Source organism: Hemitrygon akajei, chromosome 6 (assembly GCF_048418815.1).
Source record: "Hemitrygon akajei chromosome 6, sHemAka1.3, whole genome shotgun sequence".
Classification (NCBI taxonomy): Eukaryota; Metazoa; Chordata; class Chondrichthyes; order Myliobatiformes; family Dasyatidae; genus Hemitrygon; species Hemitrygon akajei.
The window spans coordinates 99,612,717-99,754,019 of NC_133129.1; the positions used below are offsets into that span (position 1 = coordinate 99,612,717).

General features: G+C 44.9%; 2 protein-coding genes across 2 annotated transcripts; both read left to right on the plus strand.

The window, feature by feature from the left end:
* The first annotated feature begins 39,328 nt into the window (after positions 1-39,328).
* On the plus strand, positions 39,329-63,891 carry LOC140729823 (uncharacterized). The gene is made up of 11 exons (XM_073050035.1): positions 39,329-39,478; positions 39,863-39,991; positions 43,396-43,921; positions 57,736-57,854; positions 58,068-58,203; positions 58,813-59,424; positions 59,578-59,877; positions 60,004-60,603; positions 61,591-62,646; positions 62,947-63,795; positions 63,884-63,891. Exons 1-11 carry the CDS (start codon positions 39,329-39,331, stop codon positions 63,889-63,891), a joined length of 4,485 nt encoding a protein of 1,494 aa, XP_072906136.1.
* A 2,515-nt stretch (positions 63,892-66,406) lies between these two features.
* On the plus strand, positions 66,407-119,262 carry LOC140729348 (mucin-17-like). The gene is made up of 11 exons (XM_073048998.1): positions 66,407-66,927; positions 70,886-70,999; positions 77,741-77,859; positions 88,379-88,437; positions 93,115-93,245; positions 93,743-93,802; positions 98,463-98,625; positions 99,196-99,372; positions 106,585-106,691; positions 109,735-109,802; positions 115,528-119,262. Exons 1-11 carry the CDS (start codon positions 66,417-66,419, stop codon positions 115,579-115,581), a joined length of 1,563 nt encoding a protein of 520 aa, XP_072905099.1. The 5' UTR covers positions 66,407-66,416; the 3' UTR covers positions 115,582-119,262.
* The last annotated feature ends 22,041 nt before the right edge of the window (positions 119,263-141,303 follow it).

A 141,303-nucleotide genomic window follows, 5' to 3' on the forward strand; every position in this document is an offset into this window, starting at 1 on the left:
TGGACAAAAAGAAACATAAGTTAAACCAATCCAGTGCCTTCTGAATAAGGAAGTGTGTACCTGGGTAATGATTTAGAAATACTTTTTCTGTCATCAAAAGGCTTTGGTTTATTTCAGAGAGCTGAGTTTATTACCTTCTTAACTTTCCCTGATACATCATCAGATTTGTTCTGGGGCTGAAAACCCAAAAGATAAGTAACAATACTTTTCCAAGGCCCAGAGTCCAAGTCAATGGTTTCAATGGATAGAATTCACCTCTGCAAGAATCAAACTGATGCTTTGTGAAACATTGATCAGCTTTTGTCAATGAAAAATGGGATGATTTATTTCTACATACATTCTTGGTCATGTTATGGTTACTGCATTTATTATTTATTCTCAGATTCCCTTGTGATTGGTTTTACAACTGACTGACTTTTTGGTCCAGTTTAATGGACAGTCAGTTGAGTCTCATGTAGGCAACAATATGAAAGGTTCTTTACATGAAGGGAGAAAACTCTTGGATCTCTAGAATAATATGCTAAATTTAATGCTGCTAGGCATAATTAGATTAATCAAATTAAATTTGCAATTTTAATTTCTAGGCATCGGATTCAGCAGGTAGAATTAATGAATGTATTCCCTGTTGTAAGATTTTGTGTCTGTAGTGGAATCAGTGTTGCAGAGAACAGATGTGACTTTCATTGAGAGAACTTGTGGCAACGACCAACTCCTGTTCCTGTCTCCTATGTTCTTATAGAGGATATACCTAGAGTAGCACTCTCTCTCTCTCTCTTCTATTCTCTGTACTGCAATGTCTGCGTGACAGGAACTCAAAAACATTTCCTGGTTAAGACATTTCCTTGAATGCACCAACCAGTTTAACAAAAAACGAAGTGTCACTTTGGCTCAGGAAATATTTGCATCCTCTGAGTTGTAAAGGCTTTGATTCTCATCCCTTTGCAGAGACTTGATCACGTAATCTCGGTGGATTTCCAGGCACAATTGTAGAGAAAATACTGGTGTGGAAATATCCTAAATCATCTACTTGGACAAAATCAGGGACATCTTCTCACATGTTCCAGCCAACCAGTCGATCTTTGAGACTTTCCCAGTAGATCCCAAAAACAATGAAAAATAAATAAATACACAAAGTAAATATGCAAATACATTATCCCCAATAAACCTTTTGATGCAAATATGTAGTAACTTCTACTTTGAAAAAGGACCACTCAACAACTTCATTCCCAAAAGGAACAACTTTATCTAGGATGGTAGAACGATATTCACATACAGAGGATTTCACTAAAGCGCACTGGGCAGAAAAGACCGGAAGGAAAACCCCGCAACCCCGGAAACAATCTCTCTTTACAAACAGTTTCCATAGCGGGAGTATTGCTGTAATACCATGATCCTAATTGGTGTTAACTTATCTTTATAATGCTCGCATTACAACACTTCTTCCCTTTAAATTCCAACATTCCCCAAATGTAAAAGAAATAGGAAACAAAAACAGTGGCGTCGTTAGCTTGCGTACCACTGAAACTTATACTAGCATCTCAGTAACAGTTTACCAATACCAGGAAAGCTGAGGAGCCAAAATCGGGGTTGAAGGCCCAGCAAACATGCTGCTCAGAGGACCTGGATCGACAGTGTTAAAGGCCCTGTCACTTTGTGAATATTTTTCACGACAGTTTGATGAATCCCTGGATGTAATGCAAACAGCTCAGCTTGTTGTATTTGCCAGAATGGCTTTCCCGGATTTTACAACAAAGGAGGACTTCCTCACTCTTTTGTAATTAAAGGAGAGAACGAGAGGTGAGGATATTTACAATAAGTTTAAAAAAGAATGTCCGTGAAAATGACATCCCGTTCATAAACTGGTGGCAATTACTACTGATGGGGCCCCAGCAATGCGTGGTGTGCGTGTTGGTTTTATGGCATTGTGCCGTAATGACCCTGATTTTCCTGACTTCCTGGATTCTCACTGTGAGATTCATCAGCAGGCCTTGGCTGGGAAGGTCGGGGACTTTTCCCATGTAATGACACTGGTGATCAAACTGATGAACTTGATTCATGCAAAAGTGCTTCAGCACTGCTTATTCAAGGTGTTACTGGATGAGCTCGATGCTGCTATGGCCTGTTCGATATGCTAGCTACAGTGTTTTCTTGTTTGAATTAATCTGAAAGTTTGACAAAAGCATTTTATGTAATTAAAATACAATTAGCCCAAATAAAGGGCCTCAAGTTGGAAGTACAATCTGAGGTATTTTCTCTCTGAACAATTTAGTATGTCGATCTTGCCTTTCACTAAGGCCGAGGTAGGGGATCTTGGGCTTAAAAAGATTGGTGACCACTATTCTAGACAATAGTTATCCTAAATCTTTTTTTGTTCTGACAAAAGCTTTACAGTGTTCACATTGGCTACTGTGTTCATCCAATAGTAACAATGATGTTCATTCAGAAGTTGGTTGAAGTGCTTTGACCCAGAGTGGAAGTTACACAATAATGCAAATTCTTCCCTACCCTTTCAGGGTCAGTGTACAATTCATGACTAAAGAACATTATGAAGTAGCCAGCTGATTTCAAGTTGATGTAATATTTTAGATATTATTTTTGACATCCTTGCATTGCTGAAATGGCCAGTATTTATTGCCCATTCCCTAACTCCCTTGTGGATGCAGTCGTAGACCCTCTGTTGATGGTTCTTACACCACAGTACTTTTAGGGAGTAAGTTCCAGGATTAAGATCCAGCTTCAATGAAAGTTTGATAATATAGTTCCAACTCATACAAGTGTTCAAGTTACAGGAGAATTTATAGGTTATGGTGTTTCCCAGTGCCAGCTGCCATAGAGTCAGAGAGCATTACAGCATAAACCCTTTGGCCCATCTATTCTGTGCTAAGCTGTTTTTCTGCCTAGTTCCATCTACTTGCACATGGACTATGGTCTTCCATACCCAGGAACCTATCCAAACATCGTTTGAATGTTGCAACTGAACCTGCATCCATTTTGGCCTCACCAACATTTCTATGACATAACATCTCAAGTCCTGTTCTCAATGCTCTGATTTATAAAGGCTAATGTGCCAAAAGCTCTCTTTATGACTCATATCCCTTTGTTTACTGCACACCTTAGTGCCCAGCCATTAACTGTATAATGAATCCCTGATTTATCCACCCAAAATTGCAACACCTTTCACTTGTCTGCATTCAAATCCATTTGCCCTTTTTCCAGCTGGTGATCACACTGCAAACCTTTCTCGTTGTCCACCACACCCTACAGTCTTGGTGTCATCTGCAAATTTGCTGATCCAGTTAGCCACATCATTATCCAGATCGTTGATGTAGATGACAAACAACAGTAACAAGAGTTCCAGCACAATGTCTGTAGGATTCCACTAGACACAGGCCTCCAGTCAGAGAGCCAACAATCTACTCTCAATCTTCTCTGCTAACACTTCATCCTGAACACCAAGCAACTTAGACTTCTGGACAAACCTCCCATATGGGACTTTATCAAAGGCCTTGCTGAAGTCCATGTAGATAATGTCAATCTTTATTAACACTCCCTGTAAACTCTTCAAAAAACTCTGTAAGATTGTTTGAATATTTAAGAGGAACCTGAGGGGGAAGTTCTTCACTCAAAGGGTGGTACAGCTGCCAGCTGAAATTGTGGATATGAGTCCATTTGCAACATCTATGCACCAAGCCATCCCTATTCAGACCCTGCCTAGCCAAATACCAATACATCTTGTCCTCTGGCCCTCAACCTTTTGGTGATGGAGGTAATAAGCGATCTGGAAGGTGCTCTCAGAATAGCTGTATTGGGTAATTACAGAGTAGTTGTAGTGAATTTTGATGATACCCAGTGCAGACGTTGTGTGACACTGATGTAGGAAATGAAGGCTTCAGAAGGTGGTGGATGGGGTGAAAGTCGAATGGGTTAAACTTCCAGAGATTTTTTGGATGTGCACTTCTCCAAGTCGCAATTCTCTTTTGTGACTTGTGCCCTGTGGATGGTAGACGAGAGTGAGTCACATGTTGCAGGATGCCCAGCTTCTGAGCTGCTCCCGTAATCTTGACATTTGTTTGGCAAGTGACTGGTCAGTTGTGATTTCCAAGTCATATTTAGTGGCAGGCAGAGATTTGTTTTATACCACTGCAGCCAAAGGGAGTGTGGTTTATGCTTAAGTTTTCTCCGTTGGATATGTTCATGGTTCAGCAGTTTTGAATTTGAATTGCATGATCTTGATTGTCCTTATACATAGGTACAATGAAACTCTGTTTAGCTTCCTCTCAGGCAATCAAACAAAGCGATAGATAAAAACAAGACAGTAATAGAAAAACAGTATTAAATAGATAAGTAGCAGAAAATAAGTTACAGCAGCACCAGAATATCACAGTAATGCACAAAGTGCCGTTAGTGCAAGTATTTGAGTCCTTGTGTGTGCTCACAGTTTCAGTCATTGTTCTGTGGGAGTGGTGTGATGGACGCCACAGCTCTGGGGTAGAAGCTGTTCCTCAGTCTATTTGTTCTGGCTTTTAGTGTCCTGAACCTTTTGCTGGACGGCAGCGGAGTGGCTGGGGTATGTCGTGTCTCTGGTTATGCTGATTACTTTCCTCCTGAGTCTGCTGGAATAGATGGTGTCCAGTCCTGAGAGCTCCATCCTGACAATTCGCTGGGCCACCTTCACCACACGATGCAGGTCTTGTCGCTCAGCGGTTATGCAGCTAGCATACCACACTGTGGTATGAATATTACTTTTCACCCTACATCCCATGCCTGTTTGTAGCCCAGGACTACATTCAGAGATGGACGACTTCATCCAACTTTGCCACCTCGCTCCCGAATGATCTAAGTTTTTTTTTACACTGAATTCAAGGTTGATAAGAATGAACTCCCTAGGAGAGCCGCCAACGAGACCTGCTCTTTGATCATCTCCGAGGCTGAGGTGCATAGAGTATTTCAGATTGTGAACAGCCGCAGGGCAGCGTGGCCGGACGACATCCCAGGCGAGTTCTCAACATGTGCAGAACAGCTGGCTGGTGTGTCTGTGGACATTTTTAATCTCTCAAATCGTCCATTATTTTCTCTGTACCTTAGAAAACCAAGGTACCATACCTGAACGATTGGTGCCCTTTCACACTCACCTCAATTATAAGCAAATACTTTGAGAGGCTGGTTAAAGACTGCATCTGCAGCATGCTACCACTCACACTGGGCCCTTACAATTCACCTTCCGACGGAACCAGTCTACCAATGACATCATAGCCACAGCACTGCACACCATCCTCACTCACCTGGAGAAGACAGATGCATACATTCCTGGACAAGAGTTCAGCATTCTACAGCATAATCCCCTCCAGACTCAACAGGAACTCAGAGGCCTCAGCCTCCACCCCACCTTGTGCAGATGCATCCTCGACTTCCTATAGGATCACCAACAGGTGGTAAGGATGGGCTCCCTCACTTCTGCCCCTCGACCCTCAACCCAGGTGCCCCCAAGGTTGTGTTCTGAGTCTCCTCCTCTACTCCTTTTACACCCACGACTGTGTTGCCATCCACAGCTCCAATCTGCTGATTAAATTTGCAGATGACATGACTTTGATCGGCCTTATTTCTAGCGGTGATGAGACAGCCTACAGAGGAGAGGTTAACACCCTGACACAGTGGTGCCAGGATAACAACCTCTCCCTCAATGTCCAAAAAACAAAAGAGCTGATTGTGGATTACAGGAGGAACAGAGGCAGGCTCAGCCTGATCAACATCAATGAGTCTGCAGTTATGAGGGTGAGTAGTTTCACGCTTCTCAACATACACATCACCAATGATCTCACCTGGACTGTAAACACCGGCTTTGCGACACAAAAAGCACAACAGCATCTCTTCCACCTCAGGTGACTGAAGAAGTTCGACATGAGCCCCCAAATCCTCATGACCTTCTACAGGGGCACCATTGAGAGCATCCTGACTTGCTGTCCCACCATCTGGTATGGGAACTGCACCAACCTTGATCGCTGGGCACTGCAGAGAGTGGTATGGACTGCCCAGCGCATCTGTGGGTGTGCACTTCCCTCCATTAAGTATATTTCTAGCAGGAGGTGCAGAAAGAAAGCCTGGATGATCATTGGGGACACCAGTCACCCCAACCATAAACTGTTTCAGCTGCTTCCATCTGGCGAACGGTACCACAGCATTAGAGCCAGGACCAACTGGCTACGGGACAGCTCCTTTCTACAAGCCACTAGACATAAATTTATATGTCTGTACTTTGTGACATGTAATGCCTTTATTTAAAAAGTCCATAAGACAAAGGAGCCCATTTGGCCCATTGAGTCTGCTCCGCCATTTCATCATGAGCTGATCCATTCTCCTATTTAGTCCCACTCCCCGCCTTCTCACCATAACCTTTGATGCCCTGGCTGCTCAGATACCGATCAATCTCTGCCTTAAATACACCCAATGACCTGACCGCCACAGCCGCCCGCGGCAACAAATTCCACAGATCCACCACCCTCTGGCTAAAAAAACTTCTTCACTTCTCTGTTCTGAATGGGCACCTATTAATCCTTAAGTTATGCCCTCTTGTACTAGACTCGCCCACCATGGGAAACAACTTTGCCACATCCACTCTGTCCATGCCTTTCAACATTCAAAATGTTTCTATGAGGTCCCCCCTCATTCTTCTAAACTCCAAGAAGTACAGTCCAACAGCAGTCAAATGGTCCTCAGATGTCAACCCTCTCATTCCCGGAATCATTCTAGTGAATCTTCTCTGAACCCTCTCCAACGTCAGCACATCTTTTCTTAAATAAGGAGCCCAAAACTGCTTATAAGTGAGGTCTTACCAGTGCCTTGTAGAGCCTCAACATCACATCCCTGCTCCTAAACGCTATTCCTCTAGAAATGAATGCCAACATTGCATTTGCCTTTTTTACCACCGACTCAGCCTAGAGGTTAACCTTAAGGGTATCCTGCACGAGGACTCCCAAGTTCTGTTGCATCTCAGAACTTTGAATTCTCTCCCCATTTAAATAATAGTCTGCCCGTTATTTTTTTCTACCAAAGTGCATGACCATACACTTTGCAGCATTGTATTCCATTTGCCACTTCTTTGCCCTTTCTCCCAACCTATCCAAGTCTCTCTGCAGACTTTCTGTTTCCTCAGTACTACCTATCTTTGTATCATCAGCAAACTTAGCCACAAAGCCATCTATTCCATAATCCAAATTGTTGATATACAATGTAAAAAGAAGCAGCCCCAACACAAACCCCTGTGGAACACCACTGGTAACCGGCAGCCAAACAGAAGGGATCCCGTTATTCCCACTCTCTGTTTCCTGCCAATCAGCCAATGCTCTATCCACGTATGCAACTTCCCCGTAATTCTATGGGCTCTTATCTTGTTTAGCAGCCTCATGTGCGGCACCTTGTCAAAAGCCTTCTGAAAATCCAAATACACAACATCCACTGCATCTCCCTTGTCTAGCCTACTTGTAATTTCCTCAAAAAATTGCATTAGGTTTGTCCGGCAGAATTTTCCTTTAAGGAAACCATGTTGAGTTCTCCTTATCTTGTCATTTGCTTCCAACTACTCTGTAACCTCGTCCTTAACAGTCAACTCCAACAACTTCCCAACCATCGATGTCAAGCTAACAGGTCTATAAATTCCTTTTTGCTTTTTTGCCCCCTTCTTAAATAGCGGAATGACATTTGCATTCTTCCAGTCCTCCGGAACCATGCCAGAATCTATTGACTTTTGAAAGATCATTGTTAATGCCTCCGCAATCTACACAGCTACTTCCTTAGAGAACACGAGGGTGCATTCCATTTGGTCCGGAAGATCTATCTACCCTTAGACTATTCAGCTTCCTGAGTACTTTCTTTGTTGGAATTGTGACTGTGCACACTTCCCTTTCCTGACACCCTTGAATGTCGGGTATATTGCTGATGTCTTCCTCAGTAAAGACTGATGCAAAATACTCATTCAGTTCCTCCGTCATCTCCTTATCTCCCATTACAATTTCTCCAGCATTATTTTCTATCAGTCCTATATCTACTCTCACCTGTCTTTTACTCTTTATATACTTGAAAAAGCTTTTAGTATTCTCTTTGATATTATTTGCTAGCATCCTTTCATGGGTCATCTTTTCCCTCTTAATGACCTTCTTAGTTTCCTTTTGTAAGTTTAAAAAAATTCCCAATCCTCTGTCTTCCCACTAATTTTTGCTTCCTTGTATGCCCTCCCCTTTGCTTTTACTTTGGCTTTGACTTCTCTTGTCAGCCACGGTTGCATCCTTTTTTCATTCAAAAATTTCTTCCTTTTTGGAATATATCTGTCTTGCACTTTCCTCACTTCTCGCATAAACTCCAGCCACTGCTGCTCTGCTGTCCATCCGCTAGTGTCCCTTTCCAGTCAACCTTGGCCAGTTCCTGTCTCATGCCACTGTAATTTCCTTTACTCCACTGAAATACCGACACATCGGATTTCGGCTTCTCTTTCTCAAATTTCACAGTGAACTCAGTCATGTTGTGATCACTGCCTCCTAAGGGTTTCTTCACCTCAATCTCTCTAATCACCTCTGGTTCATTACACAACACCCAATCCAGTACAGCCGATCCCCTAGTGGGCTCAACAACAAGCTGTTCTAAAAAGCCATCTCGTAGACATTCTACAAATTCTCTCTCTTGAGATCCAGTGCCGACCTGATTTTCCCAATCCAATTGCATGTTAAAATCCCCCACAATTATCATAACACTGCCCTTCTGGCAAGCCTTTTCTATTTCCTGTTGTAATTTGTAATCCACATCACTGCAGCTGTTTGGAGGCCTATAGATAACTGCCATCAGGGTCCTTTTACCCCTGCGATTTCTTAGCTCAACCCATAAAGATTCTGCACCTTCTGATCCTATGTCACCTCTTTCTAATGATTTAATATCATTTCTTACCAATAAAGCCACGCCACCCCCTCTGCCTACCCTTCCAATACACCGTGTATCCTTGGACGTTCAGCTCCCAGAGACATGCATCCTTTAGCCACGTCTCAGTGATGGCCACAATATCATACCTGCCAATACAACAAGATCATCCACCTTATTTCTTATGCTATGTGCATTTAAGCAGAACACCTTAAGTCCAGTATTTGGTACTTTTTGCTTTGATTGTACTGCAACTTTATTGCACTGCAACTCATCTCAATGGCTGCAAATTTGCCCCATCACCTGCCTGTCCTTCCTGACATCTTTATTGCTCATTATCTTAGATTTATTTCTGTTTTCCCCCTCCTCCTCTCTATCATTCTGGTTCCCATCCCCCATCAAATTAGTTTAAACCCTCCCTAACAGCTCCATTAAACCTTCCTGCCAGGATATTGGTCCCCTTCAGGTTCAGCTGTAACCCGTCCTTTTTGAACAGGTGATACTTCCCCCAGAAGAGATCCCAATGAGCCAAGAATCTGAAGCCCTGCCCCCTGCACCAGTCTCTCAGCCACGCATTCATCTGCCTGATCCTACTATTCTTGCCGTTGCTAGCACGTGGCACAGGTAGCAATCCTGAGATTACTACCCTGGAGGTCTTGCTTCTCAGCTTCCTTCCTAACTCCCAGAAATCTCTCTTCAGGACCTCTTCCCTTTTCCTATCTATGTCATTGGTACCAGCATGTACCAAGACAGCTGGCTGCTCGCCCTCTCCCTTCAGAATATTCTGGACCCGATCCGAGACATCCCATATGCTGGCACCTGGGAGGCAACACACCATGCGGGTATCGCTATCAGGCTCACCATATGTCCTGTTTGTTCCCTGACTATGGAATCCCCTATGACGACCGCATTCCTCTTCTCCCTCCTTCCCTTCTGCACAACAGCGCCAGGCTCAGTGCCAGAGACCCGGACACCATGGCAGTCCCGTTAGGTCATTCCCCTCAACAGCATCCAAAATGATATACTTGTTGCTGAGGGGGGCAGCCTCAGAGGTGATCTCCACTATCCGGGCATTTCCCTTCCCTCTCCTGACAGTTACCCAGTTTTCTGACCCCTGTTGCCTAGGGATGACTACCTCCCTGTAGCTCCTGTCTATCACCTCTTCACTTTCCCTAATTTTCCCATCAAGCTGCAGCTCCAGATCCCTAACACGGTGTCTGAGGAGCTGCATCTTGGTCCACCTGGTGCAGATGTGGCCATCAGGGAGGCTGGAGGTCTCCCAGGATTCCCACATCTGACACTCTGAACAAAGCACTAACCCTGCAGACATGCTACCTAATTCTACAGGAATGAAACAAGGAAAAATAAGTCTACTCACCCACTTACCTTGCCAAACACACAAACTTTTTAAACAGTTAGCTCGTACCGTTAGCTGTGTGAGCCCTGCTGTTCCTCCGTCTGTCTGGGCCGATTCGCCAAGGGGAGAAAAAGAGTTGGTGCCTCGCTCTCACCTCTTCCCCTTACTGCCTAAGCTTGTTGACCCAAAGCCCTACACTCTGCTGCCACTCACTCCGCTGCCCGCTCCGACTACTGCCCGCTGTATAGGGTGGTCTTCTTTTTAAACTCTCCATGCTGTCCTGTCTACATCACGCACCTGCGCGGTCTCGCCCTTCTTATACTCGAAGAAGTTTTTTAAAAAACTGCCTTCCTTCAGAATTTAGCTCTCACGCCGCCCTTCTTGTCCCGATCCAAAAAAGTCCTGATTATCTGCCCTCATGTCTCAGGTTGGTGAGTAGAATCAATGCTCACCAGTGCTTCTCCTCAAAATGCACAATTTACATGCTAGATTGGACACCCTTATCTGTGATGGGTGGGATAAATAAAGGGTGGCTAAAGCAAACATAAGTCCCTTGGAGGACAAGAAAGGGGAATTGATATTGGGTAATGAGGAAATAGCCGTGGCTTTGAATGACTATTTTGTGTCAGTCTGCATGGTGGTGGACACGTCTAACATGCCAGAGAGAGATATTATGGATGCGATGGGAGTTGAGGACCTCAATACAATAGCTATCACTAAAGTGGTAGTGATAGATAAGTTCCCTGGTCCTGATGGAATGCCTCCCAGCGTACTGAAAGAAATGGCAAAAGTTATAGTAGAGGCTTTGGTGATAGTTTACCAAAATGCTCTGGACTCTAGGCAGGTCCTAGCAGATTGGAAGACGGTGAATGTCACACCACTGTTCAAAAAAAGGATGTAGGCAAAAGGCAGGTAACTATAGGCCAGTTAGTTTAATATCTGTAGTTGGGAAAGTACTTGAAGCTATCATCAAAGAAAAAATAATGAGGCACCTGAAAGAAATGGATCCATCAGGCAGACGCAGCATGGATTCAGCAAAGGCAGGTCCTGTTTGACAAACTTACTGGAGTTCTTTGAGGATATAACAAGCACAGTGGATAGAGGGGAACAGATGGACATTATTTACTTTGATTTCCAGAAGGCATTTGATAAGGTGCCACATAAAAGACTTCACATAAGATAAGGATGGATAGAGTTGGGGGTGATGCATTAGTATGGATAGAGGATTGGTTAACTAATAGAAAGCAGAGAGTTGGGATACACGAGTGTTACTCTGGTTGGCAATCAGTGGCGAGCGGTGTGCCACAGGGGCTGGTGCTGCACCCACAACTGTTCACGATATACATTAACGATCTAGAAGAGGGGACCGAGTTTAGTGTATCTAAGTTTGCTGATGATACTAAATTGAATGGGAAAGCAAATTGTGCAAAAGATACGGAGAGTCTGCAGAGAGATATAGATCGGTTAAGTGAGTGGGCAAGGGTCTGGCAGATGGAGTACAATGTTGATATATACGAGATAAACCTCTTTGGAAGGAAAAATTGAAAGAGCAGATTATTATTTAAATGGTAAAAGATTGCAGCGTGCTGCTGTGCAGAGGGACTTGGGAGTGCTTGTGCATGAATCACAAAAGGTTGGTTTGCAGGTGCAGCAGGCTCTCGAGAAGGCAAGTGAAATATTGGCCTTCATTGCTAGAGAGATTGAATTTAAGAGCAGGGAGGTTATGCCACGACAGTACAGGGTACTGGTGAGGCTGCACCTGGGGTACTGTGTACAGTGCTGGTATCCTTACTGGAGGAAGGATATACTGGCTTTGGAGGCAATGCAGAGGAGCTTCACCTGGTTGATTCCAGAGATGAGGGGGTTAGACTATGAGGAGAGATTGAGTTGCCTGGGACTGTACTCACTGGAATTCAGAAGAATGAGAGGAGATCTTATAGAAACATATAAAATTATGAAGGGGATAGATAAGATAGAGGCAGGAAAGTTGTTTCCACTGGTAGCTGTGACCAGAACTAGGGGAGATAGCTTCAAGATTCAGGGGAGTAGATTTAGAGAAGATGAAGAGAAACTGCTTTTCCCAGAAGGTGGGAATGTGTGGAATTCTCTGCCCAATGAAGCAGTGGAGGCTACCTCAGTAAATATATTTAAGACAAGGTTGGATAGATTTTTGCATGGTAGGGGAATTAAGGGGTATGGGGGAAAGGCAGGTACATAGGTAGAGATGAGTTTATGGCCTGATCAGCCATGATCTTATTGAATGGCAGAGCAGGCTCGACAGGCCAGATGGCCGACTCCTGCTCCTACTTCTTGCGTTCTTATGATCTCTTTGAAACCTATTGAATGTTGAAAGACCTTAGGATTGGATGTGGAGAGGATGTTTCTTCTGGTGTGAGACACAGCCTCAGAATAGAGGGATGTCCATTGAAAATATTATTGTTTGTTTTCCAAAATCAGCTAATTGAAAACCACTTTTTTTGCTAAGTTGTACTTGATTACAGCTATTTCTTGGTGTGAGACACTCTTATACTCAAGCTTTAGTTTCCAAAGGGTGTCATGGTAGTGTAGTGATCAGCACGGCACTTCACAGTACCAGCAACCCAGGTTCAATTCCTGCTGCTGTCAGTAAGGAGATTGCAGGGGTTTCCTCTGGGTGCTCCAGTTTCCTTCCACAGCCCAAGACTGGTAGATTAATTGGTCATTGTAAATTGTTCCATAATTAGCCTAGGGTTAAGTTGGGGTTGCGTGGCGTTGCAGCTCAAAGAGCTGTAAGAGCCTATGCTGCATTGTATCTCAAAAAACCAATACATTTCAGATAGGTAAAGGGTAATATGATTCCCAGAGGGTCTTGGACTCTTATGTGAACAGCTGCTGCTGGAAATCTAAATAAGATAAAATATATGAAATGCTCAAAACACTCATCGGGCTGGGAAATATCTGTGGCGAGTACAACATAGTCAAAGTCTCAGAATGATGATCTCTCTTTATCCCAGATGTCAGTTATAAAAGGAAATTATTTTATGTACTGAGAATAATGCACAAGTACTTGACACTTATTTTGACAGTATAAGAATTAAAACTGTCCAAAAATAACAAAGCTGAACCATTCCCATGAATAGCACCGATGAGCACCCCCTAAATTGCTGTAGTATCAGAACTTGACACTTCAGCCAAAAATTGGAAAAGCTGGTTAATCAAAATCTTCAATGCTGAACCTTAACGTTCATTATAACCCTGAAAAAAGCTGAGATATTGTTCCTCAGGCTTACTTTGGACTTCACTGGAACAGTTTAAGAGGGCAAAGACAGAAGTCGGAATAGGAATGGGATAGCAAATTAACATGATAGACAATTGGATGTTCAGGATTATCCTTTGTTCCAGTGATATATCCCAGGTGAAATCACATCTGGAATGTTGTGTACAACTGTAGTCTTCACACATAAGGAAGGGTGTACTTCTGATCTTCTGATAGGAGAGATGCAGCTAAGGTTCACCAGATTCATTTCTGGATTGGTGTACTTGTATTAAGAGAAGTTAAGCGAACTAAACTATTTCTGTCTTGAGTTTTGTTGAACTAGTGGTGACCACATTGAAATGTACAATATTTTTAGATACAGGGTTGAAGATTACCCTGTCAACCACGTCTCAATGCTACAAGTCTTAGAACATAAAAGTAGCTATTCTGGACAGAGATGAGATGAACTCTCTTACTTAGACAGTAGTGAATCTTTGGCATTCACTACTGAAGGAGTTATGGCGGCTTTTTCACTGTTGAGAAGTTGATTAAGACACAAGAGTGTGTTGCTGCTTAGAAACTGATAGCATTTTTGATATTAATGGAATTGGGGCTGTGCGGTTAATTCAGAAAACTGGCCCTGAGTCATGATTTTAATGAGTATTGGAACAGACATGAGAAGCTACGTTACCTTCTCAGCTTCTGTTGCATGTATGATAGAGGTCTTCCAGTTTTATCAGAATCCTCTTTGCATGTAATATAGTTTCAGAAGTTACATGTATCAAATGTGTTTTGTCCGCAAAAGACGGATAGAATTTCTGGAAATGTGCTGTTTGCATTTGGATCACCCAATTGTACATAGCACATGTTACATACACTTTGCATGTGCAATAACATATGTGTGGCATAAATCTAATACTGCACATTAGGCAGGCAACACCTGTGGGGATGGGACCCGCTCTGGGGGCCTCACAACCGGCAGCTTTTTGATATCCCAAGGACGCGGCCTGGAAGACTAGTGCGCCTTCAGGGTGCAGGATTTTCGTGGCTCTGGAGACATGCTGATTCTAGGCCAGTGCCCCTGACTGAGGTGTCGCAGGAGAACACAGAGTTTCAGAAGCAGCAGGTTTCCTGCTGGCTGTGTGTCCAGAGATCTGCGCTCTGGTGCTGACTGGGTACAGAGCTCGGAAAAAGCAACGCAACAGACTTTTAACATTGTAAATCATTGACCTGTTTGTTATCTCTCCCCTCTCGCTGTGAAAGGGGGACACCTCTTTTTCCCTTATTAGAGAGAGAGAGAGACTGTGGAATGTTGAATTACCGGGTGAATGAGCATTCTTTGTGGTACTGCAAGTCTGTGTTTTTGTTGAGTGCTCGGTGGAGGGGGCTGATGCTTTTTTGCTGGTAGGGGTGAGGTGGAGGGTGGGGGAAAAATTTGAGGAAAAAAATACTTGATAAAATACTGGTTTATTGATGAGAAAAGTAATTGATTTATCATTATAGCCTAATTGTTGTTCCTGCTTTACTAGTGGCATTGTTATGAATGTTCTAATGGTGTTTTTGATCTGAGAGTCCAAACGCATAGTCAAAATAAGTATTAGGAGATTTATTGACTAAATGGTTACTAAATATTAGTACTGGGATTACACGGACAATTACATAGTTGCAAAAGGTTATATGCATATTCAGCAATAACTTGGTGATAGAGTATTTTTTCTAAAACAATGTCAGTTCACAAAGAAAATCACAAGGTGGTGAATCTAGTGAGCAAAATGAGTCCCTTCACGTAGAATTCACTAGGTTAAGTGAACAGTTAAAATCACAAACTGATGATGTTGGAATAGAGATATTAGAGTCACTCATAGATGATATTCATGCCAAAATAGAAATACACCAACTAGAGATGATGGAGCCTACCTCTGCCACTTCAAGGAGAGTTGAACCCAGGAAATCTTCACGGGAAGGAAAGTTAACCCCAAAAATGCTGGAACTTAAGCAGCAAGAGGCTTCTCAGAGGAAGAGTAAATTCATCAAACTATATGAAAGCTGGAAAGAACAAGTTAGAGCTACACGAACCAAACTTAAGGATGAGTGCTCCGACCAAGACTTAGGTGACATGATGGATGCTGTTGAAGGGCTGGAGACACAATTGAGAGATGTGTATGAAAATATACGATCTCAATTGGCACTTTCTACTGAGACTAGAAGAAAGACAGATTCCTGCACGGATTTGATGGGCTAATGAAAATGTGTATGAGTGAAGTGGGACAAGAGGAATTTGATGCTAAGGCAGAAAACGCAGGACTTTGTATGGTGCTCAACAGAGAGTATGCCCAGTTGATATATGGAACTACAATTTCCAAATCCACTGTTCGTAGCCACCACTTAAGCTGTTTATCAGAACAGCAAAGCATCACAGTGAAAAGAGCAGAGAGTGCTGCACAGTTTGCTGCAAAGCAGGCCGAAATGGAGATGGAGGAGGCTATCGCTGCACAGAGGCAAGACCTTAAAAGACTGGAAAGTCAGAGAGATCTTCAGCCTAACATCAGTAGTGGGGAAGATGCTAGAGTCCATTATTAAAGATGAAATAGTGGCATATCTAGATAGCAGTGATAGGATTGGGCCGAGCCAGCATGGATTTACCAAGGACAAATCATGCTTAACTAATCTATTGGAGTTTTTCGAGGATGTAACCAGGAAGTTAGACAAGGGAGATTCCGTGGATGTAGTGTACCTCGATTTTCAGAAGGCATTTGATAAGGTCCCACATAGGAGATTGGTGGGTAAAATCAAAGCTCAGGGCATCGGGGAGAAGACATTGACATGGATAGAAAACTGGTTGGCAGATAGAAAGCAAAGGGTAGCGGTGAATGGGTGTTTCTAGGAATGGCAGGTGGTGACTAGTGGGGTGCCACAGGGTTCGGTATTGGGACCACAGCTGTTTACAATTTACGTCAACAATTTAGATGAAGGCATTGAGAATAACATCAGCAAATTTGCTGATGATACTAAGCTGGGTGGCAGTGTGACATGTGATGAGGATGTTAGGAGAATTCAGGGTGACTTGGATAGGCTGGGTGAGTGGGCAGATACTTGGCAGATGACGTTTAATGTGAATAAGTGTGAGGTTATCCACTTTGGGAGTAAGAACAGGAAGGCAGATTATTATCTGAATGGTGTAGAGTTAGGTAAGGGAGAAATACAAAGAGATCTAGGAGTCCTTGTTCATCAGTCACTGAAGGTGAATGAGCAAGTGCAGCAGGCAGTGAAGAAGGCTAATGGAATGTTGGCCTTTATTACAAAGGGAATTGAGTACAAGAGCAAGCAAATCCTTTTGCATTTGTACAGGGCCCTGGTGAGACCACACCTGGAGTATTGTGTACAGTTTTGGTCTCCAGGGTTAAGGAAGGACATCCTGGCTGTAGAGGAAGTGCAGCGTAGATTCACAAGGTTAATTTCTGGGATGTCCGGACTGTCTTACGCAGAGAGGTTAGAGAGACTGGGCTTGTACACGCTGGAATTAAGGAGATTGAGAGGGGATGTGATTGCAACATATAAAATTATTAAGGGACTGGACAAGATAGAGGCAGGAAATATGTTCCAGATGCTGGGAGAGTCCAGTACCAGAGGGCATGGTTTAAGAATAAGGGATAGGTCATTTAGGACAGAGTTAAGGAAAAACTTCTTCTCCCAGAGAGTTGTGGGGGTCTGGAATGCACTGCCTTGGAAGGCAGTGGAGGCCAATTTTCTGAATACTTTCAAGAAGGAGCTAGATAATGGATAGGGGAATCAAGGGATATGGGGACAAGGCAGGAACCGGGTATTGATAGTAGATGATCAGCCATGATCTCAGAATGGCGGTGCAGGCTCGAAGGGCTGAATGGTCTACTTCTGCACCTATTGTCTATTGTCTATTGTCTATCTTCAAGTAATAGCCACAAAGATTAAGGCTTACTCTGAAGCTGACTCAGGTGAGGCCTTGGAGGAAAGTAGAACAGCAAGCAGTGAGCTGGCTAATTGTCCTCCAATACCTTATAAAGAAATTAAAGGGGAACAAATATGTATGAACAATAACAATGAACAAACAAACAATACTAACAATGAAGCATCGTTAGTACAGGCCCTACATGACACAATGGTTCTCACCAGACTTCCTGCTCACCCAACTGGGCAACCTGGAAGTGCCTTAACAGGCTTAGGACTAGTGTAGGTCGTTCAAAGGTGTCACTAAGCAAATTGGGATGTACAACCAGCCCGACAACTTGTGAATGTGGAACTGAGCCACAAACTCTGCAACATCTCCTACAATGCCCATCACCAGAAAAACCCTGTACTGTTGCAGATCTTGCCAAATTCAACAACAAGGCGCAAAAATGTGTCCAGTTCTGGCTGGTCCATGTATAGACCGTTTGTGGACACGATAAGAAGAAGACCAGACTTCCTGCACCCGAGCCCTCAGTCTTCTCAAGGGATCCACTTAGGTTCTTAGAGTGGAGCACAAGTTTCAACGCCTTGATAGAATGGCGATGCAGAAATCCAGCTGACAGGTTGGTCTACCTACAAAAATACATCAGTGGTGAGGCACGATCGGTATTGGAAGGAAGCTTCTACAGAAAAGATGATGAAGCCTACGACCAAGCATGGGAGGCTTTAAATGCTCAGTATGGCCACCCCTTTGTAATCCAGTGCGCATTTAGAGAAGAACTGAATAACTGGGCAAAGATTGGCTCAAGGGAGTCAGTTAAACTGAGACAATTCAGTGACTTTGTGACAGCCTGCAACAATGTCATGCCATATATCAAAGAGCTTCAGGTGTTAAATGCCTGTGAAGAGAATCAAAAGGTACTCCAAAAACTCCCTGATTGGGTGACCTCTCACTGGAATCGTCGTATGACAAAGCAGTTTCAACAAATGGAGGAATTCCCTGATTTAAGGAGTTTGCTGATTTTGTGGCACAAGAAGCAGAAATTGCATGCAATCTTGTAACATCTTTTCATGCCTTGAAGCCGACTGAAGAAAAGTCATCTAGAGACACGAAGCGCACAAAGGCTAACACGGTCGTCATACATGTGAAAGTGTTGGATAAATCAAGCACAGTGATGGAAGCATACAGTGCCGTGGAGAACAGCTCAAAGGACTCAAACGGATCCAAGAAGGTAAACACTTTGTTTTCATCTTCAAACTCATTCACATGCATGTGCCGTGGAGAAAGCCACTCCATCCACAGATGCCAGAAGCTCGCCAATAAGTCTGTGGAGGACAAGAGAAGGTTCATATTGGACAATAATCTGTGCTTTGGCTGTCTTAGGAGAGGACATAATTTGAAGGACTGTAAGAGCAAAGCTACTTGTGGCATATGTAAGAAGCATCATCCAACACCACTTCACGAAGACCGTCCTTCTGCTGCAGCAGACATGTCCTCTCATGTTTTGCAAGTGGAAGAAAACACATCTTCTCTTTCTTGCAGCATAGACAGAGGCGATGGTGGGAGCACATCCATGATAGTGCCTGTATGGATTTCTTCAGTCACCACCCCTAAAACAGAGACCTTAGTGTATGCCCTACTGGATACACAGAGTAACAACACTTTTGTGGACCAAGAGGTATGTGAGAAGATGGGGGCAGGATTAGAGCCTGTCAAGTTAAAGCTTACCACTATGATGGGAAAAGATTCCATTGTTCAGAGTGGAAGACTTAGTGGGCTTAGAGTTAGAGGGTTTTCTTCGCAAAGTTTCATCAACTTGCCACCTGCCTATACCAGAGATTTCATCCCACTCAAATGTTCCCACATTCCTACCCCTGAAACGGCCAAAAGGTGGAAACATCTGAACAAAATAGCACAGGAACTACCAGAGCTGATGGATTGTGAGGTAGGACTCCTGATAGGCTACGACTGTGCAAGAGCATTGGCACCACGACAAGTCATACAGGAGGTGACGATGAGCCGGATGCCATCAAGACTGACCTGGGTTGGAGCATTGTCGGCAGCTCACCATGGGTCTCAATGTCAACAGAAGTGACAGGTCTGTGCCATCGTGTATCTGTCAAGGAACTTCCACCATTATCACCAGCCACTGTCATTAGAGCCCTTGAATCAGACTTCAGAGGTACAAACCCTGGGGAAAAGAGCATATCACAAGATGACATACAGTTCATGCAATCATTGAATGAAAGAATACACCAGAATGCAGATGGGCACCTGCAAATGCCCCTCCCGTTTAAAATACACCCTCAACTGCCAGAAAATAAGCGGCTAGCTCTGGTGCGGCTGAAACACCTGAAGGGGAAACTTGAGAAAAATCCCAAATTCAAGGATGATTACGTTAAATTTATGGAAGGAGTGAATGAGCTAGTGGAATTCCAGATGTGGATCTCAATTATGATGAACTCCCAGTCCAGACCGTGTTGGGAGTAAAGTGGAGTGTGATCAGTGACACCTTCTCTTTTAAAGTCGCCCTAGATGAGAGACCAGCAACACGGCAGGGAATTCACTTGACTGTAGCCTTTGTGTTTGACTCATTAGGTTTCCTAGCTCCCTTCCTCCCATCAGGAATGAAAGTACTAAGGAAATGTGCCAAAAGGGCATTGGATGGGACGAACCACTGCCTGGAGAACTAAAGCTGGAGAGCCAGCTAAACAATCTAAAGAATCTTCAAAAACTCCAGATTCCAAGATGCTTTGCTCCTGAAAACCTAGGGAAGGTCCAGAGAATTGAACTGCATCATTATTTAGATGTGAGAAGCCATGGGTGCGGTCAGTGCTCATATATCCGAGTACTGAGTGAAGACAAAGCTCCTTAGTCATAGGTAAGGCAAGTGTTGCACCCACAAGAGTTGTAACCGTACCAAGGCTGGAGTTAACGGCTGCAGTGGTCTCCTCAGCGGTCAGCAGTAGGCTAAAGGAGGAGCTGGAGCTCAAAATTGACCAAGAGTATTTTTGGACAGATCCCCAGGTAGTCTTCGGCTACATTCACGTTTTCGTTGCAAATAGAGTCTAAGGAATCAGAGAAGCAACTGATCCAGCACAGTGGTACTATATCAACACTGATCAAAACCCAGCGGATCATGCTTCCAGAGGCCTCAGGGTGGCAGAGATGATTGGTACAAATTGGCTCACTGGATCCAAGTTTCTATGGGAAAGGGAGATTGTCACATCAAAGTTAACTCCAGAGCTTCTGGTGGGCGATCCTGAAGTCAAAATGACACAAGTACTACAAACAAAGGTGGTAAAGAGGACAACTTCTTGGAGAGACTTATACGGTTCTCAAAATGGCATACGGCATTGAATGTGGTTGCCCGGATCCAGCAACTAACAAAGAGAAGCAAAACAGCAAAACCCATAAATGTCGAAGGCAGAAGAAAGGCCAGTCTTGCACTTGTAAAATTCAGCTCTGAAATTAAACAAATTGTTGGAAAATTTGATTCTATTCAAAAAACCTTAAGTGAACATGATAAACAACTACAGGAAGATACTCTGACGACTTTGGACGCAAAAATTGAAGATCTGCAAATGCTTTGTGAAAAACAGTCAAAGTCTAATGAAAAATTAAGACAGAAGATTATCGACTTGGAAAGCAGAAGTAGAAGAAATAATCTACGAATTCTGGGTCTTGAAGAGTTAATTGAAGGTAATCAGCCTATGGAATTCTTTGCAAACTTCTTGCCAAAATTATTTCCTAAAATTTTAAAATCTCCACCTAAGATTGACCAAACTCATAGATCGCTCATGCCTAGACCTGCCGTAGGAGAAAGACCCTGATCAGTGATAATCTGCCTTCATGATTTTCAAACAAAGTAACTTTTAATTCATGAATTCCGCTAAAGGGATATGATTGATTACAACAGTCAGAAGATCAGAATCAACAAGGATTATTCACCTGAGGTGATGAATAAGTGTTTCAAGTTTAAAAAAGTTATGTCAGAACTGTATAACAAAGTTTTTAAGCTGTCTCTCCGTTATCCTACCCCCTCAGAATTATTTTGAGGGATGGTTCTCAAAAATGTTTTCATTCGACACAGGAAGCTCAAGAATTTTTAGATGTAGGAGTTTCACTGTTCAATATCTTTCTACATGAATAATTGCTTCTTCTACTTTTGATATGCCTTTGTAGCTAACTCTCTTTTTGAACACTTTAATGGTTTACTCAGAAAATGAGATGTTAATGAGTTAATATCTTGAGTGTTAATGTTTTGAATTTTGATAAGTTTCTAATAATATTTTATGTTATACTTATTTTTTGAGGGTTTTTTTCATGCAATAAGGTCTCGTCTGCTTTTACTCTTATTTAATCTAGTTGGAATGCAGTTATCCTTGAACATTTATTTGGAGCTATACCAGTAGGTATTTTTTGGGAGGGTAATGTCATTAGGTTTAGCTGTCTACTGTCTATTGGTCAATTTTCTGACTTTGGGAAGTGGGTGGGAGCTGGGTGTTTTCGTTTCTGGAGGCTGGTTTGGTCTCTTAGCCACATTTGTTGCTTGGTTACTTTATCTCAAAGTTCATTGTTTGGATTTAATATACATTTCAGAGGTTACTATTCTAATCTTGCTTTTAAGTAGTATTAAAATGGATCATACTATTAATTTACTTAGTTTTAACATTAAAGGATTAAACCACCCCGTGAAATGGAATAAGATGTTTACCTATGTTAAAAATTAAGGTCCCAATTATTTTTTTACAAGAAACTCATGTTTGTAAATGTGATAATTTACAACTCTTCAGTCATTAGAAAGGCCCAGAATATCATTCCTCCTTTCAGGTTAAGTCTAGGGGTGTTTTGATTTTTATAGATAATACAGTTTCTTTTGTTCAACATAAAGTAGTGTCTGATACCAATGGGCATTTTGTTATAGTATCAGCAAAATTAGATAATAAATTAATGGTAATTGCTAACTTATATACCCCCAAGTATAGATGATCCAGGGATTTTTGAGCGATTTTTTTGCTTCTACCTGATTTAAATCTTTACTCATTGGTCTTGGGTGGAGATTTTAACTCTTGGCTAGACCCAGTTTTAGATAAATCTTCTAAGCCAGCAATGCTTAGTAAATCAACCTTGTTTATTCAGTCTTTTCAAATGAAATGTGATATTGTTCATATCTGGCATTTCTTACAGCTAATAGATAAGGAGTACTCGTTTTTTTTCCCTTGTCCACCATACATATTACAGGATTTTTTTTTATTGACAGCCAAATAATCCCATTAGATCAATCCTGTGAATATAAAGAGATTGCTGTTTCAGATCATGCTCCTGTGTTTTTATTTTTAAATCTCCCTGGTCTCCCTCAAATAAACAGATTTTGGCATTTTAGTCCAATTTTGCTATCAGATAAGGATTTTAAAACATTTTTGGAGAGGCAAATTATTCTCTTTTTTAAGAGAAATTGCATGAAGAGACTTCTAGTCTTATTATATGGGATGTCTTTAAGGCTTATATTAGAGGTCAAATTATTTCTTATACAGCAAATGTTAAGAAAAAAGCTAACAAAGAGAAAATTGAACTAGCTAATCAGTTGAAACAATTAGATCAAAAATATGCCTTGGCTCCAGAACCTGCTTTATATAAAAGACCTGTTGAAATTAAAACTAAACATGACCTTCTTTTAACATATCCAATTGAAACTCAACTCCTAAAAAGATAAAAGTCAATTTTTTATTCATGGAGACAAAGCAGGTAAGTTATTGGCTAACCAGTTGAAAACCTTTATAGTTAAATGGCAAATTAAAGAAATCTGTAAAGCTAATGGTGATAGGACAACTGACCATTTAGAAATAAATGATACCTTTAGAGAATTTTACTCTAAACTTTATAGCTCTGATTCTCCTAAACATAATACTGTAATGAATAATTTCTCAGATCAATTTAACATCCCTACACTTTCTGATGATAACCGAAAACAGTTGGATCAACCTATTTCTTATGAGGAAATTGCCGAGGCTGTATGTTCATTGCACTTGGAGAAGGCTCCGGGTCCTGACGGTTTTTCTGGAGAATTTTGTAAGGCTTTTTCCTCATTGCTTATGCCTCATTTATATTTAGTCCTTTTGGACTTCTTTAAGTTGGGTAGGTTGCCACAATCTTTTTATGAAGCTTCTATTGCGCTTATTCTTAAAAAGAATAAGAACCCAACTGAATGTTCATTATATAGACCTATATCCTTACTTAATGTTGACACCAAAATCCTATCCAAAGTACTGGCTCGTAAGATTGAAAATATTTTACCATCTGTTATTTTTGACTATCAGACAGGATTTATTAATAATCGATATTCCCATTTTAATATTTGTCATTTATTAATTCTCATTCTGAAGAGATATCAGAATGTGCAATATCCTTAGATGCTAAGAAAGCCTTCGATTGGGTTGAATGGAATTATTTATTTAAAACCTTAGAAAAATTTAACTTTGGGCCTGATTTTATTCAATGGATTAAATTATGTTATTTATCTCTCTCTGCTCGGGTTCTTACTAACTCTCAGAATTCCAAACCATTTAAACTTCAACGTGGAACTAGACAAGGTTGTCTCTTGAGCCCTTTGCTTTTAGATCTGACTTTAGAACCCTTAGCTATTGCTTTCTGGGAATCTAATGATATCTCTGGTATTTTAATGAGAGGAATTACTCACAAAGTTTCGCTTTATGCTGATGACCTTTTGCTTTATATTTCAAATGTTGAGACTTCATTACCTTCTGTACTTTCCTTACTCTCCTGCTTTAGTCAGTTTTCAGGATATAAGCTAAATTTTCATAAGAGAGACCTTTTCGCTTTGAACAATTTGGTATCAATTAATACTAACCTTCCTTTTAAAATTGCAGGAAATCAATTTACTTACTTGTGTGTAACAATTACTAAGAATTATAAATACTTATTCAGAGAAAATTTTATTACCGCACTATCAAAATGGTCACCCCTTTGATATTGTTGATTTGCCAAAATAGTTCTATTAAAATGAATATCATGCCTAAATTTTTATACCTTTTTCAGGTCTTACCTGTTTTTATTCCTAAATCCTTTTTGATTCTCCTGATTCTATCATATCTTCATATATATAGAAAAATAAACATTCTCGACTAAATAAAGTTTGTCTTCAAAAAGCTAAAAAGAATGGAGGTTTAGCTTAACCAAATTTTAGGATTTATTACTGAGCAGTCAATATACAGAATCTCACATTTTAGTTATATTGTATTGACTGAGAGGACTGTCCAGTTTGGGTTTCTTTGGAAGCTAACTCTGTTAATAAATTTTCTATCACCTCTGTTCTTGGATCCTCAATTCCTTCATTTTTAAGTAAACCAACTGATAGTTTTGTAGTTACATATACTTTGAGGATTTGGGTACATTTTAGAAAATATTTTGGTTTTCTGAAAACCAAAATATTGAAAAGATTTTCTCTTTTCAGTCCCATTTTTTCTAACTACTTTTTAAACCTTCTATCACCAATGTAATTTTTAAAGATTGGGACAGACTGGGTATTAAATGCTTCCAGGATTTAATTCTTGGAGGAAGTCTCTTTTCATTTGACCAGTTGTCAGCTAAATAAAGCTTACCAAAAACCCACTTTTTTCAATATTTACAAATTAGAGACTTTCTGCGATCTCAATTACATACTTTTCCTAAAAGTCCTGATAAGAATTTATTAGATGTAATTTTTAATTTGAAACCTTTTCATAATGGATCAATATCTAACATTTACGGTTTGTTGTTGGGAACAAGAAACGTTCCTTCAGACAAAATTAAAAATCTCTGGGAACAAGATTTACAAACTTCAGTTTCTGAGGAAACTTGGAATGAAATTTTTAAATTGGTTAATACCTCATCATTGTGTACCGTCTTACAATTTAAAGTGGTCCATAGGGTATACATGACTAAAGATAAGCTGTCTCATTTTTATTCGGATATATCTCCCTATTGTGACAGATGTAACAATGGAGATGCTTCATTAATTCATTTGTTCTGGACATGTCAGAGTCTTGAAAATTACTGGAAGGAAGTATTTCAAACTTTTTCTGTACTTTTTTAAAGTAAATTTTGAACCAAACTCTTTGACTGCCTTATTCGATATTGTTGGAGGAATAGATATTACCTTGGAGACACCTGATCTGCACATTTTGGCTATTATTTCTCTTTTGCTAGGAGGGCATTGTTGCTTAAGTGGAAGGATATTGCTCTGCCTACTCATGCTCAATGGCTAAGCGATGTTATGTCATGCTTCAATTTAGAGAAGATTTGTTGTTCAATTTCTGAATCAAGACAAGACTTTCTAAAATTGTGGGGACCTTTTTTGAATTACATTCAAAATCATTGATTTGTTATCAAGTACTGATGTTGGCTAATAATATGTTTTACTATATGATAAGGATTTTTTTTCTATTTCTTTCTTTACCAAACTGCTTTTCTTGGTAGTGGGTTTAGATTTTTTTTGTATAATAATAAAATTACTACTTTTCAATATTACAATTCAATTTAATTTACCTGAATATGGGGTAATGAGACTATAAGTGTGATTCACATACATTGTAATTGATATATGATACACATCCTCCTGCACTCTGTATTCTTTTTTGTAAGAGATCAATAAAAATATTGAAAAAGCAAAAGGAAATAAAAAGATAGGAAAAGAGGATCAATGACTCATTAATCCATCCGTTCTAGAACAGGCTGTTCATAAATTAGTTGTACTTGTAGAAAACAACTAAAATGTGTTCCAATGGACCTAATTTCTAAACACCTACCTGTGTGGAGAGTTTAAAGTATCAGTCTTGATCTCAGAGTTTGTTACAAATACCAACTATTTGGTTCCGGAAATTACTATATTTATTCAAATATTTGTGTAAAGGTTATCATAAATCATAGTAATATGGTGAGAGTGTAACTGTCTCAGAGACATATTTCATTGAGATGTTTATTTTATATATTTCTGTCATAAATTCATGATTATTTGAGTTCATACAGCCATAAAATAAGATAAAAAATGTAATAAACAAGATGTTAAAAAGGTAACATTGATTAAAAAAAAGTTTAAAACATATTCCCTTAAAATATTGTTTGATTAAGAATTTTGTGCTCTTTATGTAAGGTTTTATTTAATGTAGAGCATAATGGGTCACATGACCAGAGTTTAATAAGAGCATGAGTGTGGCATTATGAGTGAGAACCAACATGGATGCAAAGAAAGACATCTGGCTAAAATAACTATATTCTGCATGTGGTCCAAGAGGCACACACGGTAATTATTTTAATTTGTTTAATATTGTGTATAACGTTGTTGTGCCTTTCCATGGACAGTGTGATACGTTTTCAGTGATTTTATTTGAATTCAGCACACTTCTGTTGTGCTGATGTGTTTGGGGCCTGTTTATCGGCAGACACTAGCTTGAGAGACTTTAAGAGACTGAGAGATGTATGCTTTTATGTCCTTTATTTTCTTGTAGTTTTCACAGTGTCTGCTGAAGAAAGAGAGAGAGAGAGAGAGATAAAAATGAATATTCAAGGACATCAGTATGATCCGTGGCCATTATTTCATTGAATCAGTGTAGTTACACCCTGCAACTTTGAACCCATGAGCACTATCTCACTTTTGTTTCTGTTTCTGTGCTATTTTTAAGTTAACTATTTAATACGCACACACACAAACACACTGTAATTTTTTTTTTCTGTACTTATCGTGTATTGCATTGAACTACTGCTGCTAAATTAACAAATTTCATGACATGCCCCAGTGATATTAAACTTGATTCTGATTCTGATTCTACTGGTTTTTGCGTATCTTTCAGACCTTGCATGATTGGGGAATATTCGTCGCCATTACGAGTATTGTTTTCTTTATGCTCATTACGCAATTGTTTTGGGTTCTCCTCATATCACTGCTGCCCGAGAGAATAGTAGATGGAATTAGTTGTGTTTGAATGTAAAGTCTGAGTAACCTCCTATCACACTGAGCAGTTATTTTTTCCTCAACTTGTTTTTATTGCCTGCACTGCCTGCCATCTAAAATTCTTCTTTTTTCCTCTTGGTAGGAGGAAATGGAAACTACCTCAAGGGTATGCTCCTTCTACAAGATTTGAGGGTTCAGGGACATTTGGGGGACCCAGACCTGTGGGACGTGTGTCCATCTACCTGCAGCATACAGCAGCTGGAGCTGCAATTAGACTGGCTTTGAAGTGTCTGAGAGAGTGTATTTAGCAAGTTGGTCACACTGCAGATACAGTAAGAAGATGGATGATCACCAAGCGGCGCAGAAACTGAATACAGGTACAGCAGGAGTCCCTGTGGTCAATCCCCTCTCAAAACAAGATGATATTGAGGAAATTGCTTCTCTGAAGAAAGCACCACAACAGCCAAGTTCATTGCTCTGATGCATAGCAGGGTGGGAACTCTCTGGGTGAGCATTGTTGGTGGGTGATTTGTCAAGGAGAGACCTGATGTCTGCTTCTGGAGCTGAAAGCAAGAGCCCACAATGGGATATTGCCTCCTGGTGCTAGGGATGTGGATGTCTCAAGATTCAATGCATAATATTCTGAATGGGGAGAAAAGAAAGAGGGATCAGGTCCTGGAAAGTGTATTTAGATTAAAGGTTTAAAAGTGAGACCTCTAGAGTTGTATTCTTGGGATTAGTCCCTGTGTCATATTCTAGTGAAGCTAGAAATTGGAGGTTAGGACAGATGAGTACATGGATGAAGAGGAGTTGCTGGAGGAAGAAGGGCTTTAGGTACTTGGACCATCACTTCTGGGGTAGATGGGACCTGTACAAGGGGAATGGTTGGGACCAAATTGGAAGAGGACCAATATCCTGGCAAGGAGATTGGCCCATGTGTCTTGGGTCAGAATGGGGAGTGGAAAAGGAGAGAAAGGGAGGGGGAGAAATCAGTGTTCATGGTGTCAGGTTGGAGGCTACTCTGAGGTCTTGATTCTTCAACCAGGGAGCGGCGTCATCATGGTAATAGTGGAGTCCATAGATCACATGTCAGATTGGCAAAGGAGACTGGAATTAAAATGGGTGGTCACCAGGAAAACCCAGCTTTTGTGGTGGGCAGTGCTTGACAAAGCCTTCTCTCCCTTCTCTCTGTTTCCATTCCCCATTCTGACTCTGCTCTTATCCCTACTCTTCCCCTTATCTGCCCATCACCTCTCTGTGGTGCCCCTCCTCCTTCCCTTTTACACATGGTCCACTCTCCTCTCAGATTAATTATTCTTCAGACCTTTACCTTTTCCACCTATTACCTCCCAGCTCCTCACTTCATAGCCCCCTCCCCAACTCATCCAGCTTTCCTTTCATGGCTTCACCAACTTGCCAATTTTGTCTCCTTTCCCCCCATCTTTTTATTCTGGCTACTTTTTCCTTCTTTTCCACTCCTGACAAAGGATCTCAGCCTGAAATGTCTCCATAGACAGTTTCTGACCAGATAAATTCCTCCAGCATTTTGTGTGTGAATCACAATTAGATTACAGGATTTTAGGTAACCTTTCCTTATGTTAATTATGATATACAATTACAATATATCACAATTAAGATATACAGTATATTGCGATATACAATATACAATTTGGAGAAGGAAGTCTGAGAATCGGAGCAGGAGTGCGGCGGGAGCCATTTTGATTTTTTCATCGGAGTTAAGAGAGGCGGGACTGTGCAGGCGTGTGACATCGGGCAGTGAAGCATGGAAGATTTAAAAGGAACACAGCCTTATATAGCGGGCAGCGTCGTTTGTGGGGCAGCAGAGTGAGCCGGGAGCAGAGTGAAGGCTTAAGGGCTTGGGCTCAACGGGCTCAGGTGGAAACGGGCAAGGCAAGGTAAGTTTAGTTTTTAAATTTTCCTGTTATTTGAGGAAAGGAGGAATTATGAGTGTGAGGGCAGCTTGTTGTTCTCAGTGTCGGATGTGGGAGGTCCTAGAGTCTCCTAGCCTCCCAGGTGTCCACATCTGCGCCAGGTGCGCCGAGCTGCAGCTCCTAAGGGACCGTGTTAGGGAACTGGAGCTGCAGCTCGATGACCTTCATCTGGTCAGGGAGAGTGAGGAGTTGATAGAGAGGAGTTACAGGCAGGTGGTCACACCGGGACCACGGGAGGCAGACGTGGGTCACGGTTAGGAGGGGGAAGGGGAAGAGTCAGGTACTAGAGAATACCCCAGTGGTTGTACCCCTTGACAATAAGTACTCCTATTTGAGTACTGTTGGTGGGGACAGCCTACCTAGGGGAAGCAACAGTGGCTGTGCCTCCAGCACAGAGTCTGGCCCTGTAGCTCAGAAGGGTAGGGAAAAGAAGGCAGTAGTAATAAGGGACTCGATAGTTAGGGGGTCAGATAGGCGATTCTGTGGACGCAGTCAGGAGACTCGGATGGTAGTTTGCCTCCCTGGTCCCAGGGTTCGGGATGTTTCTGATTGTGTCCAAAATATCCTGAAGTGGGAGAGTGAAGAGCCAGAGGTCATGGTACATATAGGTACCAATAACATCGGTAGGAAAAGGGAAGAGGTCCAGAAAGGAGAATTATGGGAGTTAGGAAGGGAGTTGAGAAGAAGGACCGCAAAGGTAATAATCTCGGGATTACTGCCTGTGCTACATGACAGTGAGAGTGGGAATGGAATGAGGTGGAGGATAAATACATGGCTGAGCTATTAGAGCAGGGGGCAGGGATTCAAGTTTCTGGCTCATTGGGACCTCTTTTGGGGCAGGTGTGACCAGTACAAAAAGGATGGGTTACACTTGAATCCTAGGGGACCAAAATCCTGGTGGGGAGATTTCCAAAGGATACTGGGGAGACTTTAAAAGAGAATGGTTGGGGGGTGGGAATCAAATTGAAGAGACTAGGAGAGAGGAGGTTAGTTCACAAATAGAGAAATCTAGTAGATAGTGTGTGAGGGAGGATAGGCAGGTGACAGAGAAGGGGAGCGCTCAGACCAAAGATGTAGGGGAGAAGGAAGAAAATGATAATAAATTTGTTTTCACCGTTAGGGATAAACAGAGAGTAAGAGGTGGAGAGTTTCTTAAATGCATCTATTTTAATGCTAGGAGCATTGTAAGAAAGGTGGATGAGCTTAGAGCATGGATTGATACCTGGAAATATGATGTTGCAGCCATCAGTGAAACATGGTTGCAGGAGGGGTGTGATTGGCAACTAAATATTCCTGGATTTCGTTGCTTCAGGTGTGATAGAATCGGAGGGGCAAGAGGGGCAGGTACTGCATTGCTTGTTGGAGAAAATATTATAGCGGTGCTTTGGCAGAATAGATTAGAGGGCTCATCTAGGGAGGGTATTTGGGTGGAATTGAGAAATGGGAAAGGTGTAGTAACACTTATAGGAGTGTATTATAGACCACTTAATGGGGAGCGATAATTGGAGGAGCAAATTTGTAAGGAGATAGCAGATATTTGTAGTAAGCACAAGGTTGTGATTGTGGGAGATATTAATTTTCCACACATAGACTGGGAAGCCCATTCTGTAAAAGGGCTGGATGGTTTGGAGTTTGTAAAATGTGTGCAGGATAGTTTTTTGCAGCAATACATGGAAGTACCAACTAGAGAATGGGCAGTGTTGGATTTCCTGTGAGGGAATGAGATAGATCAGGTGACAGAGGTATGTGCTGGGGAGCACTTCAGGTCCAGTGATCACAATGCCATTAGTTTCAATGTAATTATGAAGAAGGATAGGACTGGACCCAGGGTTGAGATTTTTGATTGGAGAAAGGATAAATGTGAGGAGATGCGAAAGGAGTTAGAAGGAGTGGATTGGGACAATTTGTTTTATGGGAAGGATGTAACAGAGAAATGGAGGTCATTTAAAGGTGAAATTTTGAGGGTACAGAATCTTCATGTTCCTGTTAGGTTGAAAGAAAAGGTTAAAAGTTTGAGAGAGCCATGGTTTTCAAGGGATATTGGAAACTTGGTTAGGAAAAAGAGAGATATCTACAATGAATATAGGCAGCATGGAGTAAATGAGGTGCTCGAGGAATATACAGAATGTAAGAAGAATCTTAAAGAAATTAGAAAAGCTAAAAGAAGATACGAGGTTGCTTTGGCAAGTAAAGTGAAAATAAATCTGAAGGTTTTCTACAGTTATATTAATAGCAGAAGGATAGTGAGGGATAAAATTGGTCCCTTAGAGAATCAGAGTGGACAGGTATGTGTGGAGCCAAAAGAGACGGGGGAGATTTTGAACAATTTATTTTCTTCGGTATTCACTAAGGAGAAGGATATTGAATTGTGTAAGGTAAGGGAAACAAGTAGGGTAGTTATGGAAACTATGATGATTAAAGAAGAGGAAGTACTGGCACTTTTATAGAATATAAAAGTGGATAAGTCTCCTGGTCCTGACAGGATTTTCCCTGGGACCTTGAGGGAAGTTAGTGTAGAAATAGCAGGGGCTCTGACAGAAATATTTCAAATGTCATTAGAAACGGGGATGGTGCCGGAGGATTGGCGTATTGCTCATGTGGTCCCATTGTTTAAAAAGGGTTCTAAAAGTAAACCTAGCAATTATAGGCCTGTAAGTTTGACGTCAGTGGTGGGCAAATTAATGGAAAATATTCTTAGAGATGTTATATATATTGATCTGGACAGACAAGGTCTGATTAGGAACAGTCAACATGGATTTGTGCGTGGAAGGTCATGTTTGACAAATCTTACTGAATTTTTTGAAGAGGTTACTGGGAAAATTGATGAGTGTAAAGCAGTAGATGTTGTCTATATGGACTTCAGTAAGGCCTTTGACAAGGTTCCACTCGGAAGGTTAGTTAGGAAGATTCAATTGTTGAGTATTAATATTGAAGTAGTAAAATGGATTCAACAGTGGCTGGATGGGAAATGCCTGAGAGTATTGGTGGATAACTGTTTGTCAGGTTGGAGGCCAGTGACTAGTGGTGTGCCTCAGGGATCTGTACTGGGTCCAATGTTGTTTGTCATATACATTAATGATCTGGATGATGGGGTGATAAATTGGATTAGTAAGTATGCAGATGATAGTAAGGTAGATGGCATTGTGGATAATGAAGTAGGTTTTCAAAGCTTGCAGAGAGATTTAGGGCAGTTAGAAGAGTGGGTGGAAAGATGGCAGATGGAGTTTAATGCTGATAAGTGTGAGGTGCTACATTTTGGTAGGAATAATCCAAATAGGACATACATGGTAAATGGTAGGGCATTGAAGAATGCAGTAGAACAGAGTGGTCTAGGAATAATGATACATCATTCCCTGAAGGTGGAATCTCATGTGGATAGGATGGCGAAGAAAGCTTTTGGTATGCTGGCCTTTATAAGTCAGAGCATTGAGTATAGGAGTTGGGATGTAATGTTAAAATTGTATAAGGCTTTGGTGAGGCCAAATTTGGAGTATTGTGTACAGTTCTGGTCACCAAATTATAGGAAAGATGTCAACAAAATAGAGAGAGTACAGAAGAGATTTACTAGAATGTTACCTGGGTTTCAGCACCTAAGTTACAGAGAAAGGTTGAACAAGTTGGGTCTTTATTCTTTGGAGCGTAGAAGGTTGAGCGGGGACTTGTTAGAGTTATTTCAAATTATGAGGGGAATAGATAGAGTTGACGTGGATAGGCTTTTTCCATTGAGGGTAGGGGAGATTCAAACAAGAGGACATGAGTTAAGAGTTAAGGGGCAAAAGTTTAGGGGTAACACGAGGGGGAACTTCTTTACTCAGAGAGTGGTAGCTGTGTGGAACGAGCTTCCAGTAGAAGTGGTAGAGGCAGGTTCGATTTTGTCATTTAAAAAAAAATTGGATAGGTATATGGACAGGAAAGGAATAGAGAGTTATGGGCTGAGTGCAGGTAGGTGGGACTAGGTGAGAGTAAGCATTTGGCACGGACTAGAAGGGCTAAGGTGGCCTGTTTCTGTGCTGTAATTGTTATATGGTTATATGGTTGTGTGGTTATACTGAGTCATGAAAAGAAAGGAGATTGCATCAGTAGTGTTAATGTCTACGTGTTTGAGACACACTCTTAACTGGTGCTTTGGAGCTTTTCCAGATTGTTTTCTGTCTAATTTCCTGTAGCAGCTCCATTACTTGGTGGTAAAATGTCATCAGAACCTGAACCAACATGTTACAATGGAATAATGTATCGTATGAAACATATCTGTACAATCACATGAATAGGTATATTCTGCTTCAATTGTACTGGATACAAAAACAATGAAATCAAAGTCCTCTCTGCTTGAGCTGGCTGATAGCTAGAAAATTGGTCATTCCGATTGGTGCATTCCTCACCCAGTGTCAAGCATGAGCCAGTAATCTTTGGCAGATCAGAGGTGGAGAGGGTCAGTAACTTTAAACTTCTGGGTGTCACTATTTCAGAGGACCTGTTCTGGACCCATCCTATAAATATTATCATGAAGAAAGCACAACAGCGCCTCTACTTCCTCAGGAGTCTGCAGAGGTTCGGCATGTCATTGAAAATCTTGGCAAACTTCCATAGCTGTGTGGTGGAAAGTGTATTGATTGGCTGCATTATAGTCTGATATGGGAACACCAATGCCTTTCAGCGGAAAACCCTACAGAAGGTAATGGATTTGGCCCAGTCCATCATGAGCAAAGTCCTCCCAACCATTGAGCACACGTACATGAAAGGTTACCATAGAAAAGCAGCATTCATCATCAAAGATCCTCACCACTCAGACAAGAACAGTTATTATCCCTCAGCCATCAGACTCTTGAACAAAAGGGGATAACTACACTCATTGAAGGACTCTGTTATATTGTTATTTCATGCTTGTTATTTATTACAATTTATTTATATCTGCATTTGCACAGTTTGTTTACAGTTTACAGTTACTATTCTATAGATTTGCTGAGTATGCCCACAGAAAAAGAATCTCAGGGTTGTATGTGGTGACATGTATGTACATATATGTATTCAGGCCACCTGGAGAAGAAGAATTGCAAGTTGGATACTTTGATAATAAATGAACCTTTGAACATATACATACTTGGATAATAAATTTACTTTGAACTAAAATCAAGTGAGTGACTTGAGGAATCTAAGATATGCATTAAAGGAAAAAAAGAGAGCAAAAGGGGGTCTTTAAATACCCTAGACGAATAAGATTTTGGAGATCCACAAAACAATCTATATTGGGAACAAGAAGGCAATTGACAAGGTCCTGCACATTGTCTGGATGATTAAGGCAGATGTGATCAAAAGCAAGGTGGATTCAGAATCAGAATCAGGTTTATTATCACTGGCACACTGTAGTGAAATTTGTTTTTATGGCAGCAGTACCTTGCAATAAATAAATCATTTCTTTAAGCTACAGTAAGAAATATAGAGAAGTTAGTCATGCAAAAAGAGAGCAGAAAGTGAGGTAGTGTTGGTCTGTTCAGATGAGGTAAGAAACTCTGAGTGTGTGTCTTCAAGCTGAAAGTATAGACCTGTTAGCCTGACATCAGTGGTTGGGAGGTTGTTGGAATTGATTGTTAGGGATGAGACAGAGACATAGCACCTGGACGCAGGTGACAAGATAGGGCAAAGCCAGCATGTTTTTGATATAACCATATAACAATTACAGCTCAGAAACAGGCCATCTCCGCCCTTCTAGTCCGTGCCGAACGCTTACTCTCACCTAGTCCCACCGACCTGCACTCAGCCCATAACCCTCCATTCCTTTCCTGTCCATATACCTATCCGATTTTTTTCCCCTGAAAGGAAAATCTTGCCTGATTAATTTACTGCATTTTTCTGAGGAAGTTACAGGCAGGGTAGACAAAGGAGACGAGGTGTAGATGTGGTGTACTTGGATTTTCAGAAGGTGCCACACATGAGGCTGCTGAGCAAGATAAGAGCCCATGGAATGACAGAAGTTACCAGCATGGGTGGAGCATTGGCTGATCGGCAGAAAGCAGAGAGTGGGAATAAAGGGATCCTATTCTGGCTGGCTGCCAGTTACCAGTGGAGTTCCACAGGGGTTGGTGTTGGAACCACTGCTTTTTACAATGTATGTCAATAATTGGACTGTGGGATTAATGGATTTGTGGCTAAATTAACCGATGATACAAAGATAGGTGGAGGAAACAAACAGCCTGCAGAGAGACTTAGATAGTTTAAAGGAATGGACAAAGAAGTGGCAAATGAAATACAATGGTAAACACAAAGTACACTGCAGATGCTGTGGTCAAATCAAGACGTACAAAAAAGCTGGATGAACTCAGCAGGTTGGGCAGCATCCGTTGAAAAAAGCTGTCAATGTTTCGGGTCGGGTCGGGTCGAGTCCTGACGAAGGGTCCCGACCCGAAACGTTGACAGCTTTTTTCAACAGCTGCTACCCAACCTGCTGAGTTCATCCAAATGAAGTACAATGTTGGAAAGTGTATGGTCATGCACTTTGGTGGAGGAAATAAATAGGCAGACTATTATTTAGATGGGGAGAGAATTCAAAATCCAGAGATGCAAAGGGACTTGGGAGTCCTTGTGTAGGACACCCTAAAGGTTAAGCTCGAGGTTGAGTCAGTTGTAAACAAGGCACATACAATGTTGGCATTCATTTCCAGAGGTATAGAATATAAGAGCAGGAATGTGACGATGAGGCTCTATAAGGCACTCGTGAGACCACACTTGGAGTATTGTGTGCAGTTTTGGGTTCCTTATTTTAGAAAGGATATACTGACATTGGAGAGGGTTCAGAGAAGATTCACGAGAATGATTCCAGGAATTACTGTATGAGGAACATCTGGCAACTCTTGAGCTGTATTCCCTGGAGTTAAAAGGCCTGAACAGATTAGATATCACAAAGTTATTTCCCATGGTAGGGGAGTCTAGGACAAGAGGGCATGAATTCAGGGCTGAGGGACATCCATTTGAAGCAGGTGTGGATAAATTACTTTAGTCAGAGGGTGGTAATTCTGTGGAATTTGTTGCCATGAGCAGCTGTGGAGGCCAAGTCATTGTGGGCATTTGAGGCAGAGATAGATAGGTTCTTGATTAGCCAGGGCATCGAAGGGTATGGAGGGGAAGGGAGGGGTGTGGGAATGACTGGAAGAATTGAATCAGCCCATGATTGAATGGCAGAGCAGACTCAATGGGCTGAAAGGCCTACTTCTGCTCCTATATCTTATGGTCCTATGGTCTGATGAAGGTGAGGTTGTAATCAAGAGTCTAACATGTATCTTTCCTGACATGGTTCTGTAGGATGACAGTAGGGCCAGGGATATGGCATCTGCTGTAGACCAGTTTTGATGCTCAGTGAATTGGAATGGTCAAGGTTGTCTGGGATGCTGGAGTTAATGTGTAACATGACAAACCTCTCTCAGAGCACTATATGGTGATGCATGTCACATCCAATGTGCTGTAGTCATTAAGGAACACTACCTTGTTTTCCTTAGGTATGTTGGATCTGAAGATGTGTTATGGTCAATAGACAATAGACAATAGGTCCAGAAGTAGACTATTCAGCCCTTCGAGCCTGCACCACCATTCTGAGATCATGGCTGATCAACTACTATCTATATCCGGTTCCTGCCTTGTCCCCATATCCCTTGATTCCCCTATCCATAAGATACCTATCTAGCTCCTTCTTGAAAGCATCCAGAGAATTGGCCTCCACTATCTTCCGAGGCAGTGCATTCCAGACCCCCACAACTCTCTGGGAGAAGAAGTTTTTCCTTAACTCTGTCCTAAATGACCTACCCCTTATTCTCAAACCATGCCCTCTGGTACTGGACTCTCCCAGCATCTGGAACATATTTCCAGCCTCTATCTTGTCCAATCCCTTAATAATCTTATATGTTTCAATCAGATCCCCTCTCAATCTCCTTAATTCCAGCGTGTACAAGCCCAGTCTCTCTAACCTCTCTGTGTAAGACAGTCCAGACATCCCAGGAATTAACCTTGTGAATCTACGCTGCACTTCCTCTACAGCCAGGATGTCCTTCCTTAACCCTGGAGACCAAAACTGTACACAATACTCTGGGTGTGGTCTCACCAGGGCTCTGTACAAATGCAAAAGGATTTCCTTGCTCTTGTACTCAATTCCCTTTGTAATAAAGGCCAACATTCCATTAGCCTTCTTCACTGCCTGCTGCACTTGCTCATTCACCTTCAGTGACTGATGAACAAGGACTCCTAGATCTCTTTGTATTTCTCCCTTACCTAACTCTACACCGTTCAGATAATAATCTGCCTTCCTGTTCTTACTCCCAAAGTGGATAACCTCACACTTATTCACATTAAACGTCATCTGCCAAGTATCTGCCCACTCACCCAGCCTATCCAAGTCACCCTGAATTCTCCTAACATCCTCATCACATGTCACACTGCCACCCAGCTTAGTATCATCAGCAAATTTGCTGATGTTATTCTCAATGCCTTCATCTAAATTGTTGACGTAAATTGTAAACAGCTGTGGTCCTAATACCGAACCCTGTGGCACCCCACTAGTCACCACCTGCCATTCCGAGAAACACCCATTCACCTCTACCCTTTGCTTTCTATCTGCCAACCAGTTTTCTATCCATGTCAATGTCTTCCCCCCGATGCCCTGAGCTTTGATTTTACCCACCAATCTCCTATGTGGGACCTTATCAAATGCCTTCTGAAAATCGAGGTACATTACATCCACTGGATCTCCCTTGTCTAACTTCCTGGTTACATCCTCGAAAAACTCCAATAGATTAGTCAAGCATGATTTACCCTTGGTAAATCCATGCTGGCTTGGCCCAATCTTATCACTGCTATCTAGATATACCACTATTTCATCCTTAATAATGGACTCTAGCATCTTCCCCACCACCGATGTCAGGCTGACAGGTCGATAGTTCTCTGTTTTCTCCCTCCCTCCTTTCTTAAAAAGTGGGATAACATTAGCCATTCTCTAATCCTCAGGAACTGATCCTGAATCTAAGGAACATTGGAAAATGATTACCAATGCATCCGCAATTTCCAGAGCCACCTCCTTTAGTACCCCAGGATGCAGACCATCTGGACATGGGGATTTGTCAGCCTTCAGTCCCATCAGTCTACTCAGCACCGTTTCCTTCCTAATGTCAATCTGTTTCATTTCCTCTGTTACCCTATGTCCTTGGCCCTCCATACATCTGGGAGATTGCTTGTGTCTTCCTTAGTGAAAACAGATCTAAAGTACTCATTAAATTCTTCTGCCATTTCTCTGTTTCCCATAACAATTTCACCCAATTCATTCTTCAAGGGCCCAACATTGTTCTTACCTATCTTCTTTCTCTTCACATACCTATAAAAGCTTTTGCTATCTTCCTTTATATTCCTGGCTAGCTTGCGTTCGTACCCCATTTTTTCTCCCCGTATTGCCTTTTTAGTTAAGTTCTGTTGTTCCTTAAAAACTTCCCAATCATCTGTCCTCCCACTCACCTTAGCTCTGTCATACTTCCTTTTTTTTAATGCTATGCAATCTCTGACTTCCTTCGTCAACCACTGTGGCCCCTTTCCCCCCTTTGAATCCTTCCTTCTCTGGGAAGTTCCCAGTTTCCTCTAATTCCCTAGTTTCCCTAGTTTCCTCTAATTTCCTTTGATTGTGCCATGGTTCTGACCATTAATTTCCCAATTGCTTCTAATTCTGTTTGATGATGGCACACCTGGTTTCCATCAGGACCTGCAACATAAGAACCCCAGCGTTACAGTTGGTCCTTTTCCTGTGTAATAACTAATGTTTCCCGACCGCTTAGAAACATTTGTTCTAAGTTTAGCTCCAGTTTCAAGGTTTAATCTATGAGACTCTGTCTCTCTGAGTCAAGGCTCCGTGTCAAGATCCCTCCGGTTTGCTGTTCGGTGTTTACACCCGTGTAAGCATCCTAACTCAATCTCCATGCCTGTGTCCTGCACTTGGATTTGTCTCATTCATTGCATTCCATTGCACCAGAATGATCTGACCACCATGAACCCAGTGGACATCAATACCCTGCAACAGGCCCTCATCATCCAGGGCTCCCTACTGGGTCTGTACAATCAAATTCTCCGGGAGGTCATGGCGAACCTCTGTTCCCTGTCCGCTAACGTAACAAAGATCAGTGACCAGGTGGACCGTGTATCCACTCCTGGAACTCTGTCTAACCAGTCCAGACGGTCTGTAGTGGCAACCCCCTACGTGTGAGCAACACCCCCGCCAAGAGAGCTGCGCGTACCTGAACCAGAACACTACGCTGGGGATTTAGGGAAGTGCCAGGCCTTCCTTCTACACTGCTCCTTGGTGTTTGATCAGCAGTCATCCACGTACTCCATGGACAAGTCAACGATAGTTTATATCATGGGGTTGTTGCGGGGAAGTGCCTTAGCGTGGGCTACAACTGTCTGGAATAATCAACCGGAGATCTGCTCTTCTTTCCCCACCTTTATCATGGAAATGAGAAAGATCTTTGACCACCCCGTCCATGGTAAAGATGCCGCTAAGTGTTTAATGTCTCTCCGTCAGGGCTCACACAGTGTTGCTGGATATTCTGTGGAGTTCCGGACGTTAGCGGCCGATTCGGGCTGGAATGATGAGGCACTCCAAGGGGTATTTCAGAATGGTCTCGGCGACATGGTGAAAGACGAGTTGGCGGCAAGGGATAAAACTGACAGCCCGGATTCACTGATCTCTCTAGCCACCAGGTTGGACAATTGTCTTTGAGAACGCCAATGGGAGAGAACTGGTCATCCACCACCTTTGGTCACTCCACGGCATTCTTTACCGTCTCCCACCAGCACAAGCCTCTCTTCTCCCACTCCTAGAATAGCTCCCAGCCCGGCCGTTTCCACCACCCCAGGAGGGGAACCAATGCAGCTGCGACTGAACTGTCTTTCTCCCACAGAGCGACTCCGGAGATTAAGAGCAGGAAAGTGTCTCTATTGCGGTCAGTCTGGCCACTTCCATGCAACCTGTTCCCTTCAGCCAAAAGGGAACCAGTAGAAAGGGTGAGCCAGACAACATTCCCTTCTGTCCCCCAAACCTGGACACAGATCCAAGTTACTTTAAGTTACATCCAACAGTCCCTGCCTCTGTCCGCTCTAGTGGACTCTGGCGCTTTGGGAAACCTGTTGGATGGAAACATAGCCTCCTGGGCCAGAATTCCTCGAGAGTCGTTGAGTACCCCTCTGGAAGCCCGGGCACTGGATGGTAGACTACAGGTCTGAGTCACTCACTGCACACCTCCCCGTCTCTTATCCTCTCTGGGAACCAATGGAAACAGGTACAATTTAACCTGATTTCCTCTCCTCAAGCTCCTATAGTTCTTGGGTACCCCATGTCAAGCCGCCATAATCCCCATATTGACTGGTCCACTGGGAAGATAGTCAACTGGAGCCCGTTCTGTCACTCCACTTGTCTGCAGTCGGCTCTTTCCCCTGTGAAAGTCACCGCAACCTCGTCTGCCTCTGAAACCCCTGACTTATCCAAAGTTCCAGCAGAATATCACGACCTGGGACAGGTGTTCAGTAAACAACAGGCCCTTTTCCTGCCACAACACTGACCTTGTGATTGTGCTATTGAACTTCTCCCCAAAGCCCCTCTACCCACCAGTCAGCTGTATAACTTGTCCTGGCCAGAAAAGCAAGCAATGGAGCCTTACCTCAATGACTCACTCACGGTGGGTATTATCCGACCCTCATTCTCCCCTATTGGCGCAGATTTCTCCTTTGTGGGGAAGAAGGATGACTCACTGCACCCCTACATTGATTACCGAGCCCTAAATAGCCATAAAGAACAAACATCCACTACCCCTTCTCAACTCTGCTTTCGAACCACTTCACAGAGCCACCATCTTCTCTAAGTTGGACCTACGAAGTGCCTACCATCTGGTCAGAATAAGGGAGGGAGATCAGTGGAGAACAGCTTTTAACACCCTTCTTGATCACTTTGAATACCTGGTCATGCCATTCAGTCTCACCAATGCACCTGCCATCTTCCAAGCCCTAATAAATGATGTCCTTAGAGATTTTATTAACCGTTTCATGTTTGTTTATTTGGATGCATCTTAATCTTCTCCAGCAATCTTCAGGAACACACCCACCATGTCCATCAGGTTCTACAGAGGCTTTGGGAGAACAAACTAATTGTAAAAGCTGAGAAGTACGAGTTACACATTCCTTCAGCCAGCTTCTTAGGGTACATCATTGAGAGCGGGCGATGAATGAAATAAAATGAAATGAAATTACAACCTAGGGAACTGGGAGATACTGGCTGTCAAACTGGCTTTGGAGGAGTGGAGGCACTGGCTGGAGGGAGCGGAACATCCATTCATCATCTGGACCGATCACAAGAACCTCGCATACATCCAAACCGCCAAACGCCTGAATTCCTGCCAAGCCTGTTGGGCATTATTTTTTGGCCAGTTCAGATTCACACTCACCTATCATCCGGGGTCCAAGAACAGGAAGCCTGATGCTCTCTCCCTTCAATAAGTCTCCGAGGAGGGCCTTCCCAACCGCAGACCATCCTTCCACCATCCTGTGTAGTGGCTGTCCTCACCTGGGAGATCAAATCCATAGTCAAAGTGGGGGAACTCTTCTTGTTTCTGTCATGGTCGGGTCCGTTGACTACTCATTTCAGTGAATTTCCTTTTCCCCATGTTCCACCGGGCTCCTTGATTAGGGTACCTGATCTTCATCTAGACTGGTGCCATAAAAACTCCAGCCTACATCTACTCAGAGCTGGTTCGTCACCTCAGCAGTGTGGCTATGCATCTTTCCGAGCCAACAAGAATAAGGAACCGTCTCCCAAGCCACCAACAATAAGGGACCGTCCTCCGAACCACCAAGAATAAGGGACCTACAAGATTATGAGAGGCATAGATAGGGTGGATAGTCAGTACCTGTTTCCCAGGGCACCAATAGCAAACTCCAGGGGGCATATGTACAAAATTAAGGGAGGGAAGTTTAGGGGAGACATCAGGGGTAAGTTTTTTACACAAAGGGTTGTGAGTGCCTGGAATGACTTGGCAGGGATGGTGGTGGAGGCTAAAACATTAGGGGTATTTAAGAACCTCTTGGACAGGCACATGGATGAAAAAAATGGAGGGTTATGGGGTAATGTGGGTTTAGTACTTTTTTTTAAGGATCATATGGGTCAGCACAACATGGAGGGCTAAAGGGCCTGTACTGTGCTGTAGTGTTCTATGGTTCTGTGGACCGTCTTCATGAGCTTCTCCATGTAAAGATTCCTCCTGTTTGTATTTTGTCATCTTCTGTTCGACTGAGTAGTGCAGACCGTTCACTGCTGCTCCAAGCCGCGATACGAATTGTCTGTTGTTGCTTGCTTTTGACATCTTGTGTCCAGCTGAGTGTCGCCAGGCATTTTGCCGCCACTCTGAGCCGAGATGTGAGTGGTCAGTCATTTTGATTTGTCAAGTCCGAGTCCCAGTCCAAGTCAAGGCTCCGGTTCTGAGTTCTAAATCCAAGCCAAGCTTCGAGTCCCAGCTCCGAGTCCAAGTCAAGTCCAAATCCGTCTCCATGTCAGGTCTCCATGCTTGTGTCCTGCATTTGGGTCGGCCTCCCACTTTCCTCAGTCGCCCATTGCAACAGTTTTGCCTGCCATCCCGGGATTGATCGGACTCTGTCCCTTCTGAAGAGACATTTCTGGTGGCCCTTCATGGACATTGACATCTGTTCCCTTGTCTCTGCCTGTTCTGTTTGTGCCCGTGGAAAAGCTGGATTGCTTCGTCCCCTACCTGTCCCTAATGGTCTCACATTGTGCTGGATTTCATTACTGGACTACCCCCTTCACACAAGACCACTGCTGTACTCACCATGGTGGATCGTTTCTCCAAAGCTGTGCATTTCCTAGCCCTTCCCAAACTCCCTAAAGCCCGTGAAACAGCCAACCTTCTTCTCTGTCACATTCTTCTGCCTTCACTGGATTCCCTCTGACATTATTTCTGACTGGGTCCCCAATTCGTCTCTCAAGTCTGGAGATCTTTTTGTCAAGCCCTTGGAGCCTCAGTAAGTCTGTCGCCTGGCTTTTATCCACAGACAAACGGGCAAATGGAGCGAGCTAACCAGGATTTGGAAGCAGCACTGCTCTGCATAACTGCCAACAAACCATCTGCCTGGAGCACCCGCTTCTCTTGGGCAGAGTATGCCCACAGCTCCCTGGTCAGCACTGCCACCGGAATGTCTCCCTTTCAACGCTCCCTCGGTTACCAACCCCTTTTGTTGTCCACACATGAAGATGATATTGCTGTTCCTTCTGTTCAGGCCCATCTCCACCGGTGCTACAAGGTCTGGAAAGACACACGTGCGGCCCTGCTCCGCTCAGCCAACCGCAACCGGAGGATTGCCGATCGCCATTGGATCCCTGCACCTGATTATCGGCCTGGGCAGAAGGTTTGGCTCTCTTCTAAAGACATCCCCCTCAAGAATAAACTCAAGAAACTTGCCGCTCGCTACCTGGGACCATTTGAGATTGAGAATATTATCAACCCCTCAGTGGTCACACTCAAACTGCCCAAAACCTCTGCATATTCATCCTACGTTCCACGTCTCCCAATTGAAACCGGTATCTGTCAGCCCTTTGTGCCCTCCTGCCGAACCCCCTCCACCCACCCAGATCATCGATGACCACCCAGCGTACACCGTCTGGTGATTACTAGATGTGCACCGCCGAGACAGGGGTCTCCAGTACCTGGTTGATTGGGAGGGATGTGACCCGGAGGAACACTCCTGGATTCCCCGTTCCTTCATGCTGGACCCTTCCCTCATCCATGATTTCCATTGAGACAATCAGGACAAGCCTGGTGGTTCACCTGAAGGCTTCTGTTGAGGGAGTGTACTGCCACGGTCCTGATCATTTATTCCCTAATTTCCTTTGTTTGCGCCATGGTTCTGACCGTTAATTTCCCAATTGCTCCTAATTCTGTTTGATGATGGCACACCTGGTTTCCATCAGGACCTGCAGCATAAGAACCCCAGCGTTACAGTTGCCAGATCGTTGGTCTTTTTCCTGTGTGATAACTAACATTTCCCAACCGCTTAGAAACGTTTGTTTAAGTTTAGCTCCAGTTTCAAGTTTTACCTATGTGACTTTGTTTCTCTGAGTCAAGGCTCCGTGTCAAGTCTTTGAGTCAAGGCCCCATGTCCAGGCTCCATATCAAGGCTCCGTGTCAAGATCCCTCCTGCTTGCTGTTCAGCGTTTACGCCCGTGTAAGCATCCTAACTCAATCTCCGTGCCTGTGTCCTGCACTTGGGTTCGTCTCATTCACCACGTTCCATTGCAGCAAGATGATAGTTTCCAGAAGTTTGTTTGGAAGGCAAGAATAAGATATATAGCTTATGGTTACAACTGTTTTATTGGATGTTCCTAACAAAGAAATAACAGTAAAGGACTGCTAGCAAGTAACTAACAGCAGCAGATAACCAACTCTAACTGTAACCAACTCACTGTAATAAAGTCTTAAGACCGTAAGACACAGGAGCAGAATTAGGCAATTTGGCCATCAGGTCTGCTCAGCCAGTTTGTCATGGCTGATCCATTTTTCCTCTCAGCTCTAATCTCCTGCCTTCTCACCATATCCCTTTGTGCTCTGAGCAACCAAGAATCTATCAACCTCTGCCTTAAATATACCCAATGACTTGGCCTTCACAGCTGCCCGTGGCAACAAATTCAACACTCTCTGGCTAAAGACATTGTATTCCAATTGCCACTTCTTTGCCCTTCTGTAGACTCTCTACTTCCTCAAAACTATCTGCCCCTCCACCTACTTTCATATTGTCTGCAAGCTTTGCAACAAAGCCTTCAATTCCATCATCCAAATCACTGACGTATGAAAAAATGTGCTGGTCACGGTTTGTCCCAATTAACCAGAATCCACTGTATATTATTTTTCATAAAAATCTGCTGTCCGTCAATTTTCATGTTAGTACATGAAATAAAATAAATCTGAAGGTAACATATACTAAATACAGTTTGATAATAAATTTACTTTGAACTTTGGTAAGTGAAACCAGGTAAGGGAGTGATCATGGGCAAACACAGTCAGTCAGGAGGGGATAAAATTCTCAGTCTACATCTGTTCTGAGAATTGCAAAACAATTTATTTTATGACATGACCCAGTACTTCAAGACTACAAAATGCTTTGACAACTGTCATATGTTAAAGGATGGGGAGAGCTGTGCTCAATTATAAAATAACAATGAAATACAAAATGGTGCTCAGGTATTAAAAAGGAAAGCAATGTCCAGCGAAGGGTGTTCGTATTGTGTAAACCTCCCACTGGATACTGGAAGCTGCAGTGAACATAGTTCTATTTCTTATCCGCATCATTTTCTGGGGTAATAACTACCTTATTGAATTATGGGCTTGGCGTAAGATTTACATAACTCCAAGATGCAAAGGTGACAGTCGTCAGCGATTATAGACTTTGGCACAATTTAGTTTCTGTTTCACCATTTCCACTGCAGCAGACAATTGGTCACCAGAGTTCTGAATTGTGCCTCGTTTTTTATTGAAGACACTTATGAAAGAGAAAAGCTAAAGTTCCAATTTTAGTCCTCTTTGTTTCCTTCAGGATTGGTTTTGCTTCAGAATTTAAAATGAAAAGAGGAATATGCGAGATAAACACTATATATTACTGCTGTCTCTATTTTGCTACAGTCTTAGGTAAGTTTCAATATAATCTATATTCTAAAATTATTTTTGTGAGATTTGCATTTGTATTTATCTGAAACCTCTGATAGACATTGTTGCCAATTTGAATGGGATGCACGAGTTTCAGGTGCTGTGTGAAGAGGATAGATAAACCTTGGATATACAGAAAGCTGGAGCAAAAGTTCGCTTCTCCCCAGTCAAGCAAACAATACAAAGAAGCCGATTGACTGAATAATAAATACAGGATGGAGCTGATAAATCAAACTGCTTGTCTCTTTCACTATTTCAGTCTGGAAACCATTTTTATTTTCATCTGTTAAAAAGAACCCTGTCAATTATGTGGTGATTCAGTTGTGGGTTTTCTGATCACAATGCATTCTAACCAATCAAAATAGGAAGGGGGTTAGCTAATTCTTTTATACTGTAGCTAAATGAAAACCTGAAGTCAGGTTCATAGCAAGAGACTGACTGAAATACCTTAATAATGTTACACTGGATGGATAAGATGAAAATTGATCTCAACGTTTCTTTTTTTTTTGTAATTTATTTTTTTATTGAAGTTCATCATCAAACAAATATTTCCATAAGATGTTTTTCAGACATTGTACATATATATCATATAATCACATATATCACAAATCTCCACAAAGTATTTATCTGAGGTATACACTTATAGAAAAGAGTGGAAAGAAAAAACAAGCAAAAGTAAAGAACTATGTACAAGTAGGGAGTGATTTTTTTTACAACTAATTCATTGATTTGTGAGAATAAAATCAGGCCTATGAGGCATTATGTAGTTAAACCATTTTTCCCAGTATGAATCAAATTGTTCCAGCTCATGATTAACAGACGCTGTTATCTTCTCCATTTTGTAAATGTCATTGTAATTTCCATCCATGTATTTAAAGTTGGGCTCTCCTGTGATAACCATTTCCTAGTAAGAGTCTTTTTATCAGCCACCAACAGTATATTCATTAAATATTTATCTCTTTTCAACCATTCTTGAGGTATATATCCAAAATATATGGTCTAACTCGCTAAGGATATTTCATATTTAAAGATGTCTTGTAGGGCATTGTGTATCCCCCTCCAATAGTTTTTGATAACAGGGCAGTCCCAAAAAATATGATAATAATTTGCATTTTGATTTCCACAATTTCTCCAGCAAACAGGGAGGTTACTATCATAATGGGATTTCTGAGAGGGTGTAATAAAATATCTTATTGTAGTGGTGTGCTACACACAGCGCTGCAATAAATGACAGAATTCGGTGAGCTGCAGTTGTAAAAAAAATTTATTCAAACTTCGCAGCCTCGCTTTAAAGCCTTCCTGTTCCCGCCCTCTCCGGGCAGGAATACTGTAGGGGGCGCGTATTCACAGTCCCGTCCCGCGCGCGGGCTTTTCCCCTTGCTGGTGAAGCAGACTTGGCGCCCTCTTTGTGACCTGCCTCTATGCCGACGCGCGCCACTTTGTGAGCCGGTTCGAGTGCGCTGGGAAGTGGGTCGCCACATAACCGCCCCCCCCCAGAACTGGCGATACACCCCCCAATGTCCGCAGTCTGGATCAGCCTCTGTTTGGGAGGTCTGCCTCTGCGCCGCGGTGCCGGAATCTCGACTGGCTGCGCCACGTCCACATGGGCCGGTTTGAGTCGGTCCACTGTGAAAACTTCCTCTCTCCCCCCAACGTCCAGCACGAACGTGGACCCGTTGTTTCAGATCACCGTAAACGGCCCCTCGTAGGGCCACTGTAGCAGTGCCCGATGTCCGCCTCGTCATACAAAAACGAACTTACAGTTTTGCAGGTCTTTGGGTACACAGGTCGGGTTCTGCCCATGCTGCGAAGTGGGTATGGGGGCCAGGTTACCGAGCCTCTCACGTAGTCTGCCCAGGACTGCTGCGGGTTCTTCCTCTTGCCCCCTTGGGGCTGGTATGAACTCCCCGGGAACGACCAGGGGTGCGCCGTACACCAACTCGGCCGACGAGGCATGCAGATCGTCATTGGGCGCCGTGCGGATGCCGAGCAGGACCCAGGGAAGCTCGTCCACCCAGTTAGGTCCTCTCAGGCGGGCCATGAGAGCCGACTTCAGGTGATGGTGGAAACGCTCCACTAGTCCGTTCGACTGTGGGTGGTAGGCAGTTGTGTGGTGCAGCTGTGTCCCCAAAAGGCTGGCCATAGCTGACCACAGGCTGGAGGTGAACTGGGCGCCTCTGTTGGAGGTAATGTGGGCTGGTATCCCAAAGCGAGATACTCAGGTGGCGATCAGTGACCGGGCGCAAGATTCGGAGGTGGTGTTGGTGAGCGGGACCGCCTCTGGCCATCTTGTGAACTGGTCCACGATAGTCAGGAGGTGCCACACTCCTCGCGACACTGGCAGGGGGCCCACGATATCCACATGAATGTGGTCGAAACGCTGGCGGGTGGGTTGGAACTGCTGCGGCGGAGCTTTGGTGTGCCGCTGCACCTTAGCTGTTTGGCAGTGCATGCACGTTCTGGCCCATTCACTGACCTGCTTGCGGAGTCCGTGCCAAACGAACCTGTTGGCTACCATCCGGACGGTTGTCCTGATGGAGGGGTGTGCTAAGTTGTGAATGGAGTTGAAAATGCGCTGCCGCCAGGCTGCCGGGACGACGGGACGGGGTTGGCCGGTGGTGACGTCACAGAGTAGGGTCCTCTCACCTGGGCCTACGGGGAGGTCCTGGAGCTGCAAACTGGAGACCGCAGTTCTGTAACTAGGGATCTCCTCATCTGCCTGCTGCGCCTCCGCCAGTGCTTCATAGTCTACCCCCTGGGACAGGGCTTGGATGTTAGGGCGGAAGAGGGCGTCCGCCACGACATTGTCCTTTCTCGAGACATGCCGGACATCCGTCGTGTATTTGGAGATGTAGGACAGATGTCGCTGCTGGCGGGACGACCAGGGGTCAGATGCCTTCGTGAACATGAAGGTAAGCGGCTTGTGGTCCGTGAACGCGGTGAAGGGCCTACCTTCTAAGAAGTACCTGAAATGCCGGATTGCCAGGTATAGCGCCAACAGTTCCCAGTCGAAAGCACTGTATTTGAGCTCGGGTGGTCGCAGGTGTTTGCTGAAAAACACCAGGGGTTGCCAGCGACCCTCAATGAGTTGTACCAGCACCCCACCGACTGCCGTGTCGGATGCGTCCACTGTGAGGGCGGTAGGGACGTCCGTTCTGGGGTGCACTAGCATCGCGGCGTTTGCTAAGGCTTCTTTGGTTTTAATGAAAGCGGCGGCGGACTCCTCGTCCCAGGTAATGTCCTTGCCCTTACCCGACATCTGGGCGAACAGGGGGCGCATAATTCGGGCAGCTGAAGGGAGGAAGCGGTGGTAGAAATTCGCCATACCCACGAATTCCTGAAGGCCTTTGATTGTGTTGGGTCGGGGGAAATGGCGGACTGCGTCTACCTTAGCGGGCAGAGGGGTTGCCCCGTCTTTAGTAATCCTGTGGCCCAGGAAGTCGATGGTGTTGAGCCCGAACTGGCATTTGGTCGGGTTGATTGTCAGGCCGTAATCACTCAGTCGGGCGTAGAGTTGACGGAGGTGGGACAGATGCTCCTGACGACTGCTGCTGGCTATGAGGATGTCATCCAAATAGATGAAAGCGAAGTCCAGGTCACGTCCCACCAGCGTCCATTAACCGCTGAAATGTCTGTGCGGCATTCTTTAGGCCGAACGGCATGCGGAGGAACTCGAAAAGGCTGAAAGGGGTGATGAGTGCCGTTTTGGGGACGTCGTCCAGATGCATCGGGATTTGATGGTATCCCCGGACAAGGTCTACCTTGGAGAAGATCCATGCTCCGTGCAGGTTTGCTGCAAAGCCCTGAATGTGCGGCACAGGGTAGCGGTCTGGTGTTGTAGCCTCGTTCAGCCTGCGGTAGTCACCGCACGGTCTCCAGTCCCCTGTCGCTTCGGGCACCATGTGCAGGGGGGAGGCCCATGGGCTGTCGAACCGCCGTATGATCCCCAATTCCTCCATCCTCTTGAACCCCTCCTTCGCCAGTCGCAGCTTGTCCGGGGGAAGCCTTCGAGCACGGGTGTGGAGGGGTGGTCCTTGTGTCGGGATGTGGTGCTGTACTCCGTGTCTGGGCATGGCTGCCGTGAACTGCGGTGCCAGAATCGATGGAAAGTCCGCCAGGGTTCTGGTGAAGTCATTGTCGGACAGCGTGATGGAGTCCAGGTGTGGGGCTGGCAACTGGGCTTCACCCAGGGAGAACGTTTGAAAGGTCTCGGCGTGGACCAGTCTCTTCCTGGGCAGGTCGACCAGTAGGCTGTGAGCTCGCAAAAAATCCACTCCCAGGAGCAGTTGGGCTACGGCGGCCAGTGTGAAGTCCCACGTGAACCAGCTGGAGCCAAACTGTAGCTGCACTGTGCGGGTGCCATAGGTCCTTACTGTGCTGCCGTTCGCGGCCCTCAGGGTAGGACCCGGTGCCCTGTTGCGGGTGTCGTAACTCGTCGGAGGTAAGATGCTGATCTCGGCTCTGGTGTCGACCAAAAAGCGGCGTCCCGACTGCTTGTCCCAGACATACAGGAGGCTATCCTGATGGCCAGCCGCCGTAGCCATCAGCGACGGCTGGCCCTGGCATTTCCCGGGAACTTGCAGGGTGGGCTACAGCGGCGGGCTTCTGCGCCCCACCGCTGGTGGTAGAAGCACCATTGTTCATTGGTCTCCTCACCCCTCCCTCTGGGGCTAGTGGGCTCTGCTGCCGGGCCTGGTCTGGTCTGCTGCTGGGAGCGTGGCTTGGTGATCTGTGCGACAGACGCCCCACTCTCCTTCTTGGCTTTCCACAGCACGTCCGCCCAGGCCGCCACCCTCCGGGGGCCCCTGGGACAGGGCTTGGATGTTAGGGCGGAAGAGGGCGTCCGCCACGACATTGTCCTTTCTCGAGACATGCCGGACATCCGTCGTGTATTCGGAGATGTAGGACAGATGTCGCTGCTGGCGGGACGACCAGGGGTCGGATGCCTTCGTGAACATGAAGGTAAGCGGCTTGTGGTCCGTGAACGCGGTAAAGGGCCTACCTTCTAAGAAGTACCTGAAATGCCGGATTGCCAGGTATAGCGCCAACAGTTCCCGGTCGAAAGCACTGTATTTGAGCTCGGGTGGTCGCAGGTGTTTGCTGAAAAACACCAGGGGTTGCCAGTGACCCTCAATGAGTTGTACCAGCACCCCACCGACTGCCGTGTCGGATGCGTCCACTGTGAGGGCGGTAGGGACGTCCGTTCTGGGGTGCACTAGCATCGCGGCGTTTGCTAAGGCTTCTTTGGTTTTAATGAAAGCGGCGGTGGACTCCTCGTCCCAGGTAATGTCCTTGCCCTTACCCGACATCTGGGCGAACAGGGGGCGCATGATTCGGGCAGCTGAAGGGAGGAAGCGGTGGTAGAAATTCGCCATACCCACGAATTCCTGAAGGCCTTTGATTGTGTTGGGTCGGGGGAAATGGCGGACTGCGTCTACCTTAGCGGGCAGAGGGGTTGCCCCATCTTTAGTAATCCTGTGGCCCAGGAAGTCGATGGTGTTGAGCCCGAACTGGCATTTGGTCGGGTTGATTGTCAGGCCGTAATCACTCAGTCGGGCGTAGAGTTGACGGAGGTGGGACAGATGCTCCTGACGACTGCTGCTGGCTATGAGGATGTCGTCCAAATAGATGAAAGCGAAGTCCAGGTCACGTCCCACCAGCGTCCATTAACCGCTGAAATGCCTGTGCGGCATTCTTTAGGCCGATCGGCATGGGGAGGAACTCGAAAAGGCTGAAAGGGGTGATGAGTGCCGTTTTGGGGACGTCGTCCGGATGTATCGGGATTTGATGGTATCCCCGGACGAGGTCTACCTTGGAAAAGATCCATGCTCCGTGCAGGTTTGCTGCAAAGCCCTGAATGTGCAGCACAGGGTAGCGGTCTGGTGTTGTAGCCTCGTTCAGCCTGCGGTAGTCACCGCACGGTCTCCAGTCCCCTGTCGCTTCGGGCACCATGTGCAGGGGGGAGGCCCATGGGCTGTCGAATCGCCGTATGATCCCCAATTCCTCCATCCTCTTGAACCCCTCCTTCGCCAGTCGCAGCTTGTCCGGGGGAAGCCTTCGAGCACAGGTGTGGAGGGGTGGTCCTTGTGTCGGGATGTGGTGCTGTACGCCGTGTCTGGGCATGGCTGCCGTGAACTGCGGTGCCAGAATCGATGGAAAGTCCGCCAGGGTTCTGGTGAAGTCATTGTCGGACAGCGTGATGGAGTCTAGGTGTGGGGCCGGCAACTGGGCTTCACCCAGGGAGAACGTTTGAAAGGTCTCGGCGTGGACCAGTCTCTTCCTGGGCAGGTCGACCAATAGGCTGTGAGCTCGCAAAAAATCCACTCCCAGGAGCAGTTGGGCTACGGCGGCCAGTGTGAAGTCCCACGTGAACCGGCTGGAGCCAAACTGTAGCTGCACTGTGCGGGTGCCATAGGTCCTTACTGTGCTGCCGTTGGCGGCCCTCAGGGTGGGACCCGGTGCCCTGTTGCGGGTGTCGTAACTCGTCTGAGGTAAGACGCTGATCTCGGCTCCGGTGTCGACCAAAAAGCGGCGTCCCGACTGCTTGTCCCAGACATACAGGAGGCTATCCCGATGGCCAGCCGCCGTAGCCATCAGCGGCGGCTGGCCTTGGCGTTTCCCGGGAACTTGCAGGGTGGGCGACAGCGGCGGGCTTCTGCGCCCCACTGCTGGTGGTAGAAACACCATTGTTCGTTGGTCTCCTCACCCCTGCCTCTGGGGTTAGTGAACTCTGCTGCCGGGCCTGGTCTGGTTTGCTGCTGGGAGCGTGGCCTGGTGATCTGTGCGACAGACGCCCCACTCTCCTTCTTGGCTTTCCACAGCACGTCCGCCCAGGCCGCCACCCTCCGGGGGTCGCTGAAATCCACGTCGGACAGCAGCACGCATATGTCCTCGGGCAGCTGCTCCAGGAACGCCTGCTCAAACATGAGGCAGGGCTTGTGTCCTCCCGCCAGGGACAGCATCTCGTTCATCAAAGCCGACGGCGGCCTGTCTCCCAAACCATCTAGGTGCAGTAAGCGGGCAGCTCGTTCGCACCATGAGAGTCTGAAAGTCCTTATCAGCAAAGCTTTGAATTCTGTGTATTTGCCGTCCTCTGGGGGCGACTGTATGAACTCCTCAACCTGGGCCGCTGTCTCCTGGTCGAGGGAGCTCACCACGTAGTAGTAACGTGTGTTATCTGAGGTTATCTGCCGAATGTGGAATTGGGCTTCTGCTTGCTGGAACCATAGGTGAGGTCGCAGCGTCCAGAAGCTTGGCAGTTTTAACAGAACTGCATGAACAGGTGTGGCGTCGTTCATCTTTGGCCCAAATATGGTTTGGACCGTTGGGGTCACCAGCTGTAGCGGTGTGCTACATGCAGCGCTGCAATAAACGATACGAAGTCGGTGAGCTGCAGTTGCAAAAAAAATTTATTCAAACTTCGCAGCCTCGCTTTAAAGCCTTCCTGTTCCCGCCCTCTCCGGGCAGGAATACTGGGGGGCGCGTATTCACAGTCCCGTCCCGCGTGCGGGCTTTTCCCCTTGCTGGTGAAGCAGACTTGGCGCCCTTTTTGCGACCTGCCTCTATGCCGGCGCGCGCCACTTTGTGAGTCGGTTCGAGTGCGCTGGGAAGTGGGTCACCACATTATCACGTTTTTCCATCGAACCTCCCTCCATTTCTATGAACTGGTAAACTTCCATTGATATCTCCATATTGTTGTCCATTCTTCCTCAGATATAATTATCCCTCCTTCCTTCTCCCATTTTGTTTGAATGTATGAAGTCGAATGTGTTTTAAGATTTGATAACCCCTTATACATGCTTGACATGATTCTACTACCATTATTTGAATTATATGCTTCACTAAAGAGAGCTATCAAGTATGTACTTGTTTCTAACCACTGTGAGTGAAAAGATCCTAAACTGATATAGGAAAAGATCCTAGAAACAGTAGACAGTTTCTAATACTAATAAAAGCTCTCAAACACCCTCTGCTAACTCCTGATCAATTCAAATAACTCCAGACTATAAACATATCTGGAATTCCTCATTCCTTGTCCCATCCTTAAAAACGTCCTCGACAAATATATGAGGTAGGAGAGGGAGTAAACCACTCACTTCTTCATGCCCCTCTCATGTTCAATAAGATCACGTCTAATATAGCTGTGAACTTATCAGCGCATTTCAATCTATTCTCAGCCTTAAAATTCCTCAAAAACTCTGTTTTCATCGTACATCAAGGAAGAGATTTCCAAAGGTTCCCAACTCTAAGAGAATAAATTTTCGCCTCATCTACACCTTAAATCAATAAATCATTTTTTTAAACAGTGACCTCCTACCAATACTTTCTGTAAGATGAAATAACATCTCTACATCTATATATGGAGAAAGGTCAATAATATCATGAAGGATCCCCCCCACCCTGCTCATGGACTGTTTGTTCCACTCCTATCAGGTGGAAGACTATGTAGCATCCACACCAGGACCACCAGACTCAAAAACAGTTACTATCCTCAGACTGTAAGGCTAATCAATACTCCACCCACGAACCCAGCACACCACCACTACTTTATCATTTCCTCTCAAGTTACATTATGTACAGACACTCTTGTACCAAGAGTCATTTTATGTAAATAGAGTGAAAGTATAGAAACTATCTTCTGTGTTTATATCTATTGTGTTGTATTGTTGTTTTATTTATCTTGTTTTTATATACTGCATCAGATCAGGAGTAACAATTATTTCATCTTCCTTTACCCTTGTGTACTGGAAATGATATTAAACATTGCTGAATCATCTAGTCAAGATCTCTCAGAGTACCTACTTACTGCTAAATATCAGCAGACACGAGCCTTGCCTGTCCAACCATTCCTCACTCTTTTCTGGAATTAGTCATGAAACTCTTCTCTGAACATTTTTCCTGAGATAAAGGAGAACCAACACCATCACACACAACAGAGAATAACTTGCATACGTTTACACACAGTTCTCAAAGCCATGAACTTACTGTTACTTTTTGCAATAAATTGCTGTAACTGCAAACAAACCTTTTGCTTATTATGCACAATGACACCCAGGTCTTTCTGGCATTTCAGAATTTAATTTAATGAGCAGTAGCTGAATTTAGCTACAACACTCATCTGAGGCACAAAAGAGTATTGAGAAGTTTGTTTTGAATATTGATTCCTCTCTAATAAAAGAGGACTGCTGAAATTCCATCACTCTGTTAAATGCTGGATTATCAGCACAAAGATTACCAATGCCTTATTAACAATAACAGATAAATATCATAAGACATAGTGACAGACTTAGGTCATTCCGACCATCGAGTCTGCTCCACCATTACATCGTGACTGATTTGTTATTTCTTTCTGAACTTCGTTCTCCTGCCTTCTCTTGTATCTTTAGATGAATTAGGCTCTGGCTCTGAGATTCTTTCAGCTACTTTTAATAAAGAAGCTACATTTATTTACAAAACTTGAAATAATACACAGATAAAGATTCCTCCAAGATTAGTTGTGCCATGTGAAAATGTTAAAAAAAGAAAACCATAAAAACTGTTGCTCTTTTCCTTTGCTTTATTCAAGTGATTGGAGGATTTTCTGACTCTCAACTAAGCGAAACCCAAACAAAGTACAAGACGTACAATGCCGGCATTACCTCAACACAAACACCTGGTGTAGAGTCCAGCACTTCAACCAGAGGGACCAGCACACTGACGAGTGAATCAACCACAGAGGAGTGCGTATGGGTCTGTGTGACAACCAGCAAAACCACCACAACTACAGACACCAGCATAGAAACCACAACGACTACAGGGACCATAACAACAAGAACTACATCGATCACGGTGACAACTACACCAACCACAACATCGACCACAGAGACCAGTACACCGACCAGTACATTGACCACAGAGACCAGTACACCGACCAGCACACCGACCACAGAGACAAGTACATTCACCAGCACATCGACCACAGAGACCAGTACACCAACCAGCACATCAACCACAGAGACCAGTACACCGACCAGCACATCGACCACAGTGACCAGAACACCGACCACAGAGACCAGTACATTCACCAGCACATCGACCACAGAGACCAGTACACCGACCACAGAGACCAGTACACCGACCAGCACATCGAGAACAGAGACCAGCACATCGACCACAGAGACCAGTACACCGACAAGCACAGCGACCACAGAGACCAGTACACCGACCAGTACACCGACCAGCACATCGACCACAGAGACCAGTACACCAACCAGCACATCAACCACAGAGACCAGTACACCAACCAGCACATCGACCACAGAGACCAGTACACCGACCAGCACATCGACCACAGAGACCAATACACCAACCAGCACATCGACCACGGAGACCAGTACACCGACCAGTACATCGACAACGGTGACCAGTACACTGACCAGCACATCGACCACGGAGACCAGTATACCGACCAGCACATCGACCACAGAGACCAGTACACCGACCAGCACATCCACCACAGAGACCAGTACACCGACCAGCACATCAACCACAGAGACCAGTACACCGACCAGCACATCTACCACAGAAACCACTACACCAACCAGCACATCGACCACGGAGACCAGTACACCGACCAGCACATCGACCACAGTGACCAGTACACCAACCAGCACATCCACCACGGAGACCAGTATACCGACCATTCCACCAACCACAGAGACCAGTACATCGACAAGCACATCGACCACAGAGACCAGTACACTGACCAGCACATCTACCACAGTGACCAGTACACCGACCAGCACATCGACCGCAGTGACCAGTACACCGACCAGCACATCGAACATCGAGACCAGTACACCGACCAGCACATCGACCACAGTGACCAGCACATCGACCACAGAGACCAGTACACCGACCAGCACATCGACCACAGAGACCAGTACACTGACCAGCACATCGACCATCGAGACCAGTGCACTGACCAGCACGTCGACCACAGAGAGCAGAACACCGACAAGCACATCAACCACGGAGACCAGTATACCGACCAGCACATCAACCACAGAGACAAGTACACCGACCAGCACATCGACCACAGAGACCAGTACATCGACCAGCACATCGACTACAGAGACCAGTACACCGACCAGCACATCAACCACAGAGACCAGTACACCGACCACAGAGACAAGAACACCAACCAGCACATCGACTACAGAGACCAGTACACCGACCAGCACATCAACCACGGAGACCAGTACACAGACCAGCACATCCACCACAGAGACCAGTACACCGACCAGCACATCTTCCACAGTGACCAGTACACCGACCAGCACATCGACCACAGTGACCCCTACACCAACCAGCACATCCACCACAGAGACCAGTACACCAACCATCACATCGACCACAGAGACCAGTACACCGAACAGCACATCGACCACAGAGACCAACAAACTGACCAGCACATCAACCACAGAGACCAGTACACCGACCAGCACATCCACCACAGAGACCAGTACACCGACCAGCACCTCAACCACAGAGACCAGTACACCAACCAGCACATCTACCACAGAGACCAGTACACCGACCAGCACATCCACCACAGAGACCAGTACACCGACCAGCACATCTACCACAGAGACCAGTACACCGACCAGCACATCCACCACAGAGACCAGTACACCAACCAGCAAATCCACCACAGAGACCAGTACACCAACCATCACATCGACCACAGAGACCAGTACACCTACCAGCACATCGACCACAGAGACCAGTACACAGACCACCACATCGACCACAGAGACCAGTACACCGACCAGCACATCCACCACAGAGACCAGTACACCGACCAGCACATCGACCACAGTGACCAGTACACCAACAAGCACATCCACCACAGAGACCAGTACACCAACCATCACATCGACCACAGAGACCAGTACACCGACCAGCACATTGACCACAGAGACCAGTACACCGACCAGCACATCAACCACAGAGACCAGTACACCGACCAGCACATCTACCACCGAGACCAGTACACCAACCAGCACATCCACCACAGAAACCAGTACACCGACCAGCACATCTACCACAGAGACCAGTACACCGACCAGCACATCCACCACAGAGACCACTACACCAACCAGCACATCGACCACGAAGACCGGTACACCGACCACAGAGACCAATACACCAACCAGCACATCGACCACGGAGACCAGTATACCGACCAGTACATCTACCACAGAGACCAGTACACCGACCAGCACATCTACCACAGTGACCAGTACACCGACCAGCACATCGACCACAGTGACCAGTACACCAACCAGCACATCCACCACAGAGACCAGTACACCAACCATTACATCGACCACAGAGACCAGTACACCGACCAGCACATTGACCACAGTGACCAGTACACCGACCAGCACATCAACCACAGAGACCAGTACACCGACCAGCACATCTACCACCGAGACCAGTACACCAACCAGCACATCCACCACCGAGACCAGTACACCGACCAGCACATCGACCACAGAGACCAGTACACCGACCAGCACATCCACCACAGAGACCAGTACACCGACCAGCACATCCACCACAGAGACCATTACACCAACCAGCACATCGACCACGAAGACCAGTACACCGACCAGCACATCTACCACAGAGACCAGTACACCGACCAGCACATCCACCACAGAGACCATTACACCAACCAGCACATCGACCACGAAGACCAGTACACCGACCAGCACATCAACCACAGAGACCAGTACACCGACCAGCACATCTACCACCGAGACCAGTACACCAACCAGCACATCCACCACAGAGACCAGTACACTGACCAGCACATCCACCACAGAGACCACTACACCGACCAGCACTTCGACCACAGAGACCAGTATACCGACCAGCACATCAACCACAGAGACCAGTACACCGACCAGCACATCCACCACAGAGACCACTACACCGACCAGCACATCGACCACAGAGACCAGTACACCGACCAGCACATCAACCACGGAGACCAGTACACTGACCAGCACATCTACCACCGAGACCAGTACACCAACCAGCACATCCACCACCGAGACCAGTACACCGACCAGCACATCTACCACAGAGACCAGTACACCGACCAGCACATCCACCACAGGGACCACTACACCAACCAGCACTTCGACCACGAAGACCAGTACACCAACCAGCACATCTACCACAGAGACCAGTACACCAACCAGCACATCGACTACAGAGACCAGTACACCAACCAGCACATCGACCACAGAGACCAGTACACCGACCATCACATCGACCACAGTGACCAGTACACCGATCAGCACATCGACCACAGTGACCAGTACACCGACCAGTACATCGACCACAGAGACCAGAACACCGACCACAGAGACCAGTACACCGACCAGCACATCGACCACAGAGACCAGTACACAGACCACAGAGACTAGTACACAGACCACTGAGACCAGTACACCGACCACAGAGACCAGACCACCGACCACAGAGACCAGTACACCGACCAGTACATCGACCACAGAGACTAGAACACCGACCACAGAGACCAGTACACCGACCAGCACATCGACCACAGAGACCAGTACACAGACCACAGAGACTAGTACACAGACCACTGAGACCAGTACACCGACCAGCACATCGACCACAGAGTCCAGTACACAGACCAGCACATCGACCACAGAGACCAGTACACCAACCAGCACATCCACCACAGAGACCAGTACACCAACCATCACATCGACCACAGAGACCAGTACACCAACCAGCACATCGACCACAGAGACCAGTACACAGACCAGCACATCCACCACAGAGACCAGTACACCAACCAGCACATCTTCCACAGTGACCAGTACACCGACCAGCACATCGACCACAGTGACCCCTACACCAACCAGCACATCCACCACAGAGACCAGTACACCAACCATCACATCGACCACAGAGACCAGTACACCGACCAGCACATCTACCACCGAGACCAGTACACCAACCAGCACATCCACCACAGAGACCAGTACACTGACCAGCACATCCACCACAGAGACCACTACACCGACCAGCACTTCGACCACAGAGACCAGTATACCGACCAGCACATCAACCACAGAGACCAGTACACCGACCAGCACATCCACCACAGAGACCACTACACCGACCAGCACATCGACCACAGAGACCAGTACACCGACCAGCACATCAACCACGGAGACCAGTACACCGACCAGCACATCTACCACCGAGACCACTACACCAACCAGCACATCCACCACAGAGACCAGTACACCGACCAGTACATCGACCACAGAGACCAGTACACCGACCAGCACATCTACCACCGAGACCAGTTCACCAACCAGCACATCCACCACAGAGACCAGTACACCGACCAGCACATCGACCACAGAGACCAGTACACCGACCAGCACATCAACCACAGAGACCAGTACACCGACCAGCACATTGACCACAGTGACCAGTACACCGACCAGCACATCCACCACAGAGACCAGTACATCGACCAGCACATCGACCACAGTGACCAGTACACCGATCAGCACATCGACCACAGTGACCAGTACACCGACCAGCACATCGACCACAGTGACCAGTACACTGACCAGCACAACGACCACAGAGACCAGTACACCAACCAGCACATCTACCACAGAGACCAGTACACCGACCAGCACATCCACCACAGAGACCAGTACACCAACCAGCACATCGACTACAGAGACCAGTACACCAACCAGCACATCGACCACAGAGACCAGTACACCGATCAGCACATCGACCACAGTGACCAGTACACCGACCAGTACATCGACCACAGAGACCAGAACACCGACCACAGAGACCAGTACACCGACCAGCACATCGACCACAGAGACCAGTACACAGACCACAGAGACTAGTACACAGACCACTGAGACCAGTACACCGACCACAGAGACCAGAACACCGACCACAGAGACCAGTACACCGACCAGTACATCGACCACAGAGACTAGAACACCGACCACAGAGACCAGTACACCGACCAGCACATCGACCACAGAGACCAGTACACAGACCACAGAGACTAGTACACAGACCACTGAGACCAGTACACCGACCAGCACATCGACCACAGAGTCCAGTACACAGACCAGCACATCGACCACAGAGACCAGTACACCGACCAGCACATCCACCACAGAGACCAGTAGACCGACCAGCACATCTACCACAGTGACCAGTACACCGACCAGCGCATCGACCACAGTGACTAGTTCACCAACCAGCATATCCACCACAGAGACCAGTACACCAACCAGCACATCGACCACAGAGACCAGTACACCAACCAGCACATCGACCACAGAGACCAGTACACAGACCAGCACATCCACCACAGAGACCAGTACACCGACCAGCACATCTTCCACAGTGACCAGTACACCGACCAGCACATCGACCACAGTGACCCCTACACCAACCAGCACATCCACCACAGAGACCAGTACACCAACCATCACATCGACCACAGAGACCAGTACACCGAACAGCACATCGACCACAGAGACCAACAAACCGACCAGCACATCAACCACAGAGACCAGTACACCGACCAGCACATCCACCACAGAGACCAGTACACCGACCAGCACATCAACCACAGAGACCAGTACACCAACCTGCACATCTACCACAGAGACCAGTACACCGACCAGCACATCCACCACAGAGACCAGTACACCGACCAGCACATCGACCACAGAGACCAGTACACCGACCAGCACGTCAACCACAGAGACCAGTACACCGACCAGCACATCGACCACAGTGACCAGTACACCGACCAGCACATCAACCACAGAGACCAGTACACCGACTAGCACATCGACCACAGTGACCAGTACACCGATCAGCACATCGACCACAGTGACCCGTACACCGACCAGCACATCGACCACAGTGACCAGTCCACGGACCAGCACATCGACCACAGAGACCAGTACACCAAATAGCACATCTACCACAGAGACCAGTACACCGACCAGCACATCCACCACAGAGACCAGTACACCAACCAGCACATCGACTACAGAGACCAGTACACCAACCAGCACATCGACTACAGAGACCAGTAGACCGACCAGCACATCGACCACTGAGACCAGTACACAGACCACAGAGACTAGTACACCGACCAGCACATCGACCACAGAGACCAGTACACAGACCACAGAGACTAGTACACAGACCACTGAGACCAGTACACCGACCATCACATCGACCACAGAGACCAGTAGACCGACCAGCACATCGACCACTGAGACCAGTACACAGACCACAGAGACTAGTACACCGACCAGCACATCGACCACAGAGACCAGTACACAGACCACAGAGACTAGTACACAGACCACTGAGACCAGTACACCGACCAGCACATCGACCACAGAGTCCAGTACACAGACCAGCACATCGACCACAGTGACCAGTACACCAACCAGCACGTCGACCACAGTGACCAGAACACCGACCATCACATCGATCACAGAGACCAGTACACCGACCAGCACATCAACCACAGAGACCAGTACACCGATCAGCACATCCACCACAGAGACCAGTACACCGATCAGCACATCCACCACAGAGACCAGTACACCGAACAGCACATCAACCACAGTGACCAGTACACTGACCAGCACATCGACCACAGAGACCAGTACACCAGCCAGCACATCTACCACAGAGACCAGTACACAGACCACAGAGACTAGTACACAGACCACTGAGACCAGTACACCGACCAGCACATCGACCACAGTGACCAGAACACCGACCATCACATCGATCACAGAGACCAGTACACCAACCAGCACGTCAACCACGGAGACCAGTACACCAACCAGCACATCGACCACAGTGACCAGTACATCGACCACTGTGACTAGTACACTGACCAGCACATCGACTACTGAGTCAAGTACACTGACCAGTACATCTACCACACTGTCTAGTATACCGACCACAGAGAGCAGTACACTGACCAGCACATCAACTACAGTGACCAGTACACCGACCAGCACATCGACCACGGAGACCAGTACACCGACCAGCACATCCACCACAGAGACCACTACACCAACCAGCACATCCACCACAGAGACCAGTACACCGACCAGCACATCCACCACAGAGACCAGTACACCGATCAGCACATCCACCACAGAGACTAGTACACCGACCAGCACATCCACCACAGAGACCAGTACACCGATCAGCACATCCACCACAGAGACCAGTACACCGACCAGCACATCCACCACAGAGACCAGTACACCGATCAGCACATCCACCACAGAGACCAGTACACCGATCAGCACATCCACCACAGAGACCAGTACACCGACCAGCACATCAACCACAGTGACCAGTACACTGACCAGCACATCGACCTCAGTGACCAGTACACCAACCAGCACATCTACCACAGAGACCAGTACACCAACCATCACATCGACCACAGAGACCAGTACACCAACCAGCACATCTACCACAGAGACCAGTACCCAGACCACAGAGACTAGTACACAGACCACTGAGACCAGTACACCGACCAGCACATCGACCACAGTGACCAGAACACCGACCATCACATCGATCACAGAGACCAGTACACCAACCAGCACGTCGACCACGGAGACCAGTACACCGACCAGCACATCGACCACAGAGACCAGTACACCAACCAGCACATCGACCACAGTGACCAGTACATCGACCACTGTGACTAGTACACTGACCAGCACATCGACTACTGAGTCAAGTACACTGACCAGTACATCTACCACACTGTCTAGTATACCGACCACAGAGAGCAGTATACCGACCACAGTCACCACTACACCGACAGGCACACCAACCACAGACAGCAGTACACTGACCAGCACATCAACTACAGTGACCAGTACACCGACCAGCACATCGACCACGGAGACCAGTACACCGACCAGCACATCCACCACAGAGACCACTACACCAACCAGCACATCCACCACAGAGACCAGTACACCGACCAGCACATCCACCACAGAGACCAGTACACCGATCAGCACATCCACCACAGAGACTAGTACACCGACCAGCACATCCACCACAGAGACCAGTACACCGATCAGCACATCCACCACAGAGACCAGTACACCGACCAGCACATCCACCACAGAGACCAGTACACCGATCAGCACATCCACCACTGAGACCAGTACACCGACCAGCACATCCACCACAGAGACCAGTACACCGATCAGCACATCCACCACAGAGACCAGTACACCGACCAGCACATCAACCACAGTGACCAGTACACTGACCAGCACATCGACCACAGTGACCAGTACACCAACCAGCACATCCACCACAGAGACCAGTACACTGACCAGTACATCCACCACAGAGACCAGTGCACTGACCAGCACATCGACCACAGAGACCAGTACACTGACCAGTACATCCACTACAGAGACCAGTACACCGACCAGCACATCAACCACAGTGACCAGTACACCGACCAGCACATCGACCACAGTGACCAGTACACCGACCAGCACATCGACCACGGAGACCAGTACACCGACCAGCACATCCACCACAGAGACCAGTACACCGATCAGCACATCCACCACAGAGACTAGTACACCGACCAGCACATCCACCACAGAGACCAGTACACCGATCAGCACATCCACCACAGAGACCAGTACACCGACCAGCACATCCACCACAGAGACCAGTACACCGATCAGCACATCCACCACAGAGACCAGTACACCGATCAGCACATCCACCACAGAGACCAGTACACCGACCAGCACATCAACCACAGTGACCAGTACACTGACCAGCACATCGACCACAGAGACCAGTACACCGACCAGCACATCGACCACAGTGACCAGAACACCGACCATCACATCGATCACAGTGACCAGTACACCAACCAGCACATCGACCACAGAGACCAGTACACCGACCAGCACATCGACCACAGTGACCAGTACACCGACCAGCACATCGACCACAGAGACCAGTACACCAACCAGCACATCGACCACAGTGACCAGTACATCGACCACTGTGACTAGTACACTGACCAGCACATCGACTACTGAGTCAAGTACACTGACCAGTACATCTACCACACTGTCTAGTATACCGACCACAGAGAGCAGTATACCGACCACAGTCACCACTACACCGACAGGCACACCAACCACAGACAGCAGTACACTGACCAGCACATCAACTACAGTGACCAGTACACCGACCAGCACATCGACCACGGAGACCAGTACACCGACCAGCACATCCACCACAGAGACCACTACACCAACCAGCACATCCACCACAGAGACCAGTACACCGACCAGCACATCCACCACAGAGACCAGTACACCGATCAGCACATCCACCACAGAGACTAGTACACCGACCAGCACATCCACCACAGAGACCAGTACACCGATCAGCACATCCACCACAGAGACCAGTACACCGACCAGCACATCCACCACAGAGACCAGTACACCGATCAGCACATCCACCACTGAGACCAGTACACCGACCAGCACATCCACCACAGAGACCAGTACACCGATCAGCACATCCACCACAGAGACCAGTACACCGACCAGCACATCAACCACAGTGACCAGTACACTGACCAGCACATCGACCACAGTGACCAGTACACCAACCAGCACATCCACCACAGAGACCAGTACACTGACCAGTACATCCACCACAGAGACCAGTGCACTGACCAGCACATCGACCACAGAGACCAGTACACTGACCAGTACATCCACTACAGAGACCAGTACACCGACCAGCACATCAACCACAGTGACCAGTACACCGACCAGCACATCGACCACAGTGACCAGTACACCGACCAGCACATCGACCATGGAGACCAGTACACCGACCAGCACATCGACCATGGAGACCAGTACACCGACCATCACATCGACCACAGAGACCAGTACATCGCCCACAGAGACCAGTACACCAACCAGTACATTGACCACAGAGACCAGTACACAGACCAGTACATCTACCACAGAGCCCAGTACACTGACCAGCACTTCGACCACAGAGACCAGTACACCGACCACATTATGTACCACACAGTCCAGCACATTGACCACTGTGACCAGTACAGTGAACAGCATCTCAACCACTGTGACCCCCATACCTACCACAGAATCCATTATATCAACCACATTGTGCACATATCCTACCATATCACTGAGCGCAACGATCAGCATGAGTCCAGTGACCTGTACGATGATCTGTATTCCAATCACACAGTCCTCCACACCGGCCAGTGCACCCACCACATTCTTCAGCACATTGTGCACTACACTAGGCTTTATGTCCAGTTCAGCCGCCAGTGTGTCTCCCACGGTGACCAACCCATCAACAATAATCAGTACACCAACCAAACTCATCTCCACCGGCACATCAACAACAGTGACCAGTACACAATCCTCAGAGACCAGTTCACTGCACGCAGTGTCCAGCACACTGACCACAGAGTCCAGCACTCCGATCACAGGGTCCAGTTCATCGACCACAGAGTCCAGCTCACCAACAACAGAGACCAGCACACAGACCACAGAGTCCAGCTCATCGACCACACAGACTATACAGTCCAGTACATTGACCACAAAGTCCAGCACACCGAGTACAGAGTCCAGCTCACCGACCACACCGTCAACCACATCCGTTACAACTGCTCAGACCACTGTACGTCCCACCACAACTAAAAGACCAGGTAATTGTTGATACTGTTACTTAGTTTGCTCATGTCGCTGCAAACAGTCTGATTTGTGCATCATCCTGTCCTGAATTATAGAACTTTCTCCATATGCTAACTGACCACTGGATGTTTTCAATATCTCTGGTGTTATTTATTAGTTACAAACCATCCTGCTGTGTTACGTCATTAGTTAAACCTGAATATGGACAACCAAATATTGGTGGCAAAATATGCAACATCAAGATTACAAAGGAGTCCAATAATGAAGGGTTACAGTAGGATTTCATTTACTTATATATTGGCTGAGAACTAGAATAATGAGTTTAAACCAGGCCAGTAAGTGGTGTTGCGTTTTGGGAGCTCTAATGTCTGTGCAAAGTAGATGATTAATGGCAGGACACTTAATGATGTATAATTGGATCTGATCCTGGAATCCATGTCCATAGCTTCATGAAAGTGGCCAAGCAAGTAGAAAGGGTGTTCGGGAGTACCTCATGCTTGCCGTAATTCATCAGGGCACTCGGCATAAGAATCTGGAGAAATGTAGCAACACTATAAAACTTTGGTTAAGCCACACTTGGAGTCTAGTATGCAAATCTAGACACCCCATCATGGAAATGATGGAAAGGGCACAGAAGAGGTTTCCCAGAATGTTGCCTGAATTTAAGGGCATGAGTTATAAGCAGAGGTTGGATAAACTTAGATCATCAGAGAGTGTGGGAAACCAAGTAGGTTTATAGAATCAATTAGAGTAGACTGTCAGAGGGCAGAGGTGTCAAGTACATGTATTTAAGCTGATAGAGGGAAAGTTCAAAGGACCAGGACAAGTCTTTTTACACAGAAAGTGGGAGGTGTGTGGAGGGGTTGACCTGGGGCGGTGCTAGAACCAGATGATATTGACGTTTAAGAGGCTTTTAGATTGGCACAGAATATGCAGGGAATAGAGGAATAGGGATCATGTGCAGGCAGACGAGATTTACTTTGGCATCATGCTTGACAGAGACATTGTAAGACAAAAGGTTTGTTCCTGTGTTGTACTGTTCTATGTTCTATATAAAATAGAACTGTAAAGGTTGTAGACAGCATTAGCTAACGTTTGGATTAAACTCCAACAGATTTTACTAGATTTCCATCACCTTCACTTTTCCTTCAATTTTAATCTCATATTGCAGTTAGTGAAGTACACCCAGCAGTATGTTTATTATAAACAAGAGAAAGTCTGTGGGTTCTGGAAAACCAAAGCAACATGCATAAAATGCAAGAGGAACTCAGCATCTACGGAAATGAATGAACAGTGAATGTCCAAATCTTAAATATACATGTGTTATATTTTCTAACTTCAAAACATTAAACTAATTCAAAGGAAGACATGTTACTCTGAAATGTGGGTCTAACTTCGAGTTTACTTTAAGCAAGATGTGCGCTCATCACATGGTAGCATTGTGACATTTGCAATTCATATATTTATACACATAACCACAATGAATTATATAAATAACAAAGAATGCTTGATTAAAGAATATATATTATACAAGATTGCTGAACTATTACTGAAATATTAAATACACAACAATGAGGTCCCAGCACTGACCACTGGTACAACACTGATGAAAGACCTCAAGTTAGAATATCACCCCTCTGCCACTATCCTATGTTTCCATCACTAAACCAATTTTGAATTCAGTCCATCAGCCCTCTGTGGATCCCATGTGCCTTAATTTTATGTGCCTTCTCTACTCTGAGAGACATTGTTGAACTTCCTACTTATGTCCATGTAGGTGCCATCCAATACCATGAGAGACCTTGTTGAATGCCTTACTAACATTCATAGATATATCCTACCCTCATCAATCATATTCATCACCTGTTCTAAAATGTAATCAAGTTTGTAAGACATGACCTCCCCTGCACCAAGCATTGTTGACTGTCCCTAGTAAGTCTGCTTTTCCAGATGTGAGTAGTTCCTCATATTCATACTTTAACCACTAACATTTTTATTTTTAAATCATTCCTTATTCTTCAAAGTTATTGAATTGTTTTGCACACCACAGGAAATCCCTAATACATGTAAGTGTATATGGGGAATAAAGTTGATCCTTTATCTTAATATTGTTGTCTAGTGATCTAGGGCTTACCGACCAATCATTTATGGTACAAACTGGTAACACATAAATTCAGATGGAAATTATGGTGGTCCCAAGCTATCTCATATATTCCAAAATCTGAAAATATCCGAAAGGTGAAACACTTCCAGCCACAAGCGTTTCGAAGAAGCAGAAGTTGAGCTGTACTTCCATTTTGTCTTTTGACTAAATTGACAACATATCCCATCATGAAAGGTTCCTTTCCATCCTTATCTTTCTCCCTCACAGGAACATATTGGTCCTGAATTCTGACCAGTCGGCCTTTAAATGAATCTTACATCCAAGCCCATCTCAATCACTTTCCCCAGTTTTGTACCTCCACCTCCCCCCCCCATACAAAGTCCATAACTATCCTTATACATAACTATCTGAAAACCTATGGAGTTAGATCACAATTCCCAAATGCTCTCTCATGGAAACTCTAATTGCCTGGTCAAGGTAATTTACGAAATCATTGTCCAACATGGCTCCTTCTCTGAATAGATTACCCAAAAAACTGTATTAAAAACTACTAAATGCATCAACAAATTCAGTCCCACCTAATCTTCTGGTAGTAGGGAAGTGTCTGTCAATATGGAAAAAAAATTATAGTCACCTACAACAACTACCCTGTTGTGTTCCACCTACCCATCATCTACCAACCTCTCTGTTCCATTATCTCCCACTGGGTATTGGGGAGCCTAGAGTATAATTCTATCTGAGAGATTGCTTCTTTCTTATTCCTGAACTCCTCCTATATTACTTCACTAGATGAGCCTAAGTGCCACTGTGATGTTCTCCCTGCTCACTGGAACAACTCCACCTTATTTACACCCTTCTCTATTGCACCTGAAACATCTGAGTCCTGCAATGTTGAACTGCTAGTTCTGCCCCTCTCTCAGTGAAATTTCTATAATGGCCATAACATCTTAGTTCCATCTACTGATCTAGGCCCTAATTGATCTGCCAAATCCTGTAATACTCCATGTAGTGAAATAAATACACCTGAGCCCATCAGCATGGAATGACATCTGTCCATAGATGCTGTCTCACCTGTTGAGTTTCTCCAGCATTTTGTGAGTGTTACTCCGGATTTCCAGCATCTGCAGAATCTTTTGTATCTATATTCATTAAACTTTTATTTCTCTTTTTCCTTTTAAATTTGCTTGACCTAATCTCACCTTCTCCTCAATCCCTTCATATTCTGATCCTATTATTCTGGTTTCCACCCTACCACACATGTTTAAACACTCACTAGAAGTTCTAACAAATCTCCTTGCAAGGATATTGCTCTCCTTTCAATTTAGGTGCAACTCATCCTTTCTGTACTGGTCCCTGCTTCCCTGTGCTTGGGTGATGGGGTGTAGATATGGCACTAACAAAGGATGTATAAGATACTCCTTCCCTCCCCCAGCCTGCAGGTCACACTCGGACACGGTATAGTGTCTGCTTAGCCCCCTCCTCTCCCCCCACCTGACCAGGGTCACATGAAGCCATGGAAGCAGGTGGTGGATGTATATATTGTCACTGGAGAGAGTCCAGAGGAGGTTATTACCTGAGGGGTTGTCCATTCACAACGGAGTCTGTGGTGTGAATTGAACCTGGGTCCCTGGTACTGTAAAGCTTTGTGCTAATCACTACACTACCATGCCGTCAGCCATTGTGTGTGAACTTTGGACCTTCTGTATGATTGAATATTGCTGCAAAGAAGACTGGTGCATAACATTAGATTAAAGATAGATTGATGCATCTGTTCAGGTGCAGTACAGTTTTCTGTCTGTAGGAAGAACTTGTAATGTGAGCTTAATCCAAAAAAATGCCTATATAAAACTCGTGATCTATTTATATAGAAAAAAATCCATGCCAGAATGGAGGGATCTGGGATGATGATGACGATGAATGTGATTGCCCCGATCCCTATGAAGGAACCTATTGTGAACGTATAGATGATGAAATTGAAGTTGGTGAGTATGTTGTGAGTTTGGTGCTGTTGTTTTGACTGTCCTGCTGTCTCTTGCTATACAGACCATACGAAGATCAACCTGCCTCCATCCTGAAGCCCAGTAAATGAAAGAACAGTTTCTAACTCTACTCTGCTCCTACGTAGAAGTGTTATTGATTATTGAATCATGTTATATGATGTAATTTCAACCTGGTGTTAAATACAGTTGGGTGATATGGATGCAGAGAGCAGAACTCTGGGAAATCCATTAGAACAAAATTAATACATGTAACTTCTGTGAGCATATTACATGTAAGGAGGATCCTGGTGAATCTGAATGACATCTATTGTACATTCAGTAGAAGAAGAGTAGGCAACTTGGCAACTAACATCATGGCTCTGTGCTATTTCTCTGATTCCCCAAGTCTCTTCATATTAAAAATGTTATCAATTTCTGGGAATCCACACTCTCCAGAGCCCCTTACTTGAACATACCCAGTGGCTGAGCCTTGATCGGTCCTTCTGTAATGAACGCAAAGTTTCATTATCCACTGGGTGAGGAATGTTCTGGGTTGTGGAGTGGAGATACATGCTACCAAGGAAGATGTAAGAAGCTCCTTCCCTCCGCTACCTTGCTGGTCAACCTTAGCCACAGTGTAGCAACTGCTTGGCACCCCCTCCCCGAACAGGGTCAAGTAAAGCTGTGGGAGCAGGTGGTGGATGGGTGTATGAGAAGATGGTGCAATCACATCCTGGTTATGTGACCACTGACACTGGGCAGACAATTTCTGATAACGGTTCAGGTAACCCATCTTGTCAAGACACTGGCCAGAAGAAGGCAATAGCAAACCATTTCTGTAGAAAAAAATTGCCAGGAACAATCATGGTCGAGGATAAATCATGATCGCCCATGCCATACATAATGATGATGATGATGAGGAAAGTTCACCTTACTTCTCTTCTGAATGGCCAACTTTGTTGCTTTTTTTAAAATTTTGACTATGGGTTTTAGATGAACAGGGAACACATTAACTCAGTATCCACCTGACCAACCTCCTTAAGAATTTTATACCTTACAGTGAGGTCACCTTTAATTTATCTAAATTGCAGAACAAAATTACTTAGTTTGCCTGATCATAAACATGGGAAAATCTGTATGTGCTGGAAGTCCAAAGCAACACACACAAAACACTGGAGGAACTCAGACGGTCAGGCAGTATTTATGGAAATGGATGGACAGCTATGGGTCAAGACTCTTCTTCAGCACTGGAAAGGAAGAGGCAAGACACCAGAATTGAAAGCTTTGGTGGGGAGGGGAAGGGGATAGCTAGAAGTTGACAGGTGAAGCCAGATGTGTAGAAAAGATCAAGGACTGGAGAGGAAGGAATCTGATAGGAGAGGGATGTGGCTATCTCTTCAACCAAGTCATATGCCAATCCAGAAATCAGTTGGGTGAACCTCTGCTGCACTCTGTTTGATGGAAGAGCAGAAGTACACCCTTCCTTTGGGAGGAAGACAACATTCCAGATGCAATTTCTTCTGGAATATACAACTGGAGCAAGGGTTATTTATTCAAATCCTCTTGCAATGAAGTCCTTCTTAATATTTGTCTTTCCAATTGCTTGCTTTATCTATTTACATGTTGAAAACTAACCAATGTTTCAACTAAACAATGTCAGAGCACAAAAAAATGCCAGACCACAGAAACTGCAACCTGATAATCTTCCACCAAGCAGAACTGTTATTTTTAACACTATTCCTTCAGACCCTTCCCCAGTTCGATAAGTGATTCAAGAACTGCCTGTAACCTGTAGTTACAGGTTACCCTAATGACTCTGAGGCTGTCATGAGACCATCCTTCAGGAGGGTAAACCCATCGAAAGCATCCAGCACAGGTGAGGCACCTGGCCGAGTATTAAAGATCTGTGCTGATCAACTGGCTGGTGTGTTCACTGAGATATTTAACCTCTTGCTTCATCAGTCAGAGGTACTCACCTGCTTCAATTATACCGGTGCCTAAGAAGAGCGTGGTAAGCTGCCTCAATGACTATCGTCCAGTAGCACTTACATCCACAGTGATGAAGTGTTTTGAGAGGTTGGTGATGAAACATCAATTCTGCTGAGAAGTGACTGGGATCCACTCCAGTTTGCCTACTGACACAACAGGTCCACAGCAGATGCCAGCTCATTGGCTCTTCACTCAACCCCGGATCACCTGGACTGCAAAGATGCACAAATCAGGATGCTATTTACAACTACAGCTCAACATTCAATACCATCATCCCCTCAAAATGAATCAATAAGCTTCAAGACCTGGGCCGCAATATCTCTTTGATTTCCTGACTGGCAGAGCTCAGAGAGTTCAGATTGGCAACAACATCTCCTCTACGATCTCCATCAGTGCAGGTGTATCACAAGGCTGTGTGCTTAGCCCCCTGCTCCACTCACTGTACACTTATGACTGTGTGGCTAAGCACTGCTCCAGCTTTGAGCAGCACTCAGTTGGAGATTGGAGATCAGAAGCCTAAGAGGACGTAGTTCACTCATGTTCCCCAATTGAGCATTTGGAATTGATTAGCAAGAACAAATTAAAGTAAGTCAGGGCAAGCGGAGTGGGCATTGTCAGAGCAGCCAATTTTGGAGTGGCAAGTTAGAGTGGAGATTTTGAGGCTATTGTTCTTCGAGGTTTCAGTCAGAGAAGGCAAAAAAGTTGCATTTAGAGTTTTTTCTCCCCTCCCTCACAGTTTATTATTTTTCCTTTTGTATATTTGCCAGAGGTCATGGTCCATGTTGGTACATAGGCAGGAAGTGTGTCGAGGTTCTGCAAAGTGAGTTCAGGGAGTTAAGTGCTACGTTAAAGGGCAGGACCTCCAGAGTTGTGATCTCAGGATTGCTACCCATGCTAGTAAGGCCAGCAATAGGAAGATTATACAGTTTACTATGTGGCTAAGGGTGTGCAGTGAACACTTTGCCACTAGTAATCACAATACCATTTGTTTCAAAGTAAATATTCAAAAAGATAGGTTGGTCTGTGGGTAGAGGTTCTAAATTGGAGAAAGCCCAATTTTGACTTTTTCAGAAGTGATCTGGCAAGTGTGGATTGTGGCAGACTGTTTTCTGGCAAAGATATGTTTGAAAAAGCTGGGGGGGGGAAGTTTCCTTCAAAAGTGAACATTTTGAGAGTACAAAGCTTGTATGTGTTCATCAGAATAATTAGTAAAGATAACAGGTGTAGGGAACCTCGATTTTCAAGAGATTTTGAGGTCTTGGTTGAAAAAAAGAGGAGGTGCATGGCAGATATAAGCAGGTAGGAACAAATGAGATGCTTATGGAGTATAAGAAATGCAAGAGAACCCTTAAGAAAGAAATGAGGAGGGTCAGAACAAGGCATGAAGTTGCTCTAGCAGACAAGCTGAAGGAGAACTCTAAGGAATTCTACAGATATGTTAAGAGCAGACGGACTGCAAGGGACAAAATTTGTCCTCTGGAAGATTAGAAAGGTAATCCATGTGTGGAGATAAAAGAGATGGGGATCTTAAATGGAATTTTTTGCATCTCCATTTCCTCAGGAGATGGATACAGAGTTTATAGAAGGGAGGCAGAGTGGCATTAACTTAATGCAACCCATGCAGATTGCAGAGGAGGAGGGGTTTGCTGTCCTGATGCAAATTAGGGTAAATAAATCCCCAGGGCCTGACAAGGTGCCTCTTTGGACCCTGGGAGATGCAAATGCAGAAATTACTGGGGCCCTCGCAAAGATATTTAAATCATCCTTGGCGACAGGTGATTGGTGGATAGATTGAGGATTGGTGAATAGCCGATGTTCTTCCACTGTTTACAAAAGGCTCTAAGAATAAGCCAGGAAATTGAAGGCTGGTGAGCCTGACATCAGTACTGGGAAAGTTATTGGAAGGTATTCTAAGTGACCGGATATACAAATACATGGATAATCAGCTTGGCTTTGTGTGTCATAGGTCATTTCTAACCAATCATACAGAGCTTTTTCAGGAAGCTATAAGGAAAGTGGATAAAGTCAAGCCAGTGGATGTTGTCTGCATGGACTTTAGCAAGACATTTGACAAAGTCCCGCATGGAAGGTTGATTAAGAAGGTTCAGTTGCTCAGCATTCAAGATGAGGCAGTAAATTGAATTAGACGTTGGCTTTGTGGGAGAAGACAGAGTTGTAGTAGATGATTCTTTGACATCTACAGTTGTTTTATTAGGAACTACAGCCAAGTCGACGCTTCTCTCACCTCACTCACCAAGTCACCTACCTCATGAATCACCTGGTCTGCTACTGCCATCAGGGAGTTTTCAAGGAGCTCGAGACACTTCACTACCACTCCTATTCTCTGCCATACAAACCCCTCTGGAAGTTAGAGGCAGATGCATTTGACATGGTCACTGTACTCTCCCAGTGAGGACTGAATGGGAAGATACAACGTTGTGCAGGTTCAACACTACACCACACTGCTATGAACTAGGAGACAACCAGCTATTCACCAAGCCCTTCCTGATCTGGACTGACCACCAGAACCTCATATCCATACAGCAGATCCACAAACTGGACCTTCTTCTTCAAACAATTCAACTTCACCACCTCCTCCCAACCCATTTCCCAGTTGAAATGGAGACCGATTCTCTCACCCCATCATCCCATCCTACAGATCCTTACACTGATCATCTGGAATCTTGAGAGCCAGTCCCTACAGCATGAGCCTGACCCAGCCAGCACACCTGACAATGTATCTGCTGGCGGCTGTGTACTCTGTGCACTCCAGTGGGCCCACTACTCGGCCCTCTCCAGCCATCAACACTCATGATGGACTCCAGATTTTCTGCAATGCCAGCTCTGGTGGCCCATCATGATTAGTTTGCTGCTGCCTGCCCTCAGTGCACCAGTCCAACTCCTCCAACCAGCGGCTCTCTGGACTCCTGCGGTCCCTACCGGGCACTCGACATCCATGGCCATGGATCGTCATGGGTTTGCTACTTCCCAATGGGGTAACGGTGATTGTAAGAGTGGCGGAGCAGTTTTCCAAGGTGGCCCACTTCATTGCTCTCCCCAAGCTTCAATCAACCACTGAGAGAACGGACTTGGTTCTGCAACATGTTGTTCACCTCCACGGCTTTCCTCAGGACGTTGTATCAGACCAGGGCACGTAATTCGTCTCCTGCTTCTGTCGTGCCACTGCTCATCCTCCACATTTCAGTGAGTGTGTCCTCTGGCCATCATCCACAGACCAACGGACAGTCAGAAAGAGCAAATCAGCAAGTGGTACAAGGGTCCTTTTAGACTTATTCACGCAAATATCTCCCAGCCTACACATCCAGGCACCTCCCTGTCGTCACCCAGCTAACAGGATCTACCTGCTGCTCATTCTAGACTCATCACCTGCGGCCTATTTAACCCCAGTGCTCATCCATAGTCTTTGTTCACTCATCGAACCGACCAGCCTCAACCTGATGCTCCGAGCTTAGACTCCCCCTGCCTAAAGTTTACCCGGTTGTCTATTGTTCAGTTTCTTCACTCACTCGTTTTGTGGCCTCTTGTGGCTTGTTATTTTGCAATCTATTGGTAAAGTTATTGCTCACTGGTAAATCACCTCTGCTTTTCTGCTTTAGGGTCAAGCCTCTTCGACATTTCCTAACACTGCAGATTTCCTGCAACTTTTGTATTTGTATCTCACAGTTTCAGTCAGTTTGATTTTTGTTTCTCTCTCCTCTGCTCTCTGTCTGTAACTCCTCAACAGATCAGCTGTGATGAACAAACTTACTTCCCTCTTTCTCACTCAACACCACTCTGGAACTTCCGTTGCTTCTTGATCTCCAACACATCACAGACATTCCCCTTCTTCTTCTCTTTCCTGCAACTCAAAACACAACTGGTTTCTAAATGCTCCCAGTTCTGGAGAGAGTGTATTTATCTAAAATGTGAAGTCCAGTTCTCAATCCGCAGATACTGCTTTCTATTTTTATTTTCGATTGATAACATAAACAGTCAAATGTATTGAACTGGTTGACTCTCTTGTCCAGCACTGTAGTAATAAAAAATGTTATCTCAGGACAATATCGTCCAATTTCCTCAACAATGTCCCAACAGAATTCTCCACATGGCATTCCCCTCTATGCATCTGATATGGAAATTGAAGCCCAAGGTTAAGGGTTTCTCACACCAAGAAACAGTCGTGATCAACTGTCACTTAGCACCAAACAGCAGAAGGCAATCGGGCACATCATCCTGTAGCTGTTCTTTGAAACATGTTTCCCATTTATCCTTTCAAAATCTCTTAACGCTGCAAACATTCATTCTTCCAAGTATACCACTTCTCAAAGTCACTCCTGAATCTGCCAGCACCTCTCTTACCGCAGTCATTTCAGCAACATAATCAGGTTTAATATCACCAGTACGTCATGAAATTTGCTGTTAAGTGGCAGCAGTACATTGCAATAGATAATAACTGTGAATTACAGTGAACGTAAATACATACAAATATTTAAATTAAATAATTAGTGCAAAAAAATAGTGAGGTTGTGTTCACTGGATCAATGTCCTTTCAGAAATCGGAAGGCTGAGGGGAAGAAGCTGTGTGCCTTCAAGCTCCTGTATCTCCTTCCTCATGGCAGCAATGAGAAGAAGGCATGTCCTGGGTGATGGGGGTCCTTAATTTCCAGTTCATTGCAAGCTACTGTGTCAAAAGAATTTATCCCCTATTTAATCTTGGCTGATGTGTGATTGATTAAATTGTAACTTCATTTACAGATGAAGTTGAAGCCAGTGTTGATGTCACACTCAGGATAACGAATCAGAATTTTTCAGCAGAGCTGGAGAACGAGAGCTCACCAGAATACAAAAACTTCTCGAAAGACTTTGCAAATCAGGTAAGTCAAGTGCCATCCCTCCTGTATTTACTGTGCTCCCAATGGTAACATGTATCAGCTTAAGATTACTTCCTTGCTTTCACAATCATTCCCACCATGTATTAAAGTTATTTGATTATTGATATTTTTCCTGTCATATCCACATTGACTTTCTTTAATCAGTGCCAATTGCCCAAGTGACTGTTAATTCAGTCTAATCATTCCTAATAGAATCCTCCCAATTACCAAATTGAAATTAACTGGTCTGTAATACAGAGTTGATCCCCACCCTCTTTTGTTGAACAAGGATGTAACAATGCAATTTTCTGATATTAAGACATCAGTTGGAATCTATAGGTACTTGGAAAATTACGACTCATGTCCTTGCAGCTTCCATCAGTAACCTTAGATGCATCTTATCTGCAATATGTAACATATCTACATCAAATGCACCTGGTCTTCCCAGTACCTCCATTTTAAAACTTTTTACCCATCCAGAATCCTGATAAAAACTTTTGGCGCTGTAGTTACAGCCACCATCATCTTTCTTGGTGGCAAGTAATACTTACTAACATACTTACTGAGTATCTTGGCCATGCCCTTTGCCTCTATTAGCAAATTTCCTTTTGGTTTTCAGTTGGCCCAGTCGTTCTCTTGTAACTTTTACTTTCTCATTTACATACCTATTTTGGAATCCATTTAATGGTTTCTGCCATCCTTATTTTCATTGTCTCGGGTATTTTATCTCTGAGCTTTCTATAATCAGTCTTGTTTCCCTTTGCGTATTCAACCTGGGATCTTTCATATGTTCCAATAAAACAGAAATACTGATAACACTCAACTGAACAGGCAGCATCTGTGGAAACAGACACTAAGCTAACACTTACCATCAGGAAGGTACAGGAGCCTCAGGACTCACACCACCAGGTTCAGGAACAGACACTACCCCACAACCATCAGCCTCTTGAACAAAGGGGAAAATGTCACTCAACTTCACTTGCCCCATCATTGAAATGTTGCCACAACCTATGGACTCACTTTCAATGACTCTTCACATCATATTCACCTGGAGCACATCTCCCACCCCCACTACTGTTCAACAGCACTTTTATCTGCCAAACTCTGATTCCAATTTAACCTGGGAATGTCCTTTCCTATCAATGACACTTAGTCTGGACAGTACAGTGTTGAAGGCAGAAACATAGTCAATAAAAAGCATTCTGCACAGGTGTCCTAATGCTCCTGGTGTTCCAGAATGATGTGGACGGAGATGGTGTCCTCGGTTGATCTGTTTGCCATATAGGCAAACTGGTGTTGGTCTAGGGTAGTGGGGTGGCGTTCTTAATGTGAGACATAACCAGTCTCTCCAGGCATTTGGCTGCTATGGGGGTGAGTGCCACCGGTCTGTACTTGTTGGGGCATGTTACTGCTGACTGCTTCGGGATTAGTATGGTTCCTGTTAGGAAACAGTTAGGGAAAGAGAGGTTATTGATTTCAGTAAAAACCTCTAGCTGGTCAGCACAGCTGCTCTTTGTGTGTTGATACTGCAGAGATTACATCTCACCTCGTGTGCTCATTGTCAGCACTGTATCCTCCTCGGGTGTCAAGGCCTTCATCACTGGTTCGTTATTGTCCCTGTCGAACCGAGTAAAGAAATTGCTTAGCTTCTCCACTCGTGTGGCATCACTGTTTGCAGGGCAGGAGATCTTTCCTTTATTGTCAGTGATGGACCTGTTGCCTTCCCACATGCATCAGGGGTAGGTGGTGTTATTGAAGTGTGTTGTTTGTAGCTTGGTGGTTCTAATGCCTCTTTAACGGTTTGACTTGGCTTCGCTGCATGCTGCGCTGTGACTGGATCTGTGAGCAGCATTCCGAGCTCAGAGCAAGCTCATAGCTTCAGATTCAGGAATAAATAGATGTTTTCCCCAGGTCCCCTTTAAATATTTCCCCTCTCAGCTTAAATCTATGTCCTCTGGTTCACCACCCTCAAGAAACGGCAATGCTCATGCACGTTATCTACGCCCTTCCTAATTTTATATCATTATCATGTGCCGTGTTGTATGACGTGGGTGATCATGGTCTCATGACCATGATTGTTCTTGGGAAATTTTTCTACAGAAGTAGTTTGCCATTGCCTTCTTCCGGGCAGTGTCTTTACAAGATGGGTGACCCCAGCCATTATCAACACCCTTCAGAGATTGTCTGCCTGGCGTCGGCGATCACATGACCAGGACTTGTGATATGCACCAGCTGCTCCCTTGGCTTCACATGACCCTGATCATGGGGTTAAGCCCAAGGGCGACCTACAGGCTATCAGAGGGAAGGAGCATCTTACACCCCTTTGGTAGAGATACAGTGTATCTTCACCTGGCCACCCTCTATCTCTAAAAGTTCACTTCTTATCGTCCTAAGGTCCTGGGATAAAAACATCAGATTAAATGTTTTCCTGAGGTTATTTCACCTGGCTAATTTCCCAGAATGAATCTAGCAACGTTGTCTTGCCTACTGGGGCAGAAACAGTTGTTGAAAACTCTTTATAAACTCATCGTCCTCTTCACTCCATGTGCTACTGCATTCCCGGTTAGTTTTACAGATAGTCACGTACGTTCGAATGCTGTTCATAAACTTCAGTTCAGAATTCAACACAATCATCCCTCAGAAACTGATTGGAAAGCTGAACCTACTGGGCCTGAACACCTCCCTCTGCAACTGGATTCTAGACTTCCTGACTGGGAGACCTCAGTCAGTCCGGATCAGGAGCAGCATCTCCAACACCATCACACTGAGCATGGGGGCTCCCCAGGGCTGTGTGCTCAGTCCACTGCTGCTCACTCTGCTGACCCACAACTGTGCTGCAACACACAGCTCGAACCACATCATCAAGTTCACTGATGACATGACCGTGGTGAGTCTCATCAGCAAGAACGACAAGTCAGCTTACAGAGAGGAGGTGCAGCGGCTAATGGACTGGTGCAGAGCCAACAGCCTGTCTCTTAATGTGAACAAAACAGAAGAGATGGTTGTTGACTTCAGGAGGGCATGGAGTGACCACTCCCCGCTGAACATCGACGGCTCCTCGGTAGAGATCGTAAAGAGCACCAAATTTCTTGGTGTTCACCTGGCGGAGAATCTCTCCTGGTCCCTCAACACCAGCTCCATAGCAAAGAAAGCCCAGCAGCGTCTCTACTCTCTGCAAAGGCAGAGGAAAGTCCATCTCCCAACTCACATCCTCATCCCATTCTACAGGGGTTGTATTGAGAGCATCCTGTTATGACCCCAGCCCCCTCCTTTGCGAGATTCGCAAGAGCCCTAGTCAAGGGGGGGTCAAATGACCCAAGAGAGAGAGTGAGACGTGCTGAAGACCACGTTCCCCCGGGAAGCAGAATAAAGCGACTCTTTGACTATTGTCTCATGAAGACCACGTGTAAAGCCCTCGGGCAAAGTGGGCTGGTCGCTAAACAAGACAAAAACCTCGGACATAGCCATTGTCTTGGGAGACACCTTTGTGGGATAAGGAATTGGCCTACGTGCAAAATCTCAGGGCAATGTGAGATGGGTGATGGGGGAGGGATTGCCTCACCCCCCACCCTGATGGACATCTACAACCCTGCCAGTCCAGATTAAAGGTGGGCTGCCGAGGCGGGGCCTCAGACGCACCAAGGAGACACACGAAGAAGACACGATAGTGTTTCCCGTCGGAGCGGGACACCATTCTGAAGGAAGCCACGTGCGTTAGATTCCGGATCGGGAGTCTGTGGCTGGAATCACGGACAATCGCTTTTAACTAACAACCAGGAAGCCTGCTCTTCTGATTCCACGGCGGTGCTCCGTAAGGACCCGGGCAGGTGAAGCTGTTTAATGACATCTCTCTCTCTCTCTTTCTAACAAAAGTGCACCAACGTGACACCACAACCGACGGCGGCTGGTGGAACTGCAGTGACCGCAAAAAGACTTTTAAATATCCAGTAAACTATATATATCTACATTACCCCTAGACAACGATAGAGCTTATTTCTGATTGATTATTACTATACCTGTGCTTTAGATTGAGTTGTGACGACGTATATGATCTGAATGTTTTGTAGTAACCATACGTTTGTGCCCCTTTATAAATAAAAACGTTTGAAAATAGTAGCATCAGGCTTCGGTGGATCCATCTATCTTTGCTGGAAAATTACCCAGTTACTGGGGAACGTAACAATCCTGAGCAGCTGCATCACTGCCTGGTTCGGAAATTGCACCATCTCGGATCGCAAGACCCTGCAGCGGATAGTGAGGGCAGCTGAGAAGATCATCGGGGTCTCTCTTCCCACCATCACGGACAGTTACACTACACGCTACATCCACAAAGCAAACAGCATTATGAAGGACCCTATGCACCCCCATACAAATTCTTCTCCCTCCTGCCGTCTGGGAAAAGGCTCCGAAGCATTCGGGCTCTCACGACCAGACTATGTAACAGTTAGTTGCCCCAAGCTATCAGACTCCTCAATACCCAGAGCCTGGACTGACACCTTACTGTCCTGTTGTCCTGTTTATTATTTATTGTAATTCCTGCACTGTTCTGTGCACTTTATGCAGTCCTGGGTAGGTCTGTAGTCCAGTGTAGTTGTGTGTTGTTTTTTTCTGTGTTGTTTTTTACGTAGTTCAGTCTAGTTTTGTACTGTCTCCTGTAACACCATGGTCCTGAAAAAACGTTGTCTCATTTTTCCTATGTACTGTACCAGCAGTTATGGTCAAAATGACAATAAAAGTGACTTGACTTGACTTGACTTGACTAATTGACGATCTGAACTATTATTACACTATGCTCTTTACAGGTTTATCTCCCTGCAAATATGCTCAATGCCTTTCCTTAACTGTCAGACATAGAACAGTCTGGGTGATGTAACTGTACCTCTATCTTTCCTCAATTCTAAACAGATAAGACCAAGAGACCATAAGACATAGGAGTAGAATTAGGCCATTCAGCCCATCGAGGCTGCTCCATCAATCCATCATAACTGACCCTGGATCTCACTCAACCCCATACACCTGCCTTCTCACCATATCCTTTGATCCCCTGACCGATCAGGAAACGATCAACCTCTGCCTTAAATATACTCTCGGATTTGGCCTCCACCAGAGTCTGTGGCAGAGCATTCCACAGATTCACTACTCTCTGGTGAAAAAAATTCCTCCTCACCTCTGTTCTAAAGGGTTACACCTCAATTTTGAGGCTGTGCCCTCTAGTTCTGGATACGTGCACCACTGGAAAAATCCTCTCCGCATCCACCTTGTCTAGTCTTTTCAATGTTTGGTAGGTTTCAATGAGATCCCTCCTAAGATAAAGGATACATTGTCCTTTATCATTCCAGGATAATCTTGGTGCCCAGCTCTGCAATATTATCCTTCATCCATCCTGTCAATTCCCTCCCCTTCCTTGACATCTAATATTCAGAAATATTTTAGCTAGGTGTATGTTGTTACCATGACATTGTAATATTACATAAGTAGCTGCACCTGTAACTGGAGAACTTTGTTTAAAATAAGCTTCTTACATTTTCATTATGCCTACTCCAATTCGATCTTAGACCACCCGGTACTCTCTCAGTCTTGTTTTGTTTGTCTGTTTATTTATTTATTGAGATACAGTCCGGAATAGGCCCTTCCAATCCTTCGAGCTGCTCCACACAGCAGCACCTGGTTTAACCCCAGCCTAATCATGGAACAATTAACCCAGCAACTGCTACGTCTTTGGACTGTGGGAGGAAACCCAGCGTCTGGAGGAAACCCACATGGTCACAGGGAGAAAATACAAACTCCTTACAGGCAGCAGTGGGAATTGAACCCAATTCACTGGTACTGTAAAGCATTGTGCTAACAACTGCCCTACTGTGCTCTGACTTTCAACTTAAACCAGTTTAGTTCTGGTATTATTTCTCTCTCCCAGTCACCTTTTTACTCTTTCTGAGCAAACCCGCTACAAAATTTGAAAAAGGTGACAGTTAATTTCTGTAGATTCAGCTCCCAAAAGAAGCAATGCTCTATGTTGTGTGATGTGAAAGTCAATTCATATTTACGCAAACAAGAGAAAATCTGCAGATGCTGGAAATCCAAGCAACACACACAAAATGCTGGAAGAACTCAGCAGGTCAGGCAGCATCTATGGAAACAAGTACAGACGGAGGGTATTGGACCAAAACGTCAAATGTACCCTTTTCCATAGATGCTGCCTGACCTGCTGAGTTCCTCCAGCATTTTGTGTGTGTTTCTAGTATTTACACGCTACTTTCATTCATTCAAGTGATGTAGGGTTCACTGCTTGAACAAGCATTTAATAAAAGTCATTGGTGACGATGACATAGAGGCGTGCTCTTCAATCCACCTAATCAATACTGAACTGGTTTGCCAGTCCCTGTCCTGGACAATAACCCTCCAGACCATTTTCATCCATATACCTATCCGAACATTTCTTACATCTCACAATTGAACTTGCAGACACTTCTACTGATAGCTAGTTGCACACTCACACCATCCTCACAGAAATTCCCCCTCTGATTCCCTTTAAATATATCACCTTTTACCCTAAACCTATGATAGTTCTAGTCTCACCCAATCTGGGGGGAAGATGCCTGCTTGCATCCATCCTATCTTTACCCCTCATTATTTTGTACACCGCTAAAAGATGCCCGCTCATTCTCCTACGCTCCAGGTAATAGAAGTCCACTCCTATTCAACCTATCCTGTAACTCAGGGCCCCAAGTCCCAGCAATATCCGAGTAAATTTTTTCTGCACTTTTGATATCTTTTCTGTAGGTAGGTGACCAGAACGGCACACAATACTCCACATTTGAACTCGCCAATATCTTATACAACATCAGCATAATATCCTAACTCCTGTTCTCAATGCCCTGATTTATGAAGGCCAATGAGCCAAAAGCTCTCCTTACTATCCTACCCAGCTGTGATGCCACATTCATGGAATTATGGATCTGCTCTAATTTGCCTACCAGTGCAATTGTCCACAGCAGATACATCTCATAGGCTCTTCAAACAACCCTGAAACATCTGGACAACAAAGGTGCATACATCGGGATGCTCCTTATTGACTACAGCTCAACATTCAATGGCGTCATCCCTTCAAAACAAATCAATAAGCTCCAGATCCTTTGTCTCAATACCTTGTGCAACCGGATCCTCGAATTTCTCACTTGCAGACCCCAGTCAATATGGATTGGCAACAACATCTCTTCCATTTCTTTCTTTTTGTATTTTAACGCTATCGTCTTTTGCACACAGGTTGAATGCCTAAGTTGGTGTGGTCTTTCATTGATTCTATCATAACTGTTATTCTATTAGGATTTATTGAGTATGCCTGGAAGAAAATGAATCTCAGGATGGTATATAGTGACATATATGTAATTCAACTATAATTTACTTTAAACTTTGAACCTTAACTGGCTTCTAGAGTTTCGTTTCTGGTCAATGTTATCTCCCAGAATGCTGACAGTGGGGTATTCAATGATGGTAATGAAAGTCATGGGCTGATCGCTGGATTTTCTCTTCTTGGGTATTGTCATTGGCTGGCATTGTTGGGGCATATGTTACCTACCACCTGTTCTTGCGCCTATCTGAACCACTTTCACTGGCAGCTTATTCCATAAATGCACTATCACTTGTGTGAAGTTGCTCTTCAAGTCTGATTTAAATCTTTCAACTCTCACATTAAACTTTTGCCCTCTAGTTTTTAGTTCTCCTTCCGTAAGAAAAAGACTGTTCATCCTATCCAGAAACATCAGGATGTTACACACCTCTATAAAGTCAGCCCTGAACCTTGAAAATATTTCCAGCTCACCAACTTCTCCCTCTGACTCAGGCCTTTGGCGCTTGGTAACATTCTTGTAAATCTTCTCTGAACCCTTTCCACTTCCGTGATGGATTTCCTACAACCGGGTGCCAAAGCTCAAAATGCTTCAAGTGCAGACTCGTCATTATCTTGTACAATGGCAATATTTTGTCTCAGCTCCCATATGAGTGTCCTGACTGACGAAGGCCAATGTGCCAAAGTCCTCCTTCACCAGTCTCTGCCTATGTCACCGTTATGTACGTCCACTGTCAGACCCTCTGTTCCACAACACTTCCCATGATGCTACCATTCACTGTACAAGTCTCATCTGGGTTTAACTTCCCAAAATGCAACACTTTGCACATCTGAACTGAACGCCATTTGCCAATCCTCAGCCCACTTCCCAAACTGATTCAAGATCCACCTTTAATTTTTCATCACCTCCTTCACTGCCTGAGGCACCACCTATTTTACTATCATCGACACACTTACTAACCAAGCCTTGTACATCCAAATTGGTCATATAAACAAATAACAAGTAACCCTGCACTGACCCCTGTGCAACTCCACATCGCCAGTCTTTGACCATCACTCTCTGCTTCCTACCATCGAGCCAATAATGAGTCCTGATAGCTGTCTCTCCCTGAATCCCTCACAATCTAACCATCCAGACTAGCCTGCCATGTGGGATCTTGATAAGGGCCTTGGCTGGAAACATCGACTCTTTATGAATTTCCATAGATACTCCCTGGCCTATTAAGTTCCTCTAGAATTATGTGTGTTGCTTTGGATTTCCAGCATCTGTGTTAATGGACTGTAGTCCCAAAGATTGTGTCTTTGCAAAGGTCTCTACAATTGATTTCCTTATTTTCTCACAAGGTCCACGAACACACTCAGTCAGTCTCTGGGGACTTATACACCTTTATGTGCTTCAAGGCTGCCAATGCATCTTTCCTTACATGATCTAAAACTTTTACTTTTACTTTACTTAATTGACACCAAACAATTGATACTAGAGCGTACAATCATCACAGCGATCTTTGATTCCGCGCTTCATGCTCCCTGAAGTACAAATCAAAGTAAATATAATAAGAATTTAAATTATAAATCATAATTAGAAAATAGAAAAGGGAAAGTAAGGTAGTGCAAGTTAGGTCTGGATATTTGGAAGGTACGGCCCAGATCCGGGTCAGGATCTGTTCAGCAGTCTTATCACAGTTGGAAAGAAGTTGTTCCCAAATCTGGCCATACGAATCTTCAAGCTCCTGAACCTTCTTCCGGAGGGAACAGGGACAAAAAGTGTGTTGGCTGGGTGGGCCATGTCCTTGGCATCACACTCATTTCTTTTGCTTCCATTATTTTCTCTACACTAAAAATCTAATCCACCCCTGTGCCACTTCATATAGATGGATGATCTTTAAAGGGACCCATTCTGCCCCTGGCTACACATTTACTGTTCATATACCAATGGAAATCTCCTTAACCCTACCTGCCAGATCCATCTCATACCCTCTATTTCCCCCCGATTTCTCTCTTGTGTATCCTACACTTGTCGTCGTCGAGGGATTGCTGAAACTCTCCCGACCTGAGACCACAATAACTCTTATTAACCAGGAATCTCGGCTTGCCAGCCTTGTCCATCATCAGATCAGGATCGTGCTGCCACTGAACTCTTGGCATCATATTTTTTAAAACCCTTCATTTGAAAATCATTCTTTACCAGCGAACAATCTCACACTTACAGGACCTAAACAACCAACAAATACTTCACACATAAAACCTAGTCCCACTCATCATGGACGAAGGTTTTGAATCTGTCATACACGTTGTGTATTATTGAAGAGAGGACGGTGAGCATCGATTCAGCTCACTAATCTGACACACAATAGCAGATCATTTAGACTGTCTGAAGCAAGGCATTACATGCCTAACAATATCCTGGCGAATGAAATGTTGGCCTTCATTACTAGAGGGATTGAATATGAGGGCAAGGAGGTTATACTGCAACTATACAGGGTACTTGTGAGGCCACACCTGGAGTACTGCATGCAGTTCTGGTTTCCTTACTTAAGGAAGGATATAATGGCTTTGGAAGTGGTGCCAAGGAGGTTCACCAGGTTGATTCCAGAGATGAGGGGGTTAACCTATGAGGAGAGATTTAGTCACCTGCATTATACTCGCTGGAATTCAGAAGAATGAGAGGGAATCTTATAGAGACATATAAAACAATGGAAGAGATATATAAGATAGAGGAAGGAAAGTTGTTTCCACTGGTTGGTGAGACAAGTACTAGGGGACATACTAGGGGACTAGGGGACAAGATTTGGGGGAGTAAATTTAGGATGGTGATAAGGAGGAACTGCTTTTCCCAAAGAGTGCTGAATCTGTGAAATTCTCAGCCCAGTGAAGCAGTGGAGGCTAACTCAGTAAATATATTTAAGACAAGGTTGGATAGATTTTTGTATAGTAGGGGAATTAAGGGTTCTGGGGAAAAGCAAGGTTGGTGGAGATGAGTCCATGGTCAGATCAGCCATGATCTTATTGAATGGCGGAGAAGGCTCAACGGGCCAGATGGCCGACTCCTGCTCCTATTTCTTATGTTCTTATGCCTAACAATATCTCAGCTTTCTTTCTTACCGTCAGTTCTATAAGAAAATGCTATTTACAGTCAAATTCAGGAATATTGACAATACATTCCTTGTTTCTTTTCAGATGGACATCATTTATAGTACGGTTGAAGGATACAAAGGCGTGAAGATTACAAAGATTAGGTAATCTCAGCAATACCCTGCTCACTGATTCATGCTTTGCAAGGATCACACTGCTTCAGACTTCATTCCAACCTTGTTCCAGATCTGGGCCAGAGAGATGAAGTCCAGAGCTGTGGCTATAGTGACGGCCTTGACCGAGTGTGGCATCGACATGTTCTGGAAACTTAGTCAGTGGGCATTAAAAAGAAATCATTCCCGTTTCTGGAATCATAACTGATACAAAGGGAGGTGGTTATGGTTATTTGAAGTAATTTATCGTAACCACAGGAAATCACTGCAGGAGATCCTCAGGGCAATGTCCTAGGATCAACCACCTCCATCAATAGCCACAGGTGGAGATGTTCACAGATTGCACAATGTTCAATTCCATCCACAGACCTTCAGCAAACGAAGCCACCTATCTCTCAGAAGTGGAAAGTAGTATTTGTGTTTCAAAAGTGATGAAAATGAGGAAACTTAACTAGTTAACTTTAATTTTGGTGATATTATTGTTTTTCTGTCTGCTGCCCTATCTACTCTGATAGCACCTGCCAAAGCTCAAGGGCAGCGGTTACAGAGAAACACCATTATTTGCAGGTTCTCCTTCAAATTGCACACCGTTATGACTTGGAAATATATTGTCAGTACTTCACTGAAGTTGGATCTAAATCCTGGAACTTACTCCCTGAAAATACTGAGGAAGTACCATCATCAGAGGGACTGCAACAGCATCCTCATGGAAATTGGGGATGGGCAATAAATACTGGCCATTTCAGCAAAGTATGGATGTAAAAAATAATTACTAAAATATTAGGTCACGTTGTAATCAGCTAGCTGCTTCAAAATGTTCTTTACTCATGAAATGTACACCGACCCTGGATGGGTAGAGAAGAATTTGCATTATTTTCTAACTTTCACTCTGTCAGGATGAGCCAAAGCACTTCAACCTACTTCTGTCTTAATGTCGTTTTTACTATTGGGGTGAACACGAAAAAGCTTCAGTCAGAACAATAAAGATTTTGGTTCAGGATAACTATTGTCTAGAACATGGGAGAAGATGTCCCTGAGTTTGTTCCAGTAGATGATTTAGGATATTTCCACACCAGTATTTTCCCTACAATTGGCTGGGAAATCCACCGAGATTGCATGATCAAGTCAGTCTCTGCAAAGGGATGATAATCAAAGCCTTTACAACTCAGAGGATGCAAATATTTCCTGAGCCAAGCTCACTCTAAAGATAAAGTCTGAAGCTCGACTCAGTCTGTCTGGCTGTGCAGCTGGTGATGTTACAGAATTCTTGGTGGGATGCATCACAATAGTGAGATCAAACTGAGGACTAGTTGTGGTGTTGGAAGCTTAAATACATTTGGCAAACATTCCCACTTCAAAATCAACTTCCTTATCCTTTTATCTTATTCATCTGCATTGCATCAAAATCACATTTCTCTTTTTTATTCAACTAGTCCGTGCACTCAAAGGAACATCTTTCACCAGGAAATATTTTTGAGTTTCTATCACGCAGACATTGTACCACAAACAAATGGAAGAAATAACAAGTGCTTCTCTAGATTTGTTCTTCTACAAGAACATCAGAAATTGGAGTAGGAGTTTGTCATGGCTCAGACTTTCAATAAGATACGGCACCACGGTAGCGAAGCAATTCACACGACGTCTTACAGCTTGGGAAGCGATTCTGACGTCATCTGTTAGGAGTCCATACATCCTCCCCGTGTAATGCAAGGGTTTTCTCTTGGTGCTTCAGTTTCCTCCCACAGTCCAAAGACCTAGTGGATGGCAGGTGAAATGGTCATTGTAAATTGTCCCATGATTAGGCAAGGGTTGGGGACTTCCGGTGGCTGTAATGGAGTAGGTTGCAGTAGCTATGTGCTCCAAAATTATTCGCTTACTTTGCTGTTTAAACCTATCTCGGTGAGAGCACCATGAGTAGAAAACACTCAAAAAAAAGAGGCTACTTTAGAGACTTTGACTGAACTGTTTCAACAAATGCCAGAGAGACTTGAAAAATTGGATAAACTGGATGACTTGGAATCCAAGTTTGACTTGTTACAGAATTCCTTCGACCTGGTTAAATCTGAACTGAAAACGCTTAATCGGAAACTTGGAAGTATGCAGCAGACTGTGAATGACCACGAAATTCGTATTAAGATACACGAAGAATCTCTGCCAGTGTTGCAGAAGGATATCGAAGGTTACAAGAAAACTACTAAGGAACAACTTTAAAAATACGACGCGTTACTGAAGAAACTTACAGATTTGGAGACCAGGAACCGAAGGTGCAATATCAGAATTCTTGAGCTTCCTGAAAAACTGGAGGGTAATCAACCTATCGATTTTTGTGCTCAAATGCTGAAAGATTTATTCCCTGATATATTATCAGAACTACCAAAATTTGAGCGCGTTCACTGAGTTACCGCGCCTAATTGGGATCCTGCCAAACCTCGCTTTATTATCATTTGCTTTTATGACTATCAGATTAAAGAATGGATCCTCTGTGAATCAAGGAAGAAACACATTATAATTTCATGATCAATAGTTTTGGATCGTTCAAGATTATCCACCGGAAGTTCTAAGAGCTAGACAGGCTTTTAAAGAGGTCATGTCTAATCTTTTTAAGCTTGGCTGTCGCCTTTCTCTCAGAGATCCGTGTAAACTCAAGGTTACTACTTCTGATAATAAGGTTTCTTGGTTTACGAAGCCTGAAGAAGCTAAGAAATTTTTACAAAGTCTCCATGCTTAAATTCAAATATGAGTTGTTTTATGTTAAATGTTTTAATTTCAGGTGTTCAATCAAGTAATTGGCGCTTTGTTGATAACAAGGTTTCTTGGTTTACGAAGCCAATCATTTGTTTGATTAAGTAATTGGCACCTTGATATCTTTCAAACTATGCAAAATATGCAGGCAGACTGCATCCATTTTCTCTTTTGTTGTTTTCCGCCATGACACGGGTTCTCTAATGTTACTTTTTTGCAACTCTTTTTAAACAATACATTATATTCTTTCAATGTTATGTTGAATTTTTACCTGCTTTTTAGTAATTTGACTGAAAGTAATTATGTAGGGTGTACATGTAGTAATTACTGAGGAATGAAACTATAGGGTGTTTTGCTTTACTTTAAATTCATTCTGATTTTTCCTATCGTTTGATTATTTATATACCTTTCGGTCTTATACTGTTTTTCAATAGTATACAATATTCTATATTTCTTATTGCTGGTTTTTGGATTTTTCATTATTTTACCATTTTGTCTTCTTGTTTTTTTGTCTTCTCCAAGGACATCAGAAATTGGAGCAGGAGTTTGTCATGGCTCAGGCTTTCAATAAGATACGGCACCACGGTAGTGTAGCAATTCACATGATGTCTTACAGCTTGGGAAGTGGGGGTTCGATTCTGACGTCATCTGTAAGGAGTCCATACATCCTCCCCGTGTAATGCAAGGGTTTTCTCTTGGTGCTTCAGTTTCCTCCCACAGTCCAGACCTAGCGGATGGCAGGTGAAATGGTCATTATAAATTGTCCCATGATTAGGCAAGGGTTGAATTGGGGTTTGCTGAAGCAACACAGATTGAATGGCCAGAAGGGTCTCCTCTGCGCTGGATCCCAAATAATGTCTGATCCATTCCTGCAACACTTGATTCCACTGCAGATCCAAAATCTCTCAGTGTGGAATATCAATTGTTCCTAGAAATTCAGTTTTCTAATCATAGCCTATTTGAAATTCAATCCGATTAATCAGAATTCTGTTCTGAAGCATTTATCAAATTATTCTAGAAATCAAAAGAGTTCACTCCCTTCTCGGAGAGAACCTGTCATATTCTTGCCAACATGAAACTCTAGTTAATTGAATGTTAGTTAACCAGGTCAGTTGTAAAACTGATGACAAAAGAGTCTGACAATGAGTAATAAATGCACCAAACACAACATGACAAAAATATATTTAGAAAATAAACCATTCAGTTCTGATGTTGCCATGAACACACCCAGGACCTGAGCAATGTGTTTCCCAAAGGAACATCCTTAAATCAACTTGATCGTTGTAAAGGTGAATACTTTCAGTTGAAAACGTTGACCTGTGCATTATGGCTTCAAAAGAGTATAGTACTCAAATTCGAAAGTTCAACATAATATTTATTAACAAATTACATATATCACGATATACAACCCTGAAATTAATTTTATATGCTCAACAAATCTATAGAATAATAGCTATAATAGAATCAACAAAAGATCATCCAACTACTGTGTTTAACCAGAGTGCAGAAGACAACAAACTGTGCAAATCAAAATGAAGAAACAATAATACAAATAAATAAGCAATAAATATTGAGAACATGTAACGAAGAGTCCTTGAAAGTGAATTCATTGGTTGTGGGAACATTTCAGTAATGGAGTGAGTGAAATTGAGTGAAGTTATCCCCTTTGGTTCAAAGCCTCATGGTTAAGGGTTCATAACTGTTTCCGAACCGGCTGGTGTTCCTGAATCGGGATTAGATTTACAGCCCCAAAAGGGGAAGGAAGGTATTAAACTCAATTCCCCCAAAGAAAACCAAAACTGTTCATTGACATTTCTACCTCTAGATGATAGTTTTTTTAAAATCATTACCCATCTATACCCTTCTCTATTCAGATGCTAAGGTTTAACTCGACTAGTTTAACTTGTGTTTTATTTTTGCAAACAGGCAAGGCAGTATCATTGTGGATCATGAAGTTTTACTTGCTATGAGCACCTCGGAAGGATTTTCTGAAGAAGTTCTCAATAAAACAGTCGAAAATATCCAAGCAAGTCTAAAAAATTCCAGTTCAGCAGGAGGTAGGAATTAAACTCAAAAGGGAGCTTTACACTGTACGTAATCTGTGCTTTACTGAAATGTTCAGTAGGACAGAGTGTATTACTGGCCTTGCAGTGTTTGATGGAACAGTGTAGGCCTTTCTCATATCAGAATATTTGACTGAATTTCCAAGAGTGTGATTTACCCGGTTTCATTTTTTTACCCTTTTACATTTAATTTTTATTTATCATACATTTTTTAAATTAATTTGTGCTGCATGAATTGTTATTATCTGCTCTGCACAGACTGGAGTAGTGCTGCCATCTCGTTTTCCTGAGCAACAACAATAAAGTTTTGTGCTCTTCTGTTCTACTCATGGGTTTGGAAATGAAGTTTTGCTGTGCTCCATGACCCAGCACTGAAACCCTTCACCTAAATTGTCATCAGATTCAGAAAACTTCCTTTCTTTCATATTTCAGCTTTATTTCATCCTGCAATCATTTATGAAAATTATTTATTTTAAAATTTTAATTTTCAGGCAACAATGGATTTGTTTTCGATAATTCCAGTATAACTGTGAAAAAGCCTGCTTTGAAAGGTAGGACGTGCAATTTAATACTTTGTTACAACAGAACAAATCAATATTGGGTAATTAGGTGTAAATCTAAGTACATCCAGTTGTTTAAATAGCTTTGATGGTACTTTTAGTAGCAGAAATATTGGTAAGCAGAAAACTCCGTTTTAGGTTACACAACCAGCTGCAGTGGAGAAAAGATTCTTTTAAATCTGTGAGTTGTTGTGAATGCACTGAGCAGTGGACTTTCTCATATAATTAACAACATCCCAAAACAGCCCGTTGACGTCTCCCTAAGCAAAATACCAACACTTGACGAAGTCAAGGAGGCCATCAATACCCTGAAAAACAACTAGGCCGCTGGACTTGATAGAATACCAGCCAAGGTCTACAAAATTGGAGGTAACCCATTTCATTACCAACTGCATCAACTTCTTATCAAGATCTGGATAAATGAAGACATACCAGCAGTCTTTAGATACTCAGCAATTATTACCGTCTACAAAAGGAAAGGCGACCGATCCGAATACAGAAACTTTCATGGAATTTCCCTGTTAGCAACAGCAGGAAAGCTCCTCACCCGCACCATGAACAATCGGCTCAAGCCTTTAGTCGAGAAGATCCTTCTGGAGAGACGTAGACCATCACGTAGAACAATCGACATGATCTTCACAATGCGACAACTACAAGAAAAATGTCGAGAACAACTTCAACCTTTGTACATGGCATTCATCGACCTCACCAAAGCCTTTGACTTGGTATCAAGGGAACTCCTATAGGATGTCCTATCCACCTATAGATGCCCTGAAAAGTACATTCATATCCTGAGGCTGCTCTGTGATGGCATGCTTGCCACAGTCATGGTCAGCAACAGGAACTGTGAGCCTTTTCAAATCAGATCAGGAGTAAAACTGGGATATGTGATTGCCCCAACTTTGTTCACCATTTTCATTGCGACAATTATCCACATCATCAAGAATGACCTACCCCCAGGAATCAAAATTGTCTACAGAACAGATGGCAGACTTTTCAATCTTGCCCGTCTCAAGTCCAAAAACAAGACATCTACGAGTTCCCTCATCGAGTTCCAATACGCAGATGACAAGTGTTGCAGCTCTCTCAGAAAACCACCTACAACAGATTCTGACTGCCTTCAACCGTGTATACACGGAACTTGGACTTACCATAAATTCCAAGAAGACTCAGATCATCTACCAACCGTCACCAACTGAGACAAATCAGATAGAACCAACAATTCAGCTTGGTGAAGCAACCCTAGAAAACATGGACCACTTTCCGTATCTTGGAAGTCACCTCTCCTCCAATGTTGACCTTAATGACAAGATCCAACATCATCTTAAATCTGCTGAAACAGCTTTTGAACATCTCTGAACAAGAGTCTTTCATGATCGTGACATCTGAACAGACACCAAAATGTTAGTATACAAAGCAGTGGTGATCCCAACACTCCTGTATGCATCAGAAACCTGGACAACATATCGACGACATCTGAAGGCACTTGAAAAGTTCCATCAACGCTGTCTTCAAAACATCTTAAATATCAGCTGGCAAGATAGAAGAACCAACGTCAGCATGCTGGATGGAGCAAAAACAACAAGCATTGAAGCCTACGTGATCAAGAACCAACTAAGATGGAGCGGTCATGTCGTTCGGATGAAAGACAAACATCTGCCAAAACTAATCTTCTACTCCCAGCTTAAAGAAGGCAAACATAAAAGAGGTGGACAACAGATCTGCCACCTGGAACCATCTGTCCTGAATTCAGAAGAACTTTCAAAGCCAAGATTGGACTCATGATTCACTTGAGAGCCCATAAATAGATCAACAGAATGAAGACCATCATTCACGACTTTGAGGGATGGACACGATGACGACAACTTCTCGTGGTATCAAAGATCAAAAACCTGATACGAGTATAAAAATGGTTGAGTTTCTCCCAAGGAATTAGACAAAACTGGAATTCCACACTCAACAATTCTTCACCGTCTCATCTCCATGGTGCATGAACTGTACCTCAATATTCGTTCCTTCTGTACAATTTATTTACTTTGTAATTTATAGTAATTTTATGCCTTAGCACTGTACTGTTGCCACAAAACAACACATTTTTACACCATATATGACCTAATTCTGCATCCTTTGCTTCACACATCTGCTCATCTTTGAGGTGTCATTTTGTTGGTCCATAACAGACCAAAACTAGTTCCAGTACACTCAAACACCGACAGAAAGGGGGTTTTATTCCCTGTTAATTTTCATGTCATTTCTGTAATGCTAATAGGTCCTTACATTTTGCAACAACGACATTAAGCTTGTTATTCCACACTTCTTGTCATGAGTAGAGTAGAGAGCCCTCTGTATAGGCATGTCAGACATGAAGGACTTGGTACAATTTCACAGAGGATGATCACACAGAAAGTTTGATCACTGTTTGAGAATGGCAGTATCAACACACTGAAAACAAACATGCTGCTCAATTGTACCTTTCCCCCAAAACATTATTTTGTTAATAAATAGAGTCAAGTTAACATTATTGTCATGAACGTGAATACAGTGAGGCCCAGGTATAAGGAAATAATTTCTTGCAGCGCATAGATTCTGACAATACACAACTTAAATTACACAAGACAATGAAGAAAAAATGTGTAAACAGGACATCAGTGCAAATCACAGCTAAAACAAAGACAGACAGACAGAAAGGGGAAACGAAGCCAGAGTAATCTGGTGGGGGAGGGGAGGTGTACAAGCTGGCAGGTGATGGGTGAAGCCAGGACAGGGGGATTGTAGGTGGCTGGGGGAGGTGGTAGGTGGTAAAGCTTAAGGGTTGAAGAAGGCTAATCTGATAGGAGAAGGAAGGGAGGTGACAGGCAGGTGAACAGAAGGGGTAAGAGGGCAGCAGGATGGGGAATGGAAAAGAAAGAAGGGGTAGGGAGAGAAATGACTGATAGAGAAATCGATGTTCATGCCGTCAGTTTGGAGGGTACCTAGAAGGAATGTGAGTGTTGCTCCTCCAATCTGACAGTTACCTCATTGTGGCAATAGAGAGGCCATGGACTGACATGTCAAGATGGGAATGGGGAACTAATTAAAATGGTTGGCCACTGGGAATTCCTGCCTGTTATGAACAGAGTTGTTCTATGTTGGATCTCACAAGTGTCAAGGCCACACCGGGAGAACCTGATACAATGGATGACCCCGAAAGATTCGCAGGTGATATGTTGCCTCAGCTAAAAGGACAGTTTGGGGTTGTGAATGGTAGTGAGGGTGGAGATGAATAGGCAGGTGTAACACTTCCACTTGCAGGGAGAGGTGCCAGGAGGGAGTATAGTGCCAAATGTTAGTTTCAAATGGAATATGTGTTGTTCCTCCATCCCAAGTGTGGCCTCATCCTGACAGTGGAGGAGGCCATGGATGGACATATCGGAACGGGAATGGGAAGTGGAATTGAAATGGGTGACCTCTGGGAGGTCCAGCTTCTTTTGGCAGACTGAGCATAGGTACTCAATGAATAGGTTTCCCAATCTAAGTCGGGTCTTACCAATGTACAGGAGGCCACACTGAGAGCACCGGACACAATTTATGACCCCAACAGACTCACAGGTGAAGTGTCACCTCACCTGGAAGGGCTGTTTAGGGTCCTGATTGGTAGTGAAGAAGAGGTGTAGGGGCAGGTGTAGCAATTGTTTCACTTGCAAGCATAGGTGCCAGGAAGGAGATCAATGGGGAGTGTGAAATAGACAAGGGAGTCAAGTAGGGAGCGATCCCTGTGGAAAGCATAAAGTAGGAATGGGAGGGACAGAAGTGCTTGGTGGTGGGAACCCGTTGGAGGTGGCAGAAGCTTCAGACATGATGGGAGGTGGGGTGGTAGGAGAGGACAAGAGGAACCCTATCCTTGGGAGGGTGGCAGGAGGATGGGGTAAGAGCAGACGTGCATGAAATGGAAGAGATGTGGTTGAGGGCAGTATAGAGTAAGGGAAGCTCCTTTCTTTGAAAAAGGAGGACATCTCCTTCATTCTAGAATGAAAAGCCTCATCCTGAGAGCAGATGCAGTGGAGATGGAAGAATTGAGAGAAGCGGGTGGCGTTTTTCCAGTGGGGTGGGACGAGGAGCAGGGCAGGTATCTGTGAGAGTCCATGGGTTCGTAATAGACATCAGTGGATAAGCTGTCTCTGGAGATAGAGACAGTGAGATCGAGAAAGGGGAGGGAGGTGTCGAAAATGGACCAAGTGAATTTGAGGGCAGGGTGGAAGTTGGAGGCAAAGTGGATGAAGTCGATGAGTTCAGCACAGGTGCAGGGAGCAGCACCAATGCAGTTGTCAATGTAGTGTAGGAAAAGTGCTGGACAGTTGTTCATGTAGGCTTGGAACGTAGACTGTTCCACACAGCCGATGAACATGCAGGCATAGCTGGGACCCATGCGAGAGCCCAAGGCTACCCCTTTAGTTTGAAGGAAGTGAGAGGAGCCAAAGGAGAAATCATTCAGAGTGAGGACAAGTTCTGCTGGGTGGAGGAGTGTGGTGGTGGAGTGGAATTGGTTAGGTCTGGTGTCCAGAAAACAATGGAGAGCTTTGATGCCTTCCTGGTGGTGGATGGAGGTGTATGCTGACCCACCACCACATCAGTAATTCATCAATAATAACTTCTATTTCTTTACTATTGACAGATAATTGCACTGCATTAGTTCCTGGTAAAGCCAGCAAATATTATAAACTGGTTTTCACTGAGAAGAAGGCTGTATGTGTTTCAATATGTGATTCAGCAAGGAATGACTCAATGAAGTGTGGAAATGGAATGTGCGGAATGACAAACAATGGACCCTTGTGCTAGTAAGAGTTTAAGATCATTGTTCTCTGAATATTTTCATATCTTTACAACTTTAATAGTATTCTTCTGCACAGTAAGGTTCCACAGCCATTAAATCATAAAGCATAAATAACTGCATGAAGAGCCAACATCATTTCCTTTCTTAGATGGAGTGGATTTGCCAATGCAGTCTGGGTTCAATGTTCAAGGATCTGCAATATCTTGAGTCTCTAGATTTTATGAGCTGTTGAACATTATTCATATTGATACCTAAACAAATTTCTATTTCACTATTTTTAGATGATACTTTGTAATGTAATAGAACTTTTCTGTGGGCCTTTGTTAGGAAGAATGTGACCTCAAGTACCCAGTGAAATTTCTTGATGGTTAGGATTTCATTAAAAATGAATTCTAACACTTGAAATATGCCCAAAACACTGTCACTGCTCAGACAGAACAGGTGCATCAGTTCTAATAGCTGTGCAATTGTGGCAATGTGGGATGGATTTTCAGCCCTGAGGACCTCAAAGTACAAAACCAAAAGCAAGAAATTTCAGTCTATAATAATGATCTTTTCCTTCACTTTCTTCCAGTTGCGATGTGAGTCGAGACTACTGGTACTTTGGTGTTCACTGTGATTATGCGATTCACAAGAATGGACTGATCGCTGGTTTATCAGTGACACTAATTGTACTTGTCCTTGGCCTTCTGGCTATTACCATCTACAACATGAAGTTTCGCAGGACCATAAAGCAATTTGAAAGCAAAGGGTATAGTAAAATATGTCCTTATTTGTATTTTAATGTAATTATTATGTTTTTATTCTGGAGATCCTGATATATATATCTCCTGAAATAAAATTTCCAAAAACTGAAAACTCTTGAAAAGTTACTAAGTGAGCACTTGAAGCACCATAACCTTCTGCTCTCTATCTGTACTGTAAATTGTTTCTCTGACTAACCAAATGACTGAACTTCTGGCTCCAGTATCTTTTCAATCTTGTCAAAATAGATCCATTGGATCTTGAAAAAGGCTTTAATATACAAGAAATTAAATGGAAAAGAGTGTCAGGCTGAATTCTGAAGAAAGTTAGGCTAGACTTGAAGTTCAAAGTTCAACCAGGATCCTTTTGAATGTCAGAACATGGTCAAGGGGCTTGTCTGCATTTTGCATAATTTCTGAATAGAAAGGAAATTGTAGTTCCAAAAATGCAAATAGATTGGCAAAACCAGAAATATTGAGGGGATGTGGGAATAATTATCTTATCTTCTCGTCAGTTTTTTAAGCTTTAGTGGGTTATGACTAGGTAACGTGGACTGTGATATGTTGAGTAACCTTGAGCGGTCCTGTTGAACAAAGTACAGAGCCTTGTCTAGTACAAGGTAGTGGTAAATTCAAAGCTAATCTGTAAAGCAGCATTTTGTGTGAGCCAATGGTCAATCAATGAATCAGCTTCCACTGGAGTTACTATTCATTCAAATTGAGTTATTTTACCACACAGTGAACTTGGATCTTGGTGCAGAAAAGAAAAGAAATGGGTGATAAGATCGGAATTAGAGGGTTGTTTCTCAGAATGAAGGCTGATGACTCACATTGCTGTCATTGGAACCCTGGTTGTTTGTTATTTATATCAACAATTTGAATGTGGATGCATAAGGCTTGATTAGTTTTTGGATGACAACATTCGGATGTGCAGTTGATGGTGAGGAGATTGCTGGCTGATCTTGATCATTTAGGCGAGTGAGCTGAGGAGTGACAAGTGGATTTCAATGCAGATAATTATGAGGTTATATTATGCAGTTTGGAAAGTCAAACGATTGTTGGACTTGCTGTATACCATAAATAAATAGGACACTAGGGCTATAATGGAACAAGGGATCCTCGGAGTACAAGTACTTATTTCATTAAAAGCAACATGACAGGTGGACAGGGTGGTGAAAAGGGCATTTAGCATATTGGCCTTCATCAGTCAGGGCACTGAGTACAGGAATTCAGTTAGAGAGTCACTTGACCGTAGACATAGCAGCAGAATTAGACCATTTGGCCCATCAAGTCTGCTCCGCCATTTCATCATGCGTTATTTTCTCTCTCAATCCCAGTCTCCTGCCTTCTCCACTTAACCTTTAATGCCCAGAACCTGTTGAATAATCAACAGCCATCTTTGGCTTCTGTGGCAATGAATTCTACCCCCTGGCTAAAGAAATTCCTTCCAATCTCTATTCCAAATGGAAGACCCTCTATGTTGAGGCTGTGTCCTCTAGTCCAAGACTCACCGACAATAGGAAAAATCTTCAATATTTGATGCCTTTCAATATTTGATGTTTTAGTGAGATCCCCCCTTATCTTACAGTACTCAGCTTAATACAGGCCCAAAGAATATTAACCCTTTCATTCATGGAATGATTCATGTGAACCTCCGCTGGATTCTCTCCAATGTCAGAACATATTTTCTGAGATAAGGGGCCCAAAACTGCTCACAATACACAGGTTTGGTCTGACTGATGTCTTATCAAGCCTTGACATGACTTTTATATCCTTGTCCTTTCAAAATGAATGTTAACATTGCAGTTGCCTTCCTCACCACTGACTCAACCTGCAAGTTAAACTTCAGGGAATCCTGCACAAGGACTCCCAAGCCCCTTTGCAGCTCTGATTTTCAATTTTCAGCCCACTTAGAGAATAGTCTGCTCCATTGTTCCTTCTACCAAAGTACAAGACCTCACACTTCCCTGAACTATATTCCATCTGTATCTTTGCCCTTACCCCTCATCTGTCTGTCCTTCTAAAGACTCACTGTGTCCCCAGAACGACCTGCTCCTCTACCTACCTTCATGTCATCTGAAAAAACTTGGACACAAAGCTATCCAAATCATTGATATATAACATGAAAAGAAGCGGTCCCTGCACTGACCCGTTCGGAACACCATACAGCAAATCGGATAAAGCCCCTGTGATTTCTATACTTTCCCTTATGACAGAGAGACAATCTTTTCATGTAGTTATTTAATTATAGGTATTCAGTGATAAGGCCAATCAGTGTAGAATCATCAGCAAATCTGATTAGCAGATTGGAGCTGTGGGTGGTGACACAGTCATGGGTTTACAGAGAGTAAAGGAGGGGGCTTAGTACACAGCACTGAGGGGCACCTGTGTTGAGGGTCAGAGGGGCAGAGGTGAGGGAGCCCACTCTTCCCACCTGCCGGTGATCTGACAAGTCCAGGATCTAGCTACACAAAGTAGGGAGAAGGCCGAGGTCTCTGAGCTTCTTGTCAAGCCTGGAGGGAATTATGGTGTCGAATGCTGAACTGTAGTCCAAGAGCAGCATTCTCACATAAGCATCCTTCTTCTCTGGAAGTGTAAGGACGTTGTGTAGAGCTGTGGCTATTGCGTCATCTGTCGATCGGTTTTGTCAGTAGGTGAATTGCAGGGGGTCCAGTGTGGATGGCAGCAAGATGCAGATACAGTCCTTGTCCAGCCTCTCAAAGCATTTGATTATTATTCAGGTGAATGAGACAGGACACCAGTCTTCCAGACATGTTACCTTGGACTTTTTAGGTACCGGAACAATGGTGGATGTTTTGAAGCAGGAGGGTACTCTACACTGGGAGAAGGAGTGATTAAAAACATCTGTAAACACACCAGCCAGCTGTGCTGTGCACATCCTGAGCACTCACACTGGGATGCCGTCCGTCTACCGGTTGGAAACATTAGTGTCCCTCAGCCTCAGAGATGACCAGAGCTGTAAGTCTCCTCAGGGGCTCAGTATTGGTGACATTGAATCGACATAAAAAGGATCTAGCTCGTCTGGGAGAGAGGCGGCGATGTTGGCAGCATCATCGCATTTAGCTTTGAAGTCTGCGATGGTGTGCAGAACTTGCCATGAGCTGCGTGTGTTGTTGGTGGAGAGTTGTGTCTGGATCTTCTCCCTGTATTGTCGTTTCATTGCCCTGATGACTGCGCAGATCGTAGCTGCATTTTTTGAGCTCCTGCTTATTATCGACCACGTAAGCTCTGTGTCGCGCGGTAAGTGTTGCTCGTACGGCACGGTTGATCCAGGGTTTCTGGTTTGGATAGACCCTGACCGATTTCTGGGGCACAACATCCTCAATGCCCTTCCGGATGAATCTCTTGACCCCATCCGTGAACTCGGAGACATCCTTATCAACAAAGACATTCCAGTTGACATCATCAAAGCAGTCCTGTAGCATGGATTCCGATTGGTCGGACGAACAGTGGACAGTTTTAACTATGGCTGCCTCTTGATTCAGCTTCTGCCTGTAGCTTGGCAGCAACAAGATGGAGGAGTAATCCGATTTTCTAAATGGGGGCGAGGGAGCACTATGTATGCGTTGTGGAAGGGAGAGTAGCAACAGTCAAGTATGCTGTCTCCCCGTGTGCTCACCTGGATGTGTTGACAAAACTTCAGAGAGTCTTTAGTCAGCGACGCTCTATTAAAGTCAGTGGTGATGACGAAGGCAGCCTCCGGGTATGCAGTCTCCAGTGCTGATGGTCTCGTACATTTCCATGACCTGGTTACTATTCAGAGGCCTATATATAACTCCCATCGTGGTCTCTTTACCCTTGCAGTTTCTTAAATCTACCCATGAAGATTCTACATCTTCCAATCCTATGTCACCTCTTTTTGAGGATTTGAAATAATTTTTTTTTTACCAACAGAGCCTCCACACCTCCTCTGCCTACTTGCTTGTTCTTTCGATACAATCTGTTTCCTTCCATGTTCAGCTCCAAACTATGACCTTCCTTCAGCTACACCAACTTACATGCCAATCTCTAACTGCGCTAAAAGATCATCCACCTTATTGCATCTCCTATATGCATTTAAGTATAACACCTTCAGTCTGGTATTCATCACCCTTTTCAATTTTGCCCCAAGGTTACACTTCAACTCAATTTTTCCTCAGTCTCACACTGCATCTATTTGTATAAAACTGCTCATCTTCAGCCCCATCACGCTAGTTCCCATACCCCAGCCAAATTATTTTAAACCTTCCCCAAAAGGTCTGTCACACCTGTCCGCAAAGATATTGGACCCCCTCGGGTTTAGTTGAAACCTGTCCTCTTTGTGCAGGTCATACCTTCCCCAGAAGAGATCCTAATGATCCAGAAATCTGAACCCTGGACCTTGCACCAGTTCCTCAGCCACACATTCATCTGCCAAATCATCCCATTCTTACCCTCACTGGTGCGTGGCACAGACAGCAATTCAGAGATTACTACCCTGGAGGTCCTGCTTTTCAGCTTTCTAACTAATTCCCTACCCCTTTTCCAACCTATGTTGTTGATACTAATACATACCATGATCCTCTGGGTGCTCGCTCTCCCCATTTATAATGTTGTGGATGCGATCCAAGACATCCCTGAGCCTGGCACCTGGGAGGCTAATTACCATCTGAGTTTCTTTTTCAGGTCTATGTAATCTCCTGTCTCCTCCTCTGACTATGGAATCCCTTATCACTATGGCACTCATCTTCTCCCTCCTTCCCTTCTGACCCACCGAGCCAGACTCAGTGCCAGAGACTTATTTGATTCAGATTCTCCCTGGTAGGTCATCCCTTCCCAACAGTATCCAAAGCAGTATACCTGTATTGATTGGAACAGCCACATGGGCACTCTACGCTGGCTGGCTTTTCCCTTTCTCACTCTTGACAGTCACCGAGGTACTTGCCTCCTGCAACCAAGGGATGACTATCTCCCTGTAGCTCCAATCTATCACCTCCTCATTCTCCCACGTGAGCTGAAGTTCACTGAGTTGCAGTTCCAGTTCATTAACACAGTCTCTAAGGAGCTGCAGCTCGATGCACTTTGTGCAGATGTGGTTATCATGGAGTCTGGATGTCTCCCAAAGTTTCCACATCTCACACAAAGACCATACCATTAACTTTGCACCCATACTGAGTGCAACAGTTACGTATAAATAGATAAATAAAGAGGAAAAAAATGTGCTGGAACCTTACTTAGAACCTCTGCCTGTGCTTGGTCAAGCCTATTCTTGCCAAAGCCTGTTGAGCCAAAGGCTCTAACATTGGTCCACTCCAGTGTTGGCCACTCCAACAATGCCACTCTGCTTACATCTCTCTTCTTATTGGCTCAAATAAAATACAGTCCCAACAAGATTTGTTATTTTCAAAGGTTCCACCTGACAGCAATGTCCCTCTCTCACTCACTACTTTAAATTATGACTCACTCCCGATGAGACTCATTCTTTTCAAATGGCTCCCACCTTGCAATGCCATCTTTAGCACTACAGAACAGAAACAGGCCCTTAGGCCCATCTCATCTGTTTTGGTCTGGTATTCCACCTAGTCCCATCCACCTCAACGGGGACCATAGCCTTTCATAACCTTTCTCATCCAAGTGCCTATTACCACATTATCATCTAAATAATTACCATAGATGATAAACAACAATGAACCCAAATGTCAAAGTACCACACATGAGGCTGCTTAACAAAATAAGTACTACAGAAAAGATATTAGCATGGATAGAAGATTGACTGACAGGAAGGAGGAAAAGAGTAGGAATAAAGGGGGCCTCTTCTGTTTGGCTCCTGGTGGTTAGTGGTATTCCACAGGGGTCTGTGTTGGGACAGCTTCTTTTCATGTTATACAGTATATCGATAATCTGGATGATGGAAGTGATGGCTTTTTGGCCAAGCATGCATAAAGTTATGTGGAGGGGTGGATGGAGTTAAAGAAGAGGGAGTCATCGGAAGGAATTAGGCAGATTAGGAGAATGGGCAAAGAACATACAATGGAATACAGTGTCAGGAAGTGTATGGTCAGTCATGCACTTTGTTAGAAGGAATGAAGGCATACACTATTTCCTTTGGGGCTTAAACTCAAAAATCAGTGGTGCAAAGGGACGGGAGTCCTCATACGGGATTCCCTAAAGGTTAACCTGCAGACTGAGTCGGTATTAAGGAAGGCAAAATTGGACTGTAGGAAGGGAAGAGAGATGAATGGACAGATGTTGCATCTCCAGTGACATGAGGATCGGTGGGTGGGGAGGACAAGGGAGCAGATGTTTGGATTAAACGTGACTGGTTAAAGACGTCCAAAAGAACTGACAGATTTGTGGACTTTTAAAAAAATCAGACTCAATCAGGTTAGGCAGGGATGTGTGGCTGAGATAAAAGATCAGCCATATTGATGGCAGACCTTGCACAATGGTCAAGTGGCTTATTCATGCTTCTGTTTCTTGTGATCAAAGATTTCCAATACTGGGAATTATGTTTTAGTCTTTACTTGCTATTGATTAAGGATCTTCAGGATTTTCCACAATGCCTATGTAAAGGTGTCAATTTATGTCCTGATTAGGGGATAATGTGGAGAACATTGTTTCCATGCATTGCTCCTCTTGTCAATCTGTTCAATAATATATTACAACTACATGGCATATTATTGAAGGTCATACAATTGATTTTCCATATCAGTTATTGTTAAGACAGTGCCTGTAGTGGAAGATTAATGTGCCAGTCACGTGTTTAGCTATGTCCCCAGGGTCAGCTGTGTGTGGGTCAGTTGATAGTATTTTTGCCTCTTGGTCAAAAGATTGTGGGTTCCTGCTCCACTTCAACAACTGCAGTATGAATGCCTAGGCTCACACTCCAATATCAATGGACTATTGTTCATTTGGAAGGAACATTTTCAGGTGAATTGTTACACCAAGTTCTGTTTTGTTTTTCAGATCATAGTAAACGATTTCCTGTGGACTTTTGAAGGACAGCAGATGCTTTCTCTGCTGTGCTCTGACTAATATTTATTCCTCTATTAAAATTGCTAAAGCAATAATCATTTTGATTTCTATGGGAACTTGCAAACTGGGGATTGGCTGATACTTGCCCTACATTATAATTGTAAAAAAGTTCCAAAAGTACTGTACGGGAACTCTTTCATACAGAAAGAGAATCACAAATCTTTCTTGATTTGCTTCCCTAACTCGAGCACTTCTGTGTTTTATAGGGATGAGCTAAAGAAAGAAATAATGGACAAGTGGGACGATGATGAATGGGAATGGAGCAATCCTGGGACCGACATTGTCATTGAAGAAAGCACCGAAAACCTTGATGGTAATGCATGACTTTGCACAAATATGCATGAAACAGTAATAAAATAGCAAGAACTCTATTTTAAATGGGCTGTTCAGCATAGAAGACTCTGTGTTGTTTATGTCAATTTTCTGTGTTTTCTCATTACCGATTCTGAAATTGGTAGGAAAGTCAAACATCAGAGAAACAAATCCTTTGGCCCACCACGTTCATGCCAACTTTCAACTGCCCATCTATAGAAATCCATTTTACCATTCTATGCCTCGGTAATTCTAGTGCTTGTTGAGATATTTCATAAATGTTGTATGAGCCTTTGTCTCCAATACCCTCCTCAAGCAGTGCTCTTCCGATATCAAGCATACTGTGGGTGAAAAAAATCTTCCTCATATCTTCTCTTAATGTGAAAGCTACTGAACTTAAATCTAGGTGTCCTGGTTCTCAACAGCTCTGCCATGAGGAAAGCTTATGCAAGATGTTCCTCACGTTGTACAACTCTATTAGCTTTCTCCTTAGCTTTCTTCACTCCATGAATGACAGACCCAGCCTATCCTGTTATTCCTCATAAGTGAGTTACTCCATCCCAGGCAACATCCTGGTGAATCATAAAAAACGCAAAGTCTTGAAATCAAAAATAAAACTGAAAATGCTGGAATATCGGAACATCAGGCTGCATCTGTGGGAAGAGAAACAGGGTTAAAATATCAAGTTGAGGGTCTTATGCTCAAATTAGGAAAATGAGAAAAAATCTCATTGAACTGTAAGGAGGGTGGAGAGGGAATAATACCTCTGTTCGGGATTAAATTGGAATGACATTGGGAATAAGTAGCAAGTTATCTACTTGATGCATGAATGGGGATAGTTAGAGGATGAACACATGGCCAAAAGGACAGTGCACGGTGCAGAGGACGAGAAGATGCTCAGCACATCAGGATAGGAAGTCGTCCACTTTCAGAGAGAGAGAAAAAAGATCAAAATCAAGAAAGGAATCAGAAACAGCCAAGAAGGAACAAAGCAAGAGAGGCAAACAAATTTCACTGCAGAATGAACAGAGCTTTCTTTCTGGAAGAGATGTGGCAGTAAATGAAGATCGAAATAACTGCTGATGCTGAAAGTTTAATTTTCATAGAAGTTCTCATGGAGCTATAGAAATTCAATTTAAGTAGTTTCAGTGTATCCCTGGAGTCTCTCCCAAACTTCAACATCTGGCTAAAACTAAGTCTTCTAAAACAGACAACGTAATCTGTTAGCCAGCAACATTAAGAGCCAAGGGAGTCATCACTAACTTTGGTTCTGGCTGTATTAAGTAAGACCTGGTGGAGAATATCAGAAAGTTGTGCCAGCAGGCTCCAAAGCCAGATCTGAAATTTAAAATCTTCAGTTGTAGAACATAATTTAAAAGGAAATTTAAATACAATTAAAACAGAAAGTAGTACAGACTGGACAGTTAACAGAGAACAGTAGTGGGAAAACTTGAATTTGTTCATTGCCCCCAACAATGCACTATCTACCATACATCTTCTCAGCGTTTGCTCCATTCAGAGAAATGGCAAATCAGAGTCAGAATCGGAATTAGGTTGAATATCATCGGCATATGTTGTGAAATTTGTTGTTATGCAGCAGCAGTACATTACAAAACATGAGAGTAAAATTTGTAAATTAAAGCTAAAATGTACATACACTTTATATTATTATATATATTATATATAAGAAACATCATAGTGAAGTAATGTTCATGAGTTCAATGTCCATTCAGAAATCGGATGGCAGAGGGGAAGAAGCTGTTCCTGAATTGCTGAGTGTGTGTCTTCAGGCCCCTGGACCTCCTCCCTCATGGTAGCAATGAGAATAGGGCGTGCCCTGGGTGAAGGGTGTCCTTTTTGAGACACCACTCCTTGAAGATGTCCTGGTTGCTGGGGAGGCTAGTACCCATGATGGAGCAGAGTGAGTTCTAGTGCCTGATGGAGCTGACAGCAAATTAGTGTCAATGCACTGATGATAGCAAACTATAAAATGTTCAAAAATTAATTATAAGCCAAAAAAATCTTGACCTTAATGCTGATCATAATTCTTGATCTGAAAGCTCCATCAAAAGAAGCTTTTCAGCTGAAGTCCCAGTGGTAAGTTCAGGGGTAATACATATCATTATGTTTTCTATAAGTCTGTGTGAGAAATCCAGTCCTTAAGAGTCACACAGGCCAAGGCCAGTGAAATTGTGATGTTTTGAAAATCAATGCAAATTGAATCTTGCATCATGCACTGCTCTTCATCTGTGAGATCTCCAGCTTCAAAACAATGGCTCAGAAATTCATCCGTACACTTTATTTTCAGCATTCACTGTCTAATAAAGAGATGTTAAATTCATTAGAACCCACATAACATCAAAGGACACTGATCAGAAAATGCCTGTGTGGTGTCTATAAGGACATGAGGTGCCCTGACACACATCAGAAGCAAAACGTTTGGGAGCTCTGCAGTAGAACCAAATGAATTTTCTCAGGATGAACACCAAACCAATCTCTAATGAAAAATTGCCTCAATTGAACTTGACCAATCTGGGATCACAGTCACCACACCCTTAGGTAGTTTAAATAGGTCAGTCGACAGAAATTCTATTAGTTCTTCAAGAGCACAATTAATTCTGTGCTCATCAAATCAGAAAAAAGGTGGCACCAACCTTTGTCAGAAAGTGAGGTCTCTTACTTTGTGAGAAAAAAGGTGATGTGAGTTACCCTGTCACAGGGTATCATAGTCATTAGCGAAACATTGTATAGTACCTGCAATCCGGGTTCAATTCCTGCTGCTGCCTGTAAGGACTTTGTATGTTCTCCAGGTGACACCGTGGGTTTCCTTTTTCCTCCTACACTGCAAAGTCATACTGGTTGGTAGGTTATTTGTTCATTGTAAATTGCCCTGTGATTAGGCTAGGATTAAATTGTGGGAATAGCTGGCCGACACAGCTCGAAGTGCCTATTCCGCACTGTATCTCAGTAAATTAGTAAATGACCTGTGATTTCTGTAAAAATATATATTTGATTTGATGATCATTGTTTGCATTTATATTCAGGTTCAATAGTTGAAGAGGAATCCTGCACTAGTTCTGAGAGTTATTTGACATCGATACCAACTGGAGAGGTTTGTGTTTATATTGTGTATTGATGGTACAACAATGAACCAATTACAGCGTCACATGAGAACAATAACTTGAATTTACATAGTATCATTACCGTAAAGAACCATCTCAGTATGCTTAACAGGCCAATGACCAATCAATAATTCAACAAAGAATTGATTGCAATCCATAGGAAGATGAAAGATGGATTTGAAGGAGAATCTCACAGGATTGGAGAGAGGTAGAAAGGTGTAAAAAGTATCAAAGCCAAAGACTATAGTTACTGAAAAAAAGGTTTAAATTGGCAATGTACAACAGGCAATGCAGTTTGCTAAGGTTGCGATTGGGAAATGGGAAAGGTGGCAGATGGTCTGGTCATGAAAGGACTTGAAAGCAAGGACAAGAACTTTATGACTGTCAAAGTACAAATTTCAAAGTAAATTTCTTATCAAAGTATATATATGTCACCATATACAACCCCGAGATTGATTTTCTTGTGGGCATGCTCAACAAATGTATAGAATAGTAACTGTAACAGAATCAATGAAAGACCACAAACTGTTCAACCAGAGTGCAGAAGACAAGAAACTGTGCAAATGCAAAAATAAGAAACAATATTAATAAACAAAATAGGCAATAAGTATTGAGAACATGAGATGAAGAGCCCTTAAAAGTGAGTTCATTGATTGTGGGAACACTTCAGTGATGGGGCAAGGGAAGTTGAGTTATCTGCTTTGGTTTAAGAGCCTAGTGGTTGAGGGGTAATAACTGTTCCTGAACCTGGTGTGAGACTAGAGGCTCTCATACCTTTATCCCTATGCCAGCAGTGAGTAGAGTGCATGTCTTGGGTGGTGGGGGTCCCTGATGATGGACCCTGCTTTCCTCTGACAGGAATAGCAAGTATCAGTTTTTATCAGGAAACAGATCTGGAGTGTGAATCAGACTGAGAGCAAGTTGATTAATAGAGAGTCTAAAAAAATCATATTAACGATGTGTGCAGAGAACAATAGCAGAGCTTTACTGAACTGTTCAGCCATTGTAGTGAAAGTACGCACAAGTTCCTTCTGAAGAATTCAGCTCCAGTCCTCCTTTTGACCCAGGTTGTAATGAAAATTCAACAAGCATAATAAAGCACCAATTGTCTTCAGTGTGCAAGTCATAACTGGTGAATAGCTCTACCAGCAGCACTTGGTATCATTGTGTTGATGAAAGTAAGTCGATTTGGTTGGAATGACCAATTGGATATGTCCTGGTTTTAGAGGCAAGGACAAGTCAGGGAAATATTTCACATTGTGGAACAGATGCCAGAGTTGAAATAACACAGGAAATGTTTGGCTACATGTTCAGATAGGTCTACAATCAGGAAATAAACTCATCCCATAACCTTTGCCTATCTATGACTCTCATCTAATCTTGCTGTCAAATGGAGCTAACTGATTGGATGAAAATTGGCATCTGTGATGGTGGCAAACACACGAGGAAGCCAGGTTGGATCATCCACTCAGCATTCCATTCTGAAGATAATTCTGTAAGAGTCATCCTCAGCAACAACAATAACAGCTTTAAAATCCCCAAATAGTCAATAAAAAGATCTAAACTGCCAAATTGCTTATGGCAATAGTTTAATTCCCATCACCAAATCATTCTCCTTGCTTGTGCATACTGCGTATTATGATTTATGGAGAAACATAATTTTGTATTTTGTTGAATTTTAGAAAATGGCCAGAAGACTTTTCAAAGTGTGAACTCTAGAATATTCCATAGTATTGGCCATGGCATGCCAGAGGAGACAGTGCTATAAAGATAAAGTGGAAATTCGGCCTCCATCAAGTCATTGTACCTGTGATCAAGTGATCAGAATAAGGACTACTAGGATATGTCCATTGTGGGCCAATACAAAAAAAATGCCCAAAGGTTCTGATAGAAAGTGACGTTGTAAGCAGGAAATATTTGTTTAAGTGAAGTTTTTCATACTATGCTAATTTATCTCTCGTTGCATTGGAAAAGGGAAATCTGACCACTTTGTCATTTGGGCTGAAACATTCAGAAATACCGATTTCATTCAGGCTCCATTTAAAAGCCGAACATTCCAAATTATCTCAATACCTCGGCTACCCTCTATAGATGTGTGGTGGAAAGTGTGGCTGCAAAACGGCTTTGAGCGGAAAATGACTTTGAGCCGAAAACCTACTAAAGCTAGCAGATCTGGACCAGTACATCATGGGTAAAACCCTCCCAACCATTGAGCACCTCTACAGGAAACATTGCTGGAGTAAACAGTATCCATCATCAAAGAGCCTCACCACCCAGGCCGTGCTCTTTTCTCGGGGCTGCCATCAGAAAGAAGGTACAAGAGTGTCAGGGCTCTCACCAACAGCTTCAGGAACAGTTACTACCATCAGGCTCTTGAACAAAGGGGGATGGTCCATTGATCTTGTTTACATTTACTGATCTATAGATTTGCTAAGTATGCCTGCATAAAAAGAATCTCAGTGTTGTATGTTGTGACAAGTATTTAATCAGAAGGACAGGAAGGAAGGCATAGGCAGTGATCTGACTCTGTTAGTAAAAGATGGAGTTACATCTTTAGAAAGAGCTAACATAGGATCAGAGAATATTGATTCTTTGTGGATGGAACTAAGAAACTCCAAGGGTAAAAAACATGATGGATATCATATATAGGCCTCCAAATGGTAGCCAAGATGTGTTCCAAAGGGAGCTGGAAAAGGCATGTAATAAGGATAATAACACAGTTGTAATGGGGGACTTTAGTATCCAAGGGGATTGGGAAAAATCAGTTTGGTGTCAGATCACAAGAGAGGAAGTTGTTGAATGCCTATGAAATGGCTTTTTAGAGCAACTTATGCTTGAGCCTGCTTGGGGAAAGGCTATCTTAGATTGGGTGTTGTATAATAACCCAGATCTTATGAGGGATCTTAGGTAAAGGAACCCTTAGGAGTCAGTGATCACAACATGATTGAATTCATGCTGTAATTTGAGAGCAGAAGCATAACTCACAATGGATAAAAGGGAATTGCAGAGGTATGAGAGTGGAGCCTGCCCATGGAGATTGGATGAGGATACTGGCGAGGATGATGACATAACAGAGATGGCTGAAGTTTCTGTGAATAGTTTACAAAGTGTATGATAGATATGTCCAACAGAGCAAGAAGTTCTTGAATGGCGGAAGTAGACAACTGTGGCCGACAAAGGAAGTTAAGGTCTGAGTAAAAGCCAGGGAAAGGGCATATAAGGTAGCAAAAGTGAGTGGGAAGTTGGATAATTGGGAAGCTTTTAAAGTCCAACAAAAAGCAATTAAAAAGCTATAAGAAGGGAAAAGATGTTTTTTCAGTTATATAAGGGGTGATTGATAAGTTTGTAGCCTAAGGTAGAAGGAGTCTATTTTAGAAAACCTAGCACACTTATTTTTCAACATAGTCTCCTCTTACATTTACACACTTAGTCCAGCGATCGTGGAGCATACGGATCTTGGACCTCCAGAAAGTGTCCACAGCAGGGCTGTTGATAAGTTCGCGGCCTAAGGTAGAAGGAGATGAGTTATTAACCACTGGACTAAGTGTGTAAATGTAGGACGGGACTATGTTGAAAAATAAATGTGCTAGGTTTTCTAAAATTGACTCCTTCTACCTTAAGCCACGAACTTATCAATCACCCCTCGTATAAAGAGTAAAGGAAGGTGAGAGCTGATATTGGATCACTGGAAAATGATGCTGGTGAGGTAGTAATGAGGGACAAAAAAATGGCAGATGAACTTAATGGGTACTTTGCATCTGTCTTGACTGTGGAAGACACTAGCAATGTTGCAGAGTTCTGTGAGTGTCAGGGAGCAGGAGTGGCACCATTGCTATTACAAAAGGACAGGTGCTAGGCATACTCAGAGGTCATAAGCTGGATAAGTCACCTGGACCAGATGGAGGACAATCCTGAGGCCTGGGAGAAGGTTGCTGAGGAGATAATGGATGCATTGGTCAAGATCGTTCAAGAAGCTTTTGATTCTGGCATGGTCCCGAGGACCAGAAGTTTATGAAATGTTACTCCACTCTTTAAGAAGGGAGGAAGGCAAAAGAACAGAAATTATAGGCCAAACAACACACACAATGAAGGGTCTTGGCCCGAAACGTCGACAGTGCTTCTTCTTATAGATGCTGCCTGGCCTGCTGTGTTCCACCAGCATTTTGTGTGTGTTGTTTGAATTTCCAGCATCTGCAGATTTCCTCGTGTTTGCCCTGGAAATTTTAGGCCAGCTAGGCCATCCTCAGTGGATGGAAAAGTGTTGGAGACTGTTCTTAAGGATAAGGTTTCAGGAACTTGGAGAATAATAATAAAATATGTCAAAGTCAGCATGGTTTCTGTGAAGGGAAATCTTGCCTGACAAATCTGTTCTTCGAGGAAGTAACAAGCAGGGTGGAAAAGGGAGAGGCAATGGATGTCATTTACTTGGATTTTCAGAAGGCATTTGATAAGGTGTCACACATGAGGGTGCTTAGTAAGACAAAATCCTATGGCATTTCAGGAGGGATACTGGCATGGATAGAGGAATGGTTGATAGACAGGAGGCAACAAGTGGGAATAAAAGGGGCCTTTTCTGGTTGGCTACCTGTGACGAATGGTGTTCCTCAGCAGTGAGTAAAGAGGCCACTGCTTTTCACATTGATTGTCAGTGATTTAGATAATGGAATTGATGGCTTTGTGGATGATACAAAGATAGGTCAAGGGATAGGGAGCAATACGATTGCAGCAGGACTTAGACAAATTGGAAGAATGGGCAAGAAGTGGCAGATGGAATGCAGTGTTGGGAAATGTATGATAATGCATTTTGGGAAAAGGAACAATAGTGCAGACTATTATCTAAATGGAGAGAAAATTCAGAGTTGCAGAGGGACTGAGGAATCCTTGTGCAAGACTCACAGAAGGTTAATTTACAGGTTGAGTCTCTGGTAAAGAAGGCAAATGCAAAGTTGCCATTTATTTCAAGGGGAATGGAATATAAAAGCAAGGGGAAAATGGTGAGCCTTTGTAAGACACGAGTCAGGCCACACTTGGAGTATTCTCTACAGTTTTGGACCCCATATCTCACAAAGGATGTGTTGTCATTAGAGAGTCTAGAGGAGGTTCACGAGGAAGAATGCAGGGAGATCTCATTGAAACCTACTGAATGTTGAAAGGACTAGATCAGGTGAATGTGGAGAGGATGTTTTCTATGGTGGGGGTATTCAGAACTAGAGGGCACAGCCTCAAAATTGAGGGGCGACCCTTTAGAACACAGGTAAGGAGGATTTTTTGCCAAGGAGTAATAAATCTGTAGAATACTCTGCCACAGACTGTGGTGGAGGCCAAGTGCATGGGTATATTTAAGGTGAAAGTTGATCATTTCCTGATCGGTCATGGCATCGAAGGATATGGTGAGAAGGCAGGTGTAAGGGGTTGAGTGGGATCCGGCATTAGCCATGATGGCATGGCGGAGCAGACTCGATGGGCTGAATGGCCTAATTCTGCTTCTATGTCTTATGATCCTATGGTCTATCTGATATTAAATTTTGCTTTGAACTATGAGTTTTAACAATTTCCTCTTGCTGATGTTTGATCTGCCTCCAGTGCAGAGAGAAAAAATACAACATATCTCATTCCAATTAAAAATGTTAGCACAAGAAATTGTAATGGATATCATTTTCAGAAAACATGAAATATTTGATGCAGAGAAATAAATAAATCAATTTTTCTTTTCAGCTAAAAATCCGGAGGCCAAAGATGAATATGGATAATTTCTACGATGACGTGTAAAATGTCCAGATGAAACTGCTGGAATTTTGATCATGTACACAGTCTTTATTTTGCTTGAAAGTAATTCTTTGCACTCTACAAATATAATATGTGTACCTCTTCATGATTTAAATAAAACATAACATGTTACCACAAAATTATTAAACAAAATCTAACCAGAGTTAATTAAAGTGGCAATAGGTCCAGAAGTATTAATTCTCTGAGCCATGCAAAATCAAAAGACATTTTCTTAAGGATGTCAAGAAATTTCTCAACATCCTCTATTAAGCATGTTTCTGTACCGGGAATTCAATGATGACTGAGTTCAATTGATCGCATAATACTGTATAATTAAAAAGGAATGGATCAAAATGCCATTGTTTCCAACTTCCAAGTTTCATTAAAACACTGAATACTAAATAGCCTTTAAAAGGCCAACATACATCTCACCTATTATGAGACAAATGCTTGACACTGTGTTGCTAATGTTGTTTTGTTATTCAAGAAGGGAATAATCCTGGAAACAATATACCAGTGAGTGTCACAAGAAGTTACTTGAGGGTGATCTTGAAGCTTTAGTTCTTCGAGGCTTCAGTGAAGAGAGGCTTCTTTTGGATAAAGCAAAAGGAGAGAAAAGCTCGATTTTTTTTTCTAATCCCTTCTTTATATCTGCTCAGCTAGGACAGTAGAGATGCCAGGAAGAATAGAGGAGTGCTAAATCTTCAATGATGTGGGAAGGCAGGGAGATCTCCAGTGTCCCTGACAACTACAATTGTGAGAAAGGCTAATGACCTAAAGCCGAGAGGACACTCAACCGCTGATATGCCTGGAAATGAAAATAAGGTCTGATGTTGCAAAGATCGATACACCATTGGAACCCGGAATGTAAGATCCATGTATCAAGGTAAACAAGATGTGGTCAAAAATGAGCTGGCGAGACTAAACATTGACCTATTGGGAATTAGCAAACTGAAGTGGACTGAAATGGGTCATTTTACATCAGACAGTTGCCAGATCTTCTGCTGTGGGCAGGAAACATGCAGAAAGAATGGAGTGGCTTTAATTGTCAAAAAAAGGGTACCAAAATCAGTGACTGGATACAACCCAAAAATGATAAAATGATCGCAATATGACTTCAGGGCAAGCCTTTCAACATCACGGTGATCTAAGTTTATGCTGCAACCACAGATGCCAAAGAGGATGAAATTGTCCAGTTTCATGAAGAATTGCAGCTCCTCCTGGATATGACACCAAGAGAGGATGTAACATTTATCATTGGAGACCCGAATGAAATCACGGAGCACCGGGAGAAACAAGCAACTTTGGCCTTGGAGTATGGAATGAAGCAGGGCATCGACTGAAAGAATTTTGCCAAGTTAACTCTCTGGTTATAGCAAATACCCTCTTCCAACAGCCTAAGAGGCAGCTCTATACGTGGACATCACCCGACGGTCAACACCGAAACCAGATTGATTATACACTTTGTAATCAGAGATGGAAGAGCTCTGTACAATCAGCTAAAACAGGACCAGGAGCAGACTGTGGCTCATACTATGAGCTGTTGGTTGTAATATTCAGAATGAAACTGACAAGGATCAGGAAAGCCAATGTACCAGCAAAGTTTGATGTCGATAGCATCCCTCAAAAATATGCCGTGGAGGTGAAGAACAGATTCCATGGATTCAACCTGGTAGAGAGAAAGCTGGAAGAACTATGGATAGAAGTAAGGAGCATTATACAAGAGGTGGCAACAAAAATATTGCAAACAAAAAGAGGAGCAGGAAAGCAAAATGGCTTTCTGTGGAGGGTCTACAAGTGGCTGAGCAGCAAAGGGAAGTGAAGGCCAATGGAGATGGAACAAATACCTCCAACGGAATGCAAAGTTCACAAAGATAGTAAAGAAAGATACGGAAACTTACTTAAAGGAGCAGTGCAAAGAAACTGAAGAAGCTAACAGAACTGGAAAAACAAGAGATTATTCAAGAAGATTAGAGAAATCAAAGCAACATTTCATGCAGAAATGACAAAGAAGGGAAGGAAAGAAGAAGAAAACTTCAAAAAGAGATGGCAGGAATACACAGAAGAATTGTACAGGAAAGATCCCAACAGAAAAGACACCTGCAATGACTCCCTCATCGATCTAGAGCCGGACATTCTGGAAAGTGAAGTCGAACGGGCGATAGAAACATTAACAATAATAAGGCTGCAGGATGTTACATGATACCAGTTGAATTGTTTAAAACTTTTAAAGGTGATGCTGTAAAAGTGTAGCATACAATTTGCCAGCATACCTGGAAAACCCAGCAATGGCCTTTAGACTGGAAAAGATCAGTTTATACCCCAATTCCCAAGAAGGGAAATGTAAGAGAATGGTAATTTCACATGCTAGCAAGGTAATGCTAAACATCATGCAAGCAAGACTGCAGCAATATATGGAATAAGAACTGCCAGATGTACGTACTGGTTTTAGAAGAGACAGAGGCACCAGAGAGCAAATTGCTAACTTACGCTGGATAATGGAGAAATTGAGGGAATTCCAGAAAAGTATTTATCTATATTTTATTGACTACTTTAAAGCCTTTGACAGTGTAGACCATAATAAACTATGGCAAATCCTTAAAGAAATGTGGATACCTGGACATCTGATCTGCCTTATGAGAAACCTGTACGAAGATCAAGAAACAACAGCTATTGCCGAACAGGAACCAACAAACTGGTTCGAGATTGGAAAAGGAGTTCGACAAGGCTGCATACTGTCAGCCCACTGATTTAATCTATATGCTGAACACGTCATGAGGAATGCTGGTCTAGAGGACTCAAATCAAAATTGCCGGACAAAATATTAACAACCTCAGATATGCAGATGATACTACTCTAATGGCTGAAAGTGAAGAAAATCTGAGGAAGCTTCTAATCAAAGTGAAAGAAGAAAGTGCAGAAGCTGGCTTGTTGCTCAACATTGAGAAAACCAAGATTATGTTGACCGGTCCTATTAACTCCGTGGTAATAAATAGAAAGGAATTGAAAGCAGTGACGGATTTTGACTTCCACGGTTCAAAGATTTCTGTAGATGGTAACTGCAGCCACAAAATTAAATGGTGTTTACTTCTGGGGAGGGCAGCAATGGTAAATTTAGATAAAACTAGACAACAGGGTGAACCATTGGGGCACCCTTTGAGAGAAAGGTAGTGCAGTCTGATGTGACTGGAATAAACATTAAATTTTCCTGAATGCTATTGGCATTGCTTTGCTTTGGAAATTGAAGAAGAAAAACCAGTTTATTAAAGAAGAAAGACCCATAGCAAGGCAAATATAGTTCCTCCTCGTTTAATGAACGACCCTTCTGATGGCAATGTTTCTGGTTGATCTGCCACCCTTGTGCCTCTCGTTGTCATTCTGGAGACGTGCAGTCCTTTCATGTGCCATCTCTTCTGCTGTTTGTCCTTTGTCTCTGATCTTGGAGACGTGCATTTCTCAGCTTCTTTGTCTCTTCCTCTCTCCTCCTCCTGTGCCTGTTGTTGTCATTTTGGAGACGTGCATGCTTCTCCTCCTGTCTCCTCTTCTCTCATCTTTTTTGTCCTGACTGTTTGATCCTGAAGTCATGCGGCCCTGGCCTCATCCGATTCTTGTTTTGTCAAGAGATTCTTGTTTACAGGGTTTTGTGATTGTAACTGTATTTTTAATAAAATGTATCTGGTATATTTTTTGGACTTATAATATATATCTTCTTGTGCTCTGTATTCCTTTATGCAGAAATGAATAAAAATATTGAAAGAGAAATACGTCATTACAATAAGATTTAATGATCTCTTATTGATGTGTGGCAGTTAGATCTGTCCCAATTCGGCACATGCTGATGGTGATATGTGACCGCTCGAAATAGAGCTGCGCTGCCCTTTTGTTCCAGTTGGTATCGCTGCTGAGGCTGGCCGTGCGCATGCGTCGTGGTGTCGCGTCCCGATTTCCATGATGGCGGATCGGCTCTTGGGTGAAAGCGAGCCTGTTGATTTTGGCGAATGAGCAGTTTTATATGAATATATAACCCTGAACTTTGGTTGCCTTCTGTAAGTTAGCACATTTTAATTCAATTTAGCCAAAATAGTGCTGCTGTAATGCAGTTCAGTTTCAGTTTATTGTCATTTAGAAACCACAAATGCAATGCAGTTAAAAAATGAGACAACGTTCCTCCAGAATGATATCACAAAAGCACACGACAAAACAGACTACACCAGAAAATCCACATAACATTTGGCAATCCCCAAATCCAGAGTCCGGAGAGACTGCTGCATATTAATATCACGCTACCATCTTAGCACGTTCTCCGGAAAGGAGCTCCAAATCCACCAGACAAAACAAGACTACCCAGACACAGCAAGTCAGGAGACCAACTCTACCACCCAACAAACCAAAAAGTAAAGCTACAAGACCTACACAAAACCATATAGTTACATATAGTTGTAGTTAACATACATTTACAACAGTGCAGACAATACCATAATTGATTTTAAAAAAAGCAGACCATGGACACAGTAAAGATAGTCCAAGGATGTTAAAAGACCATAAGTTTGAAAGAAACCACCACACAATTTCCACAAGTCCTCAGGGTCCTGATAGACTTGTCATCTCACGCAGGAGGCAGAAGGGAATACCCCGCTATAGACTTCCATGGCTCAGCCTCGCAGATGCAGCACACAGTGAAAGCGCCCTGACCGCAGCAGACTCCGAGTCCGTCGATCCTCCAAGCCTCCGACCATCCCATCCAGCACAGCCTCTTTGAGCACCATCCTCTGTCGAGCGCACTACAGCGCCCCCACCGACAGCCACCGGCAACGCGACCCTGAGGACTGGGGGTCCTGTTCTTCTCAGCAGAGACCCAGACCTCACAACAGCAGTAGCAATGAAGAAGGCCTTCATGGAGATTTCCAGATGTTCCTCCGTGCTCCCACGTCCGTTTTCCATCAGATTAGGATTGTGCACGGCACCCCGCTTGACAAATAACAGACATCAACTCCGGAGTGGCCGCTGCAAACTGCGTCGCACCGCCATCTTGAAGATGCACTGTTTGCGATAACTGGAGGTCACAAACATACAGAGCATGAGAGTTTTAGTAGTATATAGATACTGGAAAGCGGAGACATAACATTGTCTATGTAGATCCGTACGGTCAAGTCTATGGTATTCCCAGTTGCGATGTATGACTGTGACAGCTGGGCTGTTAGTAAGGTTGAATACAAACAAATCAACTCCTTTGAACTTGGACGAAAGTGTTAAGAATTCGTTGGACAGCAAGAAGATCCAACAAGGCAATACTTGAAGAAATACAGCCAGACTGCTCACTAGGAAGCCTGATTATGAGACAAAAGCGCACATATTTTGGCCACATTATGAGAAGTCAGAATTCCTTGGAGAAGTCTCTCATGTTAAGTAAAACAGAAGGTTTTACATTCTGTTTTACTTTGAGAGGATGACAGAGGCTACGAAGGATAGATAATATTACTCAGACAATGCGTATGATCTTGGGTAATCTTAGAGAGGCAGTTTCCAACAAGAAGGCTTGGTGTGCAGGATGCCATGAGGTCACGAAGAGTCGAACCTGACTTAACGATTGAACAACAAGCCAATAGGAGGGGCAGGAATGGCAGCCCAGTATTCTGGGGGTTGTTTTAGAGATGACAGAGATGTAGGGGTTAAAGGAGGAGGAGTGGTGTTACTCTTTGGAGAAAATGACACGGTAGTGCCCAGTCAGGTCAGACTGGAGAACTCAACCCTATGAGATGCAAGTGTAGAAATTGCCGGGCCCAAGCAAAGTTACTTAAAACATCCTTAGCAACAGCAGAGGTAACAGAGAATTGGAGGATAGACAGTTTTCTTCTGTTGTTTAAAAAGGCTCTAACCAGAAAGCAGGAAATTATAGGCTGGTGAGTCTGACAGCCATTGTGGGAAAGCTATTGGAAGGTATTCTAAGGGACAAGATATATGAGTATTTGGACAGGCATGGACTGTTTAAGCATGATTTCATGTGTGGTAGGTCATGTCTAACCAATCTTACAGAATTTTTTCAAGGAAATTACCATGAAACTGGATGAAGGCAAGGCAGTGGATGTTGTCTATGTGGACTTCAGTAAGTCACTTGACAAGGGCCTGCATGGGAGCCTGGTCAAGAAGGTTCAGTCAGTCACTAGGAATTATGCTTGCTTTAGGTCGCATCTGGAAATTCCAGTTGACGGACAGTTTCCCTCCACACTGCTCTGACATATTGGGAGATGGTGTACATGGCAGGTTACAGCAGTGGTTTTGCCTTTGCCTTCTGCCCGGTGAGTTTGAAGAGATCACCACTTCTTGCAATGGATGACCAGGATGTCTAAGTGCCTTCTCGTGCTCTTAGCGCTCCACAAACACCCGCTGGCCTGCCTTCTTGACCGTTGGACCATTAATCGATCTCCTCCGCTCAATCTGCCAAGGCCAGGCTTCACACGCTGGGATAGGCAAATCCTCTACCTCACCAAGGGTTGAAGACCTGTCGGATGCCCTCACCTGGTTTGGCCCATCTGCTGAGACGGTTTAACGGGGTGTGGCCACTGCATGTGTTACAGTTACTTGGAGCCACAGGTGAGAGCTGAGCACCAGGTGGGGACCAAAGGTTGTCGAGCTGCCCTGAAAAAGGGCATGGCAGGTCACCCCAACAGAAGTGCTACCCCTCCCTAGACACCCCATACACCCCATGAAGTATGTGATACTAAATTATATTAGACCCTGCCTTTGTGGGAGATGCCTGAGAGTGGTAGTAGATGTTTGCCTCTCTGACTGGAGTCCTGTGACTAGCGGAGTGCCACAGGGATTGGTGCTGAGTCCTTTGCTGTTTGTCATCTATATCAATGATCTGGATGATAATGTGGTTAACTGGATCAGCAAATTTATGGATAACACCAAGATTAGGGGTGTAGTGGACCGTGAAGAAGGCTATCATAGCTTGCAGAGAGGTCTACATCAGCTGGGAAAATGAGCTGAAATGGCAATTTAATCAGACAAGTCTGAGGTGTTGCATTTTGGTAAGATAAACCAGGGTAGGTCGTACACAGTGAACGGTAAAACACTGAGGAGTGTGGTAGAACAAAGGGATCTGGGAATACAGGTACATAATTCATTGAAAGTGGTGTTACAGGTAGATAGGGTCATAAAGAATGCTTTTGGCACATTACTGTTACAGTTATGGAATCCACAACCCGCCAGGGTCGTAAGGACACTGAACAGATGAGCGCTGCATGAGTTGCCTCCATATCTCACGTTTGTGGCCATGGGCCTTGGTTGTGGGAAAGCTCACTCCGGTACATTCTGCAATATTTTCTGCCCATTTCTTCCTCTGTCTGCCCCTTTTCCTTTTTCCCTGCACTGTTCCCTGAAGAATGGACTTTGAGAGTCCATGTTATCTTGTTATATGGCCATAACATCACAGTTTCCTCTTATTTACTGTGGACAGTAGATCTCCATAGTGTCTCATGCGCTGGGTGATGGTTATTCATACTTCGTAGTTTGAGACATGGTCTGTATAGGAGATGTGGAAGAGCCTTCTGAAGCATCTCATTTCTACCGCCTGGATCTTCTTCTACATTTCTGCTGTTGAAGTCTATGATTTGCATGCATACAAGAAGATGGAGAGAACAAGTGCATGCAGGAGTTTCAATCTGGATCTGGGAACGATGTTATTGTTTCTCCAGATTGCTTTAAGTTAAGCAAGTGTTGCTGTTGCTTGGACTGACCTTGCAAGGACTTCAGGTTGATGATGGTGCCAAGATACTTGAACCGTTTGACAGTCTCTAGTTCTTGTCCACTGACTGATTTTTGTCGTGATTGACTCCTCACTGTTCCTCATCAGTTTGGTTTGCTCTGTGCTTATCTCCATGCCATATCTGGTAGATGTATCATCCAGACAGTTCACAAGGCAGGCCAGTTCATCCTCACTTCCTGCCAGCCTATCAGTGTCATTAGTGAACCTGAGGTTGGTTATGATGTGTCCTCCGATGCTGACTGAGCCAATATGGTCTTCCAGGGCATCTGTGGTTACTTGCTCCAGGAAACTGTTGAACATCTTGGGTGAAAGGAGGCAGCCTTGTCGGACTCCAACTGGTGAGTGGAGCCACTCTCCAAATGTGTCTTGAACAAGTACCACACTGCAAACTTTGGTGTAGAGCTACTTGATGGTTTGCATCAGCTTCTGGCCCAGGTCATATCTCTTCAATGTGGCCCTGAGGGCATCATGCCACACCCAATTGAATGCCTTCTTGAGCTTTATGAACACGTGGAAGAGGTCTGGTTGATGTTGGTTAAATTTCTCGCACAATACTCAAAGGTTGAATATCTGTTCTGTTGTACTTCTTCCACTTCTGAATCCAGCCTGCTCTTCAGCAATTATTTCTTCTGCCTGTGGGTTCAGTCTATTCACGATGACTTTCAACATCATTTTGCTTGTGTGGCTGATAAGATGTATGGTTCTATAATTCTGAACCTGCTGTAAGTTACTTTTCTTGAGGACAGTGATGATGAGTGATTCTGTCCAGGGTGTTGGCCATTGCCCAGTCTGCTAGATTTTGTTGCAGGTATTGGTGAGGATGTTGTATCCAGAGATACCGGCCACGTGACAGACGCACTGCCACCTGGCTGGTCGGAGGACACACCACACGCCAATCAACATTTGGTCCCTCCCAACTAATCAATACACACCTAAATTATTGGTCACCTTAATTGGATTATCTCGCCCAGCCCCATGCTTTAAAAGGTGAGACTTGCCCTTGGCTCGTCCTCTCTTACCGACCACCTCATTGAGGGTACGTGCATTGATTTATGTTTGGGAAGGTTTATCGTTTGTCCTGGTAAGGGAGCTGCAGCTATCCAAGGTCAAGGGGGATAGCTGTTGTAGTGCTTTTCCCTTGTTTTCTGTATGTGTAACTGTACCCTGTCCCCACACCGCTTCCTGGGTATTGTAGTTGCTTGTGTTGACCCGACTTCCCCTTTAATAATAAATTCCTTATTATTAAAACTGTGTGTGTCCAGGCCTCTACTGCTGAGACTCAAAGAACCAGTTATTTCCATCACAACATTTGGCGCTGAGGAGCAGGGTCTCATAGGTTTTGGCTGGACACAAGCACAGGGGATAATGTTCTGGAATAAGGGGAAGAAAGCCAGTGCAGGCACCCAGGATAACATCTCCGGGTGGGCTGATGAAAGGGAGGGATTTGAGAGTCTGGCCAGCATGCTGGCAGACCACGGAAAACCAGTGGACTGGTCTGAGCAGTTAGAGCCCCCTGGAGAGAAGCTGGACCATCATGTGGTCTCCCTCCTGAAGGAATCAGGGTTCCCCAAAGCCAAGGGGAGTCAAAAGGGTGCCTTCTGGTTGTTTGCGTCACTGCTGAGATGCCAGGTTAGAATTACTGATCACCTGCAGCACTTGTGTGGTCAGAAGGACAGGGAAGTTGAAGACCTCAGTCAGCGTTGTTGCACGCTGAAGGAAGCAGCACAGGCTGCCCAGGCCTGAGCCAATGACCTTGAAGTTAGGGGAACTGAACTTGCCTGTCGCCTCATAAAACTTCAGCAGGCCAGGGCAGCCCGTCGGTCTGGCTGGCAGCCGGACCCATTAAAGATTCCAGCCTTAGTCCAGTGCGGCGACAAGCTGGACGCATGGCTGGGGGATGGGGACATCTGGCTGGATAGTGACGACGAGGGGGTGCCCGAGGAGCCAAGGTCCCACAACCACCCTTCCCCCTTCTCACCCGAGCTCCAACATGCCCGACCCGTCACCACGCGATCCCAGGTTCACCGCAGGGAGGAAGAGAACAAGGGTGAGACGCTCGGACCTTTCCCTCGTCACTTCGAGACCACGGAGACCCGGGACTTCTCCCCCAAGGAGCTGATCCAGTTGGCGGATCGTTACCGACAACGACCAGGCGAGCAGCTCGCCGCCTGGCTGCTCCGATTGTGGGACGAGGGGGGGCCTAACCTCAGCCTCTCCCATCAGGAGGCAAGCGCCCTGGGAAGCCTCTCTGACCAGCAGAGCATAAACAATGCGCTGCGGGCGCCACAAGCAGAAATCCGCGACGGCACAACCCTGTGGGATCGGGTAGTGACCGCGGTACGAGCTCGCCATCCCACACTTCTGGAGTGGGATCTACACGGGCGCCTGCAATGGGGTACGGTCAGTGAGGGCACCCGGGTTATCAGGGAATGGGCACTGGACAACGGCATTTATCAAGGTGCCTGCGACCGTAACTTCCTTGAAAACACACGAGTGACCGGTGCCCTAGCGGGATTCTTGATCACCGCACGCTCCGATCTGAAGTCGGTAATCCTGCCCCTCATGGCACCAGCTAGCGGTAGGACCGTACGGGACCTCCTGGAGGGATTAGTATATATGCAGAGGGGGGCACCTACGCAGGTCCGGAAGACCGAGACAAGGGCCCTAAACACTATCCCTCTCAGATATACACGCAGGCAGCTGTACACGGACCTGCTGCGTGCAGGGGTGGATTGTAACCAGGTAGATGGCATCCCCACCCCCAACCTATATGCCCAGTGGAAGGAACATTGCAGGGGGAAGACTAGTTACAAAAAGACCACCCACACGGAGCCACCCTCCGCGCCTCCCCTGCCTGAAACTGTCTCGAAGGCCCTCGAAGCAGAACTCAGACAGCTCATCAGGCAGGAAATGTCCCACCTCCACCAGCAAAGTGCCTCACCCCCGGCGTGGCAGCCCTCTTCCCCCCTCCCATAGGGTGAAGGCCAGGGCCCCCGGCGCATTTGCTCTCTCGCCCTTTCCCGCCCGGGGGACCTGAGGCCACATATACCCGTCACAGTACATTGGGGAAAGGGAAACACACAGAGGTGGATGGCGCTTGTCGACACAGGCACCCAGCACACGATTATCCCAGGCAATCCTGCCTTATGGAGGGGTACGGACATGCAGATAGAGGGATTGGGGGCTCCCTGTTACCAGCTAGGGAGGTCACCCTTCGCCTAGCCATAGGCAACCATTCCCCCAGGCGTGTACAAATCCTTATTGCCTCCTCCCCGGAATGTATCCTCGGGATCAACGTTTTAAAGGGACAATTACTTGAAACAAACAGGGGCAAGTTCACCTTCGGCATCGCGTGAGCCACTATTGTCGTCGGGGCGACTAAGTGGGAGCCAATTGTTATTCCCCCCCCCCCCCCAAGATCATCTGTAACAGTCAGTACAGAGTGCCGGGGAGTGGGGGCGCCAAGAAATCGCAGACTCCATTCAAGCCCTGTTACGGGAGGGAATTATTAGAACCGCTACCTCGCCTTTCAATAACCCCATTTGGCCCGTCCATAAGAGGAACGGCTCCTGGCGGATGACCGTTGATTATAGGCAATTGAACAAAGCTGCACCCCCCCCCCTCGCCGCCGCTGTACCTGACATTGTCACCCTTATTGAAGACATCGCAGGCCGTCCCCATAAACCCTGGTACGTTGTTGTCGATTCAGCGAATGCATTTTTCTCGACTCCCCTGCACTCAGATAGCCAAGACCAGTTTGCCTTTACTTGGAATAGCAGACAATACACATTTAATCGCCTGTCCCAAGGCTACATTCACAGCCCCACAATCTGCCATGGCCTTGTCTCCCGCGATTTACACAACATCCAATTCCCACCGGAGATTTCCAATGCCCATTATATAGACGATATCCTTCTCCAAGGTCCTTCTGAGACCATTGTGTCAAAGGGCCTTCACATGCTAATCGAATCCCTCAGGGGACGGAGCTGGGCCATTAATATGGAAAAGATACAGGGCCCCAGCCAGGGTGTCATTTTCCTAAGAGTACAGTGGAACTCCGGGCACAGAAGTATACCCGATACCGCCAAAAATAAAATTTTAAATTTTGCCGTCCCCTCGAATAAAACTGACACACAGAGATTCATGGGGCTCCTGGGCTATTGGCGGCAGCAAATACCCCACTTGACCATGCTTCTCCGGCCACTCTATAGGATCTCCAGGAAAAACTCCACATTTCTCTGGGGCCCAGCGGAACAGGCTGCCTTTGATACAGCGAAACTAGCGGTGGAACAAGCCATGCCATTTTCTTCCCGCCAGGCGGGTCTGCCTTTTGAGTTACAGGTCTCAGCGAGCGAGACGGTCGCCGAGTGGAGCCTCTGGCAGAAGACCCCAGGGCGTAGAGTCCCCCTCGGTTTCTGGACTAAGTCCCTATCTGAAGCGGCAGTGCGCTACAGCCCCTTCGAGCGCCAGCTACTAGCCTGCTACCTGGCGCTCCTCGCCACAGAACACCAAACAGGGACCGACCCTGTCGTCCTTCGCCCCCATCTCCCCATAATGCGATGGGTCGAGTCCCCCGATTCTACCCACAAGGAGGGCCGTGCCCAGAGCTCCTCCATTGTCAAGTGGAAGTGGTACATTGCGGACCGGGCTGAGCCCAGAGCTCCTCCATTGTCAAGTGGAAGTGGTACATTGCGGACCGGGCTGAGCCCAGAGCTCCTCCATTGTCAAGTGGAAGTGGTACATTGCGGACCGGGCTGAGCCCAGAGGCCCTCCATTGTCAAGTGGAAGTGGTACATTGCGGACCGGGCTGAGCCCAGAGATCCTCCATTGTCAAGTGGAAGTGGTACATTGCGGACCGGGCTGAGCCCAGAGGTCCTCCATTGTCAAGTGGAAGTGGTACATTGCGGACCGGGCTGAGCCCAGAGGTCCTCCATTGTCAAGTGGAAGTGGTACATTGCGGACCGGGCTGAGCCCAGAGGTCCTCCATTGTCAAGCGGAAGTGGTACATTGTGGACCGGGCTGAGCCCAGAGCTCCTCCATTGTCAAGTGGAAGTGGTACATTGCGGACCGGGCTGAGCCCAGAGCTCCTCCATTGTCAAGTGGAAGTGGTACATTGCGGACCGGGCTGAGCCCAGAGCTCCTCCATTGTCAAGTGGAAGTGGTACATTGCGGACCGGGCTGAGCCCAGAGCTCCTCCATTGTCAAGTGGAAGTGGTACATTGCGGACTGGGCTGAGCCCAGAGGTCCTCCATTGTCAAGAGGAAGTGGTACATTGCAGACCGGGCTGAGCCCAGAGGCCCTCCATTGTCAAGAGGAAGTGGTACATTGTGGACCAGGCTGAGCCCAGAGGCCCTCCATTGTCAAGAGGAAGTGGTACATTGTGGACCAGGCTGAGCCCAGAGGCCCTCCATTGTCAAGAGGAAGTGGTACATTGCAGACCGGGCTGAGCCCAGAGGCCCTCCATTGTCAAGTGGAAGTGGTACATTGTGGACCGGGCTGAGCCCAGAGGTCCTCCATTGTCAAGTGGAAGTGGTACATTGCGGACCGGGCTGAGCCCAGAGGTCCTCCATTGTCAAGTGGAAGTGGTACATTGCGGATTGGGCTGAGCCCAGAGGTCCTCCATTGTCAAGTGGAAGTGGTACATTGCGGATCGGGCTGAGCCCAGAGGTCCTCCATTGTCAAGTGGAAGTGGTACATTGCGGACTGGGCTCAGCCCAGAGGTCCTCCATTGTCAAGTGGAAGTGGTACATTGTGGACCAGGCTGAGCCCAGAGGTCCTCCATTGTCAAGTGGAAGTGGTACATTGTGGACCGGGCTGAGCCCAGAGGTCCTCCATTGTCAAGTGGAAGTGGTACATTGTGGTCCGGGCTGAGCCCAGAGCTCCTCCATTGTCAAGTGGAAGTGGTACATTGCGGACCGGGCTGAGCCCAGAGGCCCACCATTGTCAAGAGGAAGTGGTACATTGCGGACCGGGCTGAGCCCAGAGGCCCTCCATTGGCAAGAGGAAGTGGTACATTGAGGACCGGGCTGAGCCCAGAGGTCCTCCATTGTCAAGTGGAAGTGGTACATTGTGGACTGGGCTGAGCCCGGTCCTGAAGGGGTCAGCCGCCTCCATGAACAAGTCATGGCTTTCCCCCAGTCTCAGGACCCTGCCCCGGACATCCCCGAGGTACAACCCTCCCCAGCATGTTGGGGACAACCCTTCGATTCCCTCGACCCCAACAGCAAACTGCACGCCTGGTTCACAGACGGCTCCAGCCGCTGGAAAGGGGGTAAACAATTTTGGAAAGCGGCAGCTCTTCATCCCGCCACGGGTAGAATTTTAACCACCGAGGGAGGGGGGGGGGGTTCCAGTCAACCTGCCGAGCTGGCGGCAGTAGCCCTCCCCCTCCAAAACACCACCGGACCAGTCCACATCTACACTGACTCCTGGGCAGTAGCCCTCCCCCTCCAAAACACCACCGGACCAGTCCACATCTACACTGACTCCTGGGCAGTAGCCCTCCCCCTCCAAAACACCACCGGACCAGTCCACATCTACACTGACTCCTGGGCAGTAACCCTCGCCCTCCAAAACACTACCGGACCATTCCACATCTATACTGACTCCTGGGCAGTAGCCCTCACCCTACAAAACACCACCGGACCAGTCCACACCTATACTGACTCCTGGGCAGTAGCCCTCACCCTCCAAAACACTACCGGACCAGTCCGCATCTATACTGACTCCTGGGCAGTAGCCCTCTCCCTCCAAAACACTACCGGACCAGTCCACATCTCTACTGACTCCTGGGCAGTAGCCCTCACCCTCCAAAACACTACCGGACCAGTCCACATCTCTACTGTCTCCTGGGCAGTAGCCCTCACCCTCCAAAACACTACCGGACCAGTCCACATCTATACTGACTCCTGGGCAGTAGCCGTCTTCCTCCAAAACACCACCGGACCAGTCCACATCTATACTGACTCCTGGGCAGTAGCCCTCTCCCTCCAAAACACTACCGGACCAGTCCACATCTCTACTGACTCCTGGGCAGTAGCCCTCACCCTCCAAAACACTACCGGACCAGTCCACATCTATACTGACTCCTGGGCAGTAGCCCTCACCCTCCAAAACACCACCGGACCAGTCCACATCTATACTGACTCCTGGGCAGTAACCCTCACCCTCCAAAACACTACCGGACCAGTCCACATCTATACTGACTCCTGGGCAGTAGCCCTCACCCTCCAAAACACTACCGGACCAGTCCACACCTATACTGACTCCTGGGCAGTAGCCCTCGCCCTCCAAAACACTACCGGACCAGACCACATCTATACTGACTCCTGGGCAGTAACCCTCACCCTCCAAAACACTACCGGACCAGTCCACATCTATACTGACTCCTGGACAGTAGCCCTCACCCTCCAAAACACTACCGGACCAGTCCACACCTATACTGAGTCCTGGGCAGTAGCCCTCGCCCTCCAAAACACTACCGGACCAGTCCACACCTATACTGACTCCTGGGCAGTAGCCCTCGCCCTCCAAAACACTACCGGACCAGTCCACACCTATACTGACTCCTGGGCAGTAGCCCTCGCCCTCCAAAACACTACCGGACCAATCCACATCTCTACTGACTCCTGGGCAGTAGCCCTCACCCTCCAAAACACCACCGGACCAGTCCACATCTATACTGACTCCTGGGCAGTAGCCCTCACCCTCCAAAACACTACCGGACCAGACCACACCTATACTGACTCCTGGGCAGTAGCCCTCGCCCTCCAAAACACTACCGGACCAGTCCACATCTCTACTGACTCCTGGGCAGTAGCCCTCACCCTCCAAAACACCACCGGACCAGTCCACATCTCTACTGACTCCTGGGCAGTAGCCCTCACCCTCCAAAACACTACCGGACCAGTCCACATCTATACTGACTCCTGGGCAGTAGCCCTCTCCCTCCAAAACACTACCGGACCAGTCCACATCTATACTGACTCCTGGGCAGTAGCCCTCACCCTCCAAAACACTACCGGACCAGTCCACACCTATACTGACTCCTGGGCAGTAGCCCTCGCCCTCCAAAACACTACCGGACCAGTCCACATCTCTACTGAATCCTGGGCAGTAGCCCTCACCCTCCAAAACACCACCGGACCAGTCCACATCTACACTGACTCCTGGGCAGTAGCCCTCACCCTCCAAAACACTACCGGACCAGTCCACATCTATACTGACTCCTGGGCAGTAGCCCTCTCCCTCCAAAACACTACCGGACCAGTCCACATCTACACTGACTCCTGGGCAGTAGCCCTCACCCTCCAAAACACTACCGGACCAGTCCACATCTACACTGACTCCTGGGCAGTAGCCCTCACCCTCCAAAACACTACCGGACCAGTCCACATCTATACTGACTCCTGGGCAGTAGCCCTCACCCTCCAAAACACCACCGGACCAGTCCACATCTACACTGACTCCTGGGCAGTAGCCCTCACCCTCCAAAACACCACCGGACCAGTCCACATCTATACTGTCTCCTGGGCAGTAGCCCTCACCCTCCAAAACACTACCGGACCAGTCCACATCTATACTGACTCCTGGGCAGTAGCCCTCACCCTCCAAAACACTACCGGACCAGACCACATCTATACTGACTCCTGGGCAGTAGCCCTCACCCTCCAAAACACTACCGGACCAGTCCACATCTATACTGACTCCTGGGCAGTAGCCCTCACCCTCCAAAACACTACCGGACCAGTCCACATCTATACTGACTCCTGGGCAGTAGCCCTCACCCTCCAAAACACCACCGGACCAGTCCACATCTACACTGACTCCTGGGCAGTAGCCCTCACCCTCCAAAACACCACCGGACCAGTCCACACCTATACTGACTCCTGGGCAGTAGCCCTCACCCTCCAAAACACTACCGGACCAGTCCACATCTATACTGACTCCTGGGCAGTAGCCCTCACCCTCCAAAACACTACCGGACCAGTCCACATCTATACTGACTCCTGGGCAGTAGCCCTCACCCTCCAAAACACTACCGGACCAGTCCACACCTATACTGACTCCTGGGCAGTAGCCCTCACCCTCCAAAACACCACCGGACCAGTCCACATCTACACTGACTCCTGGGCAGTAGCCCTCACCCTCCAAAACACCACCGGACCAGTCCACATCTACACTGACTCCTGGGCAGTAGCCCTCACCCTCCAAAACACTACCGGACCAGTCCACATCTATACTGACTCCTGGGCAGTAGCCCTCACCCTACAAAACACCACCGGACCAGTCCACACCTATACTGACTCCTGGGCAGTAGCCCTCACCCTCCAAAACACTACCGGACCAGTCCACATCTACACTGACTCCTGGGCAGTAGCCCTCACCCTCCAAAACACTACCGGACCAGTCCACATCTACACTGACTCCTGGGCAGTAGCCCTCACCCTCCAAAACACCACCGGACCAGACCACATCTACACTGACTCCTGGGCAGTAGCCCTCTTCCTCCAAAACACTACCGGACCAGTCCACATCTACACTGACTCCTGGGCAGTAGCCCTCACCCTCCAAAACACCACCGGACCAGTCCACATCTATACTGACTCCTGGGCAGTAGCCCTCACCCTCCAAAACACTACCGGACCAGACCACATCTATACTGACTCCTGGGCAGTAGCCCTCACCCTCCAAAACACTACCGGACCAGTCCACATCTATACTGACTCCTGGGCAGTAGCCCTCACCCTCCAAAACACTACCGGACCAGTCCACACCTATACTGACTCCTGGGCAGTAGCCCTCACCCTCCAAAACACCACCGGACCAGTCCACATCTACACTGACTCCTGGGCAGTAGCCCTCACCCTCCAAAACACTACCGGACCAGTCCACATCTATACTGACTCCTGGGCAGTAGCCCTCACCCTACAAAACACCACCGGACCAGTCCACACCTATACTGACTCCTGGGCAGTAGCCCTCACCCTCCAAAACACTACCGGACCAGTCCACATCTACACTGACTCCTGGGCAGTAGCCCTCACCCTCCAAAACACTACCGGACCAGTCCACATCTATACTGTCTCCTGGGCAGTAGCCCTCACCCTCCAAAACACTACCGGACCAGTCCACATCTATACTGACTCCTGGGCAGTAGCCCTCACCCTCCAAAACACTACCGGACCAGTCCACACCTATACTGACTCCTGGACAGTAGCCCTCTCCCTCCAAAACACTACCAGACCAGTCCACATCTATACTGACTCCTGGGCAGTAGCCCTCACCCTCCAAAACACTACCGGACCAGACCACATCTATACTGACTCCTGGGCAGTAGCCCTCTCCCTCCAAAACACTACCGGACCAGTCCACATCTATACTGACTCCTGGGCAGTAGCCCTCACCCTCCAAAACACTACCGGACCAGACCACATCTATACTGACTCCTGGGCAGTAGCCCTCACCCTCCAAAACACTACCGGACCAGTCCACATCTACACTGACTCCTGGGCAGTAGCCCTCACCCTCCAAAACACTACCGGACCAGACCACATCTATACTGACTCCTGGGCAGTAGCCCTCACCCTCCAAAACACTACCGGACCAGACCACATCTCTACTGACTCCTGGGCAGTAGCTAACGGCATTGCGGTGTGGATGGCCCGGTAGACATGGGGTGGGAAATACATGGACGTCCCCTCGGGGGACAGCATCACTGGCGTTTCATTTGGGACCAGGCTACCCACAGGAAAATTTCTGTTCACCATGTGGATGCCCATACCCGGAAAGATAATGAAGAGGCAACGTTAACGCTGCTGTGGACCAGGCTGCCCAAATATCATCTGCCACCACTTCCACCCCTGACACAGACATTCGGTGTCGCCTTGACACTCAATCAATGTAAAACCTCTGTAGATAACTGCCCCATCTGCCAGCTAGTCAAGCCACGGGACTGGCCGATAGGGCCACCGGGTCACATTCGTCGTGGCACGGGCGCGGGTCGGGTATGGCAAATTGACTATATTGGACCACTCCCGCGACAGAATAAGAAGCAGTATGTCCTCACGATGGTGGACACATACTCGGGTGTCATGGTGGCGGTGCCCTGTGAGAGGGCCGACCAGAACGGCACCATCAGAGGATTACAGCACCTCTCCTCTCTCTATGGGGTCCCATGGGAGGTACAATCCGATCAGGGCTCACATTTTGCTGGGACCAAAGCCCAGACCTGGGCAGCTGAGGCGGGGATCTCGTGGCTGTTCCATCTACCCCACCACCCCCAGGCATCGGGCTTAATTGAAAGAATGAACGGCCTGCTCAGGGAAAAAATCCGCACTCTGACACCCTCTCGCACGCTGCAGGGGTGTCTAAGTGTCCTTCAGCAGGCCATCGACCAGTTAAACACACGGCCCACTATCCAAGGGGGATCCCCACTGGCCCGCCACCTGGCCCAGTCCCCATCTCCCGACTGGGAATCCACCGAACCCCCCGAGACCGAGGCCGAGGACTCGGGCAGAGTATGGATCCGACAGCTGCAGAGCCTCCCCAGAAAGGGAGAAATTGTCACGCGCGGTCCAGGGGACACCCGCTGGGTTGCCATTCCGGGCAAATCTGATTTGTCCTGTTTACATACCCGGCATTTAACCAGACGGGAATGAGTATCCTCCTACACCTACCCCCACCCCCCCAACTCCCTCTACAGGACAGTGGTGCGACTCCAGTCATCCCTCCTGGTCGCTGCGATGCTCGGCTCGCTGTCAGCTGCCAACACCTTCCTCAGGGTCGCTTATGAGTTTGCCAACAACACCAACAGATCGGACTGCTGGATCTGCTTGCGGGCCCCAGCACACGCTGATGATGCGCTGCCACTCATGCCGATCCCGCTGGATGACATCGAGATGAACTGTTTACACAGACTGTTTGCTCCTGCTGGTTTTGGTATATCTGTTTGGGGGGGGGCCCTGCTGGCAGTCCCCCACCACTCTCCTCCCCACTACACAACATCTCGTCCCTTGACCCCCGATGGGGTGGGTGCTTCAGGAACTGGTATTTCCCTCCCTACAATTTGACCTCCACCCGAGTCCCCACCCTCAGAGTTATTCCACAGCCACTGAGTATACCTAACGAATGCTGGTGCAGACTCCGCAATGAGCACACTTCTAACTTTCCCGTTGGTCACAGCAACTGTGAGCGAAACTGGTACCCGGGTGCCCCAGTGACCACTGCCGACGATGCCGCTCAGCTTGGAGCTCCCTGGACCCTGAACGGGACCCACTGGATCTGCAGCCACCGTGCCTACTCGGGCTCCCCACGAGCTGGTCCGACTGCTGCTTTCCAGCATATGTGGTGCCCTTCATCCACCCCCTGAATTACCTTGGGGAGCATCCAGCGTACAGCGGCCACCGGGACAAGAGGGCCATTACAGAGGCAGAGAGGTTCTGGATAATAGCTTTTCCCAGTTATGGTACGGCCCGGCTGTCCCGGGAGGTGATCCAGATGATCTGTGTGCTCGAGACTCTGGCCAACGAGACGACAGTGGCACTGCAACACCCGGAGGATGCCCTCACCTGAACAGCGGCAGAACTGACAGCTGTCAGGATGGTCGCCCTGCAGAACCGAATGGCACTGGACTACCTACTCGCTGCTGATGGTGGAACGTGTGCAGTGGTTGGTAAGGAATGCTGTATCTTTATCCCTGATGAGTCCAGCAACATCACTCACTTGGCTGCTCACATTCGGGACTCGGTGGCTAAAATCCAAAAATCAAGGGACCAGCTCCTCCAGCACAACACCTCATGGGGCAATTGGTGGCCGTTTGGGTCCCTAGGGGGGTGGTGGGCAACTGTCATTCACTGTTCCATCGCACTAATTCTTGTAATCATAGCCTTTTTTATACAATGTTGTGCATGCCAGCTGATTAAGAGTGTCTCTGCATTTACTTAGCTGCTCAAAATTGGTTATTTCTGGTATATGTGATATTGTTTCACCCTCTTATGTGTGTTGGCTATGTGGTGCGTCTTCCAAGGGGTGGAGTGTATCCAGAGATACCGGCCACGTGACAGACGCACTGCCACCTGGCTGGTCGGAGGACACACCACATGCCAATCAACATTTGGTCCCTCCCAACTAATCAATACACACCTAAATTATTGGTCACCTTAATTGGATTATCTCGCCCAGCCCCATGCTTTAAAAGGTGAGACTTGCCCTTGGCTCGTCCTCTCTTACAGACCACCTCATTGGAGGTAAGTGCATTGATTTATGTTTGGGAAGGTCTATCGTTTGTCCTGGTAAGGGAGCCGCAGCTATCCAAGGTCAAGGGGGATAGCTGTTGTAGTGCTTTTCCCTTGTTTTCTGTATGTGTAACTGTACCCTGTCCCCACACCGCTTCCTGTGTATTGTAGTTGCTTGTGTTGACCCGACTTCCCCTTTAATAATAAATTCCTTATTATTAAAACTGTGTGTGTCCAGGCCTCTACTGCTGAGACTCAAAGAACCAGTTATTTCCATCACAACAGATGTCTATCACTGTTTCTCCCCCATGTTTTATAAGCCGGGATGTTGTCTATTCCTGCAGTACTCCCATTCCTCTGCAATCTTATGGCTGTTTCTACTTCTTTCCACAGAATTGAAAAGTCATCGTCATTTGACAAGTCCTGGCTTGCAAGTACACTGGAGACCACCTGGGTCTGATGGTTGTAAAGTTTTGAACAATATTCAGTCCATCTGTTTAAGATGTCTTCATTTTCTATGAGAGAGTTTTCTTCCTTGTCTTGGATGGTGCTGAGTCGTGACTGTCTCTGTTTAGTGAGGTAATTCACAATTTGAAGTGCTTACCTGCTGTTCTTCTTGTTCAGGCTATCTTCTATCTATGTACACTGTCTCTCAATCCATTCTTCCTTGGTATTGATCATAATTGTCCTGATCTTCTTGCTGATCTCTGTAAGCTACAGCTTCTGTTGTTGTGTTCTTAGTTTTCTTCAGGTCTCTTCTAGTGTCACACATTTCCGGGATGTCCTCTGATACCCAGCGTTGGGTTTTCCGACAGTCTTTTCCAAGGATCTCATTGGCTGTTTCTATCATTACTTCACTGAACTCAGTTGTCAATGTATCAGCATCATCATCAAGCATCAGTAGTCATGTGAATTTTCCGCCAACTGAAGGATTTGGCAATGGAGGGGTCTTTCAGTCTGTCCAAGGTGAATTTCATTCTGAGGCTTTTGAGTTTCCTGACTTTCTTTTTTTATTATTTATTTATTAAATTTTAGAAAATTACAAGAATAAAAGAGATGATGAAATAGTGAGAAAAATAATATTAACCCTCCCCCTCCCCTTAACCCTTATTTAAAGAAAAAAAAAGAAGAGAAATATTGCCTGAATATCGGAGGATTGCCACATGCTCCATGGTGTTCAAAATAATTTTAATATTTATTTTTACTTTCCCCAATTTCAAAGGACCTATGTATTTAATCCTATCTTTTGTAGGTATGGGAGCCAAATTTTCAAAAATATATCATATTCATTTCTTAGATTGTAATTTTTTCAAGTGGAATACAACTATGTATTTCATTATTCCAATGATCAATAGTTAAATATAAATCAGATTTCCGAGTAACTGCGATAACTTTTTTGGCTACTGCCAATGCAATTTTTATAAAAAAAATTTCTGATACTTATTCAATATAAGTTTCGGTATTGTCCCTTCAATGTCTCCTAATAAAAATAATACTGGACTATGTGGGAGTTGTACTCCAGTAATTTGTTCCAATAAAAGTCTTAGATTTATCCAAAATGGTTGGATTTTAAAACAAGACCAAGTAGAATGTAAAAAAAGTACCAATTTCTTGATTACATCGAAAACATTGGTCAGACATATTTGAATTTAATCTATTTATTTTCTGTGGTATATATAATTGATGTAAAAAATTATATTGTATTAATCTAAGTCGAACATTTATTGTATTTCTCATATCAGAACATAATCTTGACCAGTTTTTTCCATCAATTTTAACATCAAATCAGATTCCCATTTTTGTCTTGATTTATGAATTCCTGATTTAATTGTCTGTTTTTGAATCAAATTATACATACAAGATGTAAATTTTTTAATGTTTCCATTTTGAATTAATATTTCTATTTCACTAGGTTTTGGCATCAACATTGTTTGTCCCAGCTTTTCTCGTAAATAAGCCTTTAATTGAAAATAACAGAAAAGAGTGTTATTTGATACTTTATATTTATTTTTTAATTGATCAAACGACATCAATATACCTCCTTCAAAGCAATCACCTATGTATTTAATCCCCTTTTGGAACCAATTATGTAAAAGTTTATTATCCATTGTAAAAGGAATAAGTCTATTTTGAATTAAAGTTCTTTTTGCTAATAAAGATTTCTTTATCTCATCGTCCATATTTACCTTATTCCATAAATCAATCAAGTGTCTTAATATAGGAGATTCTTTTTTTTCCCGTATCCATTTGAATTCCCATTTATATATAAAATCTTCTGATATGTTTTCTCCTATCTTATCTAATTCTGTTCTAATCCATGCCGGTTTTTATTCATCAAAAAAAGACGCAATAAATCTAAGTTGATTTGCTTTATAATAATTCTTAAAATTTGGAAGTTGTAACCCTGCTAAATCAAATTTACATGTCAATTTTTCCAATGATATTCTTGACATCTTTCCTTTCCAAAGAAATTTCCTTACATATTTATTCAGTTCTTGAAAAAACTTCTGAGGTAATTGTATTGGTAAAGTTTGGAATAAATATTGCAATCTAGGAAATATATTCATTTTTACAACATTAACTCTACCTATTAATGTTATTGGTAACATCATCCATTTATCAAGATCCTCTTTTTTTTTAATAATGGCAAATAATTTTGTTTATATAAATTTTTTACATCATTATCAACTCTAATACCTAAATATTTTATCCCATTTATTGACCATCGAAATTGAGTTACTAATCGACATTGATTATAATTTCCTTTGGTAAGGGGTAAAATTTCACTTTTATCCCAATTTACTTTATACCCTGATACTTTCCCATATTCTTCCAATCTAAAAGATAATCTTTGCAAAGATTGCAATGGGTTTGTTAAATAAATCAAAACATCATCAGCAAATAAATTAATCTTATATTCTTCTTGATTAACTCTAAAGCCCCATTCAGCTAATGGTTCTATTGCCAATACAAATAAAGCAGGTGATAATGGGCAGCCTTGTCTAGTTGACCTCGTTAAGTAAAATGGTGTTGAAATCTGACCATTTGTCATTACTTTAGCTTGAGGATTAGTATTTAAGGTTTTAATCCATTGTATAAAAGATTTTCCTAACTCATATTTTTCCAATACCTTAAATAAAAAATCCCATTCCAATCTATCAAATGCTTTTTCTGCATCCAAAGCAACTGCCACACTCGTTTCCTCTCTTTTTTGTGCCAAATGAATTATACTAAGTAACCGGGTTATATAATCCATTGATTGTCTGTTTTTAATAAAACCTGACTTTCTTCAGTCTGATTCAAAAGTTCCTTATCCCCAGGTCCAGGTCACTTCCGATATCAGCTCCTGGCAACGTGCTTGCTGTGGCTTTCTTAATTTCAGACTGAAATCAGTTCTGCACCAGTATGTAATCAATCTGCAGGTGATGTATTCCATTGGAAGCATGCCAGGACCAGCAGCACGATACCTTGTGCGCTCCAAGAGTGTTCGCAAGCACCATGTTGTTGTAGCTGGCGGCACCCATGTACTGAGTTCTTGATGCTTTTGTTGACAAGAAATCCTATGCCATTGCCATGTTCATCAAATTCTCCACTGTAGCATAGTTAATGGTCTTCCTCAGTGAGATGTTCGCCGAGGTTTTTCTACCCGACTTCACAGAGTCCAATGATGTCTCAGGGAGACCTCTCTAGCTCATATGTGAGCTCCTGTGGTTTCCCTACTTGGGGAGTGTGCGCACGTTCCATGTGGCTAATGAGATGTAGTTTCTCCCACGGATCATCTGTGATGAGGGTACACCAGTAGCACACTTACCACCTCTGCTCTGGTGTGCAATGAATGATGAGGTACTTGGCGACCTGGGTGGTGACTCGATAGCTTGCCCTAGTCTTGAACATGTGGGCATTGTAATTCTTCAGGGAACTCATCCACCCTGGCCAGTGCCCTCGTTGACAAGGTCCTTCGCCCAATAGTGCTGTGATAACACCACCCTTATGGCATTTAGCCTACCAGCTGAAGCGGTATACCGAAGTCTGCCACTTGGAGGCAGACATGAGAGGTTTAGGAGATGGACAAGGTCCAGCGATTCCCATCCAGTCTATGAGGTTGAGTGCAACTTCCTCTATCCAGAGTTAGTTCCTCTCTCCAGAGCTCCCTAACCCTCTCATAAATCAATGAATTGAATACAGAGGTAGATTAGGTGCTGTGTAACAACCCAGATCTTATTAGGGATTTTAAGGTAAAGGAACCCTCCGAAGACAGTGATCACAATATGATTGAATTCATACTGCAGTTTGAGAGGTAGAAGCATAAGTCACCTGTATCTATATCACAATGGAATAAGGGGAATTACAGAGGCATAAGAGAGGAGCTTTCCCAGGTGGATTGGAGGAGGATACTGGCAGGGATGATGGCAGAGTAGAGATTGGCTGATGTTTCTGGGAATAGTTCAGAAGGTGCAGAATGGAAACAGAAAATCAGAGAAAACCTAAAGCACAATACAGGCCCTTCGGCCCACAAAGTTGTGCTGAACATGTCCTTACCTTAGAAATTACCTAGGGTTACCCATAGACCTCTACTTTTCTAAGCTCCATGTAACTGTCTAGGAGTCTCTTAAAAGACCCTATCATATCCGCCTCCACCACCGTCACCGGCAGCCCATTCCACGCACTCACCACTCTCTGCATAAAAAAACTTACCCCTGACATCTTCTCTGTAGCTGCTTC

What these genes read in the sequence shown, in the direction of transcription:
- LOC140729348 (XM_073048998.1), top strand. Translation starts at nt 66,417, where the DNA reads ATGAGTCCAGTGACCTGTACGATGATCTGTATTCCAATCACACAGTCC. An exon ending in CGAAAGACTTTGCAAATCAG is followed by an intron (nt 77,860 to 88,378) that starts GTAAGTCAAGTG and finishes GTTTCTTTTCAG; the next exon opens with ATGGACATCATTTATAGTAC. An exon ending in GAAAAAGCCTGCTTTGAAAG is followed by an intron (nt 93,803 to 98,462) that starts GTAGGACGTGCA and finishes TACTATTGACAG; the next exon opens with ATAATTGCACTGCATTAGTT.
- LOC140729823 (XM_073050035.1), top strand. Translation starts at nt 39,329, where the DNA reads ATGAACCCAGTGGACATCAATACCCTGCAACAGGCCCTCATCATCCAG. An exon ending in AGACCAGTACACCGACCAGC is followed by an intron (nt 57,855 to 58,067) that starts ACATCCACCACA and finishes TCTACCACCGAG; the next exon opens with ACCAGTACACCAACCAGCAC. An exon ending in CACATCGACCACGAAGACCG is followed by an intron (nt 58,204 to 58,812) that starts GTACACCGACCA and finishes CATCAACCACAG; the next exon opens with AGACCAGTACACCGACCAGC.